At 33.8% G+C, this 144179-nt stretch overlaps 1 protein-coding gene across 1 annotated transcript; it reads right to left on the reverse strand.

Moving 5' to 3' along the window:
- Positions 1 to 11286: 11286 nt before the first annotated feature.
- On the reverse strand, positions 11287 to 114975 carry LOC124365398 (transcription factor SOX-21-like). The gene is made up of 2 exons (XM_046821377.1): positions 114797 to 114975; positions 11287 to 12560 (listed from the first exon to the last, which is right to left on the reverse strand). Exons 1-2 carry the CDS (start codon positions 114973 to 114975, stop codon positions 12065 to 12067), a joined length of 675 nt encoding a protein of 224 aa, XP_046677333.1. The 3' UTR covers positions 11287 to 12064.
- Between the last annotated feature and the right edge of the window lie 29204 nt (positions 114976 to 144179).

Genomic DNA, 144179 nt, shown 5'->3' on the forward strand with positions numbered 1-144179 from the left:
AACTATGTAATAACTATACAGGGTGTAAATTAAGTCCTAATACGCCGGGATATATTCCACGCGGATTGAGGTATCGATGTAAAACCTTCACTAAACCTATTAAAATACTTTTATGAACTTTTTAAGTAAAACAATATTTCCCATCCCCTTTTTCAAAGGGGGTAGAGCAGGGTCACATTAAAATTTTAAATTGCAACCCATATCTTGTGACTTATCATATTAAAGGTCTTTTCAATAGAAATACATTGACACTAAGAAAACACCTCTGCAATGACGTTTGTAGCAAAAGTTATGGGCAAATTACGCAAAAAATAATTATCTGTAGGGAATATGCCAATGCCTTGCGCATATGAACACAATACATGCGTGATATCTTTTAGGAAGACTGAGGGGCCCACCCTATCCCTTTGTATAGCATCTATAATTCCTGGTGTCCATAGCTTTGGTAAAATGAGTCTTTTTCTCTATGTCATTACAATGTAAGGGCTTATTTGCTCACAAATTTTGCTAAGATCGCTGTAGTTTTCATGTAATTGTGTGTTTTTTTGTTTACCTTTCAAATGACATGTCACAAGATAGGGGTTGCAAATTTGGAAATTTACAGTGGTCCCCCTTTTCCAAAGGGAACATTTGAATCGTTCAAAAAAGTATTTTAATAGGTATGGTGAAGATTTTACATAGATAACTCAATCCGTTTGGAATATATCTAGACATATCAGGACTTAATTTACACCCTGTATAAAATGATAGCGAAGCTGTAGAAATCATGTGTTGAATCAACTCACCACTGCAGTGGATATTTCAAATGTATGTATGACATGGTTCTTTTACTAAAATATCACAAATTATGTATAACTTTAACCGAAAAATAACGTAGATTAATAAAAAAAAGAAAAGTAAACTCTATTAATCTATTTTATCTGATTTTTGAGGTACATAACCTCCTAAAGTGAGTTGATAATTTCCCTTTTGTTCCTTAAACTTTCCTTTCAGTCGGTAATGCCAACCACTTCTTTAATTAATCTGTAACCTTTTTCAAAATTAAAGGTTTAGCCCTTAAAGCGCTTGTCTTTATTTTGACGAAACCCTTTTCAATTTTATAAGTGTTTATTTGTATTTTGGAATCTTCAGACATATAATTATATACGTTAAAATCATATTTTGTTCTCATGGTAGAGTTAGTAACAAATTAATAGGTATTTAAATGTATGCAATGTAGACATAAATGTCCATAAGACAATTAGCGCTATGTCGATTAATTAAAAAAATATACGAGTACAATAGTTTAATTGCTGTTATAGTAGTGTGCCATCAAAATATTACATCTGAGTTATATGGGAAACCACTGAATATTTTATACTAACAATTCGAACCTTATGGTTAACCTTAAATCATTCATCTGGGTGGAGGTTGGGTTTATTACACATGGTTTGGCTAAATTTGTCACTATTTCCAAAACAAAACCCTATAAACAGCACAAATCAACAAGTAAGCAAACTGGCGTTTATGTTTATAGCTTAACTCCGTGTCAGAGAATAATTTAAAACGAGCAGCTACGCGTCGTTCTTTGTCCCAGTAATCGCCATAAACGGAGGTGATAAATCACTTTGTTTAGTCTAAATGGCACAAATGAACGTCTACCTGGTCTCTGTTGGATATTTCCAGTAGCTTATACTTCAGTTATTACCGAGAAAGCAATCTGCGGTTTTATCGACACGTTCTAACTTTGTCTTAGCCGCGTGCAGCGGCTAGCCGCACATACGTATAGCAGCTAGCCGCACACACGTATAGCAGCTAGCCGCACACACGTATAGCAGCTAGCCGCACACACGTATAGGGTTAATGTTCAACTGTTGTTAGATAGTTTAACGCCAATGTTTCCAAGAATGCTATTTTGAAAACCCAGGTCTCCAAAAATTGCCAAACTATAAATTATTGTCCTTTACCGCAAAGCTCACAATAAATGTCTGCCAAACGTTTCAACACTATCTTACCTGTAAAAGTGGTATCTTTCCGAAAATCCATCATCCACACTATAAAAGTGATCGTTTTCTTTACGAAAAAGTTCAACCATTTTGCATACAGCACTTGAACGTCAACAACTTTTTAGCAATAGTAGAACCTTGCATAGTAATTTACTTAGTAAGTGGCAAATGCTGAAAATTTAAGCAAAAAGCAAATTTATTTACATGTATTTACTAAATGGACAGTTAGCTGTACAAATGCATAGTAACTTTATTTCGCACAACCCAATGTTGTTTTACGAGCTTTACCAGTTGCACAGGGACGTAGCCAGCAAGGGGGTCCAATGGGTCCGGACGCCCCCCCCCCGAAATGTTCAATTTTTTTCAATTACTTTTTTGCTAAACGATTATTATTATTATTTACACAATTCAGTATTACTGAAATGTACTGCTGAAAGATTGTTCTCAACAAAGAAACAGGTCAAGAACTCTTTAAGGAACAAAATGGGGTTTTACTACAGTAAAATATCAGTTGTTTGGCCCCCTCAAAATTTTCCTGGCAACATTCTTGCTGTTGCATGTTGCGAATTGTGTTGAAGTCGAGTAGACTCATGAAACTAGCATAAACAGTTCAATAACTAAGTCTATTGTTTGTTATATTGGTACAAGCAAAAGGCTACAGAGAGTATTTAATATCGCAGAGTAGTCCAGGATCATAACGACTGTAGCTTGATTGTTTTAGAACTATTGTATATTTTCAAATGAGTATTTCTCTGTTTAAAGTTGACTGTACACAGAGTGGAAACTCAATAGAAACGTTACAACGTCTAAGAAAGGGGCATTGTTTTTGTTGCGTAACGATAGCAATTAAGTTTTGTCATTTTACATAAAAACTTGTAAAATTCTCTTTCTATGATAGTTGAGTATGTCACTGTGGTAGCTTTTTTTCGAATGGTTGCCATTTTAATTGGTAACAAGTTGTGACGTTTCAGTTTCTTTATTACTATACACTTCCTCAGTTATCTGATAATGCTTTTAGTAGGCTATATATATATATAATTTCAATAAACATTAAATCACAAAAAGTTACTTTGGTTATTTAAACACATATGTGAAAGGAACGGCCAAATACAAAATAATTGAATCGTAAAATGTAAGGGCTATATGGTGTAATGGTTGCACATTCATCCGGCAAGTGAGAGATCCGGGTTCGAGTCCCGGCGGAGCAAGTACTTTTTGTGATTCACTGAAAATAAACTTCACACTAACAAAAATATATTAATCTAACTAAAGGTGGTTTAGAAACAACTAGTTTGGTCGTAAAAAAATCACAAGTTTACCATATTATGATATACCATAAACAATTGATATGCCATTAAGTAATTGTGTCCTGTGAATTATAAAATATGGAAAAACTTTGAGTTCTGCCAATAATATAATACATCCTGTCAATTTGATTTCATTATGAACAGGCACATAGCAAAATATTCCTTTATACACGCGTAAATTAGACTATTAGACTATTACTGTCTTTTGGCAACAAAAACTATATTTATTACAAAAAAACACGCTAATTATTTTAATGGGTTTTACTTTAATTAATTTTTGTATAGCTTTATATAGAACCTATATTTTATGTTCGCTTTCCATGTATACCTAATTAAATGCTTAAGGCATTTGGAAGACAGCCGTTGTCGTCACTAAAGCTTCCAAGTTTGATTTGATTTGATTTTTTTTTAGGGAGAGGCAGGAAAAATGCAATTACGCACGCAGGTGGCTAGCCTGTAGTGTTGGACTCCCCTAAAAACGGGTTTACCCACTAAAAAACCTCCTCTACTGTTTAGGATTCTAACCTGGGATTGTAGCAAAGCTTCCCTGTTACGCGTTGCCAAAGTGTTACTAATTCATTTTCGTTTTGGTGACCTAGTCCAACATCTCTTAACTGAAGCTCAGCGAGGAGTTCGTATCTCTAGATTTAAATTACGTTAGCAGTACACTGAACATTCGTAAGGTATTGCTCATTTTCTAAGATAACTTTTAAATTAAGTGATGGAAAAAAAGGATGAATGAATCGCTTCAGATGTAGCCTTAATATTTTTCGAAGTGAGAAGGCAATACAGTTAGGTATTTCGCACACAACTAATTATCCTGATGTAGAAAAGGCGTTCATAAACTTTTGAGAAAGAGGGCAAATTGAAATGGGTCGGTAATTTTGAAGGTAAAATATGTCTCCTTTTTATAAACTTTTAGGATTTCAATTTCTCCCCCTTTGATTATTTGGGGAAGAAATCGAATTCCTTAACATTTTAGACAATGTTTGTATAATAATTAAATAAAGCAAGCTGCTTTATGAGAAAAATCGGGGTGGGGGGGATCATAGATATATTTAGCTGATTAGTATTAAAAGTAAACTAAAACTCTTGTTTTAAACGTTCACAACTGTACACGAAATGTCTTTCGGTATTGTACTTTCATATATTGTACAAAGTAATCTATAAGATAAGAAATAAACAATTAAGTAAATATTTACTATATATTGAATATTTAAACGCACGTTAAATTTATACAAAAACACAGTTTAGTTTTTTTTATTTTTTTTTTTAATTTCATAAAAATTGAGTTTGTCTTGGTTTTTTTAGTTTGACATTCAGAACGTTTTGAAAACCTTGCCTATAATTCAAATAAAAGAGTAATTCATTTTTAATTTAAATGTACACGTACTATTTATAGTTAAATAACTGCTAAAAGGGCTTAATTTACTTTTTATACTAATCATAGCGATAACCATACATTGTGGACTTAACAATATAATATTTAACAATTCTCTGCTACTTAAACTTGAGTATGATACATAAACTGAAGTCATCAAGTACTGCATATGATCCGACAAATGATGCAATTACACTATTCATAACTTCTGGTTTTTATATTGAGGACGTAGCCAGCGAGGGGATCGTAGGGGTCCGGACCCCCCAAATTTTCAATTGCTTTCCAAGCAAACGATTATTATTATTTAAATCATTCACTATTACAGACATATACTACTGAAAGATCGTTCTCAACGTTGAAATGGACCAAGAGTTTTGTAAGAAACAAAATGGGGAATGAGCTATTGACTGCACGTTACGGGAATTTCCCTATTACGGGAAAATATTAGTCGACTTGACCCTCCCCCCCAAATGTTTTCCTGGCTATGTTATTGTTTATATTATAATTAATTTGGCTTTTTTTACATTTTATGTGATTGACAGTGTTAGTTCCTTTAATGGAACTGTCACTTTGTGACTCACAAAGCTTATACTTCTGCGCTTGCATTCCACTTAAGTGTAAGGGATGGCTAATTTGAAAAATTCTTACTTTAGGCTGAGCGTACTGTTCAATGTGTGCTGTACGTACATAGGTACACACTGTGCATAGGTGCTGTACGTCAAACGGCTTCGGGTAATGTGTGGGCTAGCATAGTGGTCATACACAACAATATATGGACTTTTCAAACTATCCCGATTTACTAATAATATTTATTATTAACTTGATTTCCTACAAGGAAATGTAAATCTACTTGGTAGACTACACAGCAGCAGCATTTGCTTCTACCCTCGGTATTCATTTTTAGAAAGAATGAATAACTGTAAACCTGAAACAGTACAGAACAAGATCTTGCTTCCTATCCCATGTTCGCTATAATTATTCTATTCACTTGGTCTAGTCTGGGAATTATATCAATATTTATATACCTAATCAGTATCGTATTCCTTATCAGTGAAAAATGGACGCGATGTTCTCTTGACGATTTTCTGTCATGAAAATTGCATTTAGTGTATGGTGCATTGCTTTGTTACTCCCTTTGCTATAGTTACGGCAGCAGCGTTTGTTTCCTCTAATTATAGTAGTCACGGGTAAATGGTTTTGTGATGCCCATAGTAGTGATCATAGTAATGCCCATTGCCTCTGTTTCTGTTTCTTCAGCTACTGTAAATATGCCATCCCACAATGTCCAAGGAAATCAAATCTAAGTATACCCTTCATATTCACATTCACATGTTTGTTCATTAAGAAAAACTAATTCGTTTGAATTTGTCATTGCTGACATCATCTGTAATAAAAGTTAGACAATACTATTTATTTGTCATTCATTACTATATGTACCATACGACAGCTGATACTTATTTATGTAATTACAAAGTAATGCGACGTTGTGTATCTTTTACTCATTTACTTTATCAGCTGTCAAACATACTGCCTATCTTTGCAGATAATACGTTTTCTTTAAATTGTTTTTTTTTTTTTTTTAATTATTTATGATTAGTATTTAAGAATAAAGATATGCCTTTGTTTGATTCCTATAATAAAGTTTTTTACATGTCAAATTGCGTCCAAACATCCAATTTCGTCCATGTGTATTAAACATTCAAACATCTTCATAAACTTTTGCATTGTTATGTATATATATACAGGATGTAACTGAAATACACCGACAAACTTCAGGAGGTTGTTCCTGAGGTCAAAACGAACAAAAAAGTTCCTATAAATGTATGTCCTAAAATGCATCTTTTTCCGTCTGTCCGTCTGTTTGTGTTTATTACATTAATTTTCTTTTTCTAAACAACAATTAAAGGTACAAAGTTAAACTTTTCAACATAGCCTATGCTAATCTAGTAAAGATTGTCAATTAAAAAAAAAATTGAAAATTTTTACTCAACAAAATTCAAAATGGCGGCTAGTTAAAATCTTTGATGGTGAATTTTCTCAAAAACTACTTCCTGTATAAAAAATTTATTAGAATATAAAAAAAATATAAATTTATTTATAAAACGAACGGTACCTCATTTTTTGAAATCGCTCAAGAAATAATAAAGTTATGGCATTTTTCTTAACCTAGTAACATATCACATTTACAAGTTTTTTTTTTTCTTTTTTCAAAAGTTAATGTAAGTATTTAGGCAGTATAAAAATAAAACGATATTTTGGGTTAAAAAAAACTTTAAAATGATAATTAGTATTAAATTTTAAAAACGACATTGTAACAAGCAATCTACATGACTCAACTTTCATGGTTTAAACAGCTGAATATGTTTTCATGTTGAGACACAGCTGATTAGAACAACAATGAATTTCAGATAAGTAAGTCATTTCCTTGTTTATTTTGACAAGATATGATCTGTTACTTTCACTTGTAGAAACATTATTAGTCGATAGTGCACTTATTCTATTGAAGATGGCAGGTTACACCCATTTAGCCATCAAGCTGACAATGATATTTATGTATGGAAAAGCTAACGGTAATAGTCGCCTAGCATCCCGCCTGTATTACGAATCATTTCCAAATTGACAACAACCTACTCATTCAACATTTGCTGCTGTTTTCAACCGACTTCATGAGACTGGCACTTTGTTACCTTCTACTGCAGACCGAGGTGTACAGAGATAGCGTAGAACTCCTGATTTGGAAGAAAACATCTTACAGCGAGTAGAGGAAGATCCAGGCGTAAGTACTAGGCAGTTAGGAGCAATACTCAACGTAGACCACATGACAGTATGGCGAGTTCTACATGACCAGATGTTATATCCGTACCATTATCAGCGTGTACAAGCCCTTGGTCCAGCTGACTTTCCATTACGTTTTACAGTTTTGCCAATGGTTTTTATCAGCAAGCTAACAACCCTGGTTTTACATCATTAGTTGTGTATACAGATGAAGCTTGTTTTAAATCGAGATGGAATAACCAACTACCACAATATGCATCAAATGGGCTGATGAAAACCCACAAGCCATTCATGAAGGGAGACATCAACAGCAGTTTAAAATAAATGTTTGGGCAGGCATCATTGGAGACTGTTTATTAGGTCCTTTTGTATTACCTGACATACTAAATGGTGAAAACTACAGACATTTCTTACAACACGAATTGCCTGAAATTTTAGATGATGTTCCCTTGGGTGTGAGAGAGCACTGTTGGTTCATGCATGATGGAGCTCCCGCGCATTTCAGACTAGATGTCAGGCAATTTCTGGACCAAACTTTATGGGGAAAGATGGATAGGCAGAGGGGGACCTGTAATCATGGCCGCCTCGGTCGCCAGATCTAAATCCAATCGATTTCTTCCTTTGGGGGCCATTTGAAAACTCTAGTTTATGAAAGACCAGTTTAATACCAGGGATGACCTTTTACAGCGTATCACTGCAGCCTGTAACACTGTAAGGAATACACCAGGAATACTTGAAAGAACTCGGCAATCAATGACCAGACGTGTTAATGCATGCATCGCATCAAATGGAAGGCATATTGAACATTTGTTGTAAAGTGATCCCTAATATTTTGAAATAAATGTTGCTCTGTTAAGTTATTCCGTATTTCTTAATAATGACAGCTTAAAACTCTTTTGTTTAATGTGAGATATTTTTGTTTTAATGTGAGATATTTTTGTTGAATGTTCTAAATAATTGTAGGCTACTGTAGTTTTTTTTTGAAACAAGAAAAAAAAACTTGTAAATGTGATATGTTACTAGGTTAAGAAAAAATGCCATAACTTTATTATTTCTTGAGCGATTTCAAAAAATGAGGTACCCGTTCGTTTTATAAATAAATTTATATTTTTTTTATATTCTAGTAAATTTTTTATACAGGAATAGTAGTTTTTGAAAAATTCACCATCAAAGATTTTAACTAGCCGCCATTTTGAATTTTGTTGAGTAAAAAATTTTAAATTTTTTTAAAATTGACAATCTTTTATTAGATTAGCAATAAGTTGAAAAGTTTAACTTTGTACCTTTAATGGTTGTTTAGAAAAAAATTTAATGTAATAAACACAAACAGGACGGACAGACGGAAAACGATGCATTTTAGGACATACATTTATAGGAACTTTTTGGTTCGTTTTGACCTCAGGAACAACCTCCTGAAGTTTGTCGGTGTATTTCAGTTACATCCTGTATATATATACATAACAATGCAAAAGTTTATGAAGATGTTTGAATGTTTAATACACATGGACGAAATTGGATGTTTGGACGCAATTTGACATGTAAAATACTTTATTATAGGAATCAAACAAAGGCATATCTTTATTCTTAAATACTAATCATAAATAATTAAAAAAAAAAAAACAATTTAAAGAAAACGTATTATCTGCAAAGATAGGCAGTATGTTTGACAGCTGATAAAGTAAATGAGTAAAAGATACACAACGTCGCATTACTTTGTAATTAACATAAATAAGTATCAGCTGTCGTATGGTACATATAGTAATGAATGACAAATAAATAGTTTTGTCTAACTTTTATTACAGATGATATCACCAATGACAAATTCAAACGAATTAGTTTTTTCTTAATGAACAAACATGTGAATGTGTATATATAAATGTATATATATATATTTCCTTGACCACCATTTCTTTAGTAGGAAAGAAATTACTCACTCTTTATTAGATAGAGTTTTATTTCATTGTTAATATTGAACGTATAAAGTACACTATTTACATGAGCGACTAGCTGGCGTTAGACAATTACACTTTGTACAGTATACTACAATATGGCATGTAATATTTACACATTTTGTATTGTATTTAACTACGTACTGGTAAATAAAAATTCAATAAAACAATTATTTTTTAAACTTCACCTTAAAATAAATACAAATTAACAGAATATGTGAAGAAATTGCTATAATATAATGTCTGAGGATTACATCTATGTACATGGTATAAAAAAGGACGTTGAGTAAGTTAATTTGTTTATGCATTAAAAAAACACCGTTTAATTACATTTAAAAATAGTTGATAGTTCACTTAGATATTTTTGTTTTATTGTTCATTTCAGCTTAATGTAAGTTTGTTATAAATATAAATTGTGTGATCAAAATGATTTATTTGTTTGACATCTCTATAATTGTTTCCATGTCATTGTGACTTACTTATAATCGGTCTTACATGTCCATTTTACACACATTGTATATTTAAGTGGCTTATTTTTATTTCAGAATTCTTGATGTACTGAGACAAAACTTTCCGAATTTAACCAAGGTGTAAACGTTGTGATGATTCTGTAACTAATCGTTGCAAGAAAAGCAGATAGAATTGTTAAAACGGACAGGTTCAGGACATTGTATAAATGTCCTGAATCTAATTTAAGGTAAATTCACGAGTACAACGTTACCATTTTGAACTATGTTACACCTTGCCTTAAACCGAGACTTAACAGCAACCTCATCCAAGATCTTAAACACCATCTATTATCCAAACTAGTAAAACACGATTTACATAGTTATATTTAACATGGATAGATCCAATATCAATTTATGCATCAAATTTATCAATTAAATTATATTTTTCGAAATACTAACGACATTTATAATTGTTGAAAATGAAAAAAACCGTTAATTCTTTTGTGGTATTATATACAGTGTTTTAATTTTACAAAACCTACAAGGCAAAATCGGGTGTTTTAAAAATGTTATAGCTCTTCATACTCTCATATTAAAAAGAAAATACAAGCGATTTGATTTCTAAAATATATTACAGTACTATTGTAAGTGAACAACCAAAACTCTAAATAGATCTTTTGTCCATTATATGCAGTATTATGTACAAATTTACAAATTCCTTGTAGTGAAAATAACAGTATTTACATAAAGGAGGGGTAGGAATATTTCATGTGTTTTGTATTTATACATGATAATGTATTAACATTCTTGATCACTCTTGTATTTACAACTATTCTGCTTTTGCATTAGTAAGCTTGAGTCACCAGTGATTTTAAAAATATTGATAGACAACCTAACTCTAAATTTTAATTTTTATAGAGAAATAACGAAAGATCAACAATAATAATCAACTCAACAAGATATCCCTCTTAGGAAAATCAAAACAAACGTAACTAGCAGATCTTTGTATTTTGTAGTAATTTTGTTTACCCAACATTGTAGTTTACTTTGACAAAAAATTCAAATAACGAATTAACTCCAAATGAATTTTCAATCACGCGAAAACAACTTGTTAAAAAACTCTATTCACAGATCAAGAAGCCTAACAGTATCGATACGAAAATGCCACTAATCAAAACACAACAAATTATTATAACTAGATAGTTTTTACAAGTACAAATAGTATAATACACTTTGACTTAAGTACTAATAAAGTTTGATAACGAAAGCAACTAGAACAATAATGCAACAATAAATGTAAACAACACAACAATTATGAAAAGTTTTGAAACGAATGTAGTGCTTTCGTGTACGTCACCGCAAAATGCTTTAAGATTGGTCATTGATTGAAAAATTGTACACTGAAAAAATGGTTTAGTGGAAAATCAAAATGGCATTTAATATGGATTTCGTGCTGTCATGACCAATCATTAATGCTTTCACATTCCTTGTAAATCCAATTTAAATGTCCAAATTCCAAACCCAGAATTTAACGAATACTCTTTTGAAGGAATATGAGTTCAGCAATACTGAGCAATATGAGTACCGAGCGAAAACATTTTGTGTGAAAGGAAGCCCTACTCGAAAGGCTAACTTCAGCAAAACAAAAATTTAATGAAGAAAATTATATACCTCTCATAGTTTACTTTACGACTCTTAATGTTAGCCAGCATAGCAGAATAAATTAATTTTTGTGAACGTGGGGATTAATGCTTTAAAAATATTAAAATTTCAAATTAAAAACAAATAATAAAAAAATAATAATAAATTTTAAAGCAAATTAAATATAAAATTGGTCGAATGAAAGCATTACTTTCCAACAGTTTGATTCTTCCCCTTAACTATCTAAACGAACAATGTTGGTTTTCAAAACCTACTTAGAATGATGCACATCTCGATAAACTAAAAGACAACTGTATTGCACTTAAGTGATATTCTGGAACGCCTGGAAACTCAACCCGTAAGCCACACACTGGCACTGTCACTTGTCATGTTGGGCCTCACTGTCTATTCACAACGTCTGCACTCAGTCCGCATGAGCACTGTGTCTGGAGGAAGGCCGCTCCGGGGGCGAGGAGGCGGCCGATGTGGCGGTGCTGGGGGCCCACCAGGGGCCAGCGGGCCACAATCCCGAGCCCAGTCCCCCCCGAGGCATCTCGGGGAGGACTGGGAGCGGTCTTCAGATGACGTGCTGCGAGGAGAACTTGTCCTCGGGCTTCATCAGGAAGTAGGCTACGGGTCGCTTGACGGAGTCACTGGGGGGGCTGGGGGGTTGCTCTGGAGGGCAGCCGCAAGATATGACTCCAGGAGGGGTCGCTGATAGACCAGCAGGCCACGCTGCGGAAGCTGCTGCTGCCGCGGCATGAGAATAGAGAGAACTTCCGTACAGAGCTTGCAGGGCAAGGTCCGCCGCGGTTTTCCCGCCTCCGAGCTCCTCGACGTGCATCTTGGCCGCGTGGTACAGATGGTACGGGAACGGCGGAAACAAGCTCCGCGGGAATTTCAGGTCCTCCTGCGGCAGCAAAGGAGGCGGTGGCGGCAGTAGAGACCGAGGCAGCTGGGCCGGGTCTAGCGAGAATCCGTTGTATTTTACTACTTCCTTCTTCTGCACCAAGGACTTGGGCTTCCTCCGAGGCCTGTACTTGTAGTCTGGATGCTCCTTCATATGCAGTGCCCTGCAACAAACCACAACAGGTATGAGTGACTTTTTCATTTTTGTTACACGTGGTAGAATTTTACATTAAGAACCTTTATGGAAAGTATGGTGGAAGTTAGAAAAATTATATAAAGGTATTTATTATTGTAATCTCTAGGCCCTAGGGTATTTGAATTTCCAAAATTAGGAACATCACCTATATATACTCAGCTTATGAGTACTGGTTTGATTACAAATTATATTTTACGCTATTTATACAGTGATAATGTGTTCACTCAGAATGGCAATCCAGTTGCAATCCTAGGAAAAGATGTTTTTAAAGTTAAAGTGATGTCTTCTTTTACTAGGTGAAATTAGGACTAAGAAGCCCTCTCTAACACTTAACCTGGGGACCAACTGCTTAAAGGTGACTTCCGAACCACCAACGGCGCGGCGGGGCAGACGGGCAGTTCGTCTTGATCCTGTAAACAGGATCGCTCAGCCGTGACCCATCCAAGCGAAAACCATGTTCGATGTTGACTTGATTCGGTTATCTTACGATACCCGCTGTACGCACTACGCCATTGACTAGTATAGTGGTTCCGTTCTTCGAATCCCATTGGGAATATTGAAAATTTCAATGGTAGTTTTTGTGAAGTTTTGCTGTAAAATAATTATTGATTGATTAGAAATATTTTAATTTATGGAGGGCAGGTGTGAAATAAACCACATGTACAAGATAAAGTAACACTATTTTAGTCACTATCGTAACATACTCGAAAATATAGCTCGATTAAGTTTAGTTGTGTTTTCTTATCATCGATAACTACAATAATAACGTTCTCTGACAGCATACAGCACAGCATCGAAATTTATCTGATCAGAAAAAACAACGTAAAGTTGAAATGATCGCAATACGATGTTCGACCTTGGGATGACAGACCATGGGAAAACGTGTTGCGGTGTGGAAGTGGCGACATACTGACCAGTGTCGAGATACAATGGGACAGACAGACAAGGGGTGACGTCACACAGGCGGCTTTGTCACGTTATCACAGCACAGCTACTGTACCCGCCTCTCCAGTGATAATAATACTTCACCCTCACTCGCTCGTTATCTGTTCATTATAGGCCGCGTGCCTCGACCGAGTGGCTTCTATCGTTGTAATTGAGTGCAAACTCTGTTTTATCACTCAAGAACGAGCTCAGTATCTGCGACAAAAAATGGTCACAAAACGTTTACTACGGTACCCTCATCATTATACAAGTCCGAGAGTTTGAAATATGCTTACCAAAGGTGAGAACAATTATATTTAAAATTGTAAATATCCAATTTTCGACCAAGTTTTAGACCGTGCGTTTCAGCGTAACGATTATCATCTGTTGGCTCTTCACATCCTGCTCGAAAGATTTCAAAATTTTATTAAATATGGGTACCTTAGATGTTAAAACATCGGTAAGCTGTGACCGAGTAAGTTAAATAAGGCCCTTTACAGATTATACGATTCTGTCCGTCCAGGGAAAAATTCGGACGTTTTCAAATCGTGATCTGTTGATTTTCACACTACAGGATGCTGTCCGTCCATGAGAAATCCGGACGTTTTTTAAATAGTGATCTGTTGATTTTCACACTGCACGATTCCGTCCGGACGCAGGAAAATCCGGACGTTTTTAAATCGTGATCTGTGATGTTCACACTGCACGATTCTGTTCGTTTCGTTTTTAAATCGTGATCTGTTGATTTCACACTGCAACGATTCTGCCCGGACGGAGAAAAGTCAATCAGAAAAATCGAAAACAACACTTGGATCGAACAAGTCATTGCATTAAGGTTACTGTATCGTCGGCGGAAAAGAAAAAAAGGTGCAATCGATTCTGGTTTCGTCTAATTAATCAGAGACGTGAGGAAGTCGAAAGCTGTAATGTATTATTTGAAGATCTGTGAAATCATGATCTGAAAAAGTTATTTTCACAACTTTTGTACGGTACGCCAGTTGCTTCTTTTGATGACTTGCACTAGATGGACAGCTTTTTATTCAACTAGTGAACTAGTGATATCAAAATTTCAACGTCTACTGAAACACACAAACTGAAGACACCGCAAAAACACTAGCTAAAATCAAACTGGAGGACGACACGGCTACCGTGTGGCTTCAGTGGCACTGGACTGACACAAATCGTACGAATACAAATTAAATGCCCTTTAAGAAATATTCATTGTTATCTCAGTTTTGTAAAATGTTATAGGAGTATTCTACGTATTTGAACCCACAATTTTTACAAACTACTTTATGTACTTTTGCATTATATTTGTATTTTTATATTTGTATTTGTATTTTGTATTTGTATTTTACATTATACTGTATGTATTTTTGCATATGTATTAAGCATAACATTAAGAAGTTAGACTTTAGTAATGACACAAAGCCAGGCCAAATGACAACTCTGTACCCAGAAAACATAAAAATCAAAAGTTACACTGGAACTAATTTTTACACCTGCTAAACTTAGTAAGTAGCATTTCTGGGGTCTTTGGAAACACTAGCGAACTCTATTGTCCGGTCCTGGTTACTTGTCACAGTACGACGCGACGTCTAGGTACGGTTATCTTGGAATATGTGATTTTAACCAATAGTGACATGTAAATTACTGCTGTAAAAATACATACCTACTTTCATACATACAAAAAAACCACCAATCTTGCCAAATTTTCATCCAATTATAAATAATTCATAGCTATACATCGTGTCATGCATACCATTGTGTTTATTCACTTCCATAACCAATAAAGTGTATTTAAATTTACACTTCAGGATTATATTTACTCAAACGTCTAATAACCAAGCTACATAGTCGCAATTGTAGGAATTAAATGAATAGATTGAACGTCTGTCATATATAAGGTTGGAGTACGCTATGACACGTGTTGCGTAAGAGGTTTCACTGAAGTTGCAGGCAAAGTTTAAAGCTTATTTCATTCACCCGAGAATCATACAGCAGAGATATTTTACAGCCCTCCGGCAGAGAGAAGACAAAATTTATCTGCCTACTGAATGATAGGCTTCAATGACGCTCAGCCAAATCCCAAGAGTAGGCATGTACCATCATCGAACTCATTCTTTTCTATATTGAAGTTTCATGCAAAATTTAAAGTCTGCTTATGAAATATTTCTCGTAGTTAGGCTGCGTAATCGCGTAGCCAAATTCAAATAGGAACATGAATCATGAATCATACAAAATCACCAATTTAAAATGGGACGTTACATGTAAAATTTCAAATCCATAACTAAGTTGTTTCTTTATATGAAAATCTCGAGCGAAAATACGTTAACACAACATATAAGATTATACAAAAATTGGGAGATTGTCGAAAAATATCTGTATTAAATTAAGGCTATAAGTCATTTTAGAATCAATTTTACTAAATTGTTCGTAGAAATTACCGCTTGAAAAATGTAACACAGTGAATTTTGCAATAATTTCTACAGTTTGTAAGTCATCCCAACATGACTACTTCCTTTCCACGTAGAAAACGATGTTTTTAAAACTAACACTCCTCATATATAAAATTTAGATAAATGACGTAAAGATAAATCAGCAACTGTTATTACCATTAAGTAATCCATCAAGGAGAAAAGATAAACAATTGTAAAGGAGATAATTCTGAAAACTATCAATAAAAATATGAGGATAATGGTTAGACACTGATATACCTGATTGATGACAATGTGTAACCCAACCACACTAACAATCAAAGCGGCTCCATTATTACAAACACATTTACACTCCAGATAGAGCAGACACGCACAATATAAATCTGTAACCCCATATGGTCGTAATGTGAATGTGTCAGATTTATCAGAATTGTTTTACGCCTCTTTCACAAGTTTATTTTTATATCATTTGTCGCAATGATTCATAATCAATGATGGATGTTCCATTGTTTGTTTGTTAATTTACAGTGAATGTAAATGAATAAAAGTTATTGTTGTGAATATATTTAATCTGTCCTTCTGACAATAGAAATATTTTTTCTAAATTTATATTGTCACGAGGCATATAAGAAGCCAAACCCATGCATTTTTTACGTCAATTCTAATAATCCATTTTTGTTCATTTTCGGTTGCATTGAATTATCCCCCAAAAAAGTGCCTTGGCTTACTAAGTTAGTTAGTCAAACTTACCAGTCTTGAAAGAAATTAAACAAAAACTTTTTTGACAAGAATGCTTTGCTTTCTAAACAAACTTAATCAGATCTCTGAGGACAAATTTAGCTTCAGAAAGGGAAAATCGACGGTATACGCTGTGAATCCAGTCGAAATGATTGTTGAGGGGCTATAATGTCGGAATGCCACTTTAAGAGTGTTTCTTGAACTTTCCAAGGCATGCGACTGTGTTGACCTTAATAAGCTAGACAAACTGGATCCCAAGGCATTCTGGGCATAGTTCAATTCTTTTAGCTACGAGCGGGCAGAAATCCCAATTTCACACACGCGCAATCCATAGAAGCATTCCTTACAATTGCTCCTCGCGCCAAGATACGTATGTCATTGGTTTCAACATTTACAACTTTAGTATTACGTCTTTAACTTTGGTAAGGCACTAAAAAAAGATCTAAATAGTATTCATTTTAAATAAAGTTATTACTATGAGGAGCTTGTTGATATAATATCAAAACATAGTACTAAAATGTTTGTGTATGGGGTTTTTCATAACTTATATAATAACTTTTAGGTATTTAACTGTATTTTTGCATATGTGTATTTGATGAAAATTTTCTTAATTTATATGAAACCATATATTAAATAGTTAAAGATATTTTGATATTTTTGGCACTTTGGTTAATGGTTTTGTAAATTTGTTGGAAATACCTGTTATGTTGTTTGCAGCGGTGCAACTACTGATATAAACAGCTAGGGAGGGCTTCATATATATTTATGGGGGGGGGGAGGTGCACAAGAGGCCTCTCAAGGGATTAAGGCCTTCCCCCCCCCCCCCCCACCCCCCCCCCCCCCCACCCCCCCCCCCCCCCACCCCCCCCCCCCCCCACCCCCCCCCCCCCCCACCCCCCCCCCCCCCCACCCCAGCGTCTCTGATGTCAAACCTATGTAAATAGTTCGATTTGAGCTACTTCGTCGCCGACATATATTTGGATCTCTTCGGACGAACATGACTCCAGATCACAGGAGTCAGATCTGTGAGTGTGTCGTATTCCAGACAGTGTACTAAGAGGAAGGTGAACTGGAGCTAAACCTAAGGATAAACTAACTGTACCAGTCCTTAAATCTCAAAAGCCTTTCGCTGGAATTATAATTTCATAAAATAACGTTCAAACCTTTCCACTTACTGAACACATGATTTTATACCCGTAATTAAAATTTTAACAATAATAAATATCTGGTGGTACCTCTATGAAAGTATTTTTAAACACTTGACATTTGAAATAAAACAGTCTCTATCACTGTTTATTAAGGCAACTTTATAACTTTCACGTCAGTTAACACAAAATAGTTTTGTTGCCCACATAACCACCAATATATGTTACACAAAGTAAACCGTTATCATTAACTTCTAAAGAGCTTTTGTGTTCTGAAATTACCTAATAATCAGAAGATTCATTACAAAAGTTTGCTTCACAATCAATATTCGAATTTATATTGTAATCTCTAGTGTTTAAGTTTCAATTTCTATTTACTTTTAGAAAGTTAAAACAATTAATTAACTCTTATGGTTTTTTATGATTCAAAATTAGCATAACGAAAACGTATAACATCCTCTTCTAATCTGTATGTACTGCCCAAATGAAACAATATTCCCAACAATTTTTAAATATTCTATAATCTCTAATATTGAAGAAGTTGTATGTTTAAAGGAAGTTTTTTCTGAAGATTCAGTACGAGATTTACTCAAAATCATATTATCAAATCATATTATTCCAACAGTTTTTTAAATATGCAATAATCTCTAATATTGAAGAAGTTGTATGTTTAGAGGAAGTTGAATGGTCGAAGCATACTTTCTATTTCTTTTGTTTTCCGGATTTGCGACAGTTTTGTTTGCACTTGTATTTCATCAAATTCTCTAACACACAAGATTTAGAGATTTTATTGGCTGACAAGTGGTATCATTGAAATGAACGCTCTTAAATACATACAAGAAATTAAAAGTTCTCCACTATTTAATAATTATTTCTTAGAACAAAGTAGTGCCGTGTTATTTATTTATGCTAAAATTGGACATATTTTAAAGCTGGAACATTTTTATTTGTCAATCACCTTAGAACTTATTTTTGGCACTTCGTAGGTGTAGGGGCAGAGCTCTTTATTAACAACTTAAAAAATTATTTTCTAATTTTTTTTATGAATTAATTTTATATTAGAAGCACAAGTTATACATGTTTCGGTAAGAAGTACAAGTGAAAGAAATTTTAGTGGTTGTAAATATATTTTTTACTTGCTTTTTTGTATAATAAAACATAACTTAAAAATAGATTGCAAATATAATTTCAGTACTAATTTGGAAATGAAGCTATGAATGAGGAAAAAAATTAACCACACTCCTGTTATATAACTCTCATTTTCTTCTTCATATATGAGAATGTCTCATAGAAAGTCGTAAATATAAGTGTTTTCAATGTTTTATCAATCGTGTAATTTTTTCCTAATTTTAATTACCTATAAGGGATCTTTATTAAGTCTCTAAAGGAGTGAATAAAGCTTATCGCAAGTCGTTCTAATGACGTTTGGTATAGGACACTAAACAAAGCTGTTGATATTGTGTTAAGAGGGCAATGAAATGTTCATATGCTCGTTTACACGAGCACGATACAATTCATTTTATGGAATTCATTTCTTTTGGATGCCAACGAAGTTATATCGTATCCACTCTTAAAAAAATTCATAATTTACAATTGTACACTTTTTAAGGCCACTCATACAGGAAATATGCCATTTTATACACCTTTACTACACCTACAATTCTATATTGTAACAAGTGCAGTTAAATTTAGAATTAAAATATATTAAACCGTATTGATATAATCCTTACGGTTCAGTATGGTGAAAGTTGAACTTTATTTTCGCCTGTTATTGTGAAACTTTAGTATAACGATGCATAAAAAGTCTTCAAACTTCATCTTGAAATTTTACTAGATATCAAAAAACTCATTAGAGCATTAAACAGCTGTCATTTAAAATTCTTTAAAGGTACAATTAAACATGAAAATTAAAGTTTTTTGATTGCTTTAAATTAAAATGCAAAATCTTTAAGCAGTTAAGCTGCGAGAGAAAAAGGTTGTATTAAATGCGAATTACAACCTTCTTAAATTTGCATTAAACGAATCGGGCTCAACGAACGTGAAGAAGGCTAATATAAGTATTATTATTATATCATGTTTGATTGGATTTCATTGGAAAATATTACGGAAGCTGTCGAGTTCGCTCGGATCCTGAAGTAACCCTACAAACTCGTTTTTTTTTGTTACAGCATCATATATTTATTCCACGTAATATAGTTTAATATTATTATAAATCTGTTGTTAATAAATACCAACCTAATATTTATTATTTGTTTTCTTGGATGAAAATTGTGTTGGAATGCGACCTTCCTGCCTTGCCAAATCTTGGCGAAAAACTGGATTCCATTTTCAAACTTGATTTCTCATATAAATTTGGGGTAAAAAAATTCAAAGACTCACACTTTTCATGTTTATACAATTTTATTATGAATATCACAAAACAATATAATATTTATAATTTAAACCTGGTTTCTTTTTCAAAATTTACATCCTATCCAGTCATGATAATTTTTGTGATTTGGCGGTAGTCTGGAAATGTATTGCGTAATTGTTCAGAAACTTATCTGTTAATATATGAGCTTTCGAGTACTGACTGATATTTGAACTCTGGACCCCGGAATAACAAAAAAAAAAACAGACACTAACTATGAAAAACAGTGGGGAATGTTGTATTCATCGATAGTTTATTCAGTTTTATTTTTCTATTGTTTTATATATATTATATATATATATATATATATATATATATATATATATATAAAACATATATATAACAATAGGTCAAGGTGCCATTGTTTAGTGAATTTCGTTGTGCCTCACTAATTTAACTTCATCCCAAATAATTAACTATACCGCTTATTATTCCAAACCGTTATTAATTAAGCCATAAAACACGTCATATTGTAATAGCATAAACGTATTGTTGTAATAGCCCATCGTCATATTGTAACAGCACAAAACGTCATCTTGTAATAACACAAACGTCATCTTGTAATAGCACAAACGTCATCTTGTAATAACACAAATGCCATCTTGTAATAACACAAACGTCATACTGTGATAGTACAAACTTAATATTGTAAGAGCAGAAACATCAAATTGTAATAGCACAAACGTGATATTGTAATGGCACAAAGCCGATCGTTGTTTCCGTCAACAGGGTGAATAGCGCTGCAGCGAGTCAACACGCGTATGTAGGGGAGTGATGGGGGCTTTATTTGCCGCGCGGAGGATCGTAAAGTTGACGCCACGTATCTTGGTCGTAACGGGCCGCGCGACTCGCGCTTCGCCCTATTATCTTAGCGCATAAAAACCGCGCAGTTCATTTCCTGCCAATAGTCAGCCGCGGTGATGGTGTATCTCGCGTCTCGCGCGACAACGCAGGGAGAGTCGCCTGGTATTGTGTGGCACTCTTGTACATTCACCGGTTTACTGCTGAGGAGATAATCTCCCGTGAGGTAGCGGGGGGGGGGGGGGAGCAGGTTGTGGTTACCGCTCTGCACAACAAACATGTCGGGCTCACATTCTAGTACGCCAGCAGGAGAGAACTTTGCATCACAGAACGAAGCAAAGAAAAATGTTTGGTGGGGGGGGGGGGGGGTCAGAGACTTTTTTGAGGGATCCACACAAACGATATTTTCCCGTAGTAGACAGAGAGTAAGGCCTCATTTTTTCCCTTAAACAGTTCTTGACCCGTTTCTTTGTTTAAAACGATCTTTCAGCAGTACATGTCAGTAACACTGAATTAATTAAATAATAATCGTTTACTAAAAAAGTAATTGGTAAAATTTTAAATTTGGGGGGTCCGGTCACCCTGGACCTTCTCGATGGCTACGTTATTGTTTACATAAGTTCTTTCATAAGTGTGTAATTAAGTTTTTGTTGTGTGTCCGGCAGTTTGTTTCATCTTTCTTTGATTTCCTTAAAGAATTTTGATCTCTTCCCGTGGCTGTTCTGATAGTTCTCCTGAAAATGCTATTGTAATATTTGGGAACAAATGACCGTTCTATAGTTTAAAAGCCACAAATATGTCTCTTTCGCTTTTACGTCGTATCTTCTAAATGGTTAGCAATCATTAAGGTCGAAACATCAGCTGGTCAATGAAAACATTTCTTCGATTGCACCGTATATAAAAGTCGATGGTTTGACACCTCTTAACCTTTTCACCCTTGATAGGGTGGCTCCGAATCCAGTGATCATTCGTCTTCGACATAAATGCTGGAGTGGATTAGAAATTCAGACAAATTTAGGCTTATTTTCAATTTGCAGTTGCTCGTTATCATGAAGTTGATGCGTGGATGTAAAGTACTCTCCCCATGTTTAGACCATAACGTATGCATCTCCCCAGGAGGTTTAATTCTGGCTAGTTTATAACTGTCATGTCAGTAAAAACTACTTTAGGATTTTGCTAGCTTAAACATGAGTTACGTTTTATAAATGATGAACTTAGGTTTATTATATGTATATGAAAATTTCCTTTTTGGTGTCGTTTAGTGAAAATACTATGTATAGCCCACTCGTAGTTAAATCTGTTTGGTTTTAATAAGTTTAAAATGCATTACAGACTTTGTTTATATAGAGATCAAACTTAAAAAACTTAAGAGAATGTGTCAGCATACCATAGTTTTACATTAACTAAAAAAAAAAGAAAAATAAATATCTCCCTCATTTAATAACTTCAATAGTTGATCCTTCTGGACCTACAGTAAGCAGCTATTTAGTGTTATTAAGAAAATAATAATTGTTTTTGGGTTTGTACCTTAAGCTGATGGCGAATGGCGTTTACAACCTAAAACATATAATGCACATAGGTATGACACGTCATTCATTCTTTACAGGCATCGAAAACGGAGTCAAGCCTCAAAAGTCCACAAAAGGCCGATCAAGAAGTGGGCAAACAACGAAAGTGCGGGTAAGTGTGTGTCTGAAGTCACGGGAACAATCTATTAGCTGAAAGTGCGTGGCACACTACACACGCACGCACGCACACACACACACACACACACACACACACACACACACACACACACACACACACACCACATCACGGGTGAGTGAATCAATTTCCGCCCTCCCCTCACACCCCCGCCAAGATGTCAGCCCGTGATTTGTGCCCGGGCTAAACAGATTTAGGAGACAAAACTGATCCGAGGGTGACGATCATCACCGCAAACTCTCCCTCCGCATCCGAGTGCTAATGGGTTAATAATTATTTCTCCTACGCGAATTTTAATTACTGCTAATTAGTGTTGGAAACAAGTTTCCATAGGATAGAGTCTCGTAATAATAAATAATGGATATGGTCATAAAATTTTAGCAATTTTTTCCTAACTCGTAGCAAAGTAAATAAAAACAATATGAAGTAGGAGCGCCAATATGATGTTCAAGGGGTCCGGACCCCCCCACCAAAATTTTCAAATTTTCAATTACTTTTTAGTAAAATATTATTCGTATTTAAATAATTCAGTATTACTGACGTGAACTGCTGAAAGAACGATGTCAACAACGAAACGGGTCAAGAACTTTTTAAGGACCTTACTCTCTGTCCACTACGGGAAAATATCATTTGTGTGGATCCCCCAAAAAAGTTAGTCCTGGCTACTTTCTTGATGCTATGAGTGGTCATTTTAGTACGGTATATTTTTTTTAGAGGAAAGACAATTTAAGGACATAGACGTGTTCTTAAGATTATAGTCAACATAACTGACAAAGGCTTTGTCAGTGGTAGCACTAGGGCTGGCCGTCGGATCGCGCTGTGAACTATTTCTGTACTTGACTGGCTTAAAAGGAGCGGGTGCTCAGTATATTGCTTGGCCAAGATATTGGAGTGCAAAAAGTAAAAACACGGCAATTCTTCTTAAATAGCCTAACTGGTTAAGCGCAATTCGACGGCCAGACCTAATGCTAACACTGGCGGAACCTAGCGTTTCGCCAGTGAATTGTATTAGATGGTCTTAGTTACTGAATTAAAAGAAACATCTAGATTTTGGTTGTCTTTTAGTACAGGCTAAATATGCCGCCGACTGGGATAGATTGGAAACCACCTGAAATCACAAAGTATCATCATGTGTGTATTGATAACTTTCCGTTCATGAAGAGACTATAGAACTTTTCGTGTATAACTATTTTTATGGAAGTCATGTTTATGCCTGTCTGTAAAGCATGTTTTGACTGTTGACTTTTGTATTGTTCCAAATCCATAAACGTATCAGAGATAAACATCAGAGATCATGCTAAGAGTGTCCATATAGTACCGGACTCCATAGAGTTCTGTTGTAAGTTTGAGTAAACTTGTATTTCGTTATAAAGAACACAATAGTTTGTTAAATATGATAGTGTACAATAATAATTAATAATTGTTGTGTTATAATGAAAGTATGTGAATATCATAATCGTTGGTGTGGGTATAAATCTAATGGGCTATCTAAATGTTTGCCTCTGTTTTTTTCCCCTAATCAACCAAGATATCTTCGTGAAGTATGACACTTTTCTTGGCTCTAACTAGCTTATGCATTAAATAGACTGACTGGCCGAACTTAAAATGGTATGTACGTAGTTTATGTAAACAAATCAAGTAATGATGCGTTTGTAGAACCTTGGAGTATTGGAAAAAAGGTTTATTTTACAGGTATGAATGAATAAAACATTTTCCAATATATAACTTTTATTTTTGCACAAGGCCTTTCGCAATCAATGATTCCATCATCAGGCAAATTTCATTCAATCATTTCAGTGTGCTGTTTCTACATATCAGAACCCTTTTCTTCCCTTCCCATTGACCGAGTGGGATTAAGAATACTCGTAGATACAGTCAGTGGCGTAGCGAAGGGGGGGTCCAGGGGGTCCGGACCCCCCCCCCCGAAATTTTAAGACATTAAAAAATGAAGCATGGAGCAGGAGGAGAAAAAAGGAGAGAGTTATCATTACTCTTGTTTACAAACATTAAAATTGATTGATTTAATTAATGAAAGTGACCGTTGTTAAAAATATAATTGTCCTTTCGTTTAAATCATAAAGTATCAAACGATACTTTTGGGCTCGGCTTTTCGGATAGTGTGGTGTAATCACGGTATTTCTATAGTGCGCGGTCACGTGACGTGGCAAAGTAACCTGAACCGTAACACGGCGAACAGTTTAAATTAGCGACCACTTCGTTCAAATTCGTCTTGGGGACGTAAATGACGCATAAAATTAAGTTACGACGTTGATTTTTAGGTGTCATTAAAACTGCAGACGTGTATATAATTATCAAAGAAATATAAAAAAATCACTTTTGGTCGGAAAATACACTGAAAAAACTAAAAACTCTACTTATTAGAACTTCAATTAATTTGGACTACAGTGATTGAGGTAAACGTGGTGTTTTTCGGTTGAGTTAGGACAACGATTTTTGTTATCATTAAACTGTACACTGTACCTATATAATCATCGAGAAAAAAATCACTTCCGGTCGGTAAATACCGAAGAAACGCTCTCTATAGATTCAAGTTTTGATGATTTTGGACTTCACTTGTTTGAGTGGTTGAGGTAAAAGTGGTACTTAGAATTATGTTAGGACGTGTATTTTTTCAACGCCGACTAATACATATATAATTATCAAGAAACAAAACAATAAAATCACTTCCGGACGGAAAAATACCGAGGAAAAGCTCTCTATAAATTCAAGTTTTGACGATTGTGGATTTCACTGGTTGAGTCGTTGAGATAAAAGTGGTACTTAAAACTATGTTTGAACATTGATTTTTGGGTATCAATTGAACGCTGACTAATAACTACATAATTATCGAAGAAAAATTGAAAAAATCACTTCGGTCGGATAATACACCGGAAAAACACTACTGACAAGAAGTTCCGACTACTTTGGATTTCACTGACTGAGGTATTATTTCATTTTCCTTAGTATATATTCCGATCGGAAGTGATTATTATTGTTTTTCTTTCTTGGTTATTATATATTAATTTGTCGGCGTTTGAATTAATACCTAAAATCAATGTCGTAACATAATTATAAGTACTACTTTTACCTCAACCACTCAACCAGTGAAATCCAAAATCATCAAAACTTGAATCTGTAGAGAGCTTTTCTTCGGTATTTACAGACCGGAAGTGATTTTTTTCTCGATATACATATATAGTTTAGTTGAGTACAGTTTAATGATAACAAAAAATCGTTTCGCCCTAACTCAATCAAAAATACCACGTTTACCTTAATAAACTGAAGTTCGAAGTAGTTGAAGTTCTATTCATTAGAGTTTTTCATGTGTATTTTATTTCTGACCGAAAGATTTTTTGATTTTTTCCGATAATTATGTACTCGTCTAAAGTGTAATGATACAAAAAATCGTCATTATAACTCATTCATAAATACCTCTATCAGTGAAATCCAAAGCAGCCGAAACTTCTAATCAGTAGGAGTTTTTTCCGGTGCATTTTCCGACCGTTAGTTTTGATCTGTACCCGAGCAACGCTAGAAAATTGCCCACTTGTCTAAAGGGTTTTCGGCCGTCAGTGACCCAATGTCCCCGAAGGGGTTATTTCATTTTCTCCACAGAATATAGTTGTGTCAATTCACTACACTTGAGTGAAGCTCTGTTTTGTTCTTCTTCTTTCTTATCCAGTGAATGCAACATCACATTGATGCCTTCTACTCGGCCAGAATCGAACTTCATTAAAGTTTCTGTAGCTATACAAGAAAATTTGTGGTACTAGAGTTGCTGTGAAAGTTGAATTTGCCTATTACATCTTTCCACTTTCCACTTTTACAAGTGAACTCATTGGCAAATAACACACAAAACGTCCCCCGGATCCCCGGTTTCGGACCCCCCCCCCCGAAACGAAATTTCTGGCTACGCTACTGGATACAGTATTAGGTAACAGTACAGAAATACACATAAAGTAGCTGTGGTATGAAAGTTTGGTTCAATGTGAATGTTACGTTAAGCTTCAGTTCACCTTCCTCTTAATACAGTGTCTGGAATCTGACAATGTCACATTCTTGAATCTGGAGTCATGTTCTTCATAACGCAGCTGATGTGGGATGCTACTGAATCAATGACAGATCCAGCGAAATTTCACTTTGGGAGATGTGACGAAGCTTTATAGAGGGGCACTGCCTGTAAATATAATCAGGTTAAGACAGGATTCCCTTTTTCGTGGTATCAACATGTAAAACTAACATTGAATATAAAGGTACAGCAATTAAGTAGTCAGGTAATTGAATAGTCAAAAGTTAATTGATCATGTAGGCATTAAGAATAAATCCTGTTAAAATATGAATTAACAAATAATGTTATTTTTGAAATTCAAGTTTTGTTCTATTTTAAGAAATATTGGCAAAACTAAATCATATTTTGACTAAAAGGTTTATTAAATTTTTAAAATATATTAAAGATGTAACAAAATCATAATATGTAATATTAAAACAATATACATTCGTTCAATTTCCAATAGATAGATTATTTAGGGGACGTACAAAATCAATCACGCTTAGAATAAAATAAACCCGGTATTGAAACGTAAATTTAGCAAAAGCCTCTAAAAGCCCTAAATACTTCAAATGATACAGAGGGACACGATATACACATTTAGGCACACTTAAGGCACTTAAAGAGCGGAATTGTGTATGATACGATATTAATTTAAAATGCGCCATGGACACACTATAGCTAGGTATGGACAGGAGGTTAGACCACAGAAGAACTACAACTAGCTTGTGAAAAGTAACTAAAAACAGTTGTAATAATATAACAGTAATTTAGCTAGCTAGGGGAAGGAGGCCAGAGCATAGAAGTAGTATGACGCCAACAGTATGACTAGGTATGGACAGTACTACAACTAGCTTGTGAAAGGTGACTAAGGGACAGTTGTGGCTATACGCCAGTACTTTGGCTAGCTACGGGAAGGAGGCCAGAGCGTAGAAGGGTGACAGGGCGGTCCCTCCTCCACTCCCGGTAATTGTCTAGACAATGGACGAGCCTGAACCCGGAGGTAGAACTAGTATGACGCCGACACTATAGCTAGGTAATGACAGTACTACAACTATTGTGAAAGGTAACTAAGGGACAGTTGTGGCAGTACGCTGGTACTTTGGCTAGCTATGGGAAGGAGGCCAGAGAGTAGAAGTAGTATGACGCCAACACTATGACTAGGTATGGACAGTACTACAACTAGCTTGTGAAAGGTGACTAAGGGACAGTTGTGGCAGTACGCTGGTACTTTGGCTAGCTATGGGAAGGAGGCCAGAGAGTAGAAGTAGTATGACGCCAACACTATGACTAGGTATGGACAGTACTACAACTAGCTTGTGAAAGGTGACTAAGGGACAGTTGTGGCTATATGCCAGTACTTTAGCTAGGTATGGGATGGAGGCCAGAGCGTAGAAGTAGTATGACGCCATCACTATGACTAGGTATGGACAGTACTACAACTAGCTTGTGAAAGGTAAGTAAGGGACAGTTGTGGCAGTACGCCAGTACTTTGGCTAGCTACGGGAAGGAGGCCAGAGCGTAGAAGGGTGACAGGGCGGTCCCTCCTCCACTCCCGGTAATTGTCTAGACAATGGACGAGCCTGAACCCGGAGCTGCTGACGAGCCATTCACTCCCTCAATGGCTTCTGATTGATGAAACAAAGGCACGCACTTCACTTACATAGCCTCGGACACCAGGCCTCCTTTATTGCTTTGTAAATAATTCAAAGCCCAACCTTAATAAGACGAGCATGTCCGTTATTGCGGTTATTATATTTTATTTTATATTATTTATTTTATAAATATATTTTTTATTATTATGTGTCATAAATTTATCATATTTATAAACGTACATTAATTAATTGGTGCATTGTGAGACGTAAATTACAGTTGAATAAGTTGCAGACATTCCTTTAAATCCTCTAGTAGTGTTATCCTAAAAACGTATAATTTCTTATTGTATATATACAAATTTTGGTTTTGTTTATTAGTTTAAATAGGCGAACATTTTATATTGCAAATTAAATTAATTAAAGTTGGCATAAATTAAATACAAAAAGAACAGTTTTGCAACAGTGTTTTTTAAATATTTATAATACATAAGGTAAAGCGAGGAGAGATTGCGCACAATTCAAAATATCTAAATAAAACGAAAATTTTTAGTTGAATATACAATTTTTTTAGTGTTATATTTACATTGTATGGTTGTCTATTCTCTGTAATTTTTCCAGAATTTATATTATGTTAATAACGAAATAATAAAAAAAATCGTAAAATGTGTTTTTGGCGCAATCTCTCCTCGTAGGGTAGGTGAGTTTGCGCACATGGGTAGGAGAGATTGTTTATGGGAATAACTACTGCAATTCACACTTTAAACATATTTAATTAATGTAAACTAATGAAACCTTCAAACTTGATGTAAGAAATTGAAAAATTAAACATTTTTAACTTGGGCACATTTTTAAAAACATTATTACATAATAGAGCATTAAAATCATTTTTTTTTGACGTTTTTCACGGCGTCCACAGTCAATGCACTTTCCTTCATAAATTGTACAGCTCTCGTGCATCCATCTTCCACAGACCATGCACTTGATCCAGTCAGATGTCGAAGTAGTCTCCTGATATAGTTCAAGACACTCTGTACACTCATCATCTTCATTATCGCTGACATGATCGGAAAGAAGTTCAATGTCTGCGTCATCTTCCTCAGATGTAGAAGATTGCTCAAACATCAACCGTTTCTTTGTTTTAAGTCCTTTTTTTTGTATCTTGCAAGATTTTTGGGTTGTTCTTTTCCATTGCAGGTTTCTTATTTTCATCTGGTCGCTTTTTCTTGTTTGATGCTAACTCTTTTTTTATCTTGATTTTGGTTATGTTATTTGGATCTGTAACATTCATGGCACTTTGCTTCCTTTTTGATTTTGAAGGCTCCAAACTTTTAGGAATCGGTTTGAAAGTTTTTGTAAAAACTTTTGTTGGAGTTTCTACAGATGCGGCTGAACATTGTCTTGAGGTTGATGGTTGACAGATTGGAGGGATTAAATGATTTGATTGAGATGATTGGATTGAAATAGGTGGTTCAGTGTTTTCAGATACTGGATTATTAACTGATGTCAAGGTTGGTTGGAGTGTTGTGGGATCAGGAACAATCTGGTTTACATCTTGGTCACAATGTAAAAGATATGCATAGTCTGGTATCACATCAATATTTAGAGGATGGATTCCTGTGGCACGAAACGCAGCAACTCCAAGTTGAACAGTGGCAGCACGAGGCCAAGATAAATTCAATAGATGGCCAAAATCGTCCCTTGAAATTTTGCCAGTACCACACACGAGATGTGACTAATTTGTTACAAGCATCTTTAAAATAAGTTTTCAAAGGCTTGAATACTACACACGATCTAGGGGTTGTAGGTAGTGTGTAGTATGACTAGGCAGACATAAGATAATGATGTCATTATCATAAGCCTTTTGCAACATATTGGGACAGTTCATGTGTGAGGCATGGCCATCTAAAATTAGCAAATGCTTTCCAGGAGACTTTCTTGGGATGAAGTGTTCAGAAATCCATTCCCATGAACAGTTCACTATTTATGTACGCACTTTCTCTTCTCATTTTTAAAACAGTTCCAGGGGGAGCATCTTTGATATATTGTGGTTTAGCGTAAACTCCCTTAAAAATACAAAAAGGTGGTAGGAACTGTACCTCTGCATTGCAGCAGGCCATAATAGTTACAGTTTCTCCCTTTTCAGCACTTGTAACGACGTGAACGTCTTTGCTTCCTTTTTGGGCAATAACTTTTCCAGGCTCATTATTAAGCTGCACTCTATTTCGTCGCAGTTCCAAATACAGTTGGGCTTATCTAAAAGGTTGTTTTCTTTTAAGGTGGAAGTGAGAAGATTGAAATAACTTTTTACTTCTTCCCTATTCATTCCTTCTGTTCTTGCTCTACTAATGCCTTGAGCTTTTCTCACACTTAAATTAGGGATGTCGCCGCAATGAATGACGAAAACCAAACTTTTCCAGCGGTTTTATGGTCTTTGTTGAAGGTGTGTTTAATACCCAATGTTTTCTGCTAAATTGTAAGCTAACATTCTAACATTCTTTTGTGTAGGTGCAAAACCCTACAGATTGAAGTTTTATTATGTGCAAAGCCAATTTTTTCTCGGCTTCACAATCCTAGTTGGCCATCTGGACCCAAATTCCGTTTTGCAAAATCATTCTTCTTCATTCGATGTCTTAATGTAGACTCTGGTATTTTAAACCTCTTGCTTGCTGCTCTTATTGATAATGATCCATTCTTTATTGCTGATACAGCTGATGATAGATCATCTTCTGTCCAGGATCCTTTGTTTGTTTTCCTCTTGTACACGTTAGGCATGTTAGCCTGTAAAAAATAAATAAAATAATAGTCATCTTGGTAAATAATTATGTTTTAATTTTTTTTTTTTTAAGTTGTTTTATTAATGGTAATATGCAATTCATATTAATAAAATAAATAAAGATTCATAATATACATTTAATGAATTTCTAACGAATATGTAGATTCACAAATAGTTAATATTAATTATGAAATCCATGCGCAATGTCTCCTACCATTACATTAAATGGAATAAATGCGCAATCTCTCCTCAACATGAAATGCGTCGTACTGTCCTAAATCGGTAGGAGAGATTGCGCAGGCTTAAACTAAGATGGCCGAAGCGAGATTTGACCAACCACTATCTGTACAGTTTGCCTATGTCATTACCTCTCTAGAAAAAATGGTAAATACCGAAATAATGTATCGTAGCATCGTACTGATTAAATTTCATGCATCCTGCAGACAAAAATTCAGCCACTTACCTTTGAAATGAAAGTTGTAGGTTTAATATATATCACTAATAAACAGACTTAGCGTCTTGAACTTTTGACAGAACACTCAACTAATGAAGCGGATCGAGGCACTGAGGGACGCTGCGCGCGCACCCAACTCCAACCAGCTGGAACAAAGAGGGCGCAATCTCTCCTACCGCGCAATCTCTCCTCGCTTTACCTTACAGTTAGAAAATAATACATTATAAACGTTGATTTGTCTTCGCAAAATAACAGGATAATATATAAAATATAATGACAAAATTTAAATTAACAATAATATATAAACAAGAAACAATCTATGAATTGTTATTATTATTGATTGGATTCGCTATGGTTGTCTTTATTTTATTCCACTTTCTTCAACATTCTGACTATTCCAAAATGTACTTGAATTGTTCAGACTATGGATGTTGGTTGTTTATTGTTTTGGTTGTCCGGAACTCAATTAAAGCGTTATACAGTATTCACATATATAAGAGGAACTTATCTATATGTCTTTAGCCTCAACATTCTTCACCCTCAACACATTCAAAATAACAGAGAACATTGTGAAAGTGGCAAGTAGAATTTTATATTTCTGTGCAAATAAGACCTCATGGATAAAATCGTGGTTTGAAACATTTTGGCAGCCGAAAGTTAAAAACGAACGCGCAGTCATGCTATAGGATATTTTTCTAATTTGTATTCAGATTGTTAAAAAGTTAAATCAAAACATTTTATTTTTCTCAAAAACAGTAAAAAACATCAATTTTATCAAATATAAAATGCATAAAACGCATAAAACTTATTACTCTGAACGTATTCGTTTAGGAGATACAAAAGATTCAATTTTATCTTGAGATGAAAACAATATAAATCATCTAAGTTACCTGAATTTCGGTTTGTAAATTATATTAAAATATGCTGAAAATGACATATTCATGAAAAACTATTTCGAATATGGCATGTAGAAGTACAAATCAATAAAACTTGTATAAATACAATAACGTTTCATAAAATGTGAACTAATCGTAAGCATGATTAAGTCGTCACCAAGAACGAAACCAGAAAAAGATTTTTTTTGGGGGGGGGTGAGTCCAGACAACTGATATTTTTCCGTAGTGGACAGAGAGTAAGGCCCCATTTCGTTCCTTGAAAAGTTCTTGACCCGTTTCAATGTTGAGAACGATCTTTCAGCAGTACATGTCAGAAATACTGTTACTAAGTAACATAATTGAAAAAGATTTGGGGGGTCCGGGCCCCTTTGACCCCCTCTATGGCTACGTCCTTGGTCGTCACATCTGCTTTAGAAATATAATTAAATCTTTTACACTATTGTTTTAATATTTCCTTGAATAACTGGCGTAGGTGGGATAGAATCTGAAGGCCCTTGGATATAAACTATAATTGGAATATCTTGTTTCAATTTTCGATGTAAAATTTGTCCTCAAAATCACATATTTACACATTTTATATTTTTAAAAATTGTTTTATATGTGTAAAATATTTCCCCTTCACCTTTTATCATATTTGGGTCATACGCTTGAATTTCACTCAAGGCCCTCCACTCAGCTGATTCGGCTGAATGGCCTAATTATGAGCAACCCGCGCATGCACACAGACCGCCGTGACTGCCGACTTATTTCAATCAGCCAATTAATTATCGCGAGGCGTTCGTTAGAGTAGCGCGGCGCGCCGCCATTGTCACCAGATAAGACCTGTGCCGACTGCTATCAGACCATGTCTCATGTTAATGGTCTTGTATTTATTGTCCGTTTACAGCACGGATGCTGCGGCACTTTATTCAACCTATATTTCTGGGGGAGTCGATTTTACTGCTGAGAGAATCGACTAGGAGATTCATAACAAAGCTCCATGGAAGTAAGACATTGGGGCATGATTCTTAGATTAAAATTCTTTTAATTTTTATATTTCCTTTCAAATGTTCAATTGTACTATTGTTATTACCATACATCCAGATCATATTATGTTCCACACAACATTGTTATATATGAACGATAAATATGGATTCATTGATACGTTTCGAGGTGAAACAAAAATTTGATCCCATCAGTCTATCTCCTTATGTATTTTTACCACAACTTTTGAGGTAATTTTTTCAATGGAAGTCGGTTTTACTGGCGAAACGTGCTGCTGAAAGAATCAACAAAAAAGATTTGCCAATTCGAAGATTTAGGGATACGACTCATACATTAAAATACTATTTATTGTAAAAATGAATTACTAAATGTGTTGATAAGCGCTAATCTTGAGAACGGCTCGACCAAATCGGCTAATTCATTTTATAAAATGTTCATTGATATCCGAGGAATGTTTATATGGAGATAAATATTAGAAAAGTTACTATAAATATTTTGGAATCCAGAAAAAATGGATTGTATACATGATATAATCCGAATTTAACTGACATTAAACTGTTGTTGACACTTCCAGCTATAGTTCGATAAATTGGTTGTAACATCTGTTTACATTGAACTTTTATAAAATATTAAGCACTATCAGTTACTCACGGTTTCGCGCGCAATTTCATTAGCTTTGCGCTTGTGTGAGCACTGTTGGTTCGAGTGAATTATATTTCCGACGCAAATGTTGAGTTTGAATTGTTGTATGATGTTTGGAGAATCAGCAGCATGAGTGATACCTTTCAAGATGAACAATAAAATCTGCCTTACCAATCTCTCAATATAGTTTCACTTTTTGATCATATTTTTATTCTAAAATTAATTGTTTTAGTAAACATTGAAATTGAGTTCAGTTAATTGTTTTTATAATATAATTGTATTATAAAATATAACTAAATAATACAAAATAATTTAATAAAATAAATTATAATAATATTTGTATTATGATTATTAATTAAATATTTGCTATGTATTTTTAAGTTTTTATAATATCGTAGCAGTTACCCGCGGCTTCGAATGCAATTTAGTAGGTTTCGCACCTGAGATTGAACTTCGGATGAATTGAACTATATTTCCGACGCCAATGTTAAGTTTACCTTCTTCATTTGATCACGAAAATATGTTTAAAATTGTATATTTATGGTCATTGTAATTTACTCCGATTATTCTTGTTCCTCTTTTGTCAAAAACCAACTAATTTAGTTTTCATAACAGTCTTGAAATGTAAAGTAAAAGTTAGACTACTTTGTCTCTTATATCTACACTGCTAGCAGTTACCTGATACTTTGCACGCAATTTAGTAGGCGTTGCACGTGTATGACCACTGCTGGTTTGAATGGATTATATTTCCAAAGCCAGTGTTGAGCCTTACGATTAAGAAAATACGTCAAACATTGTATTGTTATGGCTAATGTAATTGACTTGTTCTTAGTATGATTTGTTCCATAGTTGATTTTGCCTTCTTACTCGATCAAAAAATCTTACTGATCAGAGAAACCGACTGTTATCAGAAGTGAATAAGTTTTAAATCAATCTTAAATATCAATACTGGGCTAGCTAAAGTACACAATGTTAAATATCGACACTGGACTAGCTAAAGTACACAATGTTAAATATCAATACTGAACTAGCTAAAGTACACAATGTTAAATATCGACACTGGACTAGCTAAAGTACACAATGTTAAATATCAATACTGGAATAGCTAAAGTACACAATGTTAAATATCAATACTGGACCAGCTAAAGTACACAATGTTAAATATCAATACTGGACTAGCTAAAGTACACAATGTTAAATATCAATACTGGACTAGCTAAAGTACACAATGTTAAATATCAATACTGGACTAGCTAAAGTACACAATGTTAAATATCAATACTGAACTAGCTAAAGTACACAATGTTAAATATCAATACTTGACTAACTAAAGTAATAATGTTAAATTTATAGTAAAATCTAGATATCAACATTGTCTTATAGATCTAATACTTATTATCTGATAAAAATTTAAAGTTAAAACTACATTTAAAATGGCACTACACGTTTGTTTCTTTATAAACTGAAAAATATCGTTAATATTTTAGTACATTTAGAGCTGGAATTGGTGCATTAGGTCAAACGCACAGTTCAGCGAGTTTTCATCTAGCATTGTTCTTGCTGACTGCTTCAAAGGGAGTCTTCGGAATGGAGTCAAATTTTGACCATCTTATGTTTTAGGACATTATATAAGGTAGATGCGTACTTAACTAATCGCACAAATCTAAAACGGCTACACAATAATGGTTATTCTTACCATTACTAGAAATTACTCATTTTTGCATGTAGATACACTATAAATATAAACAAATTAAAAGTAACAACAATCTTTAGACAGAACAGTTGATTAAATATAACAGACTATTTTAATTAATATTTCACAACGTTAGAGATCAAGATAGGATTTTTACTTTAAAGACCAGTGGGGCGTAATACAGAGGGATATTTCAAAATAAGAATAAGACTATATCATACCAAGGACTGTAAGAATGTCCATGTAAAATTCCAGTACGATCGATTGAATAATTTACGTGTGAAAGCAAAACAAACAAACAAAGGCATTTTCGCATTTATAATATTATTATGATTAGGATTTCATATATTCGTATTTATACGTGTAATATAGACGACTTTATGGTACACACGTTTGGGAGACATCATTATTGGCTGACTAACTCTGGAGAAACAATGGGAAAATTCGGAATAAAAAGGAGTTAGAGTGAATTAAAACGTTATAGCCTATATTAGTGTGATTTTAATGGATTGAACAAAAGCTATATTTCAATTTCAATTTGAACTTTGGCGGTTTTAATGACATTTATACGTTTATACGCGTTAAGACGTGTTAATATTATTATTATTATATTTTATAAAACTAAATACTTCCCTGACAAAAAATAGAATAAAACTGTCAAAGGTCAGTGGAATTTCTTATAATAAAACGACAATTAGATTTTAAACATTTATTATTATTTAAATGAAATAGCGCAACTATTTGTTTAGAAGCAATTGAAATTGAGCATTAATAACATTATTTTTCTGATTTGAAAAATAAATAGGGCAGGATACAGCTCTGAATAACAGGCTGTTTTTAAAAGGTCGCATCGCTGAAAGGGGAAAATTACAAAGAAACCACAATATCTCTTCCCTTGGAAATAAAACATCAAATCAAGGCCAACAATAAAGTGGAATAACAATGGAAATGCGAGAGGAGAGGCGCTAAGGAGAGAATCATGGCGCTAAATAAAGAGCGGAGTGATAAAGGCATTTGGCGCGAACGTGAAGGAAATGAAGAAAGGTGTGTTGTCTGATAAGGCGCAGACAAGAGCGGGGCGCATTTCAGACAATAACTCAGACACACTAGCCGCGTTATTGCCGCAGACACTAGTCGCATTTCCTTCTTTCCTCCACAATTGCCTATTCTCAAGAAACCGCTTAAATGCGACGCTATTCCGCTAACAATTGCATTTCGAGATGGCTATCGCGGATTTCATTTAAATGTTTTCGTTCTGCTGTACAGCTTGAATTTTTTAATTTATTTCCAGGGTGTGAAACACTTTCAGGTACCGTACTAATGGTGAGTGGTTTATAAGCAAGAAAGTCTACCTAAGCTCAAATGAGGAATGTAATTCATCTGTTTTTTTTTTTTTTTTTTTTTTTTTTTTTTTTTTTTTTTTTTTTTTTTTTTTTTTCAAAAGAATGTGCTGGATTGCAGACTATTTCCGATTAAATTAAATAGCACCTTCACGATTTACCATGTATCAAAATTAGAATATTTTCGACAGTGTCCCATATTACAGTGTAGGACAACAAAAATCATCATCATCATACAGTACTGTGCCATAAAAATATAATAAAAACTTCCAGCAGAATTCAAGGTCTTTTTATAAATATATAATTTTTAGACAAAAAATAAAAAAATATAAAGCGCAGTCTGAAGTCTTCCTCAAACACAGTTGTTAGTGTTATGGTACAGCCATACCTAGAAACTGTTATTTGCTGGATATAAGCGAACTTTTTTAAATAGTCCTAATATTAATGTCAGTCAGAATTATTGTCTTTAAATTTAAATATCTATTACGAGTTCAAAACAACTCTTTAAGTTACAGAAGAAATGTACTACTGAAAGCTGGAGGAAATTTATTTTTTAGTGAATATTCTGTTTTCTATGGTGATGGAGATGATCGGTAAAAGGGGACTCTTTTAGACAATTCATATTTAATTTTAAACTCATTTAGTTTTAGTTCTTGTTCGATTCTTTCCCAATTTTCCTATTATCATACCTATTATATATACCAGTTAGTATCTCCTCAGACGATATTGAAGATGACAAACTGTAAAAATGATAAAGGTGGCCTTGATGTGATCCAATTTGTCCTTTACAATAAAATACAAAAGTAAGATTGTTCAGTTGAACTCGTGGTGACGATTCATTGAAGCATTTTCTAAAAATAACATGGGGTAGAATGTTTGAAGCATTTTTTTTCGTTGAGAACCGTTTTATTTTATCCACACCTTAGTATTTAGAGGTCGAACTCTCATCAGTAAGAAGATCGAAAAGAAAGGACCATGCGTCCAAGAGGTTAAATCTGGCGATTAAAAAATGATGAAATTTGTTCTTAAATATTTAACTAGGATTTGTGTGATCGAATCATCATTTAGGTAAAATCCATATACCAATCATACTTTTATGGTAATCTCAAGTTATTCGGCGTACCATCCCCTTAATATCTTGTGAAACACAAAGCTCAGCAAGTTCTCTACTTCCCTCAGCAAAAGGTAATACGGAGTCAAAACTATAATATATGATGTGATAATTCCTTACGTTCTTGACTCATGAAGTACAAATGCCATCTTCGGACAGCTTTTACTTCTAAACTGTAACATCATTATGTTACGAAGCTAGGGGAGGTATATTGTCGGGTAGGCGGGTCTATGACTTCTGATGGTGGGCATGGTTTATCTCTAGTAGGTTATTCTCTTGCAGTAATGTCTTCTCACCATGCCCTGGAATAGGCATGTCTTGTGAGCCCTTTGGTAAATCATAGTCACCTGCAGGGGCTGAAATGAAATGAGATATCTTTTAATGCATGAGACATTTTATAGCAATGTATCATAAACGTCATTTCTTATTACCTATTACAGTATAAAATACTCCTAGTTTTAACGCATTCATTTGCACATTCATACTTCGTGAATTTATGCAATAAATAAATTTACTCTTAGACATTCTCACCGTACAATTTATCCGCAAGCACCCCGGGTGTTGATCCAACCGTTATTAAAGGTCCATGAGCTCGTCCGCCGAGTACATAGAATGCAGAGGCCACGAGGTAGCGCCTCAAACAAGCATTAGATTTTGAGAGATTTGTTTCTGATCTTAGGCCTTGAGGAGGTTTATTAAGTGTTTTGTCACCAGCTTCCGATGGCAAGCGTTCAAAAGCGGCAGTACGGTGCTGGGCGATCGGAAATTGTTTCTCGCCGTTTTCTCGTTCTTCTGCAATGCTCTGCCCTGTTGTTAAGGTACACTTGAAACTACAGTAAAGGGAAGCTAAGTGTCTTTTGATAGTGTGGTTTCTCGATCGTCAGGAAGATCATAATCAGCATTTCCATCTATCATATAAGCTAAGGAAAATGCAATAAATCATATGCTAAATTGCTACAATATGTTTTATTCTCTAAATGAACAGTTTTGTTTATTTTAATATTTTTAAGAAATTGTTGTAACTCAGATTATGTTTGTTTTGTATTAAGGTTGTACTTAATTGTGTTTAATTGATTTGAAATAGATATAACACAAAGAGTGTACCTGAAATTAGATTTAATTAAAGACAATGAACTAAACAAACATAATCTGTTACAACAATTAAAAAAAATATTCAAATAAACAAAACTGTTCATTTAGGGAATAACACCTATGGTACCAAATTAACATATGATCTATTACAGTGTGTCCTAACTTAGATACTTCGCACATTTGACGTTCTCGGGACGATATGCAGGCTATCTGGGATGTCTGGAAAACGTTCACGCCAAGGGGTGCCTTCAAAATCCATTGCATGATGAAGAAAAACATGTCCGCACCTGTTGTCCTACAAGATCTACTGTAAAGCAACGTAAGTTGCGTTAAAATTTTGCTTGCTTGTTTTCTGTGTTTACATATTTAAAGGAAAATGTATATAAATAATAACTCCCAATTTTTATATCAGTCAGGACGAAAAAATATACCGGTTTTTGGTGCTTTTCAATCAAACTGCAACGAAAATCATAGCTAGGAAACTTGTCACCGGATTTAGACCAAATGTTTATATAACAAGTGTGCTGTTTTTGAAGATTAAATTTTAGAATTAAATGAACAAACGGAGTTATTAATTTATTTAATATATAATATAATTTATTTATTTAATTAATATAAGGGAGTTATTTGAGCAGGTTTTGTTAACGTATCGCCGCGGGTAGCTACTTGCCCGTTTGTACGAGCAAACCGTCATAACCTACTAGATGACAAGTTGCCGAGTTATGAATTTTCAATGTTACAGTTTGGTTGAAAAGCCTTTTTTCATTCTTACCGACATAAACAGTAAAAGTAATTGTTTGTAAATAACTTACTTTATATGCCTAAACTCAGAAATAAACAAGATACATTTTAATGTTATTTTAGCTCTACTAGTTAGTTTGTAGTTAAACGTCCAAACCCAGGTATCTATGGTTTTTGATCCGAAAGTAGAAATTGGTTAGATGAAATCCTCATATGGACTTTCTGGAGATCTTAGCATTACAAGATTTTTGGATTGTAACACTAGAATAAATTAAAAACAGTTGGGAGACGAAATTATTAAAAAAGTATGAGGCAAACTTTCAGTCGGTGAATATCCTAATTCTCAGAGAAGGCATTTCCACATTATTACTTGTTTCCCTGGTAACAGGACAAATAAATTCCCCACAACATCTTATTCCTCTGCTGACATAACCAAAATTCATAATGTTTTACTTATTCTTGGAGTAGGTCCTAAGAAAGAATAAATTAGAACTTCCTTGAAGTACAGAAACAAAATTCAAACATAACAATAAAGACTAAAATACTTTGCACTATTAAAAATGTACAGTATGATACCATTCCTTTACCAATTTCAGCGTCTTTAATTTCAGAAATTATGTTTTCGGAAAAAATTCAGATTTATATATAATCAAACCAAGATAAGTTATAAGTCCAAAATAGTTTATAAGTATTACTGTGAATTCATATTTTTATGCTATTATTATAATATTAAGACAATAACAAACATTTTAATAATACTCAATTTAGAAACTGTACAGCGTTTTTACAACGAGATAACGATGAATGAAAATGATTCTACTGAAAATATCGTAAAATATTAAATATCAAAGCAAATTTCCCAGACACCATTGTCGTTTGCAAGGGCAGGAACTTGGGTTGGGGGAAAGGTGGCATTATTTATAGGCTAGCCGATTAAGACTTCTGATAAGCCAGTGGATATATTACTGAGAATAATCGTAAGAAAAGACGCTGTTGATAACGCGGAGGAAATGAAAACACGTGAAAACAGCTGAGCGTGCGGCTTGGCGGGAAGTGATAACATTCCGCGCCATTGTAACGCTTTGTGGTCTTTATACGACTTAATTTAGGAGGCACTTAGGTTTCGTTCAACTTTCCTTACATATGCATTTGATAGTTACTTTATCTCTTATACGTAGATACAGAAGACATAATTGTGATGACAAAAAATGTGCTGTCAGTTGGGCTATGGTTGGAAATCAATACATTTTGAAATACCCTGAGGTAAAGATGAGTCGTGTAAAAGTATGCAAGGACGTAGCCAGCAAGGGGATCCAAGGGGTCCGGGCCCCCCAAATTTTCAATACTTTTTTAGTAAACAATTATTATTATTTAAATAATTCAGTATTACTGACAAGTACTGCTGAAAGATCGTTCACAACAAAGAAACGGGTCAATAACTTTTTATAGGAACAAAATGGGGCCTTACTCTCTGTCCACCACGGGAAAATATTAGTTGTCTGGACCTCCCTCAAAATTATTTCCCGGCTACGTTCTTGAAAGTATGCTACATTTATATGAGCATAGTTTATACACATTTGTACGAGAGTCTGTTCTGATGTTCGTCTTTCTTTACTAGGAGATCACGTACGTCAGTTTATACTATTTTTTTTAATACCATGTACGTCCAATCTGTAAAAATCTTAACACATGTAATTCAAAATAATATTGTATATTGTGTTTTCAAATAACCACAACCACTGGCATCTAAAAAATTAACAATTCTCATAAATAGGTTCGAAATAGTTAATTACATTTTACCACTTATATAATCTATCGAATATCACATTAAATGAAAGAAGCCCGTACAAAGAAAAAGCATTATAAAATATTAGTTTTTAAGTACGAGTGTTTTCTATAAAAATCCTAATCTAATTTTGTCACATTACATAGGGTATGCATGTTCAAATTCTCCTAAAGGATCCATAGCCTGGAAAAAAAAATTTTTACGGTGATCTACAAGGTGACCTACAGGATCTACAAGGTTAATGATGTAATTGCAAGAAATTCCCATTCTACACCTGCCCACACGAAAATCCGTTCCGTTTCCAGGCATAAAACTTGGGGAACTCTAAATAGGGAATAAAAATGGTCCAATTATGCGACTTAAGATGTTCCCAATAATCTCGGGATTGAGTGTTTGCTATTCTTAGATATCTTCAACACTGCACGCTATATTGATTTCTTTGCGTTTTCATGGACTATATCATGCCTTCTATCAAGAGCAGCACTACCATGAATTTCCAGGAATTTCCCAGTTTGCGTTATAAGCCATGACCATATACATGTTTATTTAGACATGGTTATAAGCTACCATCTCCGTAAACATCTTTCTTCTTTACTGGTGTTCCACTTTCACTTGTTGTTTGTGCCCTTGTCTTGACACCTAACTTCACTTTCTGCTTTTTGGACTTCAAGCAGGAATAATATATATTTTTCTTTAGTGGCAGTTAACTGCCGCACACTTTGGGTTTTAAACATATTTTTATCTACTAAGTTTTATACACCTGAAGAAAAGGGTAGATTTCAATCGTTGAAACGTAGTGTGATAAATTTTGAATCATATAGCGGATGGCAAATGTCAAAAATCCTATTATCCTTTCAAAGCATCCTTCGTCAATGACAAACTTTAAACAAAGAATTTTCCTTCTTCTTACACTATAATTCTTCATCTCGTGTTCTCTATTTGGAACATCACAAGGAGACCTTCCTCGTATTGCGAATTGTATTGAAGCAGTTCTTAGGTCAGTGATGGTTGTTGGGAAAAATTATGCTCATCCCTTCAGTTAATTTTGATTAGCTACAGCAGGCCTGCAACTATGTGGCTACCGACTACATCACCTTCAGGAATCTTATTTGTACTAGTTTTGAAGTCAAAAAACAGTTTTGAAAAAAGTGAAATAATTAGTTAATATTTAATTAATTGTTGAAGATGGAACTTACTGAAATTTCAAAAACCAATCTTTATAATTTTCTATTGTGTGAGGCCTTTTGATAGTTATGCTAATATCTTCTTCAGGAATTTAGTTGAATAAATGGTCAAAGCAACTAAAAAGAAACATGATAAAAAGTTGAAGACAACACTGTTACCAATAATTGGTAATTATTATAAACACAAATTGTATTAGTACTACATTGACAATTTATCAAAATATGTGCAAAAATCGTTTACAAAACATACAAACACTACCATTACACATAAAAAAGTAAACTTAAATATACAAAAGATGCTGAATAAAATTAAAATAATCAGGTATATATGAAATAAAAAGTGATAAGTGCAAAAAACATACATATATATATATATATATATATATATATATATATATATATATATATATATATATAGGACAGACAAAAAGAAAAAAATGAAACACGATTTAAATAACATTGCTCCTACATTAAATTCAATACCTACGGTGGTTGGTCGGCAAATGCAGACGTATTGTGACCTGTATTCTGTAGTTAAGTTTAATAATTAGTGTTGTGTTTAGTTTTTTATGAAGTGCATTTTTTAGAGTAAGTGAAGTTAAGACACAACAAGGTGGTTGCGATTCCTGAGTTACACGTGTCACAAAGCTCTGGTATGATTGGTTTATTTAAACCTAGTTTGTAATATTATGTGTTATGTTAGTTTATTTACATGAAGAAGAGATCAGATTGCAGATCTCGAAAGGTAGTGTTACTGATTTTTAGTATCACTGAACGATGCCAAATGTTCGAAAAATCCTGTGTTAACTGGCATTAAAGATAAACAAATGTCCATTTTGTATTTATACTTTTGTGATTTGCCTGAAGAAGATAGTCTTGCTTTCAAGAGGATTCACAAAATAAAAAGTTATAAATATTGATTCTTGTAATTTCAATGGATTAAATTAAATTCATTTAAATTAATTTTGTTTACAAAGATGAATTTAGGTTACATTTAGTATTTGTTATAATTTATCATCAAAACATAACCGGTGCGTGAATGTGGCCTCGAAAACTTGCTCGCCCTCAGTAGCAACTAATTAACGGGCTAACTGGTTGTTTTAGTACAAGCTTCGTGCGTTTCGATTTCCAAATAATTATTGATTAAAACAGATTAAAAAATGTCGATACTATTTTAAATAAAATACATAGGCTGTCATGATATTCTAAGAATGCCTCAATCTGAATTAAACGCAATTTTAAATTTCCCGTGTATTTTTATGATACAATATATTATTATTTTGAATAAAATATTTATTATTAAAATATAAATATTTTGAGTGTCCAGATGGCAGCTCAAAAAACTATATGGATGAACCAAACTACTTCGTGCATTTATTTAAGACTGAAATTTATTCGTCTATTCCCTGTTTTTACAGATTCTAATATGATGGTTTGAATAATATATTACAACCACCCATCATTTTGGTACTTCATCTACATGATCTACTGGAATACAGCGTGTTTGAACTACCTATGTTGTTACCTCCTTATTAATATTACTCTTGTTTTTCATGTATACAAATCCTACAATCTACATGTGTCAATGGAATAACGGAAACAAGCCGTAATTGAAAACGATTAATTGAATATTTGTGTACCCAGAATCATACTGGATGGAGAACTATGATCGTTCAGGGCGTAACAGATTCCTTTACCAATCGTTATGTCACTTTTTGAATCACATTACCTAGTTTTTTTATCTTATCGTAATCTTATCTTACTATATTTATATTTCTTATTAATCTTATTAATTTGGTATGTGCTTTGTTGTGGGGTGTGGAGATTTGATCCCTCAGTCTCTCCCTAAGTACGCCAATAATACCATCGCTTGGGTTCGACAAGCTTCATTTCTCCAGTAGAGTATTTTGAAACATTGGTTTATTGCAAGCTGTAATATAACTGTTAAATCTTGACTGAGGTACTGCTTAACTTTTTTCTTACGAAACTTTTTAATAGCCTTTCTGTAAACCTGAAAATAATTTATTCTAAATATAATATCTTTCAAGTCTAAATTAAAACGTCACTTGGCTGAAAGGGGTTTTACTCTCTTTATGAGGGTAGTAAGGCCTTTCTGTGATCATTGTTAGTTTGTTACTGCTGTATTGTTTAATATTGTTTTGTATTTGTATTTTAATGTATTTTTAAGCAATGATACTTATTCGAAATATTGTATGGTATGTATTGAATGTTGTTAGGCTATATGGCTGCGCAGAAAAATTTATAGTTTTCCATTGTGCAATACACGAATTGAATTCAATTCAAAATCATAAAACCTTCTATAAAGTGAGATAGTAATATGTGTGATGAAGTTACTTTGTTAGATTGGTTGGTAAGAGTGTCATTACATTGTATCGGGTTGTTACTTTAGGTAAGAGACTGTTACCAAAACTTGGACAATCTCAGTACTCCTATATGAGCATAAAAAGCTGATAACAAGACACAGTTGTAAGTACTCTAATTTGTCACCATATGATAAATATTTAAACACAATTTAAAAAAAATTTAACACTTGCACTTAGCAACGACTTACTTTATAAGACTAACAAGACAACTAGGCCTAAACGTTTATTTGTTGGCGCAATAACTAAACTTAAAGTAAATAAGGATGACTTGACTATAAAAGAGCTGACATTAATTTTTATTCATTCCAGTACGTTTTAAATTACGCCTTTTCTCGATCATCAGTGTGTGTGTGTGTTTTTTTTTTTTTTTTTTTTTTTTTTTTTTTTTTTTTTTTTTTTATACTCGTGGTGGTTTTGAAATATTCACAAACAACCCACTATCAAAATAATAGCTCTGAGATGTTTAACTTCTATTGAATTTAGAGTACACTAATGAACTACTTACAAGAACAGAAATTATAGCCTAGTAAAGCAATGTCACACGTAGATGCTCCTTGGATATGTGACCGCTGTGCGATCCTGTCCTTATGAAATACTCGTAGTCCGCTTGACCGGCCGTTGGTGATTGTATGGAAGAAAGGTCTTCTTAACCCTAACATCATTTATCAATGTCAGGAGGGAGAGGTGAAAGAAGAAACACAGTTTAAACATTATCAATATTATTGTTTATATGTAAAAACGTTATATATCAAGTAGTTTTGTATATATTTTTTGATCATCTGATGGAAAAGAAAAAATAGAGGAGTCAACTGAAGATGATCTTTAATTTCGAAAGCCCTTACACAAAACACAAATTCACATTGGAAAATAGTGTACTTTTATTAGTTTAATTAAATTTAAACATTTTTATTAGATTTTACTATTAAGAAAAGGCAATTCTAGATACTATGTTTGGTAGGAACATAACTGATAAAACAAACAAAAATTAAATAAAGAAACGGAAATGCGTCATTCAAATCAACTATTATGGTTTTGTCTTTAATTTGGTTGTAAATCAATTAATGCTAGCTAATTTTTATTTTTTACACAGTAACATAACCTTCACATTTGTAAAACTTAGAATTAGGACAGTTCTCTGTTTAAAGTGTGTTATTGACTATGGAAGGTTTGAAAGGATAACAGGATTTCGGACATTTGCCATCTTTATATGTTACAAAAGATATAACACAACGTTTCGAGGATTGGAATCTACCCTCTTCGTCAGGTGGGGGAGGTAATTGTACATATAATAATAAAGAACAGAAAGAAGAAAAAAGGGAGAGAAAAGGGTTTATATACCTAAAAGCCTGCTTGAAGTCTAGTCCATTTTTTTTTGTAACTGCAGAGAATGCAAACCCCGAGCACAAGTCACGAGTACGAGAAACAAAATCACACATCACACCAGCACGGATATAAGTGGTATACGCAGTGTACATTTGGTAAACTTCGTAATTTTACTTTGAAAAGTACGCATAGCCGCTATGTAACCCGATGTAATAAAGTACTTACGTTTTCTTCGTTAAATTATCCAATTTAATTGATCCTCGCCCTAGGAACAACTTAAATTTATATCTGATCACTTAACTACCCATCACTGCCACATGGACTTGCTGCGTTCGCTTGTTACATCTAATCCTTATAGTAAAAACCTGGCATTGACACAAAGATTGAGTCTCTGATTAACGCCTGACGGTTCTCTAAAGTCTACCTAGTGTCACTGGTATATAATTTTGTGTTGGCTTAAATGAGAGATTTTTTGATAATGCTAAAGAAATTAGTAATTATAATTGTTTGCTGTAGAATTTTCAAAGTAACGAGAGAAGAAATAATAATACAACTAATAATACAAAATTTTTATTGCAAATTTTAAATTAATAACTATTGAAAAGCTATTAATTTTGAATTTATACTTAAATTTATTATGTACAAATTATTACATTGTGATCCAATTCCTATAAAACAATGTTTAATATTTTCCTTTGTGATTACAAATAATTTCATGTTGTAATTATGTTTGTATTGCGATGTCAGTACTATGTCAGAAATGAGGTTTTCAGGATTAGGACATTAGGATTATGGTTTTATTAATGCATCAGTTATTGATTCGTACAAGGCATAGTGCCATTACCATACATAAGTGCGTTATAATAATAATTGATTAACACTGAAGGCTAAGAATATTTATTGGTATGTACACCATGTATTTCGGTACAATGTCTGCAATAAACAAAACCTGGTAATAGTCGTAGCCAAGATAAAGAAAAAAAAGATAAAAGCGACAGACTGCCAGCGCAAGTGTTCTTGTAATGCGTTCTTTCATGACAATACGGTTAAAATGCCCACCTGTCTTTTTAAGTCGGATATATGCCATAAGTCGAACTTAATAGTTTTCAGTGTGAAGAACTTTATTTTGCTAAAACTCTATTTTATGTAGGCGTAATAGCTTCGTGCTAGCGTAGCCCACTCAAGAGGATGGAAAGTGGAATTTTTGTCTGTCCGTCTGTCCGCACAATATCTCGAAGACGAACTGATATATAGACTTGAAATATTTCGAGTTCGATGATGGTACATGTCACTCCATGTGATTTGGCAGAGCGTTAGTAAACATTCTAACATTGATCTTATGGGGGGGAAAAATAGAATGTTGAGAACAAACTACTTTTTTATCAAACTGAGTACAACCATATGATATTCTAATATTTGTATCTTAGTAAGACATGAAGCTTGATACCTGATATGTTGCATGACGGTAGTCCTAGCGAAGTCTCTTACGCGAGGTATGTTGAGGTATACTCTTACCTTTATTTATAACGAAAAGATTCTAACTTTCCAGACAAGTCTTGTAGTCTATTTGATTTTTAATCTTGAGAAACTGATCCTGCTTTAATGATATAGTTTCATCTTCGTGTGTCTTTCCGTCTGTCACAGTGTTACGGCAAAACGATCAGTGTTAATAAACTGTCTTATATACAGGGTGTTCCGAAAATTGTTCCTTGGGTAACTCATCATACAACAATAGTCTTATTTAGATTCGTCAATAGTCTACCTGTATGTGGTATTTACAATACAATCAATAGTTTTATAACAGTTTTACCACTTTAAGATAAACTTAGGTAAAATGTATTCCTCGTTACGGTTTATTAGTGGAAAATCTCAAGCCGAAAATTACTTGAATTTTAAATGGCGGTAATTTGAAGATTTCCACATTTCATGTAAGAAATCAACTGTACATTAAAAAAAGAAACACACCAAAGAATACTTGCTTGTAGAAAACTTTATTGAACAATCTATAATTGTTAAACTTTTTAAATTGGGCAAAAATTAATTCGGCTCTTAAACATATTATGCTTGGTTTTATGTAATTGTTTTCTCACTATAGTGGAATTATGGAACTAAAATGTAAGATATACGTAAACGTCCTGTAGTGCTGTTATTTTACTCATTAACTTGTTTAGTTTTCTGTATAGAGTGACGCTATTAAATATTATTAGGATACTTACGAGTTCGTAGTAGTGTTTTTGGTTGGAAACATCCAATTAATTCGTTCATACCAAAACGATCATCTGAAATATAAATAATTTTGTGAATAGTGGATCTTAGAACCTGTGCTTGGTAAACATGGCCCTACAACTGAAAATCTTTATGGAACTGTTGTCAGACCTTTTTATTACATATTAAATATCTTTCTTAAAACCACATAACAAATCTTTTCTTGAAATCGATGGAGAAACTTTCCGCAGAAAAGTAATCGATCACCAGCTGCGCTAGTTTTGGTGGAGGTCAAAATATGATGAGTGTTTTCAAAGGGTTAAAAGTATGAAATGATAATTTTTCTCATGTTATATGTTTCATAGCTTGGCACCCTTAAATTTAACCGTCAGATACATAAGTAAATGTTTAATCAGCATCAGGTAACCAAATACAGACCCTTAAAGTGGAAACTTTCAGTCTTTTTGTCTGACCGTTCCATAATTCCGACGGCGTTGATGTTCTCTCATTTAGATCTCCATTAACCCTCCAACTGTTGTTCATCAAAATTTTGATAAACATAACTGTGGATTGTTGTTCGTCAAAATTTTGATAAACAAACATTCCTTTGCATAATCACTCATTACAGTATATTCCGGCAACGTATCGATTATATTCATGCACCATTGGATTCGGGAAAAAAAGCCTAAGGAATACTATAGTTTTAAATATGCAATATAACATGTATTGAATTAAAACTGTATTAGTAAAACTTTTATTAGCAAACTCTTACATATACACCCTATTTTCACAATTTATGCGCATCGCTGCTTTTTGTTACATAGTGTTATTATAGTTTCATAAATTTGTATAATGCTTATGTGTTTCTGAAACTAGAATAAATTTGACACAAAATGGTAATCTCACTTTTATAGTTTTCTTACTATAACTTGGTTTGCTAGGTATGGTCCCCCCCCCAAATTAAAAAAAAAGAAAATGTAAATTTTGAATTTCATGGGAAAAAAATTTTAGTAAACATTTTTTTAAGGCAAATTTAAATACTTATTATTATATGTTTAATTCTGAACACAAAAATATATACTTCTATATATATTACTTTTAATTTATATTTTTAATAAAAAATTGCACGAGGCTATGCCGCCACTACAGGAAAAAAGTAGTTTTCCCAGCGCTGGATACTGATATCAATAAGAGCAAGGGTATGTAGGTACTTATACAATGTAAATTGGTCCCCAGCTTCTGGACTATTATTGAGTTACTGATATCAATAAGAGCAAGGTATGTACTTATACAATGTAAATTGGTCCCCAGCTTCTGGACTATTATTGAGTTACTGATATCAATAAGAGCAAGGGTATGTACTTATACAATGTAAATTGGTCCCCAGCTTCTGGACTATTATTGAGTTACTGATATCAATAAAAGCAAGGTTATGTGTACTTATACAATGTAAATTGGTCCCCAGCTTCTGGACTATTATTGAGTTACTGATATCAATAAAAGCAAGGTTATGTACTTATACAATGTAAATTGGTCCCCAGCTTCTGGACTATTATTGAGTTACTGATATCAATAAAAGCAAGGGTATGTACTTATACAATGTAAATTGGTCCCCAGCTTCGACTATTATTGAGTTACTGATATCAATATGTAGGTACTTATACAATGTAAATTGGTAACGTACTGATATCCGCAATGTAAATTGGTCCCCAGCTTCTGGACTATTATTGAGTTACTGATATCAATAAAAGCAAGGTTATGTACTTATACAATGTAAATTGGTCCCCAGCTTCTGGACTATTATTGAGTTACTGAGATCAATATGTTTGTTCTTACAAAAAAACAAATGGACTCTTAACACCTTCGGAAATTCAGACTACGGCAACTGAGGCCATAACTGGACACAACTAACTGCCGCAGTAAATCTATAACACCTCATTAGCTATAATCTTTGTCGCTAACACGTGCTCCATCATTGTGTGAACTGCTATGTAAATAGTGGACTGAAGAGAATGAAGCAATACACGGAGATGTGTTATTTCTGCCTGTTTGGTTATCGAGGTCCGTGGACCATACGGAGCAGGAAAGAATAGCAAATAAAGGCGAACAGTTGAAGCACGTCTTCTGTGCTTAGGGCATTGTTTGGACACGGGGCGTCAGGAAACGAAAATAGGGAGCCAATGGACTGTGGCAAGAGTTGACTTTAACTTCATACGGTTTGTATGGGTCTCCCAGATTACATTTGTTTCCCAAAGTCGGGAAGAAATGGCACATCCTAAGTACATAAACCGGAAATATTTATTTATCAAGTAATATTATGGTCCACAAAATGGACATCTTGGAATAAGTTATACAATAATAAAGATTTGCTCAGCCACTGAGAAACAATTCTCTGATCACCTAAAGGCATACCCACACTTCATAAATCTTCATCACCAAAGTCATATGAAAAATTTCATTTTGCAATTTCTTTATTCAGATAAACTGTGTGTTTAACAGCTAACCGCCCATGTTCCGCTACTTGAATAATTTGTACATGGGAAAAGCTACGTTTTTGAAATAGAAAAGTCGTTATTCTTCCAAATGTGTTTCTTTGAAATGCAAAAATTGAGTTATGTAAATTTATATCGAAGCACACGTACTTCTATAATCTATATATCGATATCTATATATATCTATCTATAATCTATATATATATATATATATATATATCGATATCTATAATCATCCTGGTGCAAGATTTTTCTAAGCTTTTAGGCCACCGTGGTATTCTATAGACAAGGACGTAGACATGGAAGGGATCCAAGGGGTCCGGACCCCTCCCCGAATTTTCAATATTTTATTAACTTTTTTAGTAAAAGATTATTATTATTTAAATAATTCAGTATTACTGACATGTACTACTAATCAAAGGATTAGCTGTTCTTAACAAAGAAACGGATCAAGAACTTTTTAAGGAACAACACAGGGCCTTACTCTCTGTCCACTACGTAAAAATATTAGTTGTCTGGACTCCACTCCCCCTCAAATTATTTCCTAATAGTTCTTGCCTATAGATGTATAAGCCAAGATGTTTTGGATCCAACAACCTTTTTTTGGACCACTGAGCAATACTCAGATGTAGGTCACCAAGTAGATTACTTTGATTAACACGGATATAGTTTAGACGTTTGTCCTCAATCCTGCAATACATGTCAACTATCCATTGCAGGAAGAGCTTATGTGATCTATGTAATAGGCTTGAATTTGAAAGAATTGCAAACCTTGGACGTTTACTTCAGTTATGCAGTTTAAATGGTTGATTTAAACTGATACAATTATGTCCTGTTTGTGGTTTCTACCGGAAGTCACCATGAGGGAACAACAGAGGATAGGTCAATTGGTCTAAAGAAAGCTAAGGTACAGATATTTTATAAACGCTTCTATATATTGAATACATTTTAGGTCTCAATACATCTTAGGTTTTCTCCAAGAAGAGCACCATCTTCAGACCGAGCAATATTCCTGGATAGCGAATTGACTTGAAACGTCCACATAGATCATGTTTGTTCTAAATTGTCCTGAGGCATTTATGTTCTGAGGTCCTTCCTTAGTCAAATACTGCCCTACCCCTACTCAGGTTCTAATGACTGCTTATTACGGCTTGATCTACCCCCATCTCATCTACGGCTTAGTGTTGTGGGAAGCTAACGCAAATGGCCAGTTCTACAGACGGTTCAAAATGCAAAAGCAAGCAATACGTATAATCGCACATTTTAAGTTTAGAGAATCTTGGAAGGAAACTTAAAAACCAGCAACTGTTGACTCTTCCGTGCCAACTTTAGAGACAACTTTATTTTGTATGTCTCCATGAACCACGACAAGTGGTCGAAACATACATGCGTATGAAGCAAGAAGCAGAGATATTTACCGAACCAAAAGACACAGGACTGTGATTTTATGAACTCTTACCCTCACAGGCAGGAGTTTGTTTTGTCAACAAGTTGCCAGTATTAATAAAAAATGCTTCGACGCCCAAGGCGTTGAAAAACGCCTTAAAGGCTTGCGACTGGGTGACTGGACAATCAGCATACTGACAACCGGCATTGGGAAAAGTGGAACAATTGGCACAAATGAATGTGGTATGAGTGAGAACACTGTAAGTTTTACTAGGGTTTCGATGCGGTGTGAATTATTTTAAAAATTCATATAGTACTTTGATGATTGTTGTACATTTTATTATGTTCTGGTAAAATAAAGTATTTGAATTTATTTGATACAGCAGCCACAGCTTTGAATCATTGTAGTATCTCCCATCACACGATTTGTCCTCCAAGAATTTCAGAATCAGGTTCACAACACGTAACTGTATTAGGTCTAAAATGAAGAAATGAAAGGATTTACTGGATCTGTGACTCAAGTCATGCATCAGCAGATGGTCGCATGTCACATTAGATGATGTTGTGCCGATCTGCAACAGCTGTGTTTACGTCGTATATAAGTTATGGCATACTTTGGTTAACTGTCATTAATGGTTCAACTCGACGGTTAAATAGTCGTGAATCTTAACATTGGATACGCCGGCAGGATTAGGAACTCACCATTGCAAACGCCGAGTCGTCCAAGACGTTTTTTTAGCGCGTCGGTTTGTTTCTTTTACTGTCGAATTAACCCCTTTTATTAGATCTTCCACAAACTGATAATTTTGATATAACGCCGATTGTGACTTCCCCTTGTGACAACATAAGGAGAATATATTGGTGTATAGGTTAGTCTTTTCTGGCTCAAAATCCATAAATTTGCAGCAGTGACATATGCAATTGCCCAAATTCAAACGTGCCAGTGTTTCTTGAAGGACTTACATGATACAATTAACTCAATCATTGCCCTTTAATTTTTTAAAGTTGACCCAGGTGTACTTTAGATTGGGCTCTTACTTTAAGCCCAGTCAAATACTTTTCCTTTTCTGTTTCTTTTTGTACTTTTCTTACAATGGAGATTATTCTAGAGTGTTTTAGAAAATGTTATGAACACTAAATTGATCTTATTTGACACACTCCTTGTCCGGAACAAAATCATAAGTTAAAAATTTTAGTAGACACACGAAAAAATCGGGTGAAGCTCACTTATACTTTGCAGTTCAACGTTTCCAGCGCACTCTCCATCTCCAGACAGTACAGTTTGTACTGCTCAACCATAAAAACCGGTCCTGAGTTAAACTCATCACTCATAATAAAATGCTCTTATGTATCCTATGCATGAGCTGTTCCATGTACTACGAGTACTCGTACTTGTACACCACTTTGTCTTTGGTCACTGTAAGGAGTAAACTACATAGATCGGAACAAATAGTTTCCGTGCCTTCTCTTTTCTGGTGTAGAAACGCAAATTATAATAGAAAAACCAAGATTATAATTTCCTTCTAATGAAAGTGAAGGAATTTCTTAGAGCTGACTATTAAGCAACTGGCACATCATTACTTGTAACTGAATTTACTCTTACAACAGAATTGTAGTTATTCACCCTTTTTAGGGTGAAAACGTATCGACTTTAATTTGATACATCAATCTTGAAGATCGGTTCAGTAGTCACTGAAGTCTTAGCGTTTCAACCTTTTAACTTTTTACAATTCAAAATGTACTAATTTAATAACTGTGTAATTTTCCTGTTTCATGAGAGAACTCAGCACTTATCGTAAGACATTGTAGTTTACAGTGTTCCAATACCTTTTTAAATTTTAAAAGACTATTTTAAATATTGGGTACTGTATTTTTTTCCAATCATAAACATAAGAGACGAGTTTAATGTTGGAACTTTTTTTACTTGCACATTGCACTGACTTTTATAATAAATACATTGAGTAAAATTATTAAAAAATCTATTTTTGTACTACAGTTTTGAAACCATTGGAGATAGAGACAAACTTTAAATGTAGAAAATGTTTATTTTTTAAAGACCGTTCTAATTATGTACAACACAACCTAGGTTGTTATTTGATCTTTTTTATATTGGGGCTGTTAAGTATTTCAAAATTCTATGTATTTTTAAAATATGTAAATTTTGGGGTAGGGTGGCATTTGATGATATTTTTCGATACACCATCTCATCATTAGTTTTGAATAAAAATATCGTCTCTCTACATTTGTGCAGGTAGTTGAAATAAATTTACCCGCAAACCCCTGATTATTTAACGTTTTGGTGTACCCTGTACATAAGCGCCAAGATAGGTTCAAACTTGTTGCATCAAAATAATCAGTGAAGAAATACCTTTAAAATGAGGTATAACTCAATATACCTTTACATTTGAAAATTTTCCAAAAACCACCCCTACCCCCCAAAAACTACCCTTTTGGGGAGATTTAGAGATTTCAAAATAATTTATCCAAATTCTTTGGGGGTGGAAATAGGGGGTTTAAGTTGTTACAAATAATCTACCTCATTTGGTTTGGCCGCTATACGTACTGTACGGGTGGTCTGCCTCACCCTGTATAAAAGGTATATTTTACTTGCAGAAGTATTTTTCTGACTTTTAAAAAACAAGGGTATCCTCGATTTTTAACGTCCTTTTAGGGGTTAAACCCCAGGATAGTTTCAAAGTATTGTTCTGTATTTTCGTGTTATAAGAGCTAGCAATGTTTGAGATTCCATTAGTTTTCTTACTTTACCTCACCCTATCAATATATTAAAAAATGGAGATGGTTCCTACATGATAATTTTGAGTAGAAGCCAGTCAGTCGTCTTTTAGCCTTTGAATTTCATAGTGATATATCATATTGCCTACTAGCCCACTAGAAATCCTAAACCACATTGGCTTAAAATCATTGATTTAATATTATGTTTTATTAAAACCTTCACAAATCATTAAGGACAGTAACTTTATAAATTAGTAAATAAATTATAATGTAGGCAATACTTTCCGATACAGTAATTTAAATGAATTTACATCTTTAAATTAACTTACTTGTTAACTGATTGTACTTGGTAAGTAGTAATCTAAAATCTTAGTTAACCGTATCTAACGTTGACGGTAGAGCTTTTATTTACTACTAACTACTAACTAAAACAAAGTATTTTATGTTTCGTAATAAAGCTAATCTGCTTTTGTGGAATGTCCAATAAAGACAATCTTTCTGTTGAAAATCCTCAGTAATTAAAAGTGTTAAAAATTGTTTCTTTTCCAAATAATTATCTAAGGTATACAACACCTTCCTTGTTATGGCTTTATATTAGAATTTCAAATATTTCAAGTAAGTGAATGGAGAAATAACGTTATTCTCCTAATTGTTTCTCAAACCAACATTGGTTACAGAAGACTAAAAGTTGTGTCTATTGCTGCTAGGGCGCAGCACAGAACAAGCAATCTGCCTTACCCTCACGAGTAGATTAGTGCTGCGCTCTCTCGATTGAAGTTTGTACTGTTGAGAGAGTTGGTTAACAATGACAGAATGACTATAATCAATATAGTCGTTCTTACACTCTTGAATACATACAGTGCTTATTTCAATAGTATGGACAGTCAATGTATTATTATTGGGAGTAAGAACTGCTATGCAATAGGAACCCTGATACACTTAGCAATGGAGAATAATTTATTTAATATTCATACATCCTGATAAATATTATATATAATAAATGTGGTAATTCCTCATATTCAGAAATAAAATAACGAAAACATGACTTTTATTACTTTGATTATCAATTTCTTTCACTTACTATTTATAAATTATAACTTCAAAAATGTGTATTTTGTGAGTATATCCGTACTGCTAGTAAGATCCTAAAATTGTAAACCCTTTGTATCTTCTCTAACATTACTTTAAAAATCCGTACTGCTTACAATCTAATTAAACGTTTCACAAAATGTTCAGATGACTGGAAAATTATGTGTTAATATTTAGGGAAATGTTTAAATATTTCCTAATAGAAAATCTTTTTACATCACTAAAATTGTGTTTGCATTTATAAACAATTCTGTTCCTATTATGTTTTAATGAATTATTTTTTAAATAATTTTATATTTTATGAACTTTGCGTTCGCGGATACGAATACAACTTCTAATTTAGAATCTTTAGATATCACCAAGTTCCTTAAATTTCTAGCGACGAGTTGATTCCGAAGATATCGTTTTGATTATGCTCTAACGTAACTATGACATTTCTTAATCTACAATTAGGACATTGCTTAATTTGATTAGAAATATAAACATAATTTATTTATTACACAGCGTAATATAATGTTCATATTAATTAAAGTTAAATGTGATAATGTTGTAAGTAAATTTAATCTACGAGAGAGGGTACGACAAGCTCCACAACAATACCAATAAGTATAAATAATTATAAGTATTTTAATAAGGTCATAACAATCTAGATTCAGAAGCTGGGAGTCTATTTGCAAAGTCTCAAGAGCATTGATTCTTTGAATTGGAAAAGGGTAGCATAAGTAAAGTGTTTTATTAAATTTTTATTTACCTCATTCACGTAAGGCAAACAGATTTAACATATTTTTTATTACTAGCGTATAATCTATCTTTTTGTAACATTTTACATCCCCAATGTACTACGTATCTTTGATTCGAACATGGGAGGTTATGATTATTAAAAAATCCTTGTGTATTATAAAATATAATTGTTAAAAAAACAGTAACAATTATTATAGGCGATTTGCTATTGATTTTATTTTGCTAAACGATTTTCATATGTTTATAATAAATCAGTGTTATTTTTATTAAAAAAAACCTTACTGTAATAATAGTTCTGTGAATCTTTAAACAGTTCAACGTAGTGTCGGACGTAATGAGTTTATAAAACTTAAATCCACTTGCAAGAATAAACTGTGGATAAACAGCTTCAAGACGTAACATAAACTATACCAAGTTTTGTAAGAGACTTCACTAAAAAGCTCTTAGAAGAGTGTTATTGACCTTATTTCCCACTCTGGGACCTCTATAAAATAACCATGCTAAATTTATATATTTTCCGTTCAATATCAAAACTGGCAGATACATTTGGTTCATTCATTGATATCATCCTAGAGACTTGCGGAGTTTGGTCATTTTGTTTATTGAGACATTTCTTTAACCTGGAGCTCGATCCATAAAACACCATTTCCGGATTTTTTCGATCCTTCACAAAACAATCTTTTAGAACGTCGTTAGAGATATTTTTTACCCTATGGTTCTGTCTCTTTATAAAATGTTTAGTACCATTTTGGAAAAACTCTTAGCTGATCAAATTCGTTCAAAATTTTAATGAGAACAGTCGAATAAAAACAGACTGAGACCAACTACTTGATCCAATGATCCTTTCATTATTTTTGTTCTCTCTTGGCATACATAACTGAAATTTGTCTTATACAACTGAAGATATAGTATCGATCTTGGGATCAACTTATAAAATCACGATGTTCAATTTCGTTAAGAAACGTTCAACACAAAGACCTATTATACAGAACAATGTTTTTACAGTGGTAGACACCCCATAGGGTTAAATAGTGCTAGGGTTAAACAGTTCCAGCAACCTGCGAAAGAAGAACTAATGCAGTATAAAAAGATAGTTAAAAAAGTTGCAATACGTTAACTTTTTTAGAATTTAGGAACAGAGCCTCCAAATACATAAGTGACTCTCCCAGACAGTGATTTGGAGCGTAAAATCTAAACTCTTTATTGAAAGTCGGAACCCTTTGTCGCAGACTCTGAATGATTGATTGGCAGTCAAGTTAGCCGGCGGACAATGGGTATTCGAAGTAATCCAAGGTTGGAAGTGCTGATGAAGAGGCAGAGTTGAAGTGCTCTAGAACTGCTATGCTATAGCCTGCTGTGACAGTGACAGTGACATTATAAGTGCGGTAGTCATTGTAACAATTAGATGTGGGGTGTCAAACAGCACAATGTCGAGGGGGTGATAGTGGGAAGGGGGGGGGGAGCAGCAGATGTTCGACACTCACAGTCCATACGTTCTTGTCACAGGTTATACGTATCGCATTGTTCTGGCTATTGACATGGGAGACGACTGTTTCGTTATTAATTTACTGTGGGATGTGTCTTTAGATTGTACTCATATGTTTTTAAACTGAGCTGCCTATTTACGATTTACCTATCAGGATTCTATACGCCAATATACGTTAAATTTAGTATCTAAAATTTAATAGTGAGTAGTTAGCATATAAGAAGGTGAAAACCTCCTTGCTATTGTAGGGTCTGGAATTGAATGGATTTATTGAACCTATCATCAGAGACTTTTAACACATTTATGAACGGTGGTACACAACTCAGAAAGACGTATACTAGTAATATTTTTGTCAAAGCTACTGAAACACTTAAAGTATATTCGAAGCAACAAAATCGTGTGACAGAAGCTGACTCAAACAGTCCTGATGAAGGTTACGATAATTCAATCGGCGTCCTGTTGGGATGAGTTTTTAAATAAAAAATATAACTCACATCCCACTAAGATACCATTCTAAAGACAGGAAAATTGAAAAAATATATTAATTCACGATAAGTTGTAGGCAAGTTGTTTAAAGATGATTTAGGAGCATCTTAAAGTTAGGACAAATGAAGTACGGTGGAAACTAAGTGTTATACTTCTTACAATTATTGATATACCTAAGAAGTTTGGGGTGAATGACATATTTATAAACAAACTTGATATACCTAAACAAAATTTGTTTTGAAAAATGTAAGTATATTTATAACAAAAGTAATTTCTTTAATTCACAAATCATTCAAAAACATGTCACTCAAGAAACTATAACTCATATACGTACTGTTAAAAATCCACATTTTTACCTTTCGTACGTTTAATTTGGGTCTGGTTACAAAGATGCCCCATTTGGGGAATTTAAGTGATTATATTTCCTAGGCGAGTGATGAAAAATATTTTCTACTAGAAGTTACTCGCGGCTTCGCACGCATTCTCGTAGGCGTTGCACGTGTATGAGCACTTCTGTTTAAAGTGAATTATATTTATAACGCCAATGTCGTGTTTGTCTTGATACCACAACCAATGAAATAACTCAAAAAGTATGTACTTATGGCTATTATTGTAATTTTTTCCGGTGTGAGAAAACTACTTCAGTCAAAAAAGACAATCAGTATGGGTATTATAGCAGTCTTTAAATTTATAGTAATTTTTAAATAGTAACTTTGTCTTTGATATTTAAATTACAGTACTGGCCAAGCATAGCATACTCAATACTTGCTAAAATGTACAGTTAAATGTATATTTTATTAAAACTTTTAATTTTATTATACATATATCTTTTTAATCTGTGGAGAAAAGTTTGAAATACGATGTGTTGTTACTATAAAACTTATTCTATGCTTTTAAGACTATAAATATTAATAAAAATTGAAAGTGGTGATTAAATTAAACTCATGGTTTTGCTGTCATACAATAAGGATCAAACAAATCAGTCGATTAAATTTAACAGACTCTTCCAATCTATAATATTATATTATAATCTTTTTCCTTGTCTATTTACCTGATTTTTTTACTTGATCTTTTACGATATTATAATGGTTATTAAGCTATTCAGAGCGAATCCAGCAAATCAGAGATCATTATAATCAGTACAGCCATTCTTGAGTTTATAAACGGTGTAACTAACCCAACTTTGTTTTATGTATATTCTTTTTTGAAACAAATAAAGTTCATTGATATTTTAAGATATCCATCCAAAAATTGAGTGCAACATATCAGTGCACTAGTAGACCTAACACAGCCAGGGTGAGACTTATCAACAGTGGAACGAGTAATGTTATAAACAAAATGCATATGTTTAGGAAGAAACCATGAGCAAATTTATTGTACTTACAAGAAGTAGTTGGAAAAACAATCTTCAGCAGCCTCTCTTATTGTGGCACAGTTTGTAAAACTTCTCCAGCGGAGTTCTGATAGATTACTCTGTCTGGCCAACCTTATAAATTGGAGACAGTGTTTGAAACAAACATAATTTGAAAATAAAATCGAATTTCGGACATTTTTCACTATTATATGTAAAAAGATAGACCTACGTTACCTTTGTTACATCAGTAAAGTTCTGACTTTACTGACTTTACTCTGGTCTACATTAATTTTTCCTATCTTACACCGTAGCTAATGTGTTACGAGCGTGTTATTTTATGGATGTGGTATTTGGTACGCTTGTTGTCACCTTTAATCCTCAGATGAAGCTTGAGTTTTTGACGTGCAACTTTTCAGTAATTATCCATGACTTTGGTGAGTTCATCACAACATTTCTACACATAGCGTAGCTATCGAGGGAAGGGTTGAATCAATATGAATGTCGATTTTAGCTCCAGTTCACCTTCCCCTTATTGCAGCGTCTGGAACTGAGAGTGCATCGTTGCTGACCTTATTTTGGATCTCTTCAGACGAACATGATTTCAGTTACAAAGAATCAAGCCTGTGTCTGCGTCAGATCCAGAAGATGCTCAAGAGGAAAATGAACTGGAGCCAAACTCTACATTCACATTGAATCAACCTTTCACATAATAGCTACGGTCCACCGTGCTGAGAGATCGTGTCTTAAACATCGTATTTCACTCAATTTTCTCTGATGTGGCGACTCAAAGAGTCCGTTTTAGCTTTTTCGTCTCCGACTTTTTTTGGATCTCCTCAGTCGAACATGACTCCAGATTTCAAGATTCAAATCTGTGACAACGTCAGATTCCAGGCGCTGCACTAAGAGGAAGTTGAACTAGAGCTAAAACTTAACATTCACACCACATAAATATAATACGTTTTGATTTATTGTTCATGCTTAACATAACGCCTTAAGGTTTTAAAACACTTAATGATAAGGATAGATACCAATCGTCAAAATGCAGTGTTATATTTTTTTACCATACAACGGTGGAAAATGTCCTAAATACCATCATCCTTAAAAATCATCCATCTTCAATATAAAACCTTTTTATTGTTTATCTCAATGTAAAAGTATTGAGTCTGTCTGTAAAATGAGTACCTTAAATACTTACATGAAAGAATACTGTTTTACTGCGGTAATATCTAACATGAACTTAGTATTCATAACACTTTCAGATCCAAGAAAAATCAGGGAGGTATTGTGTATTTCTTAGTTTTCCTATAATTCGAAATCTTTGGATGGATAACGTATCTTATTCTTACACAATCTATTTATCAATTCTTCCCAAATACAGCACATTCGAAATCTTGGGGGCTGAAAATCCGACTTCATCTTTTATAAGGAAAATACATTTTCAAAACTATTCCTCTTATTTAAATCCCTCTTTCGAAACTGTTAAAAAATTAACAGTACAATCTAAGAGATCCGACGATTGTTCTCCAATTTTGTTGACAACTGTTCTGCTTCCTCTAGGTTGAATAGTCTGTCTGGGCTTGGAATGTTCGGGATAGAAAGTGAACCAACCTAGTGTACGAGTTGCCAGTTTTACAGAACCAGGACTTATCAGCACGATCCTAAAACCGACTCTATAAACTATCAACAACAGGTTGAATAGTTTACTGATGGAATAAGGATTGCCTATAAGTATATTTAATTCTACATATAAAGCAACTATAGTGGGATGGGCTGATTGGACGTGAATGTGGAATTTAGCTCCAGTTCCCCTTCCTCTTACATGCAGCATCTGAAATACGATGCTGTTGCAGACTTCCAAAACATCGTTTTGACAGTCAGTCAACATCGTAGTGCGCTACTTTACACTACTTTTTGTAGTTTGGGTCTCTCTGATGTCGAAACGATGCAGAGAACTCGTTTTAAGCGTCTTCGTTCCTCGTCACCTAATATTTTGGGATCCCTTCAGACGAATGTGACTCCAGATTTCAGGAGTCAAGTCTGCACCCGCATTAGATTTGAGATGCTGCACGTAAGAGAAAGATGGTCTGGAGCTAATTTCAACATTCACATAATTGAATTGCCATGATTAAAGTTACAAAATACTTAAATATGTCAGCAGTTTGATCATTCTCAATAACTGGTAATAATTTTACAATTGCCACCACTTCCATACTTACTGGTAATTTATTGGTAAGTAGGCATAGTAAGAATTGTTAGTAAGTAATACTCGAGGTATATAGATATATAGACAAATCGTGTAAAAAACAAAAAGTAATTGCATTGCGTAACATTTAAGTTGGGTTATGAGAATGTACTCATATGTCTATATTTTGTATATTAACGCGTCTTAGTTTATTGTAGGATTGCTCTGGGGTCATTTTTTTGTTTAGTAATCTAATCAAATCCTTGATGCAAAGTACTGCTTCAAAGGCAACATCATCGCGCAAGTCGATTTGATAAAGAATATAAAAATACTCTTTGATATTTATTTTATATTCGTAAATTAATGCAACTATTTGTCCAGAAAGTATCTGATTTGTTGGTGTAATTTTTCAATTTTTCCATATATTTAAACAAATGTGTTATTTTTTATTTTCTGTAAATGTAAAATGCATTTTCTTCTCCTCGCTTTGGGAACAGATGTAAGGAAGAACATTTTCGTGCATCCCAGGATTTATTTACTCCGTGCGACTCGACTCCGTATATACGGGAAACTGCGCCCGGGAACGCGCCCCATTTAAATACGAAAATCGATATTCAATGAGGCGTTATTTAGGGATGTGGATTTGTATCACAAAGGAGGCCTGAAAGGCTGTCACGGGATGTTTATATTGTAGGCAATTTGGGCTACGTGGACATTTAAATGCGGGAGAACAGCGCCTCTCTCTCGGGGGTGGAGACGTAACTGCATCGCGACCGGTATCGATTCAGCCCCTGAAACGATTAAATTTCAAAGAAAATAGGGAAGAGTCCCTCTCCGGCCGGCCACACAAACATTTTAATTTCACAATCACAACCGGAAAAACTATAATTTTATACGAAACATGGTTTTGGGTGTTTACATTTTTCATATAAAAATAACTTTCAATTTTATAGCATTAAGGTAAGGACGCAGCCAGCGAGGGGGTCCAAGGAGTTCGAACCCCCAAATTTTCAATTTTTCACTACTTTTTTAATAAACTATTATTATTATTTAAATTATTCAGTATTACTGACATGTACTGTTGAAACATCGTTCTTGTCAAAGCAACGAGTCAAGAACTTTTTAAGGAAGAAAATGGGCCCTTAATCTCTGTTATAAGAAAAAATATCAGTTGTCTGGGCCCCCCCCCAATTTTGTCCTGGCTACCTCTTTATTTATAGGGTACTTTAAAAATTATATTGTCTCACTAAATGTTCTGTGACACTGATAAATGTCAAGTAGTACAAATCCTATGTATATTAATTATTTCGAATTTCGAGGAAATTGTAGAAGATTTGCTGCATTTAAGTTGCGCGTGGGCTGGGACAAGATTACAACATTTAAAACAATTTTGTCGTTACACAATGGACTAAGCTAGCACATATAATTGTGTTCCCATATTTTTAACAAAGAAACGATAAAACTATTACTTTCTTTTACTTTTAAATGACAGTCTATTATAATTATTATGGTGTCCAAAATATACAATACCTTTGCAATTGTTTAATACCATCCCAAGAGAGTGTTGTCTTTAAAATCAAGGTAGAAGGAGCACCTGACGACGAATATTGTCGTGTTTACCTCAGACTTCTAAATTTGCAGTTTTTATACTTATGCCCGCCCCATTCGATGATTACCCCATGCGTTGTACGATCGTACCTTCTTACAAAGAATCCTGCCAGAGCGCTCTGATCACCCGTGTTGAAAACCCTCCCGGTCGGTGAAATTGTTGAGCGGTACGACATCCTCGGGCGACCTCCTTGCACTCAGCCGATTCACTGGCATTCTTCCTCTGTGTTGGAAGCACTTATGTACATCTGTGCAAACATCTTCTCGAGGATCTTTTTGTTTTGTATTTCAGATCTCTTTTAGTTTTTGGTTTTAGATCTTTCTGAACAGTTTTAGTAGAACCAAGAAGTAAACCACACCACGTTTTTTAACAGTCTTCGCTGAGATTGTATGCAAAATTTCAGATCTAGATCTCATTTCATCCTCTAGATATCTTGCGTGCCGACAGACAGAAAAAAATCATAAAAAAAGAAGGCGACACAAAAATGACACATCGTTGAACTTGTTCTTAATGAACTGAACTCTTAATTGAACTCTTCATTAATGAAGAGTTATACTAAATTTAAGGTCTAGATATGAAATGTTCCACGATATATCTTTCAAATTATACATTCAAAATTTGTTAATTAAATTGGGTTTCATATCAGTGTTTAAATAATAAAAGTCTACACACCAAATCTTATAAAATGATGTTGTATGTGTTGGGATAGTTAGGCTACATGTCTCAATACGCCATGGTTACCCATAAGACTAATGTAAAAATATTCTCTAGCGCTCAACCAAATCCAACGGAGTAACATGCACCATCATCAAACTCAGTATTCTTCATATGGAAATAAAGCTTCATGCACAATTTCAAGTCTGTAGGCCAATTCGTTCTCGTTCGGACAGACAGACATATAGACAAACAGACATACAGACAGACAGAAATTAAATTTCTCTATCCTTAAAATCTCATCAAATAACATTGGCACCGTTTTAAACTTATCTAAAAACACAATAGTTTTTCTTAAATATTTTTTATTTACATTTATCCACGACGTTCATTTTCTTCAAGACCTTACATCACATACGCTGTTTATGCATACTGGTAATCTAATAGCTAAATCTTTGTTGTTAAATAAAAATAGTTTCTAATACCTTACGTTGTTTATTTTTATTGATTATGCATTTACTTTGAAATTTAGGTATAGATAAACATATAGTTTTAGCGTCACCAACCTTATTTCTCTAATTTTGCACCTTGATGAAATTATAATTTTGCATTACAAAGTAAAGCAATTACAGGATACATTACGGTATCATTACATTCTTTCTCTTTTTTTAATGACACGCCAGTTTTTAAAAATCAAATTCAAAAACATGTCAAATGTCATACACTAAAAGATACGTATAAGTATTAGTTGATGCTTCGTAAACGTGAATAAATGTGTAATACAATATTTATATTATTAGCTTTCTTATTTACTTTTAGAATATTTTTATAGGTCTTGCAAATAGACCTTTCCTTGGAAGTCACTAACATCTTTGGGTTTTTGTATGTGTGAGAAATTCGTACAAAATTTCAAATTTGTATCTCAATCAGTTCGGCTGTAATCGTATCGACATGGGAACAAACAGAAAACTTATTTTTTGAAAAACCTTCTTTAAAGACAATTATAAACTCACTGTCAACCTTTCTGTAATGTCTCTAACTGTTCGTTTATAAGGAAGGTCCCTGTCGTGACGAATTTACATTTACTTTTCACAAAAAACGCATAAGCTTCTCCAAAACATTATTTTTATATCATTACAAATATTTCAATTCTCTCTAACCAAATAATAATGCATTCGAAGAACATGAAATGTTTGAATGAAGTATTAAGATTCAACCAACATACAACGATAAGGTTTTGCAATTACATTTCACAATTTGCAATTCAACCATATTAGTACTCTGACAGTTCCTTAGCCATTTCAGATTATTAAAAATGTTTTGTCTAAACGTCTTTTTACGAAATGGTATTATTTTATTGGTAGAGACAATGAAAATAAGTGAAGTTTTCTTTTTCGACTTTAAGTGATAATAATGTCATATGAAATTGGAGAGCCAATGAATGACGTACGGTCTAAGACATCGGACTCAAGATTTTAAATAAGAGTAACAAATCTTCCCTGTTACCGTTGCTCTTTTTATCAGTGCCAATGACTTTGTACGTTATCGCCCACCTCAATTACTCTTACACGAATTTAAAGTATTTCTTCACGTCTAAAACCTAAATTATTTCTTCTTGAATGACCATTTTCCTGACAGGTAAATGAAAAACGTCTACTTTTTCCTGTAAAACCATTGGTATCCCCAAAAAATTTGGCTGTTATTACGTGTAAACAAGGATACCTTCTCTGACCATACTGTTGGAGAGGATTCGCTTACACCCACCCAAGACCAACTCGACAAGATTTGGGTTATTATACTTGTTCAACTCACCCAAATACCTCATTCAAGCATGAATCTTGTTTTTGGACACATCATCACATTGCACATCATGGACAGATGAGCACATTTTCCAAAACTATATGTTTAAATAATTTTGGAAACCTTAGACCTTGACATTTTAAAAATCCAATTTTACAAGTAGGAAGTCACCAGTTTGTTTACAGATACAGTCCGTGTATAATAATTTTCAAAAAGCTACGTTGTTTAGTCATAATGGTGTTCCAAGTGGATTCAAAATTTAGAATGCATCATATTACTGTTTTACTCTTATATTTCGTAATTCTTAAAAATTAACTCCGAATAGAGGTATGAAAAACGTAAATGATTGCCCTCTACAAGAAGATGTCTAACATTACTTTTTGGTGCACGATCTATAGATCACATCCGAAATCGTTTATCACTTTGAATGAATCTAGGCTCCTAAAACCCATCAAATACATTTTGCACCATTGAACTACTGATTCGGATCAGCGGTATTCAGGTCTGCTAGACAAACCCTTTAAAATGATGTTTAACATCCTTTAAAACCTTTGCGTATGTTTGCCATTTTTGAAACATTCCTAGTGCACCATCACCCTCCATTCTATGTGAAGAGACACTAACTACTCTTAAATATTTATTAGATCCAGTAAACTCATTTTAAACTTTTGAAGTTTTGGAGGATGATCCACTAGGAGCGCTTCGAAAAGTAGATGTTTAGGTGTAGCAATGTTGTATTACTTTATGAACACCCTGTATTTAGGAGACTAGTCCCTGGTCTCTGGTAACTACCACGGTACCTTGAGCTGCCGATCTCTAGACGTTCTCAGCCTTTTTGTGTCCCAAATCTATTAGAGTTTCTAGCGTAGGGTACTCACAGGATTCCTTGCTCTGAGAAGTGTACGGCTCTGTAAGTTTCCAAATTCTAGAAGCTCTCGTCGTGTTAAAGTTTGTCGTCTGTGGGAGATTCTGTGCTCTGGAAACAACGGAAATCACAAGCTACTAGAATACTATGTATGTAATCTATGTGATACATGAGCTCGACACTGTAGAAGAATATCTACCCAAATGGTTGTAATATAAGAGAAGTTCTTTGATGTGAAAAGACTATTTGAAAATTTCCACTTCAAAATTGGATCACATGAAAGTTATTAATTTAATCTGAAGTTTATAATAGCTGCACAATATGAAAAAGTAAGCCTTTTATCAATGTAAGTATATAATAATCTAAACATCACCGTTGCATTTAACTCAGATCCTATTTGATTCCAAAAACAAAAAAGTATGGAAAGAAGACAACTTTCATTTTGTGTGTATAGAAGTGTCCATTGTAGTTGGTTGATGGTGTAGCGTGGAATTAATGAACCATGACCGCCCACTGTGTGTTAATGACTAAAGTTCTTCTTGAATTATTTCCATAATTTGTCCCGTAGAACGACTGTAAGTTTAAAGATGCCCGTTCTTTAATCACTACCAACACGAGGAAACGCAATGCTTCTTACCGTGCTATTTGTTCAGGACGATCTTCCCGCAAACTAATAATTTACCGTCGGGGGTTAACGAACTTTTATTTTCCAAGACTTTTCTCCAAGTTAAATCACGCACAAAACCCCTTTAATTATTACTTCCGTGGAAGTAATTAATTACATGTATTATAGCTAGTTATTGTACAGTAGTTAACATACTAACTGCGGCAGATGCCATAGGGCGCCCTCTGTCTTAAAGAATCTTCACTCACTGCTGAGCCGCAGTGAAGTTGTAGGTCGTACACGAATGCTGTTTTATTTATTTTATTCACTTTTGGGGCTGGAAAAGTTTCATTTGTCCGTCTATTGTCTGTCTGTCCGCACGATATCTCGAAAACAAACTGACATAGACTTTGCATGAAGTTTCATTTATAGACGAAGAGGTTTAAACGTTTGATTTTATATTACTTGCCCATTTATACACCGAAAAGTTTCAAGCGCTCTACACAATTAATAAAGTAGGTTTTAAAAATATTCTGTGAAAATTAAAGGTCAATAACTATTGTAAAAACAAAATGGAGACATATCAAAAGGAATTACTGTTTGGGCAACTGTCAGTCGTAATGGGGTGCTATCTTACGACATTTTAGACAGTACAATGACTGGGAATAGGTATGAACAGGTTCTAAATGACCAAGTCTTGCTTCATTTTACGGTTTCAGAAGACGATCAAGCAATCTTCCAACAAGATGGCGCTCCTGCTCATTTCGCAAATCCTGTCAAGCGATTAATAAATGACAACCTTCATGGCCGTTGGATTGTTCTGGGAAGTGAATTTTGGATTGGCCACCCCGATCCCCAGATTTAACTGTGGGTAATTTCTTTCTATGGGGTTACTTAAAGGAACAATTTTATACTCGTAGGTTCAATAATGAAGAGGAATTAAAACAATCAATTGAAGAGGAACTTCTCCATATATCACAGAATTTCTTTATAAGAGGTTACGATTCATTTTTAAGCGCTGTTATCAGTGTTATCAGCGCTGTGGATGGATTACAGTTCGAATAACTGTGGACTGTAATTGTAGGTTTTTCACAGAATATTTTTAAAACCGATTTAATTAATTGTGTAGGGTTTGAAAATGTTCGGTGTATAAATAGACAAGCAATATAAAATCAAACGTTTAAACCTCCTCGTGGGATACCCGGTATATTAGCACACATATATTAACAACAAATTTGTTTCATATTAAAAACTTAAAACAAAACTAACTTATGAGGCTAGTATTGCTTTAGGCGATGATGTCATTGAGAGCTGTATTAGCACTGCGTTTTTTGGGTCTAACGGTTGATGACAACCAAGAACGTAGCTAGGACAAATTGTGGGGGGGGGAATAAATAACTGATATATTCCTGCAGTTTACAGTGAGTAAGGCCCCACTCTGTTCCTTAAAAAAATCTTGACCCGTTTCTTTGTTGACAATGATCTTTCAGTAGTACATGTCATTAATTACTGAGTTATTTAAATAATAATAATCGTTTACTAGAAAAGTTATTGACAAAGTTGAAAATTTGGGGGATCCGGACTCTTTGGACTGGCTACGTCTTTGATAGCAACATGTGCTATGACGGTCATATCGACAAGGTATATAAAAAAGTTGAGCAAGGCTATTTTCCTTCTTCATAGACTTGTATTTTTCAATATTACATCCATTCTACTTACTGCCTTACTTTGGTTGTTTTTATCCTCACTTAATTTATGGCCCTTCCCATTTTGGGGACATGAGTGTGGAAGAACCAGTCGCCTCTTCAAACTTCAGAAGAGGGCTATTCGAGTTGTTTTTGGATTGCAAGGAAGGCAGTCATGCAGAGGTACTTTTCACAGGAATACATTGGCATTTCCTTCCTTTGTACATACTTAGCTTCTGATGTTTCGCCATAAAAGCTTTCATATTTTTTCCAAAAATCATCTCACTACACCACAAGCAATCCTTATAACCTGCAGGTCCCAGCTCATGAAACCTCATTTTTTGAGCGTCAATGCTAATTTTCATACATTAAATTAATTAATAAGCTGTCACAGTCCGTGCAAGCAATAGTGAATAAATATTGAAAAATTCAAAATCACAATAAAAGGAATGCTAGTTGAAAAATAATATTATACTGTAAATGACTTTTTAAAAGACAATCTCTAAGTTACGTTTAATATTGAGTAAATTATTATCGTGTTGCCTGCATAATGTTCTTGTTTTAGAGCTTATTGTATGAATTGACCCTTGTCATGCATGTACATGTGTGTACGACAATAAAGCATTTTGATTGGCTGATTAAACACTGAGTTCAATGATGGCACAGTCACTCCATGGGATTTGGCTGAGCGTTAGTGAATATTTCTGTGCATTGTTTTTATGGATAACCATGATGGCAACCAGCAAAATGCTAGAATAGATAAATAGTACAGTTAGTTTGTAAAAAAAAAACAGAATCTAATCATTTGAGATTTCAACATGTGACTTTTATCCATAGATTAAAATGAAAAGTGTGGAAATTCAATGATAAAACTCGGTGATAAGATTTTATTTCAACGCAAAAGGCGTTGTAATGTCATTCCTAGGTCACCGGAATTGTTATTATTTGATCACTGCTTAACATAAATAGGGATGCATTGTGTGGAAAAAATATACATCACAAGAAAGATTTCATCTATTGACTACATTGTTGAGTTAAACTTCATGTCTACATAGACAAGAATGTGTATTATGATGATGGATGCAAAAAAAATGGAATTAGGCTGAGCGTTATTTAAGACAACGAATCAGTAGGACTGACACAGTTTCTCTTTTGCCTCCAGGAGGGATGTTAAAATTTATTTACGATTATCCGTCCTCTGTATATCCAATGAGCTATAGTTGCCTAAAAGTTTGCCTTCAACCTCGAAGCCTGTTACGCGACATGTGGCGTGGCGTACTCCTACATGGTAACTATTAAGTGCTCTTTGTAACAGTACACAAATTTTACAAATTTATTCATTTAATATATTTTTATGAATGACAAACGCTTTAAGAATTAACATAAAATATTTTAATGACATGAAATTTTCAGTATAGAGTTTGTTATTATTCAGGCAAGTAGCCTAAGTGTTATCAGTGAAAAGTTTTGAGATGACAGATGAACTATTTTATACAGGGTGCCCCGTAACTCTCTGGACTAAGGTATACCATGTTATTGCGCAGATCAAGGCAAACATAATTCACCATATGAACATGGGTCTCCGATGCTTAGTTTCCCATCGTCTGTATGTATCTGTTTTTTTTTTTTTTTTTTTTTTTTTTTTTTTTTTTTTTTTACAAAATACCAAATTAAGTTCAAGTATTATTATGATCAAGGCCAATTACTGAAAAAACATCATGAAATTATCTTTAGTATTTTCAAAATGGCGGCCATTACAACTTTTAAAATCTAAAAAATCTGCAGTTTTTCCCACATTGAGGTTCTCAGCGAATAGCCAACAATACAAAAACCGAATACACGGCAGCTCCAATACAGGCATCTGAGACCCATGTTCATATGGTGAAATATGTTTGTCTTGACCTGAGCAATAACTTGGTATACCTCTGTCTAGAGAGTTACGGGACGGCCTATATTTCTAGCATTTTGAGCATGGTTAAAGAGTTTGGTTCTCAGGACAAATTAATAAACAATTCCGCGAGCTGCAGGTACAGTGAGCTGAAACGGCAAGCGGCAGTTAGTTGTCTGCTGCATCTACAGTTTTCTGGTTTGACTTATTTTAGTACAAGGTTACGTGGAGTTTTTATTGAATTTAGGAAAACTAAACTATTGTTAGCTATTGACTGTAATGGAACAGAGTTATAAACAACAATGACGCGGTAAATAAGGTTCAAAATAAAGGATTTAAAGAATTTTTTCTTTGGCTTTTTTAAATCCCTCATAATAAATAATAAGAATCCAACGATGTAGTGTTACAATCAGCTGATTAGAGCAGCTAAAATTAAAACACCTTATTGTCTCTCACAAGCAGTGATGTTATATAGAAACAGTTGATATTGTTTAGTACTCGGCCTTTTAAAAGCGAACTAACTCCCTTATTTCTCAACCGATTTTCATAAACTTGTGATCATTGTATTTTAATTAAATTTCCAGACAAAAATTTGATAACGGTTATTTATGAATTATTAAAATAGTATGTACGCTCAAGTATTTTAAAAGTCACCATTCCAGTAATGAAATTGTTTGAAATTTTTTTTGTAATTAGGGCTTTAAGTTATAAATCTACATACCATATTTCAATGTATTACATCAATACTCAAATTAAAAATAGTTGAGTGGAAACACTTAACAAAACAACTAATAAAATCACGAAAATAAGAGAAGAATACTAAAAGTTTATAGATTTAATTATACACGTTTTTGCACGCACAACATAAAATCGGCCAATAAACAATTTAAATGTAAGTTTTTAACTGGTGTAATGCATAGTTAATGATCTAAATATGTAAAAAATGAATATTGTCTTGAAAGAGATTTAAAAACGAGAACCATACGAAATCTTGTAATATAACATAATTCCTTCTCTTCATTTAATACGGTGAAAACAATAATTGTGTCCAAATTGAGTTTTTTTTATTCAATGGTTTCTAAAATGTAATGCATAGTTAATGATCTAAATATGTAAAATATGAATATTGTCTTGAAAGAGATTTAAATACGAGAACCATACGAAATCTTGTAATATAACATAATTCCTTCTCTTCATTTAATACGGTGAAAACAATAATTGTGTCCAAATTGAGTTTTTTTTATTCAATGGTTTCTAAAATGTAATGCATAGTTAATGATCTAAATATGTAAAAAATGAATATTGTCTTGAAAGAGATTTAAAAACGTGAAACCATACGAAATCTTGTAATATAACATAATTCCTTCTCTTCATTTAATACGGTGAAAACAATAATTGTGTCCAAATTGAGTTTTTTTTATTCAATGGTTTTTAAAATGTAATGCATAGTTAATGATCTAAATATGTAAAATATGAATATTGTCTTGAAAGAGATTTAAAAACGAGAACCATACGAAATCTTGTAATATAACATAATTCCTTCTCTTCATTTAATACGGTGAAAACAATAATGTCCAAATTGAGCTTCTAATGCATCATTGTCATTTAAATACGAGTACGAAATCTTGACATAATTTAATACGGTGAAAACAATAATTGTGTCCAAATTGACTTTTGTGATCTAATATGGTTTAATTTATGTAATGATTGTAATGCATAGTTAATGATCTAATATGTTATGAAAAATATAACGTTTTTAAAAAAAACACCATACGAATCATATCTTGTAATATAACATAATTCCTTCTCTTCATTTAATACGGTGAAAACAATAATTGTGTCCAAATTGAGTTTTTTTTATTCAATGGTTTCTAAAATGTAATGCATAGTTAATGATCTAAATATGTAAAAAATAAATATTGTCTTGAAAGAGATTTAAAAACGAGAACCATACGAAATCTTGTAATATAACATAATTCCTTCTCTTCATTTAATACGGTGAAAACAATAATTGTGTCCAAATTGGGTTTTTTTTATTCAATGGTTTCTAAAATAAAAGGTAGAATCGTGAAAAACACATACAGGCAGATATACAGCATACTAAGCATTTTGTTGTTGTTTATTTTAGTACGCACAAATATACAAAATATTACTAGTGTTCGTAAACGCTCTGTATATAATACTGATTTTAAGAGATTTTTAGCATTACTGTCCACAGAATATTCAAAGAAATATTTTAGTTATACACTTTGTGCTTTGTTTAGTTTGTTATTGACAATGGAAGGTTTCAAATCATAACAGGATTTCAAACATTTATCATTGTTATATGTTACAAAATATATAACACTAAGTTATGAGGATTGAAATATATCCTCTTCGTCAGGCAACAAGACAATTAGTACGCACATATGTACTTTAACGCTACAAAATGCCGAAATGGACTGTCACTTCAAATAGAGTAAGAAAATAAATTAAACATACTCGGAAACTGCTTTGAGTCCAGACAGGAGAAAATGAACCCAGGCGTTGTTACGGCAAAGGTTAGTACTCTAAGTGGCCTAACCTCAACCGAAGGTTTACTTTGTGTTAGTTTGCTAATTTTATGTATCAAGCCTTAATAATTAAAGGAAATTCTCCTTGCGATGTATTACGGTGTCTTCATCCCTTTTTGTGTAATGATTTTCAAACAAGCAATGTTTTTATTTTAGTATCCAATTTTAAATTCTTCCACCAGCCCTCTTTTCTTATTTTTATGTTCCTTACAAGATGTTTTTTGCATGAGATTTCAAGCTACATACACATAATACAGTTCAGATATTTTGTAAGCCCCTTCATGTTAATAACAATAATATATTTTATTGTTGTCGGACAATTACAATGTTTTGTATAGTGAAGATAAATTATTACTTTATAATAAACTAATATTTATCACTCACTCATCCAGTCAAACATACAAAGGAGGATTCATTCAGCTTCCATCTGGTCTCCAATCATTTCCCTCTTCCACATCACGTTATTATATTTCTCCGAAATCATTGGTCTCCCAGTTATATGCCAAGAATTCACCCACGATATAAGAAACCTTTGAGGTCAGAATTCGTTTAAGGCTAGTAATAGATGTCTTGGCGTTTCTTGGATTTTGAGGTAGTTTGGCAGATTATTGAATAGTACAACACCTGCTTTCGAGGGAAAGTGTTCGAAGGCTACCGTCCTGTGCCTGCCAGTACGGAGATTATTCCTGCATCTGGTGTTGTGACTGTGAATGTCTCGGCCCCGTGTTAAGGCACATTTAGACAAGCAAAATGACAGTTTCAAGGATGTAGAGGCAGGGTAAGTCAATATCTGCAACATTGAACTCAGGTCTGCACGACTGTTCTTTTCAGCTTGCTGATTATTCTGACAACCTTTTTAGAGTCAAATAATCTGCATTTGCGCCTCAGAGCGTTACTTCACATGAAAGGTGAGGGCAGATGAGTCCATATATGCCGACATCAATACCTGAGTTGGGCAGTATTCGGACAGACTTATCAAAGCAAAAATTGCAGAAGACAAATTTGAGCAGACTGCTTCCAAGCCGTCTGAAATATATGTATCAGTACGTCTATATGTCTGACCATTAATCTAAAATCACCTATCACAAAGTTTTCTACATAGAAAATTCAGATATTTGGATGCTCCTGGCACATTAGTCCTGTAGGCGGTTTGTCCTGTAGGACTCTCTCAGAGCGGCACCTACAAGCCAGCTGATTATGTCTCCCAACCTTTAGGTGTGCTCGGATTTTGAAAGCTTCCTGTATACATATGTCTACAGGATTTACTATTCTTCAAGTCCTTTCTTTGTGTTACATTTTACAGGAAATACAAGCTTAGCTTCGTAATACATCATTGTTTATCCTTATTGGCTGAGCTTTAGCAAAGCCTGTATTTAGCTGGACTGGAAAAAGATTTAATTTCTGTTTGTCAATCTCTTTTTGCACGATATCTCGAAAACAGACCACCCCATAGACTTTGATTTTGTATGAAGCTTCATTTATTAATGCAAGAACACTGAGTTGCTGTATGTCACTCCATGAGGTTTGGCTGAGTTATAGCGAAGGAAACAAGAAAGTATCAAAATAAATGACTTTGTTAACCAACTGTAAAAGGAAAATATAATAGACTGCAGCCAATTTTAAAAGTGGGTTACGATATTTGACTTCAAGATAGTCTGACTTTGTAGTACTCTCGCTTCCTTGCAAAAACTTTTATTTGGACTCTGCTATAAAACTTAACTTATTGAGAAAAAAACGTAATTTTACCATGTACCAAAGATGTCTGGAGATAGACTTCATCTGCACACTTTGTATCTTACATAAAACCTTTTTTAACATAGACAAGATGAGTTGATGCATGATGCAGTTCAACCGTGGAATTTGGCTGAGCGTCATTGAAGCCTATCACGAAGTAAGCTTACTCGATTTCTTTTTGTCCTTGAGGGATGTAAAAAATTTATTTTCTGTATGATTGCCTCTTTTTATTTTCTCGAAAGCCATCTAGAAAATGAAATGAGCATTATAGATTTGATATTTTGCATGCAACCTTAGCGAAGTATGCCATACGTAGTGTGGCGTACTCTTACTTTATTTCATTTTTCAGAATCTTTGTAACTTTTAAGACAGGTTTAAGTCATATTTTGCTACATTCTTCAATATAGCGTGCCACTATATGAACAGATGAACATTAAGATAAAAGAAGAAACAATAATATTTTCCCCATTGTTTATGTTCAGATATGAGATAAAGATTAGATGAAAGAAACATCTTCAGCGTTGTAAATCTTAGGAAAGCTTCATCAATAAAGTGTATAATAATGAGAGCTGGCTGTTTGTCTTGAGTCTGGGCGTTGTCAGCGAAGAACAACGAGTAACAAACGATGTTGTAAGCGAGTTTTCAATCAATTCAGCCCGCCTTGTCTTCGCCGACAATGGTTGCTGACAACACAACGGCTGTGTAGCCTTTGTTAGCGTACAGCAAGCCTTACTTTAATGGCATCACAGTGCTCTAAGTGTTCCCTTACACACGCCGTGTTCCTGAGTTTCTTGGTCGACTTCATCACCAGGCGTCCAATAGCACCGAATCGCTTCGACTGACCAACAGGATAGAACATGATCACTCGTTTGTCCATTAACACCGAAATATCAAATCATTAATGTTGTAGTGTTTGAGTTACTTGTGTGGTGTTGTATACTTGCATACAGTTTTATACTCCTGTCCAATAGCGTAGAATTGTTACAACAGTTCATTAGCATAGAGTAATATATCTCTTATAAGCTTAATTTTGACTGTCCTCATAGAGCACTGGCGTGTTCGAAGACCTTACCAATCACAATAAGGGATAGTCGATTACAGTACAAGGTCGATGGTACAATTACTGGTAACAATTGTAACGGTCACAGTCAGAATTTGAACCTCTTTAACTTAGATCCAATGTCCGGCGTCTTAGACCGCTGACTAGTAGCAGAAAATAATTACTACTTGTATAAAGTTGGAAGGACTGTCCACAGCATAGAATCACAATGCCGTCACCTAGCTGTTCTATAGCACAGAATGCCTACTGTTCACTACACTACCATATACCTCGTATATATTGCTACCGCCCCTCTAAATTAGTCACTGGCTACACACTGGTTACATGTTTTACTTCTTGACTCATTTCTAAAATGATAGTTATTTGACAAAATCGAAAAAGTACTGTGTTTGAATACTTTATAGCAAACGTAGAAAAAGTGTCGCAATCGCTTAATATTGTGATTTTGCTGTTATAAACCTCACATTTCTCCCTTAGCATATACAGAATGGTTCAATGATACAGCATACTAGTAGATGAAGGACACAAATTCGATACTAGCTATGATTACAGCAGTATTTAGATAGGAAATAAACCATTCATACAGACGAAGTGTGACAAGGATTAGTTATATCAGTTAGTTCTGAGGTCCTCCGCTAGGGCTGCGCCACGAAAGTTTGTTACTGTTCAAATATCTACTACCTGAGCTATTCACTCTATAGAGGGAAGTCCAAGCTGTTCATACCTCGATTTATAGCATTGGATGAGCATTTCTTATGTGACAAATACAATCCAAGATACTATCGAAGAAATTGACTACACCCACATAACCCATATCAATTAGATCACGAATCACATACAAAGTGTCGTCACGAACCTTTTTGTTTCACATTAATTTACATATCGAGTTTATATACTGAGATATTCGGGTGAAATCATCTTGTGTGAAATACTCGTACAAATATGATTTTATCTCTGGATGCCGATCAATGGGTAGATTGAGGCGACCAAGAAGGATCAGGGGGTGTCCTGGTTGTTTTGCTTCCGCCACAGTGGCAAATAAATCGTATATTGGAACAATCAAACAATAGCAATATTATTTTATTCAGAATGGGACTGGGTCTGAAAGAATGGTAATGAATTCAATGGTGACATTGTTCCTGGAAACAATGCGATTGAGTTTTAATGAGACAATGAGATTCAGCCGCTTATAAATTGATAAACCGGTGGAAGCGATCTCATCATTATCAGGATTAATCCGAACAATGCCTTTTCAAATAAAGTAATTTTGGAGATAATCATCGTACAGATAATCAAAGCGTGGCGTACACCGGACTGAAAGGGAAGAATGACAGAATGCAGCGAATACAGAGAGAAAGAAGAGGAGTCTCCATTTTAGACTTCATCAAACAGAAGAGAGGAAAACAAACAACAATGGGAAAGGAGTCAACAAAGGCTAACAATGGTCCTTCCGAGCATTGTTGCGATTGATTACTTTGTTTTTCTATATTATTCAAAATATTTTTACAAGAAAAGAGAGCAATTTAAATTTTTAACTCGTTTGATATGAGTTGGTCTAATTTACCTGAGTACAAAGTAAAATGCGCTTTCCCATAATGTATTTCACACTGATAACGAAAATTCTCTGTAATTATCGATAGAATAAATTTAATTTTAAACTTACGACTAAAATTTGCGTCTTGCGTTCTGTTTCAACTAGAAACCCATGTTTCTACCAACTTATATGATAAAGGACAGTTGAAATATTTGGATAAAGTATGTATTGTTATTTGTTCCTTACTTCTTTATCAAATCTTAACGATTACTTATGCCTCAAAATTTAATTATGTTTCTATGGGTTCTAGACTTGTGTATTTATATACATATATTTTTCTTATTTCACGGAAACTCATTATCAACATGGTAATATCGTTATGGTTTTGTAATTTTAAATATATAGTATTTATTAACAGGTATTAATAAAAATGAAGTCTAAGTAACTGATATTACAAAAATGAGCTGATCGCTGATCTCTTTATTTCAAAGATACGTCAGAAATCTCGTAGTCATTTCGTGTTTGAACTCTATTTTAAGGAAATAAAACGCAGAATTAAAAATTACAAAACTTTACCTAAAATAAAAAAATGTAAAAATGACCAGTTTTCAGACTAAGGCCTAGTGCTTGCGTCATTGGAACAAAATTGACGACAGGTAGGCAGGCCTGCGCGTGTGACGGTGTTCTCACGTAGGGGCGCGAAGGTCGCCTAAACCTCTGGGGATTCTAGAGTCTCCAGACAAGCTGTATATTGTTTGTTTTCAATTATCTATCGCCTATTAAGAACTTAAAACAAAGAAAATTTTTAGTTCGGAACCATTGCAAAACATAGCTTGATTCGTTAATTTATTGGGAGTTTGCATTAAATAAACTGTTAAATTTAAATCATTACATAATTTACGCTGATTATAGCCACTTACTGAAAACTTTGTAAGGGTTACAACATTTGATAAGCAAATAAATTATAAAACTAGATAATTATAAAATCTTATCAAGACAATAGATTATATAAAAGTGCCAAAAGTTAAATTACTTTCCAATATTTCTTTATTAGGCCTAATAATAAAAATTAGATCTAAAACATTCTACTGACAAGGTTATATTTAAAAAAAAGTAATAATAATAATATCTTTATTGCATTTAAACCATTTCTGACATTGCATAGCAATCGTCAAATTTAACACATTTTGTAACAAAAAACCATGTACACGTTTTCTATCAGTCAGACATACATTTTATACATTTGTACAGACAGATCCATTCCGACATCAGATCCAGCATTTATTTCTTGATTTCTAAATTTCCCAGCGGCTCATCATGAATTCTTCAACAGAGTAAAACGCTTTAGATACCAGAAGGCGCTTGAGGCGAGTTTTAAATTTATTTGTGTTGTTTGAATTCTTTCACTAAAAATTACAACTTCGTAATTAGTTGTGTTCGTCTGACACCAACTTGTTGCGGGAGGTGTTGAGACAACGTAATGGACAGTAATGGTACTTTATTAAAATATTAATATACAAAATAAAACTAAACGCTTGTTAAAACGCTTCCGTTATTGATTTATTTTTTGTTCATAATATTACAAACAGTGTTTACCCAATATTACCAGTACTTAGATTTCCAAGTATTGTACTCATACAAATATTCTGAACACCGCGAGTGTTGAAAATAATATAATCCGAGTTTTTGAAATTAAATCTTTTATGCAAACAAACAATGATTTCCCTATACTTCGATTCTTCTGTGTCTCCCATTGTTCTTTTCGCGACTCTTTTATCGACACTGTCATTGTGCTGAATGGACTCCGGGATTTTATTGACGGATGAACAGTTGGCGATTGTCGTCATTCTTTGCATTCTTTATTTCTATTTCTGACCACAACAATACTTTTATTCAGCTCAATGCCTTTGTTTTGGTAGCTTTGTTGAAATCCATTCTTTCTCGTTTTGTCAACAGTAAAACTGTTCGATTCATCTATATTATTATATATTTGAATAATGCTGCAAGAATAGATTTCTGGAATTAATTTTGAATAGGATCGTCACAATAATTATAAATATAGTTAATTAGATTAGTCTGTGTGGGTTAATATACTAAATAGTATATTGAATACCAAAAATATGTTGATGAACTTTGTTGCTATTTTCTTCTCATTTCTATTGGTTATTTGAGGGCATTGTTGAACTTCTGGACTAGTAAATAATAGTTTTACTGTCACGCGTATATTTCAAGAACGCCCACGGCCTCCGTATACTACCATTTTATAAAACTTCCATCAAGAGCAGAATTTTCTAAGGATTCGGCCGCGCCGGCTTAGGCGTGCAGGTCTTTTACAAGACACGAAAACTTTCAGAATGCAACAAAAATAATTCTACACTCCATTGTCTAAAAATAAAATGCCAATTGAGCAATGTCGCGGGTTTTCAAATGACGCAGTGTAGCGGGTACAACGGTTGTCGCATGATAACCATATCAAGTGAATAAAACATTGCAATGCTTCAGCAAAGCTTAGCACAATCATATTCATATAGTATGTAAAATGTTTAAATAACATTATCTTGGTTATGTTTCTCATCTCTGTTATTCGTGTTTATTGTGTTTCCATTGCAGTGAATTTCGGACAAATACACTATAAACAGTATATTCGGTCTTTTATTACTTTAACCCAAGAACTTATAGTGTGAGGCCAGAGTTTGCCATGTTCCAAATCTTTTTATAATAATTGGTAAAAAATATAGTAAATATTTGTAAAATATATACAAGAGAACATGGTTTTTTCGTATTTGAAAATCTTATTGTAAATAAAGTATTTTAATTTTAACTCTATTGTAGTTAAAAGAATAAAAAGATACGAACATGTTATAGAAAAATTGTAAATATGACCCATTCAAAATACCAAATGATAAATTTATTAAGTAACTTCAATACATTAAGGAATATAAATAGAATTTTGTCCGAATAAATACAAGCTTGTTATTTTTAATTGACTAAAAAGTTTAGATTTTTTCATAATTCTAATTTATTTGTTCTAATTTAGAATATTAAGATAACTTAATGTACAACATAGTTTTATAATTTGTTATAATTTTAGCACAATTTAGAAAATGTGACTAGTTTACTCTAAAAGAAATGTCCAATACTTTTATCAATAAATATGATTTTCTACGCAAATGCAGGATGTGGAGTTAGTACTGTTTACTAATTAATTCAGTACAGTATAACGTTTACTTAAATAATTTTAAAACGAAAAACACAACTGTAACCAACGTATAATTACATTTCAAAACTCTATTTAAATTTATACTTAGGCCTACCTTCTTCTAGCTCCACATTTTCTGTAATCTACTTCCACACTTTGTCATTATACTTTACATTCCGATATTTTTCACTTGATGGGTCATAAATAACAGGAAACTTCCTTACTTCTACGATAAATTTTTATATATCCACGACTGATGCCGCTCTTAGACCACACCGTGCACGTCAAAATTCAAACTGTCGGTGACGGTGTGGCACGACGGTCTGGTGTCGGTGCGGACATGTGTGGACTTGCAGGTTGAAAACTGCGCTGCAATTCTTTCACCATATGACGGCCGATACACGTGTCGGGCGCGGTTGCGGGTACATACCCGGCCGTTGGTCCCCAGGTTAAGTGTTAGAGAGTGCTTCTTAGTGCTTACTTCACCTGATAAAATAAGACATCTTTACAGTGGAGTCCCGCTAATCCGAACTCGTGTAATCCGAACGTCGGTTAATCCGAACAGGTCCAGGAGGAATTATTTATAACGATAATGAACAGTTATAGGAACTAATTACATAAAAAATGAAAATGGGTGCATCATTTCGTACATAAACAAAGAAAACTTTAATTAAATAGACGTACAGTATTTTATTAAGACAAATTGTGTACGGTACAGTACATAAATAATGAGGTTAAATACAGTACCAAATTGAAATTTATAGGTTAAGTATGAGTTAAATTACTGTATTAAGAAGTGAAACCAAACAAAAATTGGACGTACAGTACTGATATTATTATTGAGTACAATATTAATTGTTAAAAGACGCATTAAAGAGAGTCTATTGGATGACGCGTAGTTTCGTACAACTATTGAACGCGTGGACCCGTACAATATCCAGTACGCTCACATTGCTTAACAATAGAACTCTCACACTAAATACGGTAAATGTGCTTAGTATTCGCAAACACGTATATTTGTCAAGAAATACAATGCAACTGTCAGAAAACATGTTTTAATAAACAATGTTGATAATTCTATAACAAAATAGACCCATTCTCAAGTTTAAAACCGTATTTTTCTGTAATTCTGGCTAATCCGAACAATCACATAATCCGAATAGGGCTCGGTCCCAATTAGGTCGGATTAACGGGACTCTACTGTACTTTACTTTTAATATGGTGTATGTTTTAATATGTGTAAAAATAAAACAGACGAGTAGAACTCAATTTTTGCAGAACTCGAACCATACAGAACCTTACATCTTCGATTTTTTTTTAAATTTGTTTTAGGTAAAGACTTTCTTCACTAGTACTACAGTAGTATTTTGTTGGATTGCATTGTTATCAAAGTATGACCTTACGGTGCAAACGGAACAAAGATTAATTTATTTTATGACTCCCATCTTGAATTACCGAGAGGAATTATGCACTATTAATTGGGATTAATTTATACATCGCTGATAGTATAGCGACTCTTTAATGGTTGCATTTTAATTAAATCTTAATAGTATAAAAAGTATTTAAACTCCATCGCTGTGTATCTTTAACCGATGTATATATTAGAGTTATGAGTATATAAAAGCGTTTCTAAAAAAAGTGAACTTAGTTTCGTTGTTATCTTAAAACTCTGTGAGATTAGAAACACGCACAGAACAAGCATTTTTCTAAAGAAATTCAGAATGTTAAAATACTTCGTTGTTTTACTCTACAATGTATAACATACCATTTAATGGTTGTATCTCAACTGTTATCAAATTTTGTTTTAGAAACTTTAAACGGCCGCCGCCACCTTGATACACTGTATCAAATATGAAAAGATGTTTAAAATGGAGTATTTGAAAAAAGCGTGATCTTTTTAGTTAATGAGACTAATTAATATTGTTAAGAAGCGCAAAAAGCTACCATATTAAAACTTTTTACTGGTTACAATTTGCCAAAACTATCCCATTTAATAAACCATCTTTAAATACTATTTTGTATCAAGTAGAGTCTGAATATATTAAACACACGGAAATTATCGTATTCAATCATATTTTCAAAATATAAAAACCACATAAAAACAAACATTACTACTAATGATTTGAACATTCTATAACCCTTTTTGGTATTGCTCTAAAATAACTTAGCTGTAACTATTATTGTTTTATAAAAATTTTGAACGGCTGTCATCTTTAAAACCTTAAGGGATATTGAAAAAAGGACAAGCATACACTCTATTTATAAATACTTAATATTTATTAAAAACGTATCGTTTTGGGCGTATATTGAGAAGTATTTGAGTTTAATTTTTGCACAAATGGCCGCCATCTTGAAAATTTTTATTAGGAAAGACTGGCTAACGAACTTATCCAAGCTACGGAACAAGACTGTCTTTTTATTAAATTTAATCTGGATGTATTAAAATATTAAACAATACAGCATTTAACATGTTCACAATTATTTCCGCAGTGTATTACAATACTCAAACTTTGTATGGCCACTATCTGGAAGTGTTGCGAAATAAAGAAAAATACATTATTGAGAACAATCATTATTGTAAATGATCTTGAGAATTCTAAAATAATAATAATAATAATAAATTCTTTATTGCATTTGTTACAATTTTACAATTGTGTTGCAAGCGTCATATTCTTCCTAGCCATTCATACACATAGAAGCTCACTCAAACATACATACATCTCTCAACAATCATGGAAACAATCACACTCTCAACCATATTCTCAACACCAGAATATCGGGTAGGGGGGTTACTAATTGGGGGTTACAAATAATAAAATACTTTTATTATTTGCCCTGCGATGCATAATAACTGAATTATAACCATCTTCCAAAATTTGAACGGCCATCATCTTGATATCTTAAGAGGAATCAAATATATGTGCATGAATAACATTTATTTGTAATTACCTATCACTTATTAACAAATTTGTCAATTTTTAACAATATTGGAAAACAGTCGATTTAAAGTTTTTGCACAAATGCAAAAGACTGCCATCTTTAAACACCTTATTGTCAAGACTGACTATCGAACTCACAGTTCAACGTCATATATTTTAAATCTTATCCAATCCTTTATTTCCAAGACTCTTTAAGGTAAAGAAACAACTTAACAGCTATTGAAATCAAATCTATAAAGTCACTCCAAAATATCAAACTCATTACAATAACACCGGCTGATAAAGGACATAAAGATAGCTATTTAAAACATGCAAGAATATGTCACCGAAGCATAGAGACAGTTATCTGACTCAAATACCTACAAGTTACTTTATAAAAATGCTTCAAAAGAATTTTATAAAATTAATAAACCATTTATTAAATACATGAACAGCTATCTCTCAAAACAATAAATTTGATAACTACTAAATTTTCCGGAACTTCCACTTTCTATCTTCTTCCTAAAATCCCTAAAGATTTAAGACCACTTCCAGGACGTCCTATTGAAACTAGCTATGGTTGCCCAACTAAGAGAATATTTGAATTTATCAACCATTTATCAAACAACTACCATCCTACACAAAGAACACTGTTGAATACGTTACAAAATTATCAAAAATCAATTAACCGGTTCTAAAAAACACAATTCTAGTTACTGTTGATGTCACATCTCTGCACATGATGATGGTGTAGACGCTGTAAACGTTTTCTCAACTTCAGACCCTAAACCGTCACCCTAAAACCATCCACAAATTTCTTACTAAAACTTGTCCATTTTTTTAATGAAATGACAAACGGATTTATCTACAAGTAAAAGGAATTGCAATGAAAACACGGATGGCTCCCTCTTTTGCCAATTTATTCATGGGTTTATTCGAAAAACATTTTTTTAAATCACTGAAAAATTCCTTTAGTTTGGTTCCGTTTAAAGATGATGTTTTTATATGGAATCATGGGAAAGAACTCCTTCAAGAATTTGTACATATAATTAACACTTTTCACATCAAAATTTACTTGGAAACTATGCCATGAAAATCTTACTTTCTTTGACGTATATGTTTTTATAGTGTCTGGTAATTGTTGAAAAGTAAAGTATATTTAAAAGACACAAATACCATGCAATATTTGGATTATAGAAGCTTTTTACCCACTTACGTGAGCAAAAGGCATTCCAACGGGTCTTTCTGTCGGTGGGGAAAAAACCTTTGCATCAATGCAAGCGATTACACCTATAAATTGACTTTTGGTTTAAAAAACAGGATATCCTCATAAAGTTATCAGGCAAAATTTTGAATCGACCAAGAAATAAAAAATGATTCTTGTCCTCAAAACCATCCAAGATTTATAACCAAGTTTTATTCTGGCCTTCACAAAATCAACTTAATCATGATAATAGCATCCAATCTACTTCACAATTCACAATAATATAAAGATTTATTGTCCAAATCTCCAAGATTGTATTTAAAAAGACAACTATTATTAAATAGACGTTGGATTGATATTATATAAAATTTTAATAAGGAGTCACAATGCCCTTTGGTTGTAAACTTTGCCTAAAACCTTCAGGATTGTGGATCCTGTAAGTCATGTCCAAAAGCAAAAGTTTTAAAAGGAAAATAACCAACCAAAGTTAGTTGATTTTCCTATCGAAGGAAATATCAACTGTTACACTAAAACATAATTTATCAATTCGATTGTAATTTCTGTGAAAACCAGTTTGTCGAGCAAACATCGAATTTCTGACGCAAAATAGAATATATACGCGTATTTGACATTGTCCATAGCGACGTAGAACAACCATTGCCAGTCCTGCTTTATAGTTTGTAGATTTATATGTGCACAGTCAAAATTGTTAACGAAAGTTTTACACTATAAAAGGTATTAATAAGATCTGCGTTACACCTCTGCATGATATCTAAAAACCTAGTAGCAGGCGTCATACATGTATACTTACTGTAATTACTAAAATATATTAATTTATTTAAAAATATATTTAAAAAATACTTTTTGCATAGTTTTGTACGTAAATTTTAGAATCAAGTATTTAAGTACATCTTTTACCAATATTGTGGTAATGTTCAATAAAACTTAAATAAACGAAGACAAAAACTGTGATTTCTGTATTAAAATAAAGTACTTTAAGAGTTGCCAACTGTAACACCTAAGAGGTGAATAAGCAAGCTATGAACAATTAATTAGGAAAAATAAAAATATTGTACACCAATCACTCGGTGACGTGAACGGAAGGTAAGTGAACTGGATGCATACAGTAATATGCAACTAACCATTGTCTTCTTCATTATTGGCGCATCAATATCTTCAATATTTTATTGTAATCGTTTTATGAATTTAAATGAAGTACGTTACATTTTATTATGAAATGAAATGTTTTCAAGATAATTTTACACAAACAACACTGTAAGATACACAATAATAAAAATTGCAATAGTAGAAAATAGAATAAAACAAATTGTGGCCACTGGATGAAATTATATAAAATAATATAACACTCGCAATATAAACAATATTGTTTAAGTCCACCGTTTATATCCTCTCTTATGGGCTTGTTACCATCATAATCTGTACTTTGAGAGAGTAACTTCACTAACCAATATAGCACAAATGTATATGGATTAAATTAATATTTTATCAAAAGTACACAATACAGTAATCAAATAAAGACGAACTAGATTTAATATTTTACTGTTCAGGCATTCAGAATCGTTAAATATGCTGGTTCTACATTTAAGTACTAATGGGTACCAAAGTCAAAACTATTTTTTATAAAGTAAATTTGTAATATTTAACACTTTTTGACAGCACTAACCACTTATATCAGAAAACGTATGTAGCGATTTTGTTAAAAGGTAAGAGTTTGTCAATTAAATCTTTAGTAATGCCCGAATTTTTTCGCAAGTGTAATTTTATAATTACCGGTTAGAAAAGGGACAAGTTTTGGAATTGACAAAGAAATTCACATCCAATTTACAATTCTATCACTTGCCGCTTAGTTTATGTAGGGGCCAAAATTAGAAGATAAAAATGATTTGAAGTTTAAAGTAATTTATCTCTCGTATAGTATTTTTTAATTTGATCAATTTACGACTAACTTAGAAACATAAATAAACGTTAGAAACATAAAAGCGATCATTAGAAAAGGGGATGACGAGACTGAAATTTGCTAATTTAGTCAAGTAATCAATCTTCAAGTGGCTGTCCCCGAGAACCTCTGAACCTCTGAGTTAATGACAAGTGTATAAAGTTAAAAAGAGTATGATCTGAGATAAATATTGTAGTTTGGTATTTTCAACCTTTTTGATGACCTCCTAGTTTTACCTCTAAAAATGTAACGTGGGCCTCGTTCAATTTAATTCGAAATGAACCTATCACGTTTTCAAGAAAAACCAGGTTATGGGCTTATACAATGCAAATTGACTCTCACTCTTAGACCAGAATGCAAAGCGTCAAATCAAAATTCTTGTTTATTGCAGAAACTTTACAAATCACCAAGCGTTTAAAACTTTACTCCAACAAGTTGTAAATGGTTTAAACAGCTGCCAAATCTAGCAGTTATTAATATTCTCAGAAGTAGAGAAGGTGGAATAGTATAAAAACACATCGCGACAACTTGAAACTGATAAATAATTACCATTATTATATGTTTCTGCAGGATATTATATTTTATTATTTTTAATTCTGGAAATAAGCTTATTTTAGTTTAAACTGTTATACTTTAGGTAAAACATGCATAGTATAAATAAGCACTCCCATTGGATTGTGACAATGAGTGTGATAAATACTGTGATCAATAACGTAGTTTCCGAGCCATTCAAACAATACCTGAAAGCCTTTTAGTTACTTTCACGATATAATTGATCGGTCTGAATCGACAACGTCTGAAAGGGCGTTCCTTCCCCTGGCGAACGTCGAGGGAACGCTGAATGGCGCTTTGAGAATGACAATCATTTCTGGATATCTGACGGGGTTTCTGTCGATTATAATAAACAGAAATGCCCAAGAACCTCTCCTATCAGATTTGGTGACGTCAATCACCACAGACAGGCAATTAAAGCCCGCCTTCACCCACCTTATCAATTATCTGAAGAGCGCAGATAACGCGATGTACTCGGAGGTTCTGCAGCGGATGGGAATAATAAGGATATCCTTCAATACATATGATTGATTCCTCGATTCCATTGCTGCTTTACAATATACTTGTAGGGGGTTTAGTTGTAGTTTTTATATATGTATATATATATATATATATATGTGTGTGTGTTTTTATACTCACATTCAGGATGTCTAACTAATCTGGCAAAAGTTAATAAACGTGAATGATGGCGTTCTCTTAAAATATGTGTACGTGCTTTTTGAACAAAGAAACTCCACATCAATTTGAACTCTATTTGTCCCAAATGAAAGTTTTGATGTGCTTTTCATAAATCTCATTTATACAATTTTATAGATTTTTAGATTTACAAACTTAAATTGAATTAATGAATATTTTTATTCCTCAAAGTACTTACAAGTTTTGTAACAGTAGATTATAAGAAATCTCAAATAAATAAATTAAAAAAAAAAAAAAAAAAAAAAAAAACAATGGTACAATGCAAAAAACATTATAGAATTTACCTTATACAAACATAATTAATGTACTTACGAGTTGCTGTTGGAATAATACTATATACTAGGAAAGCATATACTTCCTTTGTGCATTAGGAGTTCGGGCTTAGGAGTTTGTGCTTAATTGGATTCAATTTCGTTTAAAATATTTAGCAAAGCTCCTTAAAAACAATTTTTTAATATCCTTCCTGGTTGATCATAGCCTTTAAAATGTATTATAACTTGATATTTAAAATGTTATACCTCCTTCTGGACCTACTTCCTTAGAATATAAGAAGTCGCTGATAACACAAACACGTATTTTTTTTAAGACCCTGCTCTGATATACAACGCTTTTTTGATACCAAATTAAAAATGTTTTAATCTGATACATCTGGTAAGGATTTAAGGCTTTTTATATCCTTTATTTATAACTTACTACGTATTTTTCATTAACATTACTCCAGATACTCCAGAGTACTGCCAGGGTTAAAATAATAAACGTTTACACACCAATACACCTTAAATTGAAGATGTATGGGTTGAAACTTAGTTAGGCTACATGTGTTAATATGTCACATGTTAACATTTCTCTGAGCGTACTTAGTTTACAAATTTATTTACTCATCTATTTTCTAGTTGCCATCATGGTAACCCATAAGACCAATGTAAAATTATTCAATAAAGCTCAGCCAAATCCTATGGAGTGACATGCACCACCACGGACGCAGTGTTCCTTATGTGGAAAAGAAGCTTCGTGCAGTTCACTTTCGAGATATTGTGCGGACAGACAGATATACAGGCCCACTTCGCTAACGCACATCCAATAACATTTTTAAAGCAAGCAGCTGTTAATATTATTTTATTTCATGTACATAATTATATTCATAAAATAACGACGAACAATACGAGAAAGCATATAAGTTTTTAATTCACAAGTTAACAAATTTTCAAAGTGATCCAGAAATCTAATTACAATTTACATAAGTGGCGTGTAAGCAATTTTATTTACAATAAATTACTTGCTGTGATTTATCGCAAGATACGATTATTGCGAATTATGGAATATAAATTATTGTTGTAGCAGGCCTACATCATTTCATTATTTTGTATAGGCCAAATACAAAAAACAAAACATTATTTTTGTAAAGGTTTTATTACTTACCAATTTTCCAAAAACTCGAGTTTAAAAGTTTGGAATTAATAAACACTTTTTTTAATTGATAGCTTTTAAAACAAATTGGTGTTTATACTACATGAACACTGGGTGTATTGTTGTGTTCTGTCCTGTAGAAAAGGACAATTCTGCCGGATTCTGCAGATGCCAGGATCTTTTCATGATTTTATTTTCCTGTTGAATAAATCTCGCTAAAGCGGGTCAGCGCCCTTTGTCACACTCAAGGCTACTCGGGTTCAGGCTACATTAAACACGTCCCTTTGTTAAGGGAAGCTGTTAAAGCGTCTTCGTCGACTTTGTCATTGAAATGGCGGGCCCAAGGCCTCTCAGCATCGTTTCTATAAAGTATATATAGCTGCGTTTGTTAATAATCTTGTACTGTAACCTTGGAGGAGTTCGGAAATAATTCCGGTGATGGCGTTAATAATTATCCTCTTATAAATGTTTGAAATAGAATAAAAGAATGTTTGTCTTCGACACACTTCATTTTTTGTAATATGGATAAATTGGTAAATAATCTGAGTAAGCTCTAATTCATGATATAATGCCGAATAGTCGTTAATGATTTATTACCATTAGTGTTTAATCAAACTGTTCAGCTTATATACCAAAATTAAAGTTTTAATAAAAATAAAGCTAACTACACTCTATGTTGAATTGAAGCCAGATTTCTATTTAGACTAGAAAAATAACAATCTCCAGCAAGAACGTAGCCAGGAAAAGATTTTTTAGGGGGGAGGGGGTCCAGACAACTGATATTTTCCCATAGTGGACAGAGAGGAAGGCCCGATATTGTTCCTTAAAAGATTCTTGACACGTTTCTTTGTTGAGAAAGATCTTTCAGCAGTACATGTCAGTAATACTGAATTATTTAAATAATAATAATAACCTTTTACTAAAAAAGTAATTGAAAAAATTGAAAATTTGTGGGAGTCCGGATCCCCCCCCCCTTGATGGCTACGTCCTTGATCTGCAGGTACCGTTGCGTCGGGTTCATTTCTCTAAAAGAACTGGTTCTCCCCCAGATTCACTCTTGTCTAACCCTTAACCATGCTGTAGTTTCAAAGAATGAGTGCTCGATCTGCTCAATTGGTTTTATACTACTAAGATTTGTGTGAGTGTTCTTCAATTCTAAATTCAAAGTTAAATTTTCTTTATTGCATTAGAAAATTGGTACAATTGTACTGCATGCGTTATTAAATTTTATATACATATTACTAGTCAGGCAAGGATCTCTCTTTTTGAAGACTGAAAAAAAGCTATGAGAGCTTTAGATCTGTCGGGAAAATTTCCATCTCAAGGGATAAATTAACTAATTTTGTTAGTGGTTTTAAAAGTTCTAGTAATAACTTTTAATGAAACACATTGAAAGGCCATTGATGTCATCCGACTTCTTGTGTTACACTCTGGAATAAGTCAGCGCAACAATGCTTTGGATGGTACATGTTACAATGAATGTAACATGTAGTACATTGAAAGGTTGGATGGGTGACCCCCATAGAGGAAAAAAATTGAATTCTGCATCTCCGAAAAGTCAGTATTTACTGCCTCGTTCACCTTCTTGTCACTTACCTTATTTTGAATAGGTTAATTATATCCCAAGCAGTTTTTGAAAAATGTTTGGTGTGTTTCAATTTTGAATCAACGATATAGGCTTTTGCGGCATTTATGACTTTTTCGCAACTGTTTTCTAATTTTTGTAAAAAGGTTTACAATGTTCATTGTCGATATATCAAATGAAATATGTTAACATTTTCTCTAGACACAAGAATTCCAAAAATAACCCAAGAATTTTTGTGGATCTTCGCTTTTACTTTTGATGTATTAAAAGGACATTAAGAGGTACAAAAGACACTTATGGAAAGCTCTAAACATGTCATATGGTAAAATTGTAATTGTTTACGATAATTTCATAATTCATTTTATGAACGTTTATTGAGTTTTGGAGGTAGGAATATTCTTTTCTTGACAAGCCTTGGCCTCTCTACCAGCGTGTCACATCAATACAAATTATATCCGGGTGTGTTGAAAGTTAGAAAAGTCCAACGGATGTGGATAGTCTCAGATTTGCACTTGAGTAAAAAGGCAATGCTACACAAATATTTGTTTTTAATTGATTGTGTACGTTCAGATAGCAGCACAGGGCTTGACTATGAAAGTTAGAGTAGCGGGTATCACAATGCATGGAATTGCGGGTACCTCTTCTCCTTCGTGATCAGAGGGATTTTAGGAATCTTGCTTCCACGAAGCACATCACCCACATCACTTGGGTAAAATTTCATATGTAACGTCTTTCCTCTGACATCGCAAAGCATCAAAACCCTTGATGGAACTTCATGGCTTTATCCATGGATAGATGATGCTCAAATCTGGTGAAATCCTTTAATCACACCATTTCCTTGATATGGAGGCTCCCCTGAATAACCTTTTGGTGTACAGGATGGTCATCACTGAGGCTTTAAAGTCCCACCAAGTAAACATCACAAAGGGTTTTTATCTAGCTTTTCCATCGGTGCTTACCAAAACTGTTATAAAGAAAGGTACAGCAAATTAACGCAACATTTCCAAACACATGCAAATAGTAATAAAACTGAACGCTTGCCAATGTCACCTCTCCAAATATATATGTACAAGAGAATATCAATTGTCATTCAGTCAGGACATTCGATATTAAGCATTCGAATAATACATTTAACTAGTCCCTAATTTGAATTATGAAACAGTGTAGTTTTATTTCTATCACAAACCATTTAAATACGTTATTGTTATGTAAAGTAAAGTAAAGATGTCTTATTTCACCAGGCGATGTTAGGGCTAAGAAGCCCTCTCAAACACTTAACCTGGGGACCAACGCCTTGACGGCAGGTGACTTCCGAACCACCATCAATATTCGGGCAGGCGGGCTGCTTGCAAGGACAGGATTGCTCAGCGGTCACCTATCCAAGCAGCAGCCACGCTAGACGTTGTTTGATCTGGTTAACTTGCGATAACCATTGTACCCGCTTCACTGCGCTATTTGCGTGATACCCCATTGTATTCTTAAAAAAATAAATGCAGTAATAATTTTTACTAATTTTAAAACCTTCTATATCTTTTTGCTTTCTGTAATGAGAGATCAATGGTTTGCTATGAGGACTGTTCAAAATTTAGTAATTACATGACATTAGTAATTTTTATGACATAAAGAATTTATTCTATTAAACAATATTGTTAATTTGTGTATGAGAGTGTGTTTTTTGTTTTATTTACTAACGCTAAACAACATAGACTGCAGCTATTTTCTTTCCAAACTAAAGAGTCTCATTGCAGAATTACCATTCTAAGACATCTTAATTTCGTTTTAACATTTGATTTATTTACAATCCGTTCAATTTGAGAAGAACAATAAGTAAATATTATATACAGAGACAACATTAACAATTAAATTAATGTTAACCATTGTTAGTACTAACATAATTAATTCAAGAACTTAAACGGTAGATCCAGGATAGCAGTTCGGTGGGGTTTGTACAAAACATTTTTAGAATTATCAAATATATTTACCGCAAGGTGGTTTGGATGGTCTAATCTTGAAAGATAAAGTGCGATTGAATTTGGTAATTTCTTCTTTGACTTTTGGGATGTTCAAATCTTGATGTAAAGTTTTATTGGATACATACCATGGCGCTTTTGCAATTTTTCTTGTTTGATTGATACCGTTGAAATATCTTACATCTTAATAAACCCCATAATCTGCAAGCAATGCCGTAAAAAACGCTATATATAAGGAGTAAAACCTGTAGTGTCGTATTTGATTTCGTGTGTTTTTCTCTTTATTCTTACCTGTGCATTACGATCTAACATCATATTTTACAAGACCCGCGAATGGGACGGTCAAGAGAGAGGTTAGGAGACAGTGATATCTGTGTGTCTGCGGATTGTTGACACCAGAGGGGGGATGACTGAACACGGAACAGCTGCTCTTCCCCTCACCCTAACCTAACCTCTCGTGACAATATGATGCCTTTACACCCCACAGCTGATTGATAATGACAACTGCGCCCCAGGCCGTGGAAATCAATTGTTAAGTGGGCTTTAATACTTGTTAACCCGAGCGTAGGCTTACTACTAAGCTCCGACAGTGTTTTGCATTGTGCAAGCCTGTGTAGTATCATAAGGGTGCAAGAACTAATTACTATATAAAAGAATTGTATTCGGTGTAATTGGCTAAGAAGGGACGGTTGATGCATTCATGAGTGTTTTAAATGATCTAAAGAATTTGGTCACAAACGGACTATCCCTACCGTATTGAGTACTATAATCTTGTAATAGTACAAGTTATATACACACCGTGAAGCAGCCTTTCGTAATGTACTCTCCCCAGGTATCTTTTCAAATTCCAAAAATTAAATCAAAATAAATTGCTGAACCGTTCCTGTTGGAAGTCCTTCAGGAAGTGGTTGAAGTGATAGTACAGATAAATTTCAAGTGTACGTGGGTGCACCGGTTAATGTTTTGGACCTCCTTCAAGGTCCATTGTGGTTTAGATCCGTCAGAACTTCAAGGTACAATATCAGTGATAGTGAAGATAAAGACGCAATATTAGTGAAAACGAAAAGGCTCTAGTCATTATATTATTTATGTGTGGTACCACGGAGGAGTTTGTAGGTTATGTTGACAAATGGTGCTATAACCAAGGTAAAAGCAACTAACAAATTAATTCTTTTAACGTGTTTGTATCAACGTGTGATATTTAGGAGGTTGAAGTTCCTGATATGTGACGTAGAGATTACATAACGGGTTCGTTTAATGTTATGAAACATAACAATCGCAAGTTTTATACCGGAGAAGACCTCACTATTCAGACTTCTACCAGAATGTCCGTAGTCTAGAGCTAAATCCATGAGATGTTTCCACCTTTGTTATATATCAGCTAAGCACTGTTGCTTTACCCGAAACTGGGTATCATATAGCTTTGCCATATCACCTGATTTCCCCTGGGAATTTTAGAAAATTTGTTTCGCAATTTTTGAAATTGCTATGAAGACCGAAAAGTAATGAAGTTTTGCAGCGTTATTACGCAAATAATTGCTTGCTAAAGTTAACTCCGCTCTCCCTGTACATTGTAATGTCTACTACTTTGGCGAACAATGAACAATTTTATTACCTCTCGCCTAAAAATTCTACATTGTCAAATACGGAGAAGAAGATTTACGGCAGCGTGAGCCAAACCGGGCCGAAAATCAATGCAATAAAATTGAGATCAGCTGTTTTGTTGCTGTAGTCTATAATGGAAAGCGGATGGCGTTATAAACATCTTCTTATTTTCTCATTTAAGCCTCAGCGTCTTAGCTATGCCGGCTTCGATGTTCACTGGTTTTTATTGTCAAAGTACTGATTGGACTTCCCCGGGATTTGAAACCGTGATCACTGGGTTAGAGAGACGAGACTATAACCGTTAGTCTACGGAGGAGGACATAAAATTCTTCACAAAGGCTGGCGTCAAGTCGTTTTCGACTGCAGTTTAGCTTTTTGTATAATTTATATGCAAAGAAAGAGGCAAATGTAAAAGTTATTGGTACTGATAACCAAACGTCTAAGAACTTTGGTTATCAGTAGACTACAACACCAATTGCAATCCTAGCCACAAACTTCCAGTATATTGGGGGTTTCTTAGGCCTGCTCAATGTATAAAAGGAAGGAATATAGCCTACTAACATTACAATCAATATTAAATTTACTTAAAAAAAAAATTATAATAAATTATAATTTTGTAAAGAGTTCTACAAATATCTTGTGTTAAATACAATTTTTTGAATGAGAAGGGACCATATCGTTACAGCTCTGGTACTAGCTTGATCTCCTAAAAATGAGTTGGGCATTTTTTAAGAAGTTAGTAATGAAAGTAACTAAGCTATTTATATTTAAATTAGTTGAACAGCTTATTGTTTACAGGAACAATGCCAACAACACTAAGCTGTTACCAAAGATTTGTGTTTTTTCTCAAACGTGTCAGGGTCGAGGTGCACATAGTTGCAAAGATGTTATTTTTTGCAGTTAATTCACTCCTTCAGTTTATCTTAACGCCATTGACACTTATGTCGAAATTCTGATGGAGGAATAGATTTCACGAAATGTAATACCTTAATAGTTATAAAAACCCCTTATCATTCGTTAAAGGCAATATTAAACTGATTACGTTTTTTTTTTAAATTTTTTTACATCTTCACCCACGTACCATAATTTATATCTGCAATATTGTGAACTTTGCGCACAAAACTGTTTCACAAAATAAATAAAGACATAAATAGTAGTTACATTTCTAAGCTAACCTTAACTGTAATTTGGTAAGTTTTTTTATCTAATGTCTATAATTTTCCAAAAAAACTCACGTCTATTTGTTTCGATTTTAATTTTTAAAATATAAAAATCTCCTCCGTTTCAGACTTTCCACAAAAAATGCATTACATAAAAGAAGGTTTGTTTTTAAATTGTTACAGTCACCAAAAAGTATTTACATGTTCATATGTATTATGGTCAAGCAATGCCTGGTAAAGTTAATCTCACCTTCCTTGTATATTATAATGTTTATTATTCGTTAACTTGGGCGAACAATGAAATCTTTCGTTGCCTTTCACCAAAACTTTCTTTATTGTGAAACAAGGATATGAAAATTTACGGTGTGAGCCTTAATTAAATTATTTTGAGAAACGACTATTTAAATGAATGTGTTACACTTCTCTTTTATTTTATTTTATTCATATACTTCTCTGTGAAGGTATTATATCGCCGAAACATTTTCGAAAGCCATGGATAAGAGTTTGTTACGTTATAGTATCTGAGCCAGTATCTGGAAACTGTGGACTTAATAATGTAACATCTTGGTAATATAATACATACAAACTTTCCAAACCTTGCTGTTACCTTATATGAAATGAACGGGTTTCCCTTACAAGGAGGTCCCAAATTAGGAATTAATGGTAACGATGGAGCTTCATTTATTGGCTGTAAGTAGTTCAACTAGTACGTTCCTCGGAGACGAGATCAAAGGATTTATTCGTTGAGACGCGTCGCTTTATTGACTATAATGCTAACAGTCTTTGGTGCATCGTCAATTTGAGAACGAGGTTGCTGGAAGTCTCGGGGACTTCTACTTCATTAGAACGGCCAGTGTCAGCCACTTAGGAAAAGCCGCTTAAAGATTCCGATGAAAACTTGAGAAAATAAAAATCAGAGCAGTGTTCAGTGGTGAGTATTATAATTATCACTATTTCCCCCCTTATTGCTGTGTAATTGTAAAGATTTTTTCAGTAACTTTTCCACCTCTTGGTTTTTTTAATGTTTGTTATTTATATTTTATTATCATCCAAATTATATGTTTCAAGATTTTTACTATTGTCATTTAAAACGTTGTACTAATCATATTATTTTTTAAATATAATTACAAATTTTCTTATAAGCTTTCATCATATTTTCCGACTATATTTGCAGATCTGTTAAAGGTTTTGTTGTTTTTTCACAGCAAAACTCCTTTACTTTTTTCTTACTACCTTTACCCGTAGCTTAGACGAAACTTTTTAGCTGGATAAAAGCATATGTCATAGGCATATAATTTTAATTGGCATACCGTGATCTTCTAAGATATGAGATGGTCACTAGACGATATTTCCATTTCCTTATCTACTTTATAATTATTAGACTCGAGTTGAAAGGTAAGTATTTCGGGAGCCCTGATGTTGGAGAGTGAAATCGTTCTTAAAAGCACCAACGAAACGACATAAAATTTCTTCGAAATTCGTGATATTTGATTGGAATAGCTCAAGAGATTTCAGTAGGACTTGAATTTTAAGCCAGTAGGAAGAATTTATAAAGTCAGAGCTCATAGCTTCCTTAGTGAGCTAATATGATGGGGCTTTATTCAATTTGAAAAGGAAGTAGGGATATTTTAGAACACATTACTTCTGCGTCCTTGCAAATTTGAGTGATATAACCACAAACGTCCAAATTATTATTCTATAATATTTACGATTAGATTAAATCTCCAAGATGACACACTGCTCCGCAGGCCACCCTCGCTGTCCTCTTTTTTATTCTGGGTTTGGTTTTTAGACAGCATCGATATATTAAAATCTTAAAATTTTTAGTTACTTTCCGATGTTTCTTCGCTATATGGCCTTATTTCCCTGATTCTGTCTAAGAATTATGCGAATTTGTATACACCTAATCAGTATCGTATCCCTCGTCAGTGCAAAACAGACTCGATGTACCACAATGGTACAATGCTACCATTGTTTACATTGTTTTGTAATTCCATTTGTGAATGTCAAAAGCTCACTGTCCAGACTTGTTTTCCTCAAACTTATTGCAGTCAGGGAAGTCCAGTATTCATTTACTAAGTTTAACTTTCACAACTTGAGCAAAGGCAAGAATATTGAACCATCTATAACAGGACCTACATTGTAAATGTTTCAAACTTTAAACCAGCGTAATTTTTTAAGCAGTGAAGCCTTTGTGAAGTACTCTACAAATAAAGACCTTTAATTTGATGTACTACTCGACCTATGATCTAATTTAAAATTTCCTTCTGACTCCATGCTGGCCCTCCTCCCGTCATGACAAAAATATGGCACTTACTTCAAAAAGTACATTTATAGGTGCAGTAATTATATACCAAGTTTGATTGCTTTACATGTAGTCGTTCAGGAATTCTCAAGTCCGTGCGGGACTTTTTTTACACCTTGTATAAAATCCGTGCTACAATTTCACAAGAAATCAATTAGCTTACGTGCCCGTTTATGTAGTAAAGTTTAGGTAAGTCCTAGTAGTTTTATAATTTCTGAATGTAATTCATAAATATTGTTCACTACATATTGATACTCGTACGTACCAACACATTGAGTACTAAAACTTATATGGCAGTTCAAAAAGAAATTATAATATACAATCTCACATATCAAAACTCAAACAATACCGCTCCCCCAACATTTTCAATTTTAAATGTATCGTCATAATCTTCATTAATTTTTATTTCGTGAAATTGGAGAGGATTTAACCTATGCTATAGAATGTTTTGTAACGTCAAATATATTTTTTATGAGAGGATTCAAAAGCAATAACAAGATTCTTATATATTGCAACACAGCAAACAATTTCTCTGTATTTTTTACGTACACAAATTTGTAACTTAACTTATACAATTTTGGATTGTAACAGAATAGAATCAGATGAATCTAAGAAAAACTGAAATAATTAATGCTTCATGAAAGTGCTTCATTTCGCGGGGGGGAGTGGGGGGCAAAATGCTCGTGTAATGCTGGAACACAATACAACATGTACTGCGAGAAACACGAGGCTGAAGGAATTTAGATGAATGCGGAGATGAGAAAGGAAGTAAAGTCACGTTTTTGTGCGCGGTACAATGGGAAAAGAGGGAAACAACAAAACAATAGGAGCTAGAGACAAGGGAACAACAATAGCTCTACAGGGTATTGTTGACATAGATTACTTGCTTGAGGTATTAAACAAGGGTGATCTTGACACAGGCAGGTCGCATAATCTTCTCGTGTTAATTATTGTAAAAGTGAGGTTGTGAAATAACTTTAAGGGTATTCGTGAGAATAATGTTTTTCTCTCTACCAATACGGATTAGGTAGATAATTACTTCTTACCACTAATGTTTCAAAACGTGTTTTTATCATAACGTAACTAGAAGCGTGTGATAAAATATAAGAAACCTTTATTTAATGCAAGGTAACAACTTATATATTTGAATTGTTATTTTTGTCTTATTGAGATATACGAGTATATAGTATATTTAAGAAAATATAATATTTTAATATAATTTTAATATAAAATTTTTAGCATTCTCTACAAAATGATATAACACCTTATCAATTATTAACCAAACATGACATTGAAATAACTAAAAAAGTGATAACTATTTGATCATTGAGGCTGATGACGTCATGAAGTGCAATGTTGAGGTCATTGAGAGGTCGCCTGGGCATCATTTCTGTCATAAAATATTGAACGGACAAACCAATTGAACCAAATTTCGAGCCAATGTTTAGCATAAAACTAAGTTTTGTTTATTTAAATTCAAATGCTACGAAGAAAAACAATCAAAGTAAGAGGTCGCGAAAATACGACCAAATTAGGGAAAAGTATATATTGAAACTTTCTTGGAAGAAGAACTCAAAAGTGTTCACCCCTTTTCTATCACGCCTAATGACCATCTCGACTCAACGAGAATTGTGGCTCAACCTCGCCTATCAGCAATCCTAAATTGTTAGGATTCCACATATATCGAAGATTCTTTATTTTACCTGTCACTGGGATGTACGTCAATCGTAATTACCAACTCCAAGAAATATTGGATCTCCAGTAGTAACAGAACTTCATAGGAGATTTCAGTTTTTCGTATACATTGTTAATCCAAGAGCCATTTCCACCAACATTATACTAATGTTAATGGGTAAACAAACTAAATACCAGAACCTCTGCAGTATGTCTAGTGGTCATTGTCCTGCTCTGAAATAAACCGCCCGGAAAACAAACAAACCCCTGTAAAGAATGCTTGATTTAGAATGAAAATAAGGAAAGCGTAACTGAAAATTTGTTGAATTTAGAGTTTAGCTCCAGTTTACCTTCCTTTTATTACAGCATCTGGTATCTGACGCTGTCTCAAACTTGACTCCTGGAATAAGGAGTCATGTTCGGCAGAAGAGATCCAAAGAAAGTCGACGACAAAGAAGCTCAAAACGAAACATTTACAACTTTTCGACATCAGAGACATCTATAAATAGGTGAAGTGGTAGTCTCATTGTCTCATCAGATACACAATTGAGTCCAGCTTCCAGGAGTCCAGGAGCTAGGACAGCGTCAGATACCAGATGCTGCAAAAAAAGGAAGGTGAACTGGAAGTAAAATTAAAATTCAATTGAATCAACCCTTCCTACCATAGCTACGCTATGTGAAAATTTATATAATTTTCCAGTCATTATATTTTTTCTCTCTCGAGGGGGTGATTTGAGGTGTATATAGAATTATGCTTTTTATATACGTCAAATTTATATTTACAAGACAATACTCCGAGTTCCTTGGATGACTTTATGATTAAGTCAATATTAGGTGGTCCATGCCCGTTTTGATGAAAAATATGCATTTGTTTCTGAGATATTTTCGGTGTTTTTTTTTTTTTTTTTTTTTATTATGAGAAGCCTATCCCTCTTATGCCTTATTCTGCCCGTCCTCATGGGCCACTGGCCTGTGCGAGGATTTTAAAAAACAGAATAAGAGGGAGAGTCGATACAGTACAAGGTCGATGGTACTGATAAAAAGTGCAACGGTCACCGACAGGATTCGAACCTGCGCTATCTCTAACTCAGACTCAAAGTCCAACGTCTTAGACCACTCGGCCATCGGCACTCCCACCGATGTGTTTTATTTTATCTGGTGCCTTCTTGTGCATATCTCATTTGAACATACTCATCTCATTCTTGAGACACCACTCCAAGAACAAATTCTTGTGACCAATAGCGAGCATCGCTGTTACAGATTCCTGCTTCAGGGGAGAAGTGATGCACACAATTTCCACCGAAAATGTTATAGCTCCAATATGTTTAGAATAAAGATACAGCGGAGGCGAGCGCGCGCTCACTCAACTCGTTCATCAGATTGTTCCCGCCTGTTGCCATGGTTACCATTATCACACCAGTGTACTGCGGTTCGCGTCTCCGCCATTGTTGGCACCGCGCGGTGGTGAACGCCGCGGCAGCAAACCATTGTCTCCCATTGGAAACACTCAATGGAAACACACGTTTATTGTTTCGCTTCACATCAAATCAAAATAGATTTCACTTTCGATTATCCAAAAGTATCCACTCTCTTCAGAGAGTGCTTAGTAAACTTTATTTGTACAATAACTTGTTTTTTTCTTAAAGCAATAAGCTTTTGTACTAGATATTTTATTTTTAACCAGTCTGTGCTTCTATAAGTTGTGTCCCTATTATTATTATAGAACCACTACAACAATGAAGTATCAGTTAATCGGTGGCAGTCATTCCGAAACCCTAGGAACGAATACGACATTTGGCAGAGATTAAATGTAGCAAAGTATTCGAATAGAATTCCATAGAACTTGTTCACTTTTCATTTCTTTTTATATTGCATCATTTTTTTACCTTTTATATTTTTTTCTTCTAAACACTCAGATGTATCGAATATTTTAAGTATCGATTTCTGTTATTGACTTTAGAATATCGATTCTCGAAAATCTATTGGAATACTTTCTAAATAATATAGTCTAAAACAATGTCACGAAGACACTTTATTGAAAACCAATTTGTCCCTTGTTACTTCAAATATAATAAACATTAAAGATTGGAGGATTGGTCGGGTGCCAATCATATCATGATTTGCTTTCACTTTAATTTCTTTCCATCTAGATTTGGCGAAATTATTATGAAAAGTCAAAGAATTTTAAGAATGAGCGATCAAGCAAGGCATTTGTTCTATTATTATTATTATTCATAGCCAACATAATATGGCGGGCATAACAAATATGTTTTAGTGTTGAGGGTTTTTGTAACACGCTGTTACAATTCGATGTCTAATAACCAATTTATTTTAAGGAGGGCCGATCCCCTTTTAAGCTTTATTTTTCCCGTCCTCATGTGCCACTGGCCTGTGCGAGGATGAAATGAAATGAAAAATGTCTTTATTAGAGGCGAATTAAGGACTATAAAGTCCTCTCTACCACTTAACCTCAAACATGATCTTCTCAAACAGAAGGGGGAGAATCGATACAGTAGAAGGTCGATGGTACTGATATAAACTGCAAGGGTCACAGACAGGATTCGAACCTGCGCTATCTCTAACTCAGACTTAATGTCCAACGCATTAGCCCGCTCGACATCGGCGCACCCAACACACCCAATAATTGCATTGGTGGTTTTCGTCTGATGGTATAAGGAACAACTGAGTATAATACGGATATAAACCGTATTAACAAAGAAGTTGACGTAAAAAGTAATGCAGTCTTAGCGCCCTAGCAATTTACTTTATTTGATTTCCGGAACTCGTTATTTACGAGTATTCAAGAAAAAGGAGAGGACATACCGTATCACGCGAGTGAAGTAAAGTTGTGTGTCTTTGCTGCAAGATCTGACTTTATTCCGAGGTAAACTGTTCATAACTACGCTACGGATGGAGTATCTGAAAGGAAAATTAAATTCCCCTGAGCTCCCCCTCATTAAAAGGTGAACAAAACCACTTTTCGAGTAAGAAGTGAAATATGGCAGAAGAGCATGGAACATGAAACATTCCATTCTTGTTTCAAGAGATCTGATTAATTGCAGACAAGAGCAGGCGTTACAAACGTGATAATTCGTGACTGTGAAGAGGAAATTCATTAGTTAAGATTGTGACAAATGTATGCAAATCGGAGAAGACTGCGGAGCGGTAGAGCTGTGGTGGCGGGCTGGCGTTTTGTCGCATGTAGCATTGCTCTCCACTGTTCTGAGCCGGGTAGTGTCAGGTCCCCGGGATATAAATCACCCACGATCTCATGTGATGGTCTCATTTGGGACGATTACCTCTTCATTTGTGAGACAAACCCTGTAGATTTATTACGTTCTGTGCCCACGAGTATTTTTAACATCGTTAAGCAAGAGAGAGTCCCTTATTACAGCAATAAAAAACAGGAAAGTGGTTAATTTGTCGCATTAAGAGGATACTTTTAGTTAAGTAAAGAATATTCGAGAACGGCTTCCTTAATCATAATAATTTTTATATCCTTTTCAACTCCGTTTTGAATATTCACGTCCTAGGTGAAATATTATATATTTTAATTAGCAAGTTAAACTTGTTGGAAAATATAGAGACTGCTAAGAAATTACTCATAAACAGGTGAACATTTAAAGGAGCTGAAACTTTTGTTACAACCATTAATTATACAAGTATTTCAGTCAAGCTAAAATATTAAAAAGCGTAGTTGCACTATCTATTAGAAAGAAAGAATTTATTTTACACATAATTGCTGTACATTACTTTAACAATGACTAGACTAAATGTCCAAAATTGTATATTTATAAAAAAACTTAACATAAATTATTCTTTAAAATTGAAGAATACAACTTATAATAAAACTAAAAGATTACCATTATATTTCCTTTTATTTTTACAGTTAGACGAGAAAATTTAGGGCCTCAAGGCTGTCTGATTTGAGATTTTAGTAGTATATGAACATTAAGTTAAAAAAAATATTAGCTCTCAAATAGAAGTTATTATACAAAGTTGATAATTAATACATTACTTTAACAGTCCTATCTAAACAAAAGGTGTTATCTCTTATATGATAATGTAGTAGGAGTAATCAAATAATACAGATTAACCCTGGAACTGGCAAACGCCCGATATCGGGCGTTTTAGTCGCATCCTAGATGGCAGCGCCCGATATCGGGCGTTTTAACACGTCTTTTATTTCTCAATGTTACGTACTTAAAACACGATCAAAGAGTATCGGTATTGATACCAATCGAAACAGGAAGGTTCAGTTTATGTAAATAATACACTAATAAATAATTTTATCGTTTCGTTACACGTCCATACGTTTTATAATCTCTGAACTGTTTGTTTACATTCTCCCGCGTACCGCGCTAGTTGCGCGCGCAACGATGAGTCAACTGGTTTATTCGGCTATTGTTATTTCGTCAGCTGCATGGTGTTCTGTCAAGTTTATTGTTTGTTTGAGTTTGTTGTAATGATGGTTGTGTATATGACACAATAATAGTAAGTTTTTTGTGCGTGTTTACATAATGGATCGTAATTTCCGTGATCGTTCAAGTGACATTCGAGAACTAGTTGTACATTGATACCAATCGAAAGAGGAAGGTTCAATTTATGTAAATAATACACTAATAAATAATTTTATCGTTTCGTTACACGTCCATACGTTTTATAATCTCTGAACTGTTTGTTTACATTCTCCCGCGTACCGCGGTAGTTGCGCGCGCAGCGATGAGACAACTGGTTCATTCGGCTATTGTTATTTCGTCAGCTGCGTGGTGTTCTGTCTGGTTTATTGTTTGTTTGAGTTTGTTGTAATGATGGTTGTGTATATAACACAATAATAGTAAATTTTTTTGTGCGTGTTTACGTAACGGATCGTAATTTCCGCGATCGTTCAAGTGACATTCGAGAACTAGTTGAACATGAAATAAGCAACGATGAGGATTCCGATTTAGACATTCAATCAGAACATAATTAAAAAAATATATAATAAAAAATAAAAAATAGAAAATTAATAAAAACTAACAGTTACAAGATTGTACAAATCCAAGTGGGCTTTGAAGTTCTTACTTTTGTTGGTAAGTAGCACTTTCGAATGTCGGTGTATGATTTTTGTATTGTTTACCACATGTAAAAATAAATACCTTATAAACTATGTGTTGTTTTATTTTTACTCAGAATTAAATGCTCTTCCTTTTCTATATTTTGGATTTAGTATATCACTAACAACAACAATTTTACAAATCAAAAACTTTGAACTAACTTTTCTTTTTTCAAAAAAAAAATTTTTTTTCATGAAGAGTTAGAGTAAGGGTATTTTTTTGTTTTAATTATATTATGTAAAAAATGTTCCTTGAACAATGCTGAATAAATAAATATATAATATGACATAGGTACTTTATAGTAAACATGTAATAATAAAATAAATATGATGCAATGTATGAAGTACTAAAACACTCTGCCACTGAGAGAAATATGACCGCCAGTTCCAGCTTAAAATGTGAATTGCACATAAAAAAAGAAAATTTAAATGTTATATGAGTTATTCTGCTTGAACTAAAAATAGTAAATATCAGTCTAGGACTCAATGGCAACATATTGCTCCAAATCTTCAACTTGTAAAAGCCCATTTTCAAGCATTCTAAAAGTTTTGAAAAATATTGATCAATAAAAGAAACAGCGGTTATTAATATTTCACAGAAAATTGTCAAGTATGTTTCATATTGAGCAAACTCTGAGAATAGTAACTTAAGAGATCATTATGAGAAGATTTATACTGGTTAAAACAAAATAAGATTTATGTTGGTAGCGATATCTACAAATCGCCTCTAAGTCACAGGGCTATCTTTACCACACACACATTTTGCCATACATTCCTCTTATTAATACAATTATTTCTTTTCGAAGTCAAAGACAAAAATGTTATGTTTGTATACGATTTTAATGAAGAAAGCTTTGTATGCAATTTAAATATATGAATTATTTTATCGAGTGAACTAAAATGTACTTACACAAACCTATTTGAAAAAACTCCACTTGTATTTCAGCTTAAATATTTCATCTAATAATCCAAATTTTAATTTGAACTAATACTTATAGTACTTACTTAATTTAGTAGTTATATCCAAGTGTAAAAGTTCATATATGCAATGCTACTTTTGGCTGCAAGTATTGTAACTAACTGACATCTTGTCGTAACTTTAAATTTGTTTCATAATTATCGCTTGTTAATCTGGTTTAGTCCAGATTGTGATATGACTGAAAGTGGTATAAAGCTGTTGAACGTTTGAACCTAAATAATAATATGCTAATCACTAATTGTTTTTCTTTTAATTTCATTTCAAAGGAGCTATTTTGAAATAGATATAATATATGGTACTTGGAGAACTGTTGCGTAAGAATGGTATACAAAATTCATAAATCTTCTTTGCCTAAAGTTTGTTAATAACGATGGATGATTTGAAAGGACGTATGATTTCGGACATTTTCTATCGTTGTGTGTTATAAAAAGTACGTCGGAATATGTCCGAAATCTTACCATAGCTATTCATTTTACTGTACTGTACTGTAACATACCTCACTATACTATACTATACTGAACTGTACTAAACTATACTAGTTTTATTGTGATTTATCCAATCTCGTATCATGATTCAAGATTTAAATCAGATAATAAAATTTATTTGAAAGGACAGTAGGATTTCGGAAAATATTCCATCGTTACGTTACAAAAAGTATGTCCGAAAATACTCGAAATTCTTTTTAAATACCCAATATTTTTAAATTAATTTAATTATCTTATTTTAATCAGGAATCAGGATGTGAGATTGAATCAATCACAATCACAATCAAAATAGTATAGTACAGTACAATACAGTACGGTACATTACAATACACTACAGTACAGTACACTACACTATAGTACATTACAGTACAGTACAAAACAGTATAGTACATTACAGTACAAAACAGTGTAGTACAGTACAGTAAAGTACATCACAGTATAGTACAGTACAGTATAGTAAAGTAATAAGCAACTCCACACCAATCAATTAGACTAACAACAATGGAGCTGATATCAAAAGTTCAGAGCGCACTCTGCCAATCCTAACAATGAGGTCGTACAATGAGGTCGTACAATGAGGCCTGCGCCTGGATTTGACCTCGGTCTCCAGGGACTTCTTGGTGAAACGAGAAGAAGCCGTGGTATTCATGGAATTATTTCATCACTTTTGAGTCGATTGGAAGAAGTATAAACTTTTTTAGTATTGAAATGAAAAACATTTTACGTTCTATTAGGTTGTAGACCTATAAAAACTCGTTTAGACCAATTAACTCATCTCGTCATTAATTAGTTATAATATTTTTAATACTGTAACTAAAAACCAATATTACTCTTTTTTATCAGAAAGTTATAAGATTAAAATAGTATAATCTTATAGCGTATTTAGAAATAATTATAAATAGAAAAACAGGTTTCATAGACAATATTTTGTAAATTAAAATATATTCGTCTCCCAGATTTTATCTCGTACTGTAATTGTATTTTCCTCAAAAGACTCAACCATTCATAGCGTCACACATTTGTATTTAATTAATACTTACAAGTTTATTTGGAGGTAATGTTTTAGTACACAAATGATATTGAAGAGCAACACACAAATGTTTGTTAATTACGAAGTGTGTTCATTTGATCTTGGGAAATATTAAAATAAGAATATATTCACAATTTTTATTGTCATTTTACAAAGCAGGAATACGTCACGTTAAGTGTCGTGCAACAGGCATCGTTTATGTTGCTTGCAAAATTCAAAATCTGTAGTTCATTTCATTTTCCAGATGACCTGCGGAAAGGTAGACAGACAGGAATTATACAGAATGTAAATTCTTGCATACTTACATCAATAATTTTCAGCCAAATAAATTGCATGGTTAGACATGCACCACTATGGAACTCATTGTTGTCTATGTAGAAACGAAGTTTCATGAAAAATTTGAAGTTGAAAGATGAAATCTTTTCCAGGATACCTTGCTGCATGATAAATTAACATTAAATTAGCTTTCATGTTAGGGTTTAAATAATAAAAGGATATGTTAAAGAGGTTCATACCCAGCTTTAAAATTAACTTTCCACTCTATTATTTTTCTTTTTGATCTATGAATACAAATATCACATTTTAAAAACCCACATGATTGTATTGTGCTTGTTTACAAATCTATTTGTTCTGTTATTTAATCGCTGACATCATCGTTACCAATAAGATCAATGTAAAAAGTTCGCTAACGTTCAGCCAAAACCCACGGAGTGGTATACTCCATCATCGAACTCAGTATTGTATATATATTTATTTATTTATTATCTATATAATTATATCTATTATATAAAGCTTCATGCTAAATTACAAGTCTATGGCTCAGTTCATTATCGAGATACAATGCAACCAGACAGATAATATATAGAAATTTATCTAGCCCCTCGAAAGATAGGCTTCGCTAATGCTCAGGCAATTAGGATTTCTTTCAAATTGCTTCTTGGATAATAGAATGATTGGCGTTGAGTTACTGAAAGTCGTTGGAGCCGTGAATAATAACGATTAATGAAGAGTTTAAATACATTTTTTAAAACATAATTAATGCTCATTATAGATTTCAATTAGTTTCAATCGAAATACAGGAGAAATATTAAATATTGCGCTGTATGGTACATTTCAAATACGGTATTCAAGTCATAAAAGAGATTTCAGATGCACGTTTTTCCCTATTGCGAGATAATTCATTGGCCAATTACTCAAGCTGGTATTGCGTTAACAATGGACGTAGAAGTTTGCTAATACACTCCCCACTCCCCCTGCGCCACCGATAGTATCCCGGTTATCCCACCCTGACCGGAACTATTATCCCTCATTGTTCATAACTGCCTTTCCTTCCTTCCTTCCCGACAATCTGCTTCATTTCACCCCTCGTGATGATTTATCCACTTGATCCACTGGAGGAGTTCCTTTTCCTAACCGTTTTCCTTTATTTCTTTGTTTCCTGGCGTATTTCAGATTACGCTCTTTGTAACAGTGGAGAATATGAATAATTTTCAGATTACCGGATAATATCCTATAGTCTATCTTATATTCAGTATAGACAGATCAATTGCCTTTATGCAGGCTGAATGAAGGTGATTAAATCTCTTGTGGAATCCAGTGATGGGAGAATCGAATACTTAAAAGAATCGAGTTCTCAAAAGCACCCAACGTAAAGTATTCGAATACTTTATCTGCGTTGAGTATTTCTAACAGACAAGTCTAGACTTGTTTTACTTCCCTCCCATAATCCAACATTTCCTTGGTTACTTGGAATTGCCCTGCCAAAAAAGTGGGAAAATCCTTTTCCTTTTTGCGCCTGTTACAAACATGTCATACCCATGATTTATGAACTTCAGAAAAAATATTTGTTTACTTGCTACTTCAGTTCCGTCTAAAAGATTCTTTTCTACAGCAGGTTTTGTCACCAATGATCGTAGAGATAGATTGAAAAAACCTTAATTATTATTAATAAAATATTTGTTTGTTTTTACACAACAACATGAAATAATCATTAATACTTGTATTTCTTGTTTACAAAGATATGTATTAATTAAATATATATATACATTATGTCAATTTTGAAAATGTTTAATTACTTATTCCAAATTATGAATCTCCTCTTAATTATTCTTCTCATAGTCCAGATATATACATATATACATTCATCTAAAACCCTCCATTGAATACTTGCATATGAATACGAATACAGCTCTTGAATATTTTATTTGAATTCTATTAGTCCAAACGAATGCATACTGTAGGTTGTATTCATTTAAAAAGTTTTCGAATTCATTTAGAAGTATTCGAATATGTGAATACTCGGGCTGTATTCGAATATTATTTGATTCTATATTCGATTCTCCCATCACTAGTGGAATTCTCCAATTTACAGGTCAATCAATGAATTGACTGTGGATTTTAATGTAATTAATATTATTTCATTTAATAATAAGATACGTCAGTTTTATCCTAGTTGTAATAAACTTTACACGGGCTTTATCTTCATAAACATGACAAAAGAGTTACATTGTTTTTTAAAACGATAAATAACAATAAACCGATAAAACGGAGTGTTAATAAAAAGCAACAATGGCCTTTACCGAACTGAGTGTAACTTGCTACCCGGATTAGTGGAAAACATTATTCATAGCATTTCCTTACGGGGTTGTTCACAACTTGGCTACCCTTTAACCTATTGAATCCAAAATCAATAGAGTTCTTTATTGATCCAGAAGAATCCTACGTACCTAAGTCTCTAGGGTTAAGTCTGAAGAGTTATCGGACAAAAGGACAAACTGACAAAAAAAATATTTTAAAAAGGTCGATTTTAATAACAATATTTATAAAACTACACATATTTAAAAAATTAAATGCTAGAACTTTAGTTGTGAGGTGTCGTTATATTGAAGCTCATATTTTATTTTATTTTCGAAAGTTTTCTGTCATTCTTTTAGACGTCAATATCTTTTAGGACAGATACTATATTTAGGATGAATTTGTATTTACAGTAGATACTGGTGGTAATCAATCAATTTTGGATGCCAATATATCAATGGTTCTAATTTTGAAGAACCGATTGTTAAAATCAATATAAAAACCGGATCCCCATTTTGTAATCCATCCGGACTGACATAAAAACCTAAAAGGTTACTATCACGTAAATTTCAATTTAAAAGTTAACAGTCAGTATTTATTTTTAAAATTTCGGGAATCTAATATTTTTATAATATAGATCGATATAAATATAAAATTTAATTATTTATTGCAGCTATGACCTCCTGTACTCACGATGGCTGGAGATTTGACTCCCATGGGCTATAACCGGAGTCGTGTACACAATAGCTCACTGGACCCGAGGGATTGGGGTCTTCTGGATTAAAGATCAGGAGTTCGCTCAAATGGCGCTTTGTTCGCGGAGAGGGCGTTTTGCTACCAAACCTGCCATCGACTCAGGAGTACAGGAGTGCACGCTTTCTTTGTTTCGTTTAATTAAATTGCCATCGATAAAGACAATTAAGGGATTTCTTTAAGCTGTATTGACAAAATTGTAATACTTTAAGTGTTCAATAGAATTCTGTCATTCTCACTGAAGATACAATTCGGTTAGGTATAAAAATGCGAAACAAGTCTATCCATATATAAATTCTTTAAATCACAAAGAGAATGATTAAGAAGAAAATAATTCATAACTAAAAAGTACAGCAAATATAAAATTATTTAAAATGACTGCAATTTTAAGTTCTTATCGGATATCTCGGTTTAAAAATTACCAACACTCATAAATATAAACATAATAAAGTGGAACAAGATTCTTACTACGTAAGGTGAGGAAGGAAGTAGTTATATCAACGCAGAAATGGGGTTGAATGTCCATTAGGGTCAGGGACAATGAGAAGGGCGTAAGGCTAAGGTTGGTTGGTCATTGTTATTAGCTTAGATCAATAGTAAAATACAGAAATGGGATGAATGTCCGGTAAGGTCAGAGACAATGAGAAGTCTTGAGAGTCAATGAGAAGGCTAAGGTTGGTTGGTCATTGTTATTAGCTGAGATCAATAGTAAAATACAGAAATGGGATGAATGTCCGGTAAGGTCAGAGACAATGAGAAGTCTTGAGAGTCAATGAGAAGGCTAAGGTTGGTTGGTCATTGTTACTAGCTGAGATCAATAGCAAAATACATAAATGGGATGAATGTCCGGTAAGGTCAGAGACAATGAGAAGTCTTGAGAGTCAATGAGAAGGCTAAGGTTGGTTGGTCATTGTTACTAGCTGAGATCAATAGCAAAATACATAAATGGGATGAATGTCCGGTAAGGTCAGAGACAATGAGAAGTCTTGAGAGTCAATGAGAAGGCTAAGGTTGGTTGGTCATTGTTACTAGCTGAGATCAATAGTAAAATACAGAAATGGGATGAATGTCCGGTAAGGTCAGAGACAATGAGAAGTCTTGAGAGTCAATGAGAAGGCTAAGGTTGGTTGGTTATTGTTACTAGCTGAGATCAATAGTAAAATACAGAAATGGGATGAATGTCCGGTAAGGTCAGAGACAATGAGAAGTCTTGTCTTGAGAGTCAATGAGAAGGCTAAGGTTGGTTGGTCATTGTTACTAGCTGAGATCAATAGTAAAATACAGAAATGGGATGAATGTCCGGTAAGGTCAGAGACAATGAGAAGTCTTGAGAGTCAATGAGAAGGCTAAGGTTGGTTGGTCATTGTTACTAGCTGAGATCAATAGTAAAATACATAAATGGGATGAATGTCCGGTAAGGTCAGAGACAATGAGAAGTCTTGAGAGTCAATGAGAAGGCTAAGGTTGGTTGGTCATTGTTACTAGCTGAGATCAATATAAAAAGTAACGAAATGGGGCTGAATGTCCGATAGGGCCAGGGACAAAAGTACTAGTGTATGATGAATTCAACAAAAATTTGGAAGCAATATGAAAGATTAGTTTTCAAAAACTTATAAGATATTTATTTTATAACACGAATAACAATGGCTTTAATTATACTTTTATTCACTGTGTCTATGTCAATGTATGTATTCATATCGTTCTTACTAATTGCTATATTAATTTATTCATTCATTAATTTCTAACTAATTCTTGAAAAAATCTGTAATAATACATTTGAGACAATTTTGTAACAAAATATCGCGAGAATCTGCTGTACTGCTTGATTAATTTATTCAATAACACAAAAATTCAAGATTCTTTATTTGTCTTTAAACATATATAAATGCAATTGACATCGTCAGAAAATTTATAATATTTGTATAACTTGCCAATACCAAATTCCTTAATTTCTTGTATACAAAATTGTTCAATAAGCCTATAATAAAATAAAAAATGATTAAAAAGTAAGTTCATACCAAAACCATTTAAATAGAGCAAAACTTCGTTAGATAATTGATTTAAAATCAAGTCTAAGAGTTAAAAAGGAGTATAATGATTATTGTTGCTTTATTTATTTAAAACTGCACTTAATAGGTACGTACTTGTGTTATATTTCGAGAGCATCAATTGTCTTTTCTCTCACAAACTTAGCTTCAGTTCTTTGGCTTGAAAAGAAACATACGGTACTTTGATGAAATGTTTGATTTTGGACCTGAGTTTATATGTTCTATGTGTTAATATGTTCAATTGATGATATATACAATTTTATTCATTTTGCTGTATGTAATATAATTTTCTTATCACATTTTCTACACATAAATGGCATCAATTCAGGTGTAGATCTTCTTGGTTTACATATATTAAATGTTGTTATAATTTTTCAGAATCTTTGAGTACTTAAAATTGTTTATTAGAGTGAATCAATGACACAAATGTCATAAGCATACGTATCCTCGATATTTTGTTCATTGCAGATATAATTACACATTGTATTTTTGGCCAAACGAAATGTGGTCTTTATTCATATAACCTACAATGGAAACAAAACGTATTCGAGTTTGGATTTGAAAGACGATCTCGCCATTGACTTGTGGGCCAGTCCTTGCGGGATAGTTCAGTTAAATCCGAGCTGACTGGGACAGAAGCAGTGGACCTCTTTAATTATTTACCTCTGACATGATATCCGCCGTCGATTGTCTATAAACTTCAGCCTCTTTTCAGAGTCCAGGATTGGAGCTTTAATGACCAGTATCCCCAGGGAGAAGGTCCCGCAGGATAATGGGCTACCTGGGGCGCACAAAGGAAGACCCCGTGTGGAACTCAGATTGGCACGAGTCATTCTTGCCATGTTGATTGCTTTTTGAACCGAAAGTATTCTCCCTTAAAATTAAACACAGGCTTGGTTTAGGTCCCGACATTCGTTGCTTTTTGGGTCCTCCCGTTGTTACCAACCCACATCGAGGCTTTGCTCTGACTTAGGGACAGTGCAATATAAAGTAACGCATTGTGTCAAGTTCACATTGCTCCAAGCGGAAACTGCCCTATACGTGTATGTATCTTTGTACATTTCAACTAGGTTTTTAATGATTTATGCTTTTAACTAGGAATAAGTTTAATTTATTTCATGATCTAAATTCACTATTCTTTATTTAAAGTTTGTTATTGACGATGGAAGGTTTGAAAGGATATTAGGATTTCGGACATTTGCCATCGTTATAAACGTTATAACAGAAAGTTTCGAGGATTAAAATTTATCCTCTTCGTCAGGTGGGGGAGGTATTAATACACACAAAAATAACGAACAGAAAGAAGTAAAGAAGGGAAAGAAATGGGTTCAAACATACTCAAAAGCTTGGAGACCAGTCCAGGAGTTGTCACTGCGCAAGATGCATTCCGTTCATTAAATTTAAATAACCGAATTAAGGCACATTTTCTTAAGTTCTGTATTCAGTTGAGAAAGCAATTAGACATATATAAGTTGTTAAGGATTCTGCAAAATGTATACCTTAAATTCCTGTTATAGATAAATTTCGGCCATTTCTGGAAGGAACGTTTTAACGAATGATATGTTCTTAAAACTCCTTTAACGCCGAAAAAGGGCTGAGAAATGTTTTCGACTGATATGTATGTTACTTTAAAACCTGTTATATTTTATAATATTTACAAATTAAATCAGTGGTTTTATAAAATGCGTATTTTCAAGAAAAAACGTCTTTATATTGTTTCTTAGAGACTAGTAATAAATAAACAATCGTACAGCAATATTTTAAATGTTTGTTTCCAAAATAATTCTTCGTGCAGAGACTAGAATGTGAGCCGTAATAGATTTTAAATTATTTTATTTACGACAATTTAGCTTAAGATTACCCTAATAATTTAAAATCAGCAATTCTAATTTTCCGTAAGCGTCTCATGTTAACACTTTCAAAAACCTGGTTTTGAATCTCGATTCAGGCCTACAATGTTTGCACGCTGACAAACAGAAATAATCTCAACCTGTTTTGAAATAAATTGCTAACAGTTTCGAGTTATAGTTTCACATCAACCATGCAATGTTTATGTTCAACGTTTTGAAAAAGAATAATGAATTATGTAAATGCTTTACTTTTATTAAAACTATGGCCACTTTTTTAAATTTTCACTTTATTTCACTTAGGTATAAGACAGCAACAAACGACAAGCGCAACCATCAACATAACTGGCTTGATTTCTGTCTTCGAGAAACTTGGAAGAAAATAGCCTATACAGACTAACCACAATCATGCATATGACATATTTTGACAACGGCCCTAAAAAGATGAGTGAGAAAACTGAGTTCTATTCTGAAATAAAAAACTCCGTCTAATATAATTCTGGTGATTAAATGTCATGCCTGAATGTAAAGTTACTTTTACATTCCTTCTTACAGAGTAGTTTTCAATATGCTCGCATCACTACAGCTATTGACTAATTTGTTCCATTACTTATGCACCATAAACTTTAAAACCCCTTAACGGTGGTGTAATTCTAATCACAACACTCGTCAATCAACCCCCCTCGCCACGTCCTCCACCCTCGCCCACAATAGTGCGCCAAACATCCCGAGATCTCATGGGGCGATTGGCGTACAAATCAATCCAAAGGGTGAACTGGGCCATTGTCCGCCTGCCCTTTGTTTAGCCTAATGTCTCATTATTATTGAAGTGTTTTTGAGTGGGGCTGCAACCCTTGCAAATGGAATTATTGTGTCAACTTTAAATGGGATCCGGTGTTTGCCCAATGACGCTTTGTACGCTGGACTGAGAGGGCGGATGGGTGGGGAGTTCTTGGGGAGTGAAACGAAAACACATTATTTCACCCTTCATTTTACTACGTTAATATCGTTTGGGATTGAAGATACTTCAGTTGTGGTCCACGCGGGATCCCCCCTCCCCTACTCTCTATCTTCGAAAACACAAAATCAGGGTATCAAAAACAAACTTTGGGTGCTCCACAAGGTTGTCTACTTGGGCATTTACTATTTACGATTCAGGGTAATCGTAATATTATAAGGCCTTTATGAATCTCGCGTGTTATAAATTGTTCTAAATGGAGTAAAACAATAAGTTTCAAGAAGTGGGTTTGGCAACTTGTTGTTTCATAACAGCAACAATTCACAGTTCACCAATCTAGTTCACTAAACTAGAATTGAAAAAAATTAAATACTCTTAATTCGATGCCAAATATACATTTAATGTAAAGACTATATACGTAGAATATACTTGCCTGTAAAATTAATGACATAAAAGAATTAAATACCTATATTAAGAGCATTTCTCAATGACCTTGTTTTACATAATAAATCGTGTCAACTCGCAAAAACAAACTTACAAATTACACATACATATCAAAGATAAAATTGAGATTTTAATATTCTTAAGATGTAAGGTGCATCCCAAAAACACATCCAACCTTGGTTTGAAGTTTCGAGGAGTGACACATACACAGACAATACAGTATGGGACCAAAATAAAGCGGCTTATAGACGGGGGGAAAGTAGAAACAGCAAGTTACTGGCGGGCCAGTACTTGACAATACGTCACTTTCCACCAATTTCCATTTACACAAGGGAAAGTTATTGGCAGCAAGTATATCGGTTGTACTGTCGGCCAGTTAGGCCAGTCTATTGTGAAATCATGTCGGATTGTGATGAAGAATTATTGCGAAGCTTTTAATGAAGCAATTCAAGAATGTGTTGTACTTTTAAGTGAAGAATTGCGATCTGTTTTGAATAGGAAAAGAGTTTGGGTGAAGTAGTGGGTCGACAGGAGACATGAATTTGGTGCATCTGCAACTCTTTTTCGCGAACTCGCAATGGAAGATCCTCTGGAATTTTAAAAGACATTTACGTATGAGTATCGAAAAGTTTGAGGAGCTGCTACATATGGTAGAACCCATTAATTCGTAAGCAAAGTACTCCAATGCGTAAAGCATTGGACCCCCAGACAAAAGCTTGAAACAACTCTGCATTTTCTGGCTACAGGTGACAGTTTGCAGTCGCTATCATTGCTATTTCGCATACCAGCACCTACAATTTCGATTTTTTTTACCTGATGTTATGAAAGCCATTGTGACCTGCTTGAAGAGCTTTATGGAGGTAAGCAGATCCAACGCATTCTTTAAATTACTTAATGTTTAGAAAAAACATACAATTTTCAATTTAAAATATACAAATTTGACACAACTTAAGCCTACGTAGGCCTACTTCGCTACGTAACTTATACCTACAAACTTTAAGGTTTATTAAAAGTAGAACTCACTTTGCAATGTAAAAGTTTTATTTAAAAATGTATCATACACTAGTTTGTTAGGTGAACTTAAAAGAAACGGAATGTTGTACGAAATATATATTTCAATTATATGTATTCAAAGTTTGATTTGTAAACGTACAAAAAATGTGAATAGAATGAAAAAAATTGAAAGAATGTATTACAGGTTTTAGTTTAATTCTGTATAAAACGTGCCATGATCTTGAAAAAATTACTCTGAGAGTAAGGGTTGCAGTTCGCTGTCATCATTGTCATCGTAGCTGCTGACTGTCGACATGATTGGTGATGGGGGTGGGTTCATGGTCTTGAGCCTTTCTTTAGTTATTAGGCTTTGAAATTGTTCTTGCAGGATAATAAAGCTTCAATGTAAAATGGAATTTTCCATCATGCTGTGGAGCCCTCGATGGGAAGCATGTCGCGATAAAAAGACCACCTGGATCTAGCTCTGAGTTCTTCAACTACAAAGGAGGTTACAGCATAATTTTGCTGGCATTAGTAGATGCAGATTACCGTTTTTTGTACATCGATGTTGGATCAAACGGCAGAGCAAACGATAGCAGCGTCTACCGACTATCTTCACTAAAGAGAGCTATGGATTCAAATCAGCTTAATTGGCCGAATGACTATGTAATAGTAGCAGATGATGCCTTTCCACTCAGCATAAATGTGATGAAACCCTACTCTAAAAAGGAACTTGACACTTAGAAGAGCGTTTATTCAATTACGCTTATCACGGGCTCGTAGGGTTGTTGAAAACGCGTTCTGTATTTTGGCATCACGGTTCAGAATATTTGAGAAATCCATCGATCTCAACCTTCCAACAGTAGACTTGATTGTTCAGTGCACATGCATACTTCACAATTGGTTCCGCACTACATCGTCCACAACTTATTTGGAAAAAGGAAGCGTTGACAGAAACGGGGGTCATTCATCCTGGAAGGTGGCGGTCAAACCCCCACTTCTTTGCCGTCCTTGACCGTTGACCGCTCAACAAACCCTTCCTCTAAGAGTGCGTCTGATAAAAAGAGACAAGCTTGCTACCTACTTCATAGGTCCTGGTTTCCGTCCCCTGGCAAAAACAATCGATTGGATTTGAATAGTTGAAAAAAAGAAGACAATCATGAGTTTCTTGTAAACATATTGATTTCTTAGTGTTTCATTAAAATATGTACCGTTGTGCATTTGTAGTAAATTTAATAAAATATTATTATTACCTTGTACTTTGTTTGAAGTTGTTATTGACGATGGAAGCTTTGAAAAGATGATAGGATTTCGGACATTTGCCATCGTTATTTGTTACAATAAAAATAAAAGTACGTTTTGAGGATTGACATCTATCATCTTCTTCAGGTATAACTAAATTAAATTAAGCTACAACATTTGGCAACGGATTTCCAATAGAAGTGTAAAAGTATAAAATAAGTCATACATACCAGAAGACTGCTTGTGTACACTACACGCCACGTTACGCGCACAAACCACGGACACGAGAGCAAGCACGAGTATTTTATACTCTTATTTCTAGTGGCAACCGTTGCCAAAAGTCGTAGCTTAATGTAATTTAGTTCTAATCACCTGAAGAAGAGGATAGATTTCAATCCTCGAAAACGTAGTGTTATTTTTTATTGTAATATATAACGATGGCAAATGTCAAACATCCTATCATCCTTTCATTACATTGTACATTTTTTGTAGTTTTCCTTGATAACCAAAAACGCAACGTTGGAGGGGACTCAACATTACAATATTATTAATAATTATAAACTTAAATCTTCTTAGTATGAAATCTAAAAAACAAATATTAACTGTTATACAGTTAAAAAAATAATGTATATATTTTTGTTTTCCAATGAGGGTATTCAAATTTCCTAATGGGCCCCCTTCTGATACGCTACGACTATGCTTGTAAATAATAGGTTCATATATAATAAAAAATAATTGAACTTACCTGCTTCGCCAGGTTTGATTTTGAGGGCGTGTTAAGCCACAACTCTCAAAAAACGAGTCAGCAAGAGTGTACCAGGTAAGTCTTGGTACATACAGGTATCCGTACCTTTACCACTTGATTTAGATTCCTCAACTTTGACACGTTCTTGTCTGTACGTTGTTTTTATCACTTTAATTTTGTTCCGCGAAAAACAAATATCCGGGTACTTGTATACCTTGTTTCTGAATGTCGGTCATTAACCTATGCATAGCAGATTCACGCTTTTGTTTGTCAAACGTATTCACGATGACGACAGTTCCATAGCAGCTCGTAGCTCTGAAAAACCTCCAAAAACTTTGAAATTTCATCACTATTCCACTTAATTGCACTTTTCTTCTTCTCTGCAACGCAATTTCCTGACATTTTCACAACGTACTACACACAACAACATATGACAATGCGATCCGTTCCTTTACTTGCCACTGCTCTACTGGCGGTAAGTATGGGGAAGTGCTTGTTTTGACAGGAAAGTACTGGCCGCCAGTGGTCACGTGATCGCCCACGTGACCCGCTACTTGCCGTGGAGTGGCCAGTAAAAAAACAAACAGGTTTGTTTTTACTGGCCGCAAGTAATTACTTACCGCTGGAGTGGAAAGGACCCCTTTAGACAGGGGAAGTAAGCGGTAAGTTGAAGAGGCAGTAACTGGCCGCCAGTAACTTGCTGTCTCTACTTTCCCCGTCTATAAGCCGCTTAAGAAAAACGTCTCCTTCCGAATTCCCATGTTATCCTGGGAAAGCGCAACTCAAGACCATGACAGGAACACCATCCCAGTATGTGAGTCTCCAACTCAACTACTGTGCTTCCTGGAGAGATCAAATCTTTTGGATCATGCAGCTTGTAAGTATCCTACATATGGTTTCCATCTGCAGCACGTTAAGATCACCCGATAGATAGAATCATGATCGATAAGCTTAAGATTGAAAGTGAATCTCATAGCAGAATTCTCCAGCTTTTGTATACGGTCAATGTCCCTCTCTGAGATCCTGTTACCAAATACAGGATAACAATTATAAAACACTTGCAACATCAGTGATTGTATGAATTATTACTTTGCGGCTTCCGGTAGCATCAGCTTGCCCACAGCTCGCTGTATAGGGTGAGTGACATGATCAGAGAAAGAGAGGCTACAAGACCTAGAATTTTAACCCTGCCACAGATCTATAAACTCTTACCACTCAACATAACCAGCACGCTACTCACTGAGCAAGAATGTAGCCAGAAAAAATTAGGGGTGGGCGTCAGAAAACTGATATTTTCCCTTAGTGGACAGAGAGTAAGGCCCACTTTGTTCCTGAAAATATTCTTGACCCGGTTTTTTTCTTTTCTTTTTTTTTTGGGGTTTGTTGAGAATGATATTTTTGCAGTACATGTCAGTGAAATTGAATTATTTAAATAATCATTATCGTTTACTCACAAAGTATTTGAAAAATTTAAAATTTGGGGGGTCTGAACTCCTTGGACTTCCTCCTTGTCATTGAGTGAAAATACTGGAGGGGGAGGTCCAGTATGCAGAACCGTATACTTATTAACATTAAATTTCAGCGTATTGCCTATTGACCATCTGACATTTCCCAAAATTCAATTGACCAATGACTGTTCATTATGTCGGGCTCATAAAAGATATGCAATTCTGCAAACAGGCAAAAAAATCTGCCATGTGTAAATTGAACAGAATCAGTCCCAGACAGCTACCCTGAGGAACACCTCTCTTCCTGGTTGACTGACATGAAATATCACTGCCCATTTTGGTAACCTGCTGTCACTCAAGTAAGATCCCATCAAATTCATCATTTCTTCATTGATTCCATAGTAATGGAGCATGCCAACATTCCATGGTGCATTGAGTCTAAAGCCTTTAAGTAATCTAACGTTGTGAGAGATCTACTCTTATCTTTAGCATCAGTCACTTAACATGTTGGATAGCTCGGTACTGTGATTATTCTAAAACCCGAGTGTAATTTTGGCATTAATCCAGCTTGACTTACATTTATTGTCTGTTTACAACTATTTCCCCAAGAATCTTGGACGTAGATGGTAATATTGATATTGGTCGCAATTGCTCTACTGTGAGTAGTACTGTTACCTTTGGAAAGGAGTGCACTATACTGTCTTTATTTCCAACTCTGCCACTTTTCGGAGATTCATTGAGGAGATATGTTATAGCTCCTCTTGCAAGGATTTAATTATTTTGATACCTACCTTACCTCATAGATGATTTCACTTCTTCTTGAGGGACAGCGGTAAAACTAAATCCATTTATTAAATTCCGTCTTTATCTCGTGTAAACATTCAACACAGTTTCGTTAACTTTATTATTGCCTCCCATATTAGCAAAGTATTTATTAACATCGTCGACCTTGAAATTGGGTGCGAGGTCAACATTATTTTCAAAACTAGATAATAATTATCTTTTCAGGCAAGACCAAATTCTTAGGGATTCTTTGAAGAGGATAATTTATCCGCAAAAAAGTCATTAAGTCTATTTCTTGTTAGTCGGTGTCTCTCCCAACTTTCACTCACGTTTATTTTTCTTTATTTTTACAGGAACTTTCCTTCTAGTAACTCTTTTAGGCACAATTGGAGCTTGCTCATCGTATACTTTTTTAATATGATTTACAGCACGTTGTATGTTAAACTTTGACAAATCACTGTACGTGACATATTTTGTCTTTGTCTTTTCATATTTCAATACACAGTATCAATTTATGATCGGAATCTGTACTGTTAGTATCATATGATTCATGATAGTAGAGGTGTCAACCAAACCGTTCCTCTCGTCCTCGGTCGATGTTTGTCCATAACAACGTGTTCTATCAAAGTGGCCGAGCTTCTTGTCACCCGTGTTGGTTCGTTGACCAACTGAATCGTGTTCGTTTCGTTTTAAGAATCGGAGTAGATATTTTGCTTCGTAACATGTTCTTGTGAAAAGACCATTAAGGTCTCCAAAGGGAGACTATTGATTTTTCTTCTACCACTAAATCCAAAAACAAGGAGTGAAAAAGTGATAAGTACAATAGGTACAATTATATATTTCCTTTTTTTTTAAAAAAAAAAAGCCGATTCCCTTTTTAGCACTAGTCTGCTCGTCTTTATGTGTCATTGGTCTGTGCAGTTTATAAGTGTATTATCAAACACAATACGCAGGAGAGTCAGTACAGTAAAACTGCCAGGCTCGTACTCAGACGGAATTTTTCGGACAATTTTAACGGGGCCCGGGCTCTAAGGCTCTAAGCCTTATTACAAAGTCGCCTGAATTTCCTATTACGAATGTCTGCATTTTACATGGAGTGGTCAAACAATGTTTATACGTTTTCTGTATATTAAATGAATTTAACACCCACAATATTTTCCAAACCCTAAATCAATTGTACTACATTATAATATATTGTTCTCCCGCACTTACAGACGTGATTTTTAAAGGGGAGTTAACAGTCCCGACACCCTCGCGCCTCACGCCACACTTCCGGTCAGTCTGTACGCCATTTAATTTGTCAAGAGCCAATTACCGCTATTGGCGCGGTAAGGGTCGAGGGGGGTAGTTAGGCGCGCGGCCGGCAGCACACTCGACTGGCCGCGGTACCTCGCTGTCGCCCCGCGGGGGGTATTTCATTTACATCTTACCCCACACTGCACTCATTGTGTGCTGCGTTGTTCGCAAGCGTGTTGCGTTCTATTTAATTGCCGGTCGGCCCTAACGGACGCAATATCATGTAGCAAAATATTAAGTAACGAACTATAGAGGGCGAAGTCCAAAAAGAAATCAGTGGTAAATTAATTGAAAAAGACAACAATCAATACGAGAGTAGTAGCCAGGCCAGACAAAGTTAAACATAAAGTAAAAATAAGTTAAATATAATTCTGAATCAAGTTTAGTACACAAGGAGCTAAGAAACTGAAAGATTAGGAAAATGTAACAGCAGTAAGCGTAACTCAAAAGAGAATAAAAATAACTACCCTTAAGCAAAACGACTTATAATAATATAAGTAAGTAAGTAAGTAAGTATAAGTATAATAATAGTAATAAATGCAAGTCAATCCTAGTACGTATTTCACTTTAGTAAAAATTATATTGACTCAGTAACTCAGAGACGGCTTTCTGAGGATAGAGACACAAATAGAACTAGTTACTTCTATTTTGTACTAGCTGTTTCCCGTGGCTTCGCAGGCTTTTTGTAAGGTTTACCCGTGTATGAGCACTTCTGGTTCAAGTAAATTATATTTACAACGTCGATCTAGAGTTTACCTTGTTGCACCAATTAAAAAATCTGACAAAAGTGTATGTTTATAGCCATTGTACACGTACATGTACTTTAGTACAAAGTGGTCTAACACTCAAGTTTTAAGTTCAACCAGAAATGTATTTAAAAAAAAAACATACATCAAAACTTAGCGCCTTCAAATAGTGTTTGTCTATTTAATAAACGTAACTGTCTCTTAATTGCAGTTTATGATGTGCAGGCGCTTTGGTAACTTGTATATTTTGCAACGCCGCCTGGTGGTGAGTTACATCAATAGGCATAGCATATAAACCTTATACGTGGGAAAATACATATGCATACAAATTTTCATAATGGTCGGTCAAATAGTTTCTGAGTCTATAAAGGACATACAGAAAACATTCATATATATATATATATATATATATATACTAGCGGGCCCGGCGCGCTTTGCTGCGCATTTCAATAATTTTTTGCAAAAGTTGCCCGCGGCTTCGCACGCAATTTCCCGTTGAAAACAGTACACTATATTCACTTATTCTTTTTCTATCACATTATAAACATTGCTGAGATAATTGATAGTCGTTCCATCGTGAGCCTCTTGGGCGTATTATGAAGGTATGTACCATATTCCTGCCTCTATCTAGCTGTTACCCACGGCTTCGCACGCAAATCTTAAGTACCGAAGTCCTTATATTACTTAGTAAATTTTTTTTTTTTACTATAATAAATTTTAGATTAAATTAGTTATATCTCCGATGCCACGATTGAGCTTGCTTTGTTGTCTCGATCGAGAGAATATGTACACACGGAGTTTTGAGAACCATACTTCTGTCAAAAAAAACAACTAAGGTTGATTTTATAACATTCTTTATATTTGTAGCCAACGTAAGATAGTAATTATGATATCTGCATTACTCTTCTGATCAAGCATGAGGATGGTTTATATTAAATAAATATTGCAGTTAAAGGTGAATTTTTACGTCAAATTTGAATTGTATTATCTGGATAGTAAAGTCTATGTTTAACAGTGATTGCAAAAACAGTTTAAACAAAATTTGTCGTTTCTCTTAAGCTTACTCTATGCTTTAAAACTATAAGTGTAATATATGTTTACAAAGAACAGCTGATTAAAAATTTGAAAAGACGTTAACATATGTTTGCTGCAATGCATTTCTTATGGGTATTTCTGTAACCAGTGGGGCGGAATCCTGAATCGGGAAAGGGATGGGCATAGCTTATAAACCTTCTCCGTGGAAAAATACATATACGTACAAATTTTCATCATGATCGGTCCAATAGTTCACGATTCCATAAAGGACAAACATACAAACATTCATGTTTATATATATATATATATATATATATATATATATATATATATAATTAAAGTAAAACAACAGAAATAGACTGTACAGGAGCAGTGGAGTAACCAGCACTTTCAAGAAGATGGGGGTTAATCGTCAGTCAGCACATACGGTCAATCTAGCAAAAATCGATATTGTGATTTATAGACCAGTGAGATAGAGAAACCTAGGAAAGTCCACGTGAACTTCCTAAAATTACGCGTCTATTTCATTCAACCAGTAAATCCTTTTCTATCTGGAAAAGAGATAATAACGAGCACTTTATCACTTTAAAGAGTGGAAGCACTTTATCATGTATTAACTTATGAATGGGAACGAATCACACCTTACAATTAACTTTCCAGCTAAGTGAATTGTAATAGAATTTCCAAACAACCATTGATTTTAGTTAATTCTTGATTTATGAGAGTACTAAATTGTGGGAATCAAAATATTCCATCAGTTTTCAATGTTTTTTTTATACATGGGCAGTTACAACTTTACATAGCCAGTAGGTTGGCGCAGCTGTAGGCCGCATGTGAACCGGACTACGTGTACGTTACGACAGTTGTGGTTGGTAACAGACACTCAATATTCGATTAATGGACTTTATAAGTCCTTGAACATAGAGGAGCCAGTTTACTGATACGTCTGACCATCAAGATTGGCAGTTACATCTTTCACGTATCCAGTAAGTTAGAGAGCTGCAGACCGCATGTGAACCGACCTGGCATTACGTCACGGCAGTGGTGGGCGGCGCCTCCCTCTCAATACTCGATGAATGGACTTTATATGTCCTGGAACACTGAGAGTGCCAGTTCATTGATACGTCTGACTACCGAAATGGGCAGTTACATCTTCACGTACCCAGTAAGTTAGAGAGCTGCAGACCGCATGTGAACCGACCTGGCATTACGTCACGGCAGTGGTGGGCGGCGCCTCACTCTCAATACTCGATGAATGGACTTTATATGTCCTGGAACACTGAGAGTGCCAGTTCATTGATACGTCTGACTACCGAAATGGGCAGTTACATCTTCACGTACCCAGTAAGTTAGAGAGCTGCAGACCGCATGTGAACCGACCTGGCATTACGTCACGGCAGTGGTGGGCGGCGCCTCACTTTCAATATTCGATGAATGGACTTTATATGTCCTGGAACATAGAGGAGCCAGTTTACTGATACGTCTGACCATCAAGATTGGCAGTTACATCTTCACGTACCCAGTAAGTTAGAGAGCTGCAGACCGCATGTGAACCGACCTGGCATTACGTCACGGCAGTGGTGGGCGGCGCCTCACTCTCAATATTCGATGAATGGACTTTATATGTCCTGGAACATAGAGAGTGCCAGTTCATTGATACGTCTGACTACCGAAATGGGCAGTTACATCTTCACGTATCCAGTAATTTAGAGAGCTGTAGACCGCATGTGAACAGGTCTGTTAATACGTCGCGGAATTGGTGGGTGGTGTTTCACTCTCGATATTCGATGAATGGACTTTATAGGTCCTTGAACATAGAGGAGCCAGTTTACTGATACGTCTGACCATCAAGATTGGCAGTTACATCTTCACGTACGCAGTAAGTTAGAGAGCTGTAGACCGCATGTGAACCGACCTGGCATTACGTCACGGAAGTGGTGGGCGGCGTCTCACTCTCAATACTCGATGAATGGACTTTATATGTCCTGGAACACTGAGAGTGCCAGTTCATTGATACGTCTGACTACCGAAATGGGCAGTTACATCTTCACGTACCCAGTAAGTCGTACGCATGTGAACCGACCTGGCATTACGTCACGGCAGTGGTGGGCGGCGCCTCACTTTCAATATTCGATGAATGGACTTTATAGGTCCTTGAACATAGAGGAGCCAGTTTATTGATACGTCTGACCATCAAGATTGGCAGTTACATCTTCACGTATCCAGTAAGTTAGAGAGCTGTAGACCGCATGTGAACCGACCTGGCATTACGTCACGGAAGTGGTGGGCGGTGTCTCACTCTCAATACTCGATGAATGGACTTTATGTGTTATGGAACACAGAGAGGTACCAGTTCTTTGATACGTCTGAATACCGAGATTCTTGAGGTATCCCTTTCCTCCTGTAACCTGAATTGAAATAAAATGAAACATGTTGAATTGTATGGAACTTTGGAACTTTTACTCCTCTGTGATAAGAAGTTTTCTAGACCTACGTCTGCAGTCTGGTGGGACTTTTTTGGAAAATTTATTGATAGGCACATTTGTTTCTGAGGCAGTACCTGTTTCAATAGAAAAGAAGTACGTTATGCCATCCTCAAAATGTAGCTACTCCAAGAGTCCTGTAGCCGACGGTCTGTTCAGTTCTCCCGCCAAGACACAGATACCGGTTATATTATGAAGTCCCTCCCTTTGTAAGACAATTACGTCCGTTACCCGCGCATCATTAGTCCTGGGGAGGGGAGAGGTTGATGTATCACTCCAAGCCCCTCCCACCCCTCCCACTCTAATGCACTACATACTGGCCAGCTTTTGTAGACCGTCATAACTTACCGGCCGCGCTTCGCTACGACCGCGAGGGCCGCCGGCAGTCACTATTTATTTACCAGTCATATATAAAGTGCGGCCTCAATTTATGAAAGTGTCCATTTAATGTGTTTACGCACCATTGTAGCCGGGCTCTTCGTCTCTCTGACAATTTGCCCCCCCCCCCCCAACACTCACCCCACTTCGTCCACAAAATATAAAAGTACGAGGTTAACTGTAATCCCATTATGATCGGCCTCTTTGTATCGTTATTTACTACATTTATCCACCTTTTAGGTCCGGTTTTTTGTACGTGAGGCGCAGTCTCTTCAGGGCCCAGTGGCTTGCCCGAAACAGTGTCGTTCTAATCTAATTTATTTTTATATGAGCTTCTAGTAGGCGTATTCAAATAAATTAAATTCAAATTTGTAGGTCTGATATTAATGAAAACGTGTAGGTTTAAGCTGCGTTGAGGGATGGAGTGAAAAATTCGAACTATGCCTCCATTTCTTTGTTTAAAGTTTGTTATTGGCGATGGAAGGCTTGACAGGATAACAGGAATCGGGCATTTGTTATTGTTATGGTTACAATGGTTTAACACAACGTTTCGAGGATTGAAATCTATCCTCTTCGTCAGGTGGGGGAAGTACTAGTACTAACAAGAATAGAGAACAGAAAGAAGAAAAGAAGGGAAAGAAAAGGGTTTAAACGTACAAAAAACTGCTTGGAATCTAGTCCAGGCGTTGTCACTGCAGAGAATGCAAGTCCCGAGTACAAGTCACGAGTACGAGAAACACAAACATACATCACACCGGTACGGATGAAAGTGGGATACTAACACGAAAATCGATGTCGGCTCTTTCTTTGGCACTTCGTCGTGTCATCTGAAACAATACATATGCCTTCATTTCACATACGGAGATATTTACAATATTTTTAATTACTCTAAAGCACATTAAAGTTCCAGAATATGGCAAAAGTTTTTATAACACGATATATATATATATGTGTGTGTGTGTGTGTGTGTGTGTGTGTGTGTGTGTGTGTGTGTGTGTGTGTGTGTTTTATTTAAATATATAGGAATGCGTATGTCCCAGTATATAAAATAGAAGAAATATTTCAAATCTTTTTTATAATCCTCCTTATATTATATATAACAACTTTTCAATAGCAACAGTTTCAAAAGGATAAATAATTACTCTAGCAACAAAAATTCTTTTAAAATGTTTCGTAATTTTCAGTCCATTGAGTAAAATCATTATTTGTTGTAGAATTTAAATAATTTTCTCTAATTTTGTACATAGAATACATCAAATGTAAAAGCACATAATTTGAAGAATATTTACTTTTACTATTTAATATATGTCTTAAAAATCAATTAAATTTGTTTAATATCGAGAATTACTGAAAGCACAAAATTTGAAGAATATTTACTTTTACTATTTAATATATGTCTTAAAAATCAATTAAATTTGTTTAATATCGAGAATTACTGAAAGGTGTAATAGACTTAAATACATAATTAGATAAGTAAAATTATGCAATCATTTCATAGAGAATAAACAAACATTGTGTTAAAGCTTAAAAATATAAAGTAACTTGAACCAAACCAGAACACTCGTATGAATTTAAAACGTTACACAAAGTCGTTTGTTTATAGCAAAGTTTAAAAAAATATGAAATTATCCCAAAATCCTTGATTTAACCGTTAAATGGAATCCTGCCGGTGCGGTGGTTACCTTGTTGAAAGATAATCATTCCATTTAGGAGAGCGAAAGCAACCCGTCACAAAACAATTAATTTTCTGGAAACCGAGGCAGTTTAAATCCTGGAATCGAATCTGTTTACGGAGAATCGTTGTTACCGCAGGATCTTATTACAGCAGCCTCTCCACTGAACAAATTGATAGAATGTGAGTCCCCGATAATGAGTCGGGGGCAATGAAAGGGCTCAGAACCCTTCTTAATGATTTAATTCCCGCGGGTCCCCGGGTGGGAGGGACACAATCTGTTCACCCCTGACACAACTATTGACGCTCGGTGACAACGACCCTGGTCTCCTAAACCGAACTGGTCGCTAGGAGATATCCTAATTAATTAGTTTCAGCCCTATCATAATAATAAAATATCCCCGTAACTATGAAATAATCGGACGTCATTTTAATGTGTCAGAGCACAGATTTGTTTATAAGGCTCGTTAATTTCGTATTTGCTTTAAGGCAGACGACGCGACGGCCGCATCGTCTGAGTCGTCGGACTTTGGGGTCCGAGTCGAATGGAGATAACGCAGGTTCAAATCCTGTCTGTGGACGGTAGTACTTTTTGTCACTACTGTTGACAATAGGCAGTACATAAACGATCGTTAGAATTTAATTATAAAAAACCAAGCTCGGCAAGCATTAAGTTTATAAATACAATCCCAAAAAGCTTACCCAGTATAGAAAATATTTTATTGTTCATAAAACACATTAAAATATTTTTGACTAATGAAGTTTTATATTCATTTGAAAAAAATGAGGAAATATAAATACATTTTAAATAAATATCGATGCCTTTCTTTATTTTTATAATTTTAAATGTAATTGTACAAAGTATATGAATAAAGTTGTTTTGAATTTCAATTCTTAAACCTTATACTGTAGGTTTAAACCTAGGTCTGTAAACCTATCGACTCTACTAGTTATTCTCTCTGTAAGGATAGAATAAGATTAAAAGAGGAACGGCCTATTCTTAAAAAAACACACACAACCGTTTTAAAGCTTGATGGAAAACTTAATGGTTTTTATGAGATGGATGGTACGCTTGACCTTCCTTCGTGATGTAAAACTTCTACTAGAAGATTAATCATATGGAAGATTACACAAGATATGATTCGAACTAGGCATTTGTCAGTTTTTAAGTGGCCATATAAAGTTTTTGGCGATTTGGATACTGTTGGATAAATCGTGGCATATGCTCCTGTAAATTAAAGCATAATGAGAACAATGCCTGAATGAGCGTGTTGAGTAACTTTGGCTATGCATGATTTGGAGGGACAAAATGATCTTTTAATGCTTAAAAACTTTTAACGGTTCTCTTGTTTAGTAATCAAAACCTAAGACGGAAAGCTGCGTGAGAACGAAAGTCGACAAAACGTGGCTACGAACAGGCCAAAGTCCTTGACATCATAAATTTATGTCAGAATATACCATATACGGCCTTAGAGACTATATTTCAAAATTGCGATAAAAGCATACAAAATATCATTAAACAATATAGGAGTACGAGATACACACTTCAAAACAGTGGAGATTGCAGCTTCTTTGTTTGATGTATATTGGCTATTATTGACAGTAAATGATTTAAGAGGATAACACGATATGATCTGATGTTGAATGTGAGGTGTTGCGGATATATTTAAGCAATGGCATTGTATTTCTAGTTTCCTCCTGGATTTGATCCTGATTTGATTATCTTTCGTACTTTAAATATTTACTGTTATCAAGCATGACTTTGGCCTTTTTATCACCATATTTTGTTCTGTGTGTTCTGTTGTAATTTTCGGGCAAGCGTGAACCTTATACATAGGTTAATGTAGGTACCAAATATCGAAACGAAGTGTTTTGTAACATATAATAAATGCAAAAAGAACAAAAGATGTTATATAATAAATACCTTAAAACTAAAATCTGCCTCGAATGAATAACAATTGTGTTTCGAATAATGAAAATCTCTTGAAAATTAGAACAAAAAATTCTGTAAAATTGAAAGTAAAAATGTATGGAATTTCTACAAAAACGTGTAATTTTTGCTTAAAATTCACTAATAAATTGTCGATTATTAAAATTTACAAACAAAAATGTTTTTATAATATTAATGGAGCGTAAAGAAAATGCATTGTTCTTTATGCAACAAAGACATAATATAACAAGAAAAATTATAAGCACCATTACATTTCTAAAATACACTTAGATATAAAAAAATATATAGAATTGAATCATTTTAAATAATGGGCGATTGGAAATATAATTTATAATAATGAAATCTATTTCTTGAAAAACTGAAAGAATCTTCAAACAAAATAAAAATAATTTGATTTTATTTAGTATTATAAAATTACAAGACATAACTTGTAATTTTAGACATTACAAATCGTTTCTTCGAAAAATGTATGGGATTATTACTTCGATGAAACTTGATAAAAGATAATCGAAAAATACAAAAACGTCCACTTTGTTTTGTCTTTAGAATTAGACTCAATTCATCTATTAGTTGATTCGGAAAGAATTTATTGCTGATCCATACAAAGTTTTAAAATATGTACTACTGGAAAAGAAAGACTAAAAATCCCTGTTGAAAATATTACACACACACACAGATATTCAAAAACTCCCTTAATTTTTTACTTACACGAGATTATGATATATAGGTTTACATCGCTATGTAACAATGAATGGAGAACGTTTTTTTTTTATAAATCCGCATAATATTCATTATAATTAATTAAATTCAAGTTGTTTTCTTTTAAATTTTCTAGAAATTAAAAATATAGTCTTTTATCATTGAAAAATCTTATATATATAGTATATATTATTGTATATTTTACATTACATTTATTTATTACATACATTTAATCACAAAAAGTACTTGCTTCGCCGGGACTCGAACCCGTAACTCTCACTTGCTACCATTACACCACAAAGCCCTTACTTTTTACGATTCAATGATATTGTATTTGGCCGTTTCTGTCGCATATGTGTTTAAAGAACCAAACTAACATGATTTGTAGAGCAAATACCTATCAAACAACTTTTATTTACATTCAATTTTTCTGTTTCAATGTTTATTGATATTAAATTAGGCTATTGCTAATCATAAAAATGTCTTGAATGTATATAAATAAAATAGCCTATTTAATAAAATATAATAAAAAATATAATCCTATCCATATATAATCAAGGGGCTGACAAGTAGTACGGTAGATAGAAATTAAATTATAGAGAAAAATTAATCTTTCATCAGCAAAAAAATGCATTTTTTCATTTTAGTTATAAATGTATACATATATGTTAGTTTAATTTGTATGAGGTTAAGTGGTAGAGAGGACTTTATAGTCCTAATTTCGCCTCTAATAAAGTCATTTTTCATTTCATTTTTTTTTTCATTTCAAAAATACTTTTACTAGAATGCCAATCCTAACTGACTAAAGACTCTCTAAACTGAAAGATCTTTAAGATTGTGTGAGAGCCAAAACTATGACTTGATTCCAGAGAACAAAGGTCTTTCAGGAAGTTGAAGCAGAGCAAGAGGAGAGAATCTCAGTAAAGAAGTCTCTGAGAGCTCTTGTCTGCTTGTCTGAAATAGAGAGTTGTCTGTTGTCACGGTAGACATTGTTGCTGGTACAGGGAGGATTGCTCAGCGCTAGTGGGTTACCTATCTACTGGAACAAGTGGTCTGATAATGATTAGTAAATTTCAGTAAAACATTTCAGTTTATATCTAAGCTATACAAAACAGCAAACGTGGTTCGAAAGGAAGAAAATGACTTGTTTTGAAATCAACTGTTTTTGCTGTTGTACTTGTTTTAAATCTGTTACATAAATCGATATTTCATAATCTGTTACTATTAGTACAGTTTTATAAATTCCCTTTTTTATTTGACAAAATTAGAATTTTAAAATTAAACTCGTGAGTGAAAAATTGTTCTTTATTTAAATTAATTTTACTACAGATATTACATAACATTGAAAACTTTGATAGGCAATTCGTTGTATTGAATATTGTTTAATGTGATGGATATTAATTAATTTAGCAACAAAGAAGGTTTTTGCAAACAAATTTAATACAATAAATAAAACAATGTTTTTCCTTATACGTTTGTTTTATGTGCAAACAATAAAAATAAAAAAAGATTTTCTTATTAAGAAGAATTGGACTATGTTATATATAATAGATAAAATTACATAAACAAGTTATTATGTAATGACAAATATTTATAAATCTTATTGGAATGACTTTTACGTTGGAGTATATTATCTGTGAAACATTAAATAACGTGCTGTTTGTGAGTAAACTTATGCATTACACTACATAGTTTTAGTTTTTTTTTTTTTTTAATATTTTTTTGGAATTACATTTAGGTATTTCATTTAGGTTTCTATTTAAATAAAAATGTTTTCATCAAATTAAAAATATTTGCTGCTATAATAAAAGTCAATTATAGTAGTTTTGTTTAATAGTTTTAAAATTGTGAGAAAACTGGGGTAAAGTAAAGTAATCATGTCTTATTTTACCAGGCGAAGTTAGGGTTAAGAAACCTTCTCTAGCACGTAACCTGGGGCTAACAAAGGACTTTTGGGGTCTGGTAAAGGTGATAACAGTAGTATTAAAATTGTTAATTTTACATTAATAACAAATAATATACCCAAATGGCCATGCTTATCAATGTATCATACTATAATATCGACCCTTTTCGTACTTATGGGCTTTATAAATTTAGACAATTAATATCCAAGACTTATCTTCTTACAATGACATTATAACAATAAGAATCAGTAATATTTTTAGTTCCACAGAAAAACGATATCAATGCCATCTTAATTAAAACTTTTCGGCACTAGCGGAAAGCGTCGAGTTATTACCTGACTTCTTTTAACAGTTCAAAAGTGAGATATTATTTCGCTCCTTACAAAAGTCAGTGCAAACAACAAAAGGCCGAAGAAAAGTTGATGAAAGGCTTGTCTTCAAAAGTCAACTTCAAAACAAGAAGTCAGAAGTCGCCTTTCTTTCCCAGTTAATTGTTGTTTCTTTGGAGGAGGTTTTCTGTCTGGTTATTTATTTATTTGTCCAGAGGTGGAACTGAAGTTAACAGTTTATTTTAAGAGAATCAGTCTGAACACGAATAACAATACGGATTTTAGTAACTTAAGTGAAAAAGATAAAAAGTGTTTCTAGTGTAAAAAACTTAAGGGAATATGTGTATTATAGGAGGGCAAAAAAAGGTAGTGTAGTGTTAAATTTAAAAATTAAAAACACGATTTAAATGTTATTTCTTTTACGTGTTTATAATTTACTTTTTACTGTACTTTCACTTGTGCGTTCATTGAACGCCATACATAAACTTGCTGGTACGCTACTCTATATTTTTCTCGAGCAAAACGTATTGATATTTAACTTTCGTGGAAACATATATTAGTCCAATTCCTTTGTTACAATTCAAAAAGTAAATTACTCTAACGAAGTAACAATTTTTTTCTAATTTTATAAGGTTTAAGGATTAAAAGGCTTCCAATGTATTCGATATTAAAACCCAGTTCCAAGCCTTTTGCAAGTTTGATTAACTTTTTACTAAAACGTTTTTTAAATATTTATAGTTCAAGGTTGCTTCTCTCATAATACGAGCCCTAAAATGTGAAAGTTTAAATATTTTTTCCTACTGTTCAATAATGCATTTTATTTTTTGAAATGTACCACATCCACAACTGGGAGAAACCATTCAAGAATTACGTTAGTGACTATAATAGTGAAATAAATAAATATGAAATTTTTATTGATTCCGGGCTAGCTACTTAGCCCTTTAATTTAGCAGAGTTGCCATAGTAAATAAAATAAAGTAAATATCTCGGCTATGATATATTGATTTGAAATATTTTCCAATAATAAGTTTATTAGTTACATTATTTTAAAATTCTAATGTAGATTAATATTTTGTTATTATAATAAAGAATCCATTTTGTTAGAATTGCACTGTTATTAAAATAAAATTTTATTGTAGATATTCCTATAGTACAAAAAGTAGAAGTACCCCACAGCATGTGTCGTAACAGGCTTCGCAGAGATTACACGTTAAATTTGAAATCTGTAGGAGTAGCTCATTTCATTTTTGAGATGCTCTGCGGACGTACAGACAATCATACAAAACAAAACAAATTGAATTAAAATGACGTACCGGTACCACAGAACTCATTTTTGTATAAATTAAGTTTCAAACATAATTTAAAGTTTAGATACGAAACTGTCCAAGAGATATTTTGCTACACTTACAATTAGATTTCTGTTTATTAAATTGAGTGTTAAATCAATGTTGAAATAATAAAACTCTACACACCAAAATCATTGTTATTAGATCACGTGTTTGAATCTCTTACATATAGGGTCTATTATGTTTATTTACACATATACTTATTCTGCTATTTGGCATGCAGTATCATCGAACTTAGTGTTCCTCATATAGAAATAAATCTATAAATAAAATATTTAAAAAAAAATTCAAGTCTGTAGGTGATTTCGTTTTCGAGGTATCGTCCGGAGAGACAGACAGACGATAAATAAAAAAAAACGAGAAATGAAATTTTCCATCCCCTCGAGTGACAGACAGGTTTCACTACAGTTCAGACAATAATGTTTTTTTCGAAAATGTAATTTGCTTAAAGTTAAGGATACATTTATAATTTTGTTTATATTTTAATAAGAAAATATATGAATAAATTAATACAGAAAAAGGGAAAATAATGATAAATATTTTCACTTGATCAATTAAAAAGCAACCTATTAAACCAACCAACCAGCAACCTGTTGTCTTAGTGTTATACCTTCACAAAATAACGCATTGATTTTGTTAAATACTTATTTTTCGACAAAGTAAATTGTTCTTAATTTTTTAGCCTCTCTTATTGCAAACAACCTGTGGTTTGAAACAGTGATAAAAAGTCTTAAATGTAAGCTACAATTATGTCTCAGTAACTTCGATAGGATTAAAAGTGTACAAAGCATCATAGTACCAACCACTATTCTAAGTGAATCTTAGGAGAAATTTAACTCATAATATAAAAATGTAGGTTAAACGTAACGCTGCATTCATTACAGTAGATAGATGGCAAGAGCATAGAACTGTCACATAATAATTCTTTGTCGTAACGTTGGTTGGTGAAAAGAAATACAGTTAGTCATCGAAAGAGAGACGAGAAACAGCGAGCTTGAGAAGTAGACTTTAGTAATTAAAGAATACAACAAAGAAAGAAGCTTGAAAGACTTACACAAAACGCTTTCAGTTAACAGCACGTCCAAAGAAATAAAATGTATTGTTTGTTCGGTGAAAAGGGGCTGAAAGCAACTCCGCAAATAACGGCATCGGCTTTGTGAAGAGAAGAATCAAAGTTAGATCGTCTGCAGAAGTTGGCAAATAATGTGCCATAAAAGAACAAATAATAGAGAATGGAAACTTGGTAAATTGAACCGAGAGACGGAGTTTGGCGGTCATTTTGTTTTCTCCGAATTCTTACAGTTTAGGAAATATTACTTAAGTGTTTCTTAAATATGGAGATCTCGTTGTCTACAGGTACATTTAATTGTTTAAAATATTACATGCAATTCAAAATTGTTTACGAATAGTGAAAACTATAAATATACATAAATTACTGTAACAAACTTTAACATTTGGTTTGTCAGGTAAAAGTGAGTAAGATATTCTTTGTTTCAAAGTTTATCATTGACAACGTAAAGTTTGAACCGGTAATAGCATTTCGGACGAATGACTACATTATATGTTAAGGAATGCTTAATACTTAGTTTCGAGGATTTACATTTAACCTCTTCGTCAGGTGATAGAAATGTAATGCATAATATCATGCGGCAATAGACTAAAAAAATACAAAAGTAGGACAGGAGAAAATGAACACTAGGCATTTTAATGCAGAAATATATGCGATAGTGATCCACTAGTGATCACTTGTGCGGTGTGATATATGTATTTATGCTATCGAGTTATATACAGTGACAAAGCCTGGGTTCATTTTCTCCTGTCTGAACTTCAAGCTGTTGTTGGGTATGATAATCTTTTTGTTAGTCGCACCATAAGGTTTTACGTACTCTTTATACATTTCATTTCTTGCACCTGACGAAGTGGGTGGATCTCATACCTCAAAACGTTGTGTTATACATTTTGTAACATATAGAAATGGCAAATTTCCGAAGTCCTACTATCCTTTCAAGTAAGGAATAAAATTTTAATTATTGCACTATCTTGCTTAATTTAGCATCTGGTTATTTGTGTTATTAAATTTGGAAAAAATATACATTTCAATTAAATAGTGTTATGAACCCCAACTTTGAAAGTTTAGTTTATTAAAGATATGTTAAGTCTTAATAGACTAATACTTTACAAATTTTTATAACTTACTAAATTTTAAAGATATTTTCTAAACAATATTTGTGACAATGACGTTTCTTACTTTTTTTATTCTGACAAATGAAATGGTGAAATTTGGTAGAGTTATTTATGGACCCCTGTATTTGTGTTAATAGTATGTATTATTACTCTTTCAAGTGAAATGTATATGTATGTATTCGTCCTTTTTAATTGTTCCCCCTCATCATACTAGCTACATAATTTGTTATAATTTAATTTACTAGTAATATTAAAATCAAATATTGTAGGCAATTTAATAATGTTTTCATTCGTTTGTATTTTCTCCGCCAACAAACTTCTCTTTAAGCGCCTTCAAACATATGTCCACCATCAACAGTACAGAATAGCGAGATTGTCACCTACATATAATGAAGGCGTTTGTTCTTTAAAAATTGAAACTGGTTGCAGCACGGTTGCAGCCAGAATGGATTGTGTTTGAGATAGTTCAAGTTCTATACAATTTATTTTGTGACCGTATCGAATTTTATCAGTACTATCGTCCTTGTACTGTACCGTCCCTGTTCGTACATGTTAAAATTGTAACATTCTCCAACAGGTTGGAATAAAAGGGCCTTCCGTACTGTACATCAACATACTCAAATTTTATTGAAATTAATTTTATTTTCACAAGATGTTTTTAAGTTTTTAACTGTATCCCTCCTGCTTCAGTTGAATACATTTCAGCTGTTGGTCTGAATACATTTTAAAACCATCCCTTTCAGGGAAACTACTCTACCTGCTGTTTGACATATACTGCTTTTAATATACGTAAACTTTGTTTAGATGAAAGGAATATAGGAAGTGTAGAAATATGTCATATGAAATAGACATAAAAAAGATTTGAAAGTACTTTTTTATCTGTTCTTCATGAATGTGTGAGATATGAACACTTATTACGGAATTGCATTACTGGGATACCATTTATTTGGAAACTTCCCTCTTCGCTCTCACTAAAATAATTAAGAAAAATTATAAAATAATAACGCTGTTAAAATGTATTTGACAAATAGCTGCAAGCTTTTGGAGTAATTATTAGTTTTTGCATATATTTGGTGAATGTCACAGTGTACATTAATTAGCCTGGAACTCAGGCAATCAACAATCTGAAAATGTGTAATAGGATGATTGGCATTTGGATAACCATTTGTATAAATTCACATTTGAAAGACTAATGTAGGGTTTAATCATATTTTATTTATGTTTTATAGCATGTTTTCAGTATGTGAAATTACTAGGTTAATAGATATTTTAAAACGGTTACTGAAACTAACATGGTATCCTCAAAGAAAGTCTAGAGCTCAGTCTAATAACAGGTTCTTTTACATATTTTATTTAAGTAATGAATGTAAACAACACAGAAAGTTGTTGCATAATAATAATTATTTTAACAAATCTGCATTATTTTTTTACTCATTATACGTTAGCCTATTTGTTAATAAGCAATTCAAACCTCGATTAAAGCATTTCCTGATGTCATAAATGTTTTACTCTCTTGAAGAGTTCATTTTGGGCTTCTAGATTGAAAATAATTATATGTTCTGTTATACAATTGTATACTTAATACAGTAGAACGTATACAGTAATATATAAGTATACAGTACCTGAACTTTGAATCGTTCATGCAAAAATTATATTATTATTGTATTGTGTACATTAATTTTTGTAAGTTTCTTTTTTGGAAATAAATGTTTACTTAATTTTATTTTTTATTCGTGGTAATGTTTCTATTGTCTGTTGTTTTCTTGTTGGAAGTTTAAGTCAAATAACACTTAGAGTAGCTTTTAGTCAAAAAGGTATAACAGTATTTATTATGTTTTGTTGGGATATAGTTTTGTTTTAAAATTGTGTATTTACTAGTGTTAAATTGTTATTATTATATATTGTTATTGTTATTATAAAAAGTAATTTAATTGTAGAGTAGACTTTTTTGTAAGGTAACATGGGGGAGTATTGCACTGTGTGGTAGCCATATGAAAGTAGTTAAAAAAGTGTTTTTTTCTGAATCTCGCACGTCCGCATGAGACACATGGGGTCAGGTATCAAGTAAAAAATTATTAGTAGATAAACATATTTTAACCATGCACCTATTTGCACTTTTTAAAATATTTTACTTTCAACAACACTAAGTGTAGCCTACAGTGCAAGGGAAAATTAAAACAACAAATTTCGTAATTTTGAGTTCTGCTCATGAAAATCACATTCGACCTATTAAACTAAACAACCTAATTCCATTCATATATAAAAATACGACATCAGAGTAGAATATACACCACTTAAAATTGACCATAACAATACATTGCATAACGCACAAAAATATTAATCAGTATTAATAAATAAAGTTGTGATATCGGGAGTTTGATGTGGTTCGGGAGGGCTGTTAAGAAGGGTCGAATCTGTCAAATATAACTGTGGTCTCTAGGGCCGAGGCGTCGTTTGGCGACCCTTAGGGACCGGACTGTTAAAGAAACATCACCAACCGCATTTTATGTAGAATAAGTGTAAAACTCAGCAGATAATAATCGTAAAGCTATATTCGTCAATTTTCTCCATTTTATAAATATTAAATGGATATACTGATTTAACGAAACGTGCTACACTCGCATGTAATGCTCATAAGGAATATATTCCATGTATAACTGTCATTCTTAACATACTCTAACCAAACTTAAAATTTATCAATGATAAGATATCTTTATTGAGTTATTAAATTAGTGAGTTCCTATTAATTAAATATTCAGAATTGCAGCAATTCATGTAGCAAAACTAAAATACTAAATAAAACACGTACCAACGTACTTTTTTAATTTTGATAATAACCCAGTAGGAGGTTCATTTTTATCGTCACATGATTATGCTAAAATCTTGAAAATATACTAAGTAGTCTCCTTTTTTCTATACCAATACTTCAGCCTTCTACAAACATTTTATACAGACATATATTTTATACAAACATTACACAGACCACGAATCTTAAAAGTAACGTTTAAACTTGAAATGTACACGTAATGTCCTTTAGATTATATCGAAAGATATATTTAACCGATTGCTATCTAGAAGGCAGCTGGGTGAGCAACGAACTCGCAAGACCTGAATGCTTACCAGTTCGTGGCGAGGAATCCCACAGAAAAACAGCATTCATCCGAACCCATAACTCATGCCGGGCATTAATCTTGAACAAATATAATCTTGTATGTTTGCAGTCTAATAACAAGTGGTGGCGCAATCATTAATCAGGGGTATTAAAACACGAGGGGGTGGTGCAGTCAGGAGGGGGGGGGGAACAGTGCCCGTTATGACGCTCGGGCCGAGGGAGTCCCAGACGGGTTTCCGATGCAAATGTGGCAGCCAGTGGGGCGGAGGACGGAAGAGAGAGTGCGGATCTGATCAAACTCTCTGTAAAATATAACCATCGGCACAATAGCGCTTTGTGAGCGCGGAGAACTCGTGGTGAAGGCGGCCTCGCGGGGTGGGGGAGGGGGAGGTAGACGCGAAGCGTATGTTTTGGCCGCCCGAGCGTGCATTTGTACGCCGCAAGACGCCGCAGATCTTGTGAGAGAGAAACGCAAAATCCATTTTTAACGACCCCACCACAAAGCACCACAAAGATGAGGAAAATAATGTACACAAAAAGCTATTCCTCCGACAATGCTCTCCGGGATTATTGTATCGCGACTCACAGACTGCTACAACCTGCTCCCTACTTTCTTGTCGCGTGATACCATGCAAACAAAACAGCTGTCTTCAATCCACAATATTATCACGTTCTTCAGTACATACTGTAAGATTCTGCGTTAGCACAGCTAAGGTTTTGTTTTGAATTGAATTTGAATGAAAGTGAAGTCTCAGTTAGAAATACTCAGCAAATTTTCGACTAATCTATCGGGTTGTCTTGAAAAGTAAGAAAGGTTTAAGGTACACAACGTGTCGTGCTCGTGCTCGTGATCTCGTGCCAAAACAGAAGCAAGCAGAAGATAAATGTGCCCAGCTTCTCGAGCTAACTAACATAATTAGCAAAATTAGAATCAGTAATTAGTTCAACTCGCTTTCGAGATATCATGCGGACTCTCAGCCGAATCTCATAGAGCGATTTATGCACCATAATCAAACTTAATGTTGCCCATAAAATAATGCAAAATTTTAGTCTATAAATCAATTCACTCTTGATACACAGTTAGACAAAATAGACATTTAATCAGCTCCCTGAGTGGTAGGATTCGCTAACGTTCAGACAAATATTATTAGGGAGTTTTATAGAGGAGAACACTGAACATTTGTCGCTAATTTTGGAAAGACGTCTGCATTCCTGAACACCTTTCCCTTTCCTTTCACCAGTCTTAAACTAAAATTACGTCATAGGTCCATAACCTAGCCTATTATCCGACGCATTAATACGTACGTGTAGGCATAATGTGGCTGGAACGACTCATAATCCTGTAGCAGACTTTGGTAGTTATAAGAATTTAGGGATTAGCTAAAATTAGATCATAGTTCACCAGAGGGAAAATTGTAAAATTAGAAAACCTTTGTTTCAGTTCTAATACAGAAAGTAGTTCTTGAGGGATTATACTTTCTTTGTTCGCCACTAGTTTGTATGATAGAAACCAGGGCCGTGTCATCAATTGGACAATTGGGGAAAAGAGACCAGAAGTGCCGGCTTTATTCTGGGTTCTCAAATGAAAAGTTGATATATAATAATATCACAAATAAACCAATACATCACACGTCTAAAACAAAGACAATGTTGACCGAACTAACAATCTGGAAATAGAGAGTTCAATTAATTTCTCTAATTTTATTTATTTTATTTATTTTTATTTATTTTATTTTATTTTATTTTATTTATTTTTCAATTTTACATGACAGCTACAGGACATGATATAGCACAAACAAAGTACAAAACCTTCAATTATTCCCAAAACAGCCATCCTAACTAAAATTAATGTACTCTTAATATGAACTTTACATAACAAACTAAACTAAACTAAACTGCTGGCAGTTACACAAATTAATATTTAAATTTCTTTACACAACATAAATAAATGAACTCTATACAATTTAAAAAAATAACAACTTGCTTCATTGTACACATACACTTCTACAATGAACAATAAATTAAATCAAAATAAAAGGTTGCTGCATATCTTTAAAATATTTTCCAAATTATCATTAAAAATATCTATGTTTGATTGGTTTAAATTAAGAAACCGTAGAGTCTTGTACAAAGGAAAGTTATAATGAGAAACTGATCTACATCTAGGTAAAGCAAATAAATTAAATTCTCTAAATATATGATGTGGTACATGCAAACCTATGTGACTTAACAAATACGAACTATCAACTGAATTATTAAGTAACTTACATAAAAAACTTATTGAGGCTAGTTCCCTTCTTATGGACAATTTTTAATCTCAAACTTTTCCCTTAAATTAGAAGTGGGCATGTCGTAAGGACATACATAATTATGTTGTTTGTAAAATAAAAATTTAAGAAATTTGTTTTGTATTATCTCTAAATTGCTACACTCTAACACATTTATTGAATT

The sequence above is a fragment of the Homalodisca vitripennis genome, chromosome 6 (genome assembly GCF_021130785.1).
Source record: "Homalodisca vitripennis isolate AUS2020 chromosome 6, UT_GWSS_2.1, whole genome shotgun sequence".
In the NCBI taxonomy this organism is placed as follows: Eukaryota; Metazoa; Arthropoda; class Insecta; order Hemiptera; family Cicadellidae; genus Homalodisca; species Homalodisca vitripennis.

Excerpts from the sequence above, each read along its gene's own strand:
- LOC124365398 (XM_046821377.1), bottom strand. The coding sequence starts at position 114,975 with ATGGCAAGAATGACTCGTGCCAATCTGAGTTCCACACGGGGTCTTCCT. Across the intron at positions 12,561-114,796 it reads CGGCGGATATCATGTCAGAG|GGCACTGCATATGAAGGAGC; the intron begins GTAAATAATTAA and ends GGTTTGTTGCAG.